This window comes from Gossypium hirsutum, chromosome A11 (assembly GCF_007990345.1).
Source record: "Gossypium hirsutum isolate 1008001.06 chromosome A11, Gossypium_hirsutum_v2.1, whole genome shotgun sequence".
Classification (NCBI taxonomy): Eukaryota; Viridiplantae; Streptophyta; class Magnoliopsida; order Malvales; family Malvaceae; genus Gossypium; species Gossypium hirsutum.
Genome location: NC_053434.1, coordinates 89,558,068 through 89,702,246, shown reverse-complemented (window position 1 = coordinate 89,702,246; position 144,179 = coordinate 89,558,068). Strand labels below are relative to the sequence as shown.

The following is a 144,179-nucleotide window of genomic DNA, read 5'->3' as shown; positions in this document are numbered from 1 at the left end:
GATGCACCATCAGAAGTCCTTTTATCATATTTAGTAACCACAGAATGGGGCAGCTTAGCCAAAGTCTCCCAACTGCTTTAGCTTTTTCAACTAACTTATAAAACATCTCTGCGTTTTGAGCTACCAAGTAAACTTGAATCTTATGATTAAGCCCAAAACGAAACCTCTTACAACGATCCCTCTCAATTAAAACCATCTTATGAGCGTAGTGACTAAGTTACACAAACTCTGCCTCATAGTCAGCCACTGATAGATCACCTTGAACCAAATCCAGAAACTCACATTTACAAGCCTCCATGTACTGCTCGCCCATAAACTTCCTTTTAAAAACCTCAAGAAAATAACCCCAGGTCAAACAATGAATAGTAGTACTCTTTTAACCGTATTACTGTCAATTAGGGACACAGTACAACCTAACTTCTCCTTGCCAAAATAGGACATCTGCTCGAGGATCCTGTAACACCCCGAACCCGAGACCGACACCGGAGTCGAACACGAGGTGTTAACAGACTTTAAACCCCTTATAAAAAATATTTCCCAGACACTGCCAATCTGCGTACTAGTCTCTTTAAAAATCATATCTTGAGTTTCACAACTCGAAAATCAGTTTCGTGATTTTTCCCTGAAACTAGACTCATATGCCCATCTACATATTTTTTTCTAGAATTTTTAGTCGGGCCAATTAGTACAGTTTATTAGTCAAAGTCTCCCATGTTACAGGGATCGACTACCCTGACCTTTGCGCATTACGACTTGGATATCTCCTTGTACAGGGCTCCAATACTGATGCTGTTTGTTTCTATAGAAACTAGACTCAGAGAGGAATCTATACATATATGGTATGACTCCTAATTATCTCTGGTTAATTTATAATGAATTTCCAAAGTCGGAACAGGGAATCCAGAAACCGTTCTGGCCCTGTCTCACGAGAACCTGAATATCTCTTAACATACTGTCCGTATGATTGTTTCGTTACTTTCCTATGAAAGTAGATTTTTCAAGGTTTGTTTACATAATTTATTCACTATTTAATTCCATTCCTACTATTTTTAGTGATTTTCCAAATCTACATCATTGCTGCTGTCAGCATCTGCCTTTAAGGTAGACTTTACCTATTTCATGGTTTCCATGATTCAACTAGCCCTTTTTGCATAAATAGTACAATTTATGAAAGTGATTAACCATCCCCGTGGCCAATCCTTGTCAAGCATATCCACACCAAATGATTATAACATTATACTCAAACACATAAGCCATTTTCGCATGGCTATCCAAAATTTATACAAGTCCAAAGGGTCCACGACCCACAACAAACGGGTAGTCCTATACATGCCATTTCGAAGTTCAACCAAAATTGTACCAAAAGGGGGGGCTTTGATAGTGTGGGCGACTTTGACTTCAAGATCCCGAGTCCGATAGCTGGAGAACCAAATCTATAAAACAGAGGAGCAATGAAACGGAGTAAGCAATTTATGCTTAGTAAGTTTTGAGCAAGGAATTCCAGCACAACAAAAGTATAGCATTCATATAGCTAAACGGATAATTTCATATGCACAAATTTACGATATCGTACTTGCTTCACATTATCAACCCTTATGTACATACACAAAAGATCAACTCAGCCAAAGGCCAGTAGCTCGTTTATCAACTGAGCGAATACTTATTTGTAAGGGCTCAACTAAATTCAAGCACATACGAAACATACCTCAATGTTGGGATGTTTCGAGAGTATTAACTGGAATTTTACAGCAAGTTCATTCATTCCCAAATCACGTACCTTCGGAATTTAACCGGATATAGCTTCTCGTTCAAATGCCTTCGGGACATAGCCCGGTTATAGTAATTCGCACAAATGCCTTCGGGACTTAACCCGGATTTAGTAACTCGCACAAATGCCTTCGGGCTTAGCCCGAAATTAGTATCTCGCACAAATGCCTTCAGGCTTAGCCCGGAATTAGTATCTCGCACAAATGCCTTCGGGCTTAGCCCGGAATTAGTATCTCGCACAAATGCCTTCGGATCTTAGTCAGGATATTGTCACTTAGCACAAGCCTTCGGGACTTAGCCCGGACATCATTCAAATAACCATGCACATTTAACAATAAATCATGGCCCATTCGTATTTCATTTTCGTTAGCAAAACTCAAACACAAGACATTTATCATTCTTGCAAATTCGGCTCAATAGCCACACAAAGAGCATGATTTTAATTTGCTTAAAACATGATCTAATCACATCATAATTTAAGCTCTCTTACTCAAGAACTTACCTCGGGTGTTGTCGAACGATTCCGATAGCTATTCGACCACTTTTTCCTTCCCTTTATCGGATTTAGTTCCCCTTTGCTCTTGAGCTTAATTAAACAAATAAATTGATTTAATCATTTGAGCATTGAAAAGAGGAACACAAGGCACTTAGCCCATATTTATACATTAGACATTAAAGTCACATATGTACGGAATCATGAATCAAACTCAACATTTTAGCTAATTTTTCCCCCTTGGCCGAATATGCATGTCTATTTTGGGGCCGATTTCAACACTTAATACATTCTACAAGTATGGTCACTTGTATTGACTAAACACCCTTTTGTTTCAAGTTCAAAACTTGGCTAATACACACATATACACACTAGTAAAGCATCCTCTCCCTTTCCATCAATTGAACACATGCATTGCTCATTAACATGCAAAAGTTATATTCGGCCTTAGCACACAACTTGCTAGCCGATTCTTCTCCATTTAGCAACCAATGCACATATGTGCTCACTCAAAAATGCTAAAAAGGAGGTTCAAGAATCATCAAGCCACCATCACATGCATCATTAACAAGCTTCATATTTAGCATGCAATGGCATTAACACAAACTCCACCTAGGCCGAATCTTAACTCATCCTCATGCCTCATCACCACAACATCAAACATCAACCAAGAATGATGCATCCATGGCCGAGTGTCATTTCCATCACATAGCAAGATTTAGACCATGGGCTAGGTAGAACTCAAGCTAACAACTAAAACATGCATGCATCTCATGGAACATCATCAAACATACCTTAGCCTAGCTACATGCATGGCCGAACCTCTTCAACCTTTCTTCTTCCTTCCTCCTTAAAATTTTTGGCCAAGGATGAACCAAAGGATGAGCATTTTTTTTCTTTGTTTTTTTCTTTCTAGTTTCGGCTAAATGAAGATGAGAAAGGATGAACAAAAATTTTCTCCTTTCTTTTCTTTAGCTCACGGCAATGGGGGGGAAACAACTACACACATTTTTTTTTTGTATTCATCATACTCCTTTTCATTATTTTATGCCCATGCCCCTTATTTTATTTTTTTCCTACATACCTCACTAGGCCAACATGTTCCCAACATGTTTCCACCCATAGCATGGCCAACCACTAGCTCAAATTTTGGGTAATTTGACATGCAAACCCATCATTTTCACAACATGCATTAATAGACCATTTTAAATTAGCCTATCATATTTTCACCATGTCTCATATCAATCCCTATTTAATAATTTCTCATGCAATTGGCAAAATTGGAGAATGAAACTTCCACATACTCATGTACACACATAATAAGCATAGAATATGGAAATCAATTATTTTTATGACTCGGTTTTGTGGTCCCGAAACCACTTCCCGACTAGGGTCAATTTTGGGCTGTCACAACTCTCCCCCACTTAAGAAATTTTCGTCCCCGAAAATCTTACCGGTAAATAGGTTTGGGTATCGTTCTTTCATCGAGCTCTCGGTTTCCCAAGTAGCTTCCTCGATCCCGTGTTTGAGCCATAACACCTTCACTAACGGAACCCTTTTGTTTCGTAACTCCTTCACTTCACGAGCTAGGATATGCATCGGCTCTTCTTCATAACTCATATCGGCTTGAATTTCAACCTCTGATGGGCTAATTATGTGCGATGGATCAGATCGATAGCGTCGAAGCATCGAAACATGAAAGACGTCGTGAATCTTTTCAAGCTCAGGGGGCAAAATCAATCTATACGCAACCGGACCAACTCGTTCGGAGATTTCGTACGGCCCAATGAATCTCGGGCTCAACTTGCCCTTACGGCCAAACCTGAGTACCTTTTTCCAAGGCGAAACTTTAAAGAACACTTTATCTCCCACCTGATATTCAATGTCCTTTCGTTTCAAATCCGCATACGATTTTTGACGATCTGTGGCTGCTTTCAGACTTTCACGGATTACCTTTACTTTCTGTTCAGCATCCTTAATCAAATCAACTCCGAAAATTTTACTTTCACCGAGCTCGGTCCAAAACAACGGTGTACGGCATTTACGACCGTACAAAGCCTCGTAAGGTGCCATCTTAATACTTGATTGAAAACTATTATTGTAAGCGAATTCAATCAAAGGTAAATACCGTTCCCATGAACCACTGAACTCGAGGATGCAACATCTCAACATATCCTCAAGTATCTGAATTATCCGCTCAGATTGACCATCGGTTTGGGGATGAAAAGCAGTGCTAAAATGCAGCTTGGTACCCAAAGCTTCTTGCAATTTCCTCCAAAATCGCGAGGTGAATCTCGGATCTCTATCCGACACGATAGAAATAGGTAGCCCGTGTAATCTCACAATCTGAGAAACGTACAATTCAACTAGTCTATCCAATGAAAAATCCATACACACGGGGATAAAGTGAGCCGACTTAGTCAGTCTATCAACAACAACCCAAATCGCATCCTTCTTACTTGTTGACAATGGCAGTCCGAACACAAAGTCCATTGTGACTCGATCCCATTTCCACTCGGGTATCATGATCGGCTGAAGTAATCCTGAAGGCACTTGATGTTCCGCTTTCACTTGTTGACATATTAAACATCTCGAAACAAAGTCGGAGATGTCTCGTTTCATACCATGCCACCAAAACCAACGTTTCAAATCGTTGTACATTTTCGTACTCCCCGGGTGACTTGACATTCGGCTACAATAGGCTTCGTTTAGAATCATCGAAATGAGTTCCGAACTCCTTGGAATACACAAACGACTTCTGAACCTCAAACAATCATCATCATCAATTTGAAACTCCGATTCCTTGTTCGGAGCACACTCAGCCCGTTTTGCAACCAATTCATCATCAACTTTCTGGGCTTTACGAATTTGATGAATCAATAATGGTTTGGCTTTTAATTCAGCTATGAACACATTGTCGGGTAGAACAGACAAGTGCACATTCATCGCTCGTAAAGCAAACAATGATTTCTGGCTTAAGGCGTCCGCAACCATATTAGCCTTTCCCGGGTGGTAATCAATGACAAGCTCGTAATCTTTCAACAACTCAAGCCAACGTCTTTGTCGCAGATTTAAGTCTCTTTGAGTCATCAAATTTTTGAGACTTTTGTGATCCGAAAATACATGGCACTTCTCACCAAATAAGTAATGTCGCCATATTTTTAAAGCAAATACGATGGCAGCTAGTTCAAGATCATGGGTCGGATAATTTTTCTCATGTGGCTTTAATTGTCTCGACGCATAGGCCACCACTCGACCTTCTTGCATCAATACGCAACCCAACCCAAGTAGGGATGCGTCACTATAAATGAAAAACTCTTTGCCTGATTCGGGTTGCACTAAAATTGGAGCTTCAGTCAAATAAGTTTTTAGTTGATCAAAACTTTTCTGACATTTCTCCGTCCATTCGAACTTAACATCCTTTTGAAGTAGCTTCGTCATTGGTGTGGCTATCATCGAGAAACCTTTGACAAATCGTCGGTAATAACCGGTGAGTCCCAGGAAGCTCCGAACTTCGGTAATATTTCTTGGAGGCTTCCAGTTAAGTATGGCTGAAATTTTGCTCGGGTCAGCTCGAATACCCGATGCGGATACCACATGACCCAAGAAGCTAACCTCTCTTAACCAGAACTCACACTTACTGAACTTAGCATATAACTGCTTATCCCGCAAAATTTGCAACACTAGCCTCAGATGCTCAGCATGTTCGGTCTCATCTCTTGAATAGACCAAGATGTCATCAATGAACACAACTATGAACCAATCCAAATATGGTCTGAAGATCCGATTCATCAAATCCATAAATACTGCAGGGGCATTTGTGAGTCCAAACGGCATCACTAAGAACTCGTAGTGACCATATCCCGTTCTGAAAGCAGTTTTGGGTATGTCCGAATCTCGAATTCGCAACTGATAATAGCCCGATCTCAAATCTATTTTTGAGAACATTGAGGCTCCCTTCAGTTGGTCAAACAAATCATCGATACGCGGTAACGGATATTTGTTCTTTATCGTCACTTTATTCAGTTGACGATAGTCAATGCACAACCTCATGGTTCCGTCCTTCTTTTTCACGAACAATACTGGTGCACCCCAAGGTGAGAAACTTGGTCGAGCAAAACCTCTATCCGTCAATTCTTGCAACTGAGCTTTCAACTCTTTTAACTCGGTTGGTGCCATACGATACGGAGCTATCAAAATCGGCGTAGTCCCAGGTACAAGCTCAATACCAAACTCTACCTCCCGAACAGGTGGTAAACCCGGTAATCCTTCAGGAAAAACATCTGGGTATTCACAAACCACCGGCACAGATTCGGGTTTCTTGTCTAATTCTTTGTCATCCAGTACATACGCAAGGTATGCTTCGCACCCTTTTCTTACATATTTCTGGGCCAACATTGCTGATATTACAGCTGGCATCCCCTCCAAGTCCGTAGACTCAACTCGGATTACTTCGTTATTTGCGCACCTCAAATCAATAGTCTTGCTTTTGCAATTCACAACCGCATCATGCGCGGTCAACCAATCCAAACCAAGAATAACATCAAATTCATCAAACGGCAAAAGCATCAAGTCCGCCGGAAAACAGGAACCTCGAATTTCTAGGGGACATTTCTTACACACTTTGTCGACAAGCACGTAACGACCCAAGGGATTTGACACCCGAATTACGAACTCAGTAGGCTCAATAGGTAAAGTCTTACTGGATGCTAAGGTTTCACATATGTAAGAATGAGTAGAACCGGGGTCAATCAAAGCAATTACATTAGTATCAAAGAGAGTAAAAGTACCGGTAATAACATCAGGCGAAGAAGCATCCTCGCGGGCACGTATAGCATAAGCTCTAGCAGGCGCACGAGCCTCGGATCTGGTCGTAGCATCTCTAGATCCTCTCTGACCACCACTAGCATTGCCCGTATTTCCAGATGGTCTACCTCGAGCAGTGGTAGCACCCGGTTTCCCACTCTGATTTTCATTCTGTTCAAACAACCTCGGGCAATCTTTAATGAAGTGGTCAACTGATCCGCACTTGTAACAGGAGCGGTCAGGGAATCTACAACTCCCCGAATGCCATTTACCGCAATATCGACATTTCATTCTATCTTGACGTTCATTCCCAACACTGGCGACCGAAGTGCCTCGTGTACCCACAGGGGGTCGATCACGATCTCGTCTAAAAAGGCCCGAAGTGCCTCTAAACTGGCCCGCATCATCTCGAAATTTCTTCGATGCCTGTTGAAGAGACTTTCCCAAAGATCTTTTACGAAACTCTCCAGTTCCCACATCAACTTTTTGTTTTTCTTTTCTAAGCTCTTCGGCTTTACAAGCTCGCTCGACCAGTACTACGAACTCTCGTATTTCAAGAACGCCAACGAACATTTTTATATCTTCATTCAGCCCATCCTCGAAGCGTTTACACATGATAGCCTCGGACGAAACACATTCCCGAGCGTATCTACTAAGTCTAACAAATTTTCGCTCGTAATCAGTAACTGACATGGAACCTTGCTTAAGCTCAAGAAATTCCTTCCGTTTTTGATCAACAAATCTCTGACTGATATACTTTTTCTGAAACTCAGTTTGGAAAAACTCCCAAGTTACTTGCTCTCGGGGCACAACAGAAGTCAGAGTACTCCACCAATAATAGGCAGAATCACGTAGCAAGGAGATAGTACACTTTAGGCATTCATCGGGTGTACAAGATAGCTCATCGAGTACCCGGATAGTGTTGTCCAACCAAAATTCAGCTTGCTCGGCATCGTCGCTATCCGTAGCTTTAAATTCAGTAGCCCCATGTTTTCGGATTCTGTCAACTGGGGGCTTATTTGACCTTATTTGGTCAGTTACCGGAGGTATTGTAGGTGCGGGGGTGGTATTAGTTGGGAATGGAGGTTGTGGGACAGCCGTATTAGTTCGAATGTATTGGTTGAACCAATCATTCATCACGCTATAGAAAGCTTGTCTAGCTTCATCATTCGGGTTACTAGCATTAGGTTGAGAGTCCGCCGGCGCTGTCCCTTGTGCGGGAGCAGGCGCTACACTCTCAAGATCATCAGCTACCTCTCGGTTGGGATCGGGATCCATTACTATAAATAAACACATTTACAATTGTCAGAAATCACCAGACTATCAAGTAATCACATAAAATGGCATGTATAGCTAGACCCAACGCATTACGGTAGTCCTCGAATCGACTAAACCGTAGCTCTGATACCAATCAAATGTAACACCCCGAACCCGAGACCGACACCGGAGTCGAACACGAGGTGTTAACAGACTTTAAACCCCTTATAAAAAATATTTCCCAGACACTGCCAATCTGCGTACTAGTCGCTTTAAAAATCATATCTTGAGTTTCACAACTCGAAAATCAGTTTCGTGATTTTTCCCTGAAACTAGACTCATATTCCCATCTACATATATTTTTCTAGAATTTTTGGTCGGGCCAATTAGTACAGTTTATTAGTCAAAGTCTCCCATGTTAGAGGGATCGACTACCCTGACCTTTGCGCATTACGACTTGGATATCTCCTTGTACAGGGCTCCAATACTGATGCCGTTTGTTTCTATAGAAACTAGACTCAGAGAGGAATCTATACATATATGGTATGACTCCTAATTATCTCTGGTTAATTTATAATGAATTTCCAAAGTCAGAACAGGGAATCCAGAAACAGTTCCGGCCCTGTCTCACGAGAACCTGAATATCTCTTAACATACTGTCCGTATGATTGTTTCGTTACTTTCCTATGAAATTACATTCATCAAGGTTTGTTTACATAATTTATTCACTATTTAATTCCATTCCTACTATTTTTAGTGATTTTCCAAATCTACATCATTGCTGCTGTCAGCATCTGCCTTTAAGGTAGACTTTACCTATTTCATGGTTTCCATGATTCAACTAGCCCTTTTTGCATAAATAGCACAATTTATAAAAGTGATTAACCATCCCCGTGGCCAATCCTTGTCAAGCATATCCACACCAAATGATTATAACATTATACTCAAACACATATAAGCCATTTTCGCATGGCTATCCAAAATTTATACAAGTCCAAAGGGTCCACGACCCACAACAAACGGGTAGTCCTATACATGCCATTTCGAAGTTCAACCAAAATTGTACCAAAAGGGGGGGCTTTGATAGTGTGGGCGACTTTGACTTCAAGATCCCGAGTCCGATAGCTGGAGAACCAAATCTATAAAACAGAGGAGCAATGAAACGGAGTAAGCAATTTATGCTTAGTAAGTTTTGAGCAAGGAATTCCAGCACAACAAAAGTATAACATTCATATAGCTAAACGGATAATTTCATATGCACAAATTTACGATATCGTACTTGCTTCACATTATCAACCCTTATGTACATACACAAAAGATCAACTCAGCCAAAGGCCGGTAGCTCGTTTATCAACTGAGCGAATACTTATTTGTAAGGGCTCAACTAAATTCAAGCACATATGAAACATACCTCAATGTTGGGATGTTTCGAGAGTATTAACTGGAATTTTACAGCAAGTTCATTCATTCCCAAATCACGTACCTTCGGAATTTAACCGGATATAGCTCCTCGTTCAAATGCCTTCGGGACATAGCCCGGTTATAGTAATTCGCACAAATGCCTTCGGGACTTAACCCGGATTTAGTAACTCGCACAAATGCCTTCGGGCTTAGCCCGGAATTAGTATCTCGCACAAATGCCTTCGGGCTTAGCCCGGAATTAGTATCTCGCACAAATGCCTTCGGATCTTAGTCCGGATATTGTCACTTAGCACAAGCCTTCGGGACTTAGCCCGGACATCATTCAAATAACCATGCACATTTAACAATAAATCATGGCCCATTCGTATTTCATTTTCGTTAGCAAAACTCAAACACAAGACATTTATCATTCTTGCAAATTCGGCTCAATAGCCACACAAAGAGCATGATTTTAATTTGCTTAAAACATGATCTAATCACATCATAATTTAAGCTCTCTTACTCAAGAACTTACCTCGGGTGTTGTCGAACGATTCCGATAGCTATTCGACCACTTTTTCCTTCCCTTTATCGGATTTAGTTCCCCTTTGCTCTTGAGCTTAATTAAACAAATAAATTGATTTAATCATTTGAGCATCGAAAAGAGGAACACAAGGCACTTAGCCCATATTTATACATTAGACATTAAAGTCACATATGTATGGAATCATGAATCAAACTCAACATTTTAGCTAATTTTTCCCCCTTGGCCGAATATGCATGTCTATTTTGGGGCCGATTTCAACACTTAATACATTCTACAAGTATGGTCACTTGTATTGACTAAACACCCTTTTGTTTCAAGTTCAAAACTTGGCTAATACACACATATACACACTAGTAAAGCATCATCTCCCTTTCCATCAATTTAACACATGCATTGCTCATTAACATGCAAAAGTTATATTCGGCCTTAGCACACAACTTGCTAGCCGATTCTTCTCCATTTAGCAACCAATGCACATATGTGCTCACTCAAAAATGCTAAAAAGGAGGTTTAAGAATCATCAAGCCACCATCACATGCATCATTAACAAGCTTCATATTTAGCATGCAATGGCATTAACACAAACTCCACCTAGGCCGAATCTTAACTCATCCTCATGCCTCATCACCACAACATCAAACATCAACCAAGAATGATGCATCCATGGCCGAGTGTCATTTCCATCACATAGCAAGATTTAGACCATGGGCTAGGTAGAACTCAAGCTAACAACTAAAACATGCATGCATCTCATGGAACATCATCAAACATACCTTAGCCTAGCTACATGCATGGCCGAACCTCTTCAACCTTTCTTCTTCCTTCCTCCTTAAAATTTTTGGCCAAGGATGAACCAAAGGATGAGCATTTTTTTTCTTTGTTTTTTTCTTTCTAGTTTCGGCTAAATGAAGATGAGAAAGGATGAACAAAAATTTTCTCCTTTCTTTTCTTTAGCTCACGGCAATGGGGGGGGAAACAACTACACACATTTTTTTTTGTATTCATCATACTCCTTTTCATTATTTTATGCCCATGCCCCTTATTTTATTTTTTTCCTACATACCTCACTAGGCCAACATGTTCCCAACATGTTTCCACCCATAGCATGGCCAACCACTAGCTCAAATTTTGGGTAATTTGACATGCAAACCCATCATTTTCACAACATGCATTAATAGACCATTTTAAATTAGCCTATCATATTTTCACCATGTCTCATATCAATCCCTATTTAATAATTTCTCATGCAATTGGCAAAATTGGAGAATGAAACTTCCACATACTCATGTACATACATAATAAGCATAGAATATGGAAATCAATTATTTTTATGACTCGGTTTTGTGGTCCCGAAACCACTTCCCGACTAGGGTCAATTTTGGGCTGTCACAGATCCTTTCCACACCTTCTAACCAGTACTCAGCCATGGTCGGATCGATCCCTTTTACTCCAAAAAACTTTTTACCACCCAACGCCTGTAGACGTTCAAGCGGCAACCCTCGATTAACAAGCGCATGATTGGTAGGTGCAAGAGCAGGGTTAGCACCGACAATCCACTGAAATGCTCCAATCATAGCTTTCATTAAAGGGCCAACACCTTTATCATGTATGTTCACTCTATTCGGTGGCACAGGAGGTGTAAAGGATGTACCATCCTCTTGAGTGTTAGCTCTCACATTAACGTGTATAGGAGGCATATCTAATAATCTAATGCACAAAAAAACAAGCAAGGGTGTGAGTGGTAAGAAATAATCTAAGTTACATCCCTATAAGAAAACTTTAGGATTAAGGCAATGTGTTCTTGTTTCCACCCCATATGCAATTCAATTAGAGATTTTTTCAATAATCTAAGCAATTAGAGTAACTTAAACACTTAGGTTTCACAACCCCAATCCGTACAACAATCACCTAAGTTTGAGTATTAGTGAACCTATACTCTGATACAATCAAATGTAACACCTTATACCCGACCCAGTCGTCGAGCTCGAATATCAGGATATCACACCACCGTCAAACATCATATGCATTACAAATGGTCTCGTTATTTAGCAAACATCTTTTTTTTTAGCTTTTGTATAATTATAAATCATACATATTACATTCATCATTAAAACATGCTAAACATTAATCAAGTGAGCATAAAATGAGAATTAAACATGTATTAGAACCACATAACAAAATTTTGAAACAAATCACGTTAGTATTGATACTGAATCAAATGTATCAGCATTTCTCTCAAATGTTATCGATACTAATTGGAAAATCGATGCCAAAGTAGTATTGTGTTTCTCGTTTAAAATCAAAACCTTAGAAATTATCGGTATCTTTCATAAATTATCAATTATTTTACCTCGAGTATCGATACTCGTAATGTGGTATCGATGTAGTATTACGTTAATGACTTATTGCACTTTCAAAAATCATGGAGGTATTGTTTTTAAAACCCGAATATAGATACCTCTACTCCAAACTAGAAAAATACAACCTATCTAAGCATTTAGATAATTCTAACTTATACCAATACAAGACGAAACTATTACATTATTAGAAGAACATCAAAATGTCTATATTAATAGTTTAAAATATCTTAGTAATATCCAAGCAAACAAACAATATAACGAGAACAATATCCATGAGTCCTAAGAACAAATAAGCTGTGAAAATATCCAAATACCATGGCAATATTTATGCAACAATTCTACCACATTGCCTTTATTTTCCCAAAACATAAATGAATAAATAACACCTATGAAATAATGCTATGTTTTGCTTGGATCACTCATTTGGAACCACACCACTTACACAAGAACACAACTAATCTACAATGGTTTAAAAAATGAGTGGTTGAGCTTTACAATCTTAGTGAATTATCAGAATAGCTAGCATGCAAACATGTCATCTTGCATTAACGAAACAACTTATATATCACAATTACAATATTTCCAACTCTAGTGTTATACTACTTATTCATGCATTATTCATTAGTTTGTTTACATAGTAATCATATACATATTTAGGCATATATCACATTACACATATCTATATTTAATGATAATTTGGCACTAGAGCTGTGAAACATAGAAGTGGACTCTACCACCACACATCAGATACACGGGTCTCCAACACACTAAATAACTCATAGAGTCGAACATATCCCAAAAAGTGTAGCATATAGCTAGCACTATCCAACACACCAAACATGTCCCAATGAATAGAGCTTAGCTCACATTACCTTATCTCTCCAAATCTGTCCAGAGCCTTACCGCCCTAAAAACAAAACATATACAGGTGAGTACTCACAATCCTATGGCATGCCAACTGTATCTAACGGCCTCAAATTTCACAAGGCCAAAATATCCGTAATTAACACACATAATTACATACCGTTTTCTACATTTTATCACTACATAATCACATTATAAGGACAACATAATCACTATCATATGGCAGGTATAACACGCCCACAATAAACACTTTCATAATAACCATCATAAGCTTATTTCATATGTCACAATATCTCATTTTAATTCACAATTTCACAACACACAATCACATATTAAATCAAGAGTTTGAGAAAGATTAAACTCAGAATTTAGGGTAGGATTTTAGGCTACTTCTAAATTCCCAATTAGTGCAATGAATCATGTCTATAAGCAACGATTCTAAACACTCACCAATCACGCTTTCGCCGATATGCCGAAAGCTTAAACTAGCCTTTCCTTAACTCGTAAAATGTCCTAAAAATCTGAATCTTCAGCCTAATAAATCACACAACACAATCAACATTCAGCTAAAGACTCTCTTGAATCAACCAAAAACACAAGCCTAAGCTAAATTATCTTAAAACCAAAACCTTTGACATAGCAAACTTGAATTTCAATTATCTCGGTCTAAACTTAATATTTTTTTCCTAAAATTGATTCCATTCATATAATTTTTCACCTATGATTGATTCTCAACTTTTAAACTATGAAAAACTACTCAATTCATGGTATCAAGATTTTTGACATGTTATGACAATTTTTACGAAAATTCATTAAATCCTTAGAAATATTTACCCAAACTTAAAAGTAAGTTTAAAAACCTTCTAATCTCATTAAAACTAATTGAAAAACACTTGTAAACCATGTTTTACCCAAAGTCCTGAAATCTACCATTAACGACCCAATTTTCGGCTTTTATTTAAAACATGTGATTTAATGATTAGAAACTCAGTTTAGAGGATCAAATAACATAAAAAACTAATAAGGAATAAGATCGTTACCTTCGATAGAAAAAAATCAAAGGTTTAGTAAAAAATTCAAAAAACCCACAACTTGAGAGATGACAAAAAGGAATAGTGCTTTGGGTGTGTCTCTTAAAATTATATGAAGTTTTATGACTTGGAGAATGATAAGGATTAAAAGAATGAAGTTCGGAAATCAAAATTGAGTGGGAAGTGATTTGAGAAGCAAGAGACAACAATATAAAACAAAAGGGAAATAAACTAATGTGAAACCTGTAGGTGAGGATGATATTAGGTTGAATTTTAAAATTTGGTTTAACTTCCTCTTAGACACTCAAAATTTAGTCCCTTTTACAAACCAGACCCTATTTCAAAATTAAAGGTCTTTTCAGCGTTCTTTTCAAAAATTTATTTGATTTTTTAAAGGTCATAGTCGAAAACATTTTCGATTTACCATGCTACGAAATTTTTGAGCACACTAGAGCTAAATTTCTCATTTTACCCTCTAACACCCTTTAGTGTCAACTCTAACTTCTGGCACCATCAAGTTTCAGCATTTTTTTCATGTATTTCCATCAAGCTCTAGCTTGAGATAGATGTTTAGCTTTTTCATGTGATATTTGGGATTCTATCTCTACGAGGTTCCTCTAAATTTTTTATTTTCTTAAACCCTTTTCTATTTTTGATTTCTTTAAGTCTCTTACATTTTTTTAGTGTTATTGGTCTCTTGTTCATCTTGGGTTTCTTAAAGCTTATCCCTATTTTTTGGTTTCTTAAAGCTCCTAGCATTTTTGAGTTTGTTAAAGCTTCTATTTTTAAACTACATATTTGGATTTCTTAGAAGTTTTCTGTGTTTAATCTACATATTTGGATTTCGTAGAAGTTTCTCTATGTTTGGGTTTATTAAAGCTTTCATATTTGGGTTTTATATAACTTCCCAAGTATATTTAATCTTTATTTTTGGGTTTATTAGAGCTTCATCCATTTTTTGTTTCGTAAAGTTTTCATCGTTGGGTTTCATGAAGCTTCCCAATCACATTCAATCTCCATTTATGATTTTCTTAAAGCATCCTCCATTTTTGGGTTTCTTAAAGCTCCCTTCATATTTTTGTTTCATGATGTTTTCCTAACATAATCTATAATCACATTTGTAGCCTAGATTACTCTGGGGTTTCAATTCTAAGGTTACTATGAAACAATGATTTTGATGTAATGGCTTTGAGGTATTGAAAAATTTTGAGATCATTGCAACCAGAATAAATTCAAGTTTAAACTGCCATTCTTGTTTTCTATTATATTCTTGTTTTATTTCAGTGAAGCCCTGACTCTCTTTATGTGGTTTTTTAGGTACAATTATTTTTATATTTGTTGGTTTATTTTTGTGGAGTTTCAACTTCTTTCAATTTATTTTTTGGTGCAGCTATTATGTTGTTTGTTGGTTTTGTTTTTGCAAAGCTTAAACTCTTTTCATGTTATTGTGGGTGCAATTCCCATGTTTAGCTTATTCCATCTTGTTTGTTGGCTTTGTTTCCATGCGTTTTTTTTCTTTTCCATGTTGTTCGTGGGTGTAACTCTTTGTTTTAGAATTAGTTTTTGTGGTGTTCCGACTGTCCTCCATGTTTTCTTGTAGATTTTGTTCCTTTGGAGCTTCAACTTCCTTAATGTCATTTTTGGATGCAACTCTTATGATTATTTGTAGGTTTTATCTTTATGGAACCTCAAACTCTTAGATAATCAATCTACCTGATCTGTCGTAATTTGATACATCAAATTAGGCTCCCCATTCACTTAATGAGCTTATTCTCGAGCAATTTGAATGTCTTTTCTGTATTTTTACTTAGTTTTAGTTCTTCATGTTAATAAGTGAATTAATGTATTTTATGTTACTTTTGAGACTCGAATAGGCCCTAACGATTAATTGAGTATTGTAGGTAGTCAATGATGACCTGAACATGAATGAAAACATCACCTAGAAGGGGGCTATTGTGATATTGAAGCATGAAAACGGTGATACCTCTAACAGTGTTGAAATAAGAAGAATTGAGGCCACCTACAATGGTATTACGATACCAGCCTTAGGTATCGCGATACCCAACCTCCCAAGGACCCCCTATTTCAAGACTATCGTGGATATCACAATATCGAGCCATGGGTATCATGATACCCTTGACAAGGGGAGACAAAAATTGATTGCAATGGTAGTCATTGTCCAATTCCAACACCAATAAAAAAATACACGATGAGGGGCATTTTGGGCATAATTTTTGGATTGTAATCAGATAAAAAAAAGCCTTCTTTTGGCTGAAAAAAAAGGAGAAACATTTAGACTATTCGTCTTTCTCATCTTTTTAGCTTAAGGTTTAATTACTTTCTTCCTCTTTTTAGAATTCAAGCTTTTTCTTTTCTGGTTCTATGTTAAGTTAGTTAGATAGTTAGTTAAGTTTACTGTAGCTAGGTGTTAATTACTTTGAAATACTTCAATTTTCCTTATAGTTAGACTTTAATCTTTTGGTTTAATCTTATTCAGCTTTGGTTTATTTTACATGTTAAAAATAATTTGTTTGGTGTTTATTTAGCTATGCTACCATTGTTATGTTCTTTTAGCTTTTGCAAGAAATCTTGGGTTTTTATTGCTTTGCTAGGTTTAAGTTGATGCAATTTTTGACAAATTATTTGTTGTTAGGGTGTTTAGATATAATCATGAGTAGCTACATCCTAAGTGGTTGGTTGATGGAAATGTTGGGAACGTAATTTTCAGGTCTAAGGACAAAATCGTAAAATATGGATTAAATCAAATAGAATTTAAAACTTAGGATTGAGGCTCATAAGGGAAAATTTAGATAAGTGAGACAAAAAGGAGATCTTATTAGGCACCAATTCAATTGTCTCGAGTTAGTGTGGTGGAGGTCAAGAGATATACCAGACTAATTTGTCTAATTTGGTAAAATTGAGACCGAGAGGTAAAATTGAACCAATTTAGGAGTATTAGCGATTTAGATCCCTAATTCAAAGGTTAACCAACAACATGGAAATCAACCAACTGTTGTCTATTACTGAATTTGTTAGTTTCATAGTTTGCATGATTTACAATTTAATCTTTTCCATTTTTTAGATAATTAGTTAGTTTAATTCGCCTTTAATTATTATTTGTCGTAATACAACACTTAGTGAATAGTTAGCTAGACTCCTAAATTGCATGTTATAGTTTAGAATCACTTGAGCATAAAACTCTCTTGGGTTCGATCTTTAGAATACTTGTGCGTTCCATTGTAACACTAAAAATATTACAACTAACCTGTCACACTTGCAATACACTGCACGTAAGTTGATTGTATTTGTGTTGATTCTCAACCTCGGCGGCTGAGGCAGTTATTGCCTTTGTATTGTTTGGCCATGTTCCTGAGGATGTCTAAGTATTTTACCAGTGTCCGCTCTTTAACTTTATGTTGACTGTTGAATTGATTTACTACCAATTGAGAGTTTATAAACATCTTCAGGTTTTCAATGTCTAAAGACTTAGCTAATTCCAATTCTACTATGAGCACTTTATATCCTTTATCATCTTTCAAAGTGGGGGAAATTAGAGTTTAGTAGTATTGTCATTCTTGTCCCTCTGGATTTATAAATAGGAGTCCTACTCTTACTTTATCTTTATTTGATGAACCATCAATGTACATTACCCAAGAAGAGAAGTGCTTCAAAAAATGACCATATGCCTTTGCTTTAGAAGAATAACAGTTGAGTTATCTGGAGCTTGAAGCTTATGTGCCTTAGGGGATTCTATAGTTGCTTACAAGAATAAGCACTCAACCTAGAATTTTGTGGGTACAACTCTCATGTTGTTTTAGATTTAGTATTTTTGAAGCTTTTCCTCTACTCCATGGTTTTTTTCAAATTTTGTTTCTGTGGAACTTCGACTTCCGTAATGTCATTTTTAGGGTGCAACTCTCGTGACTGTTTGTAGGTTTTATTTGTTGGGATCTAGTGTCTTTAGGTAGTTTTTCGTCATATGTAATTCTAAATTTTTGAACAGATTGGTTTAATAAAATTCCATCATTCACATTAATATCACTTCTATTTGTCTTCAATGGTTTTTGCATGCAAAGAAAAATGAATAAGCAAATATTTGCTTACTAATTACCTAATGCTTAACTAATGTTAAGTTGCATAATGTTGTTGGATCATAATGCGAGAAGACAACTTATATTAGTAAGTAATCTAAAAGGCCCATAGCCTAATCAAAATTCATCAAATCAATTAAAGGACTATTATGTCGTCTATCAAGTCCAAGTGGGAGATACATTATCTTGGGTGTCAGAGCAGATGACTCCCAGAAAACATGGTCATGGATATGGTTGTCTAGACTAAACATACATTGGATAGGACCCATGGATTTATTCTATTTGTGACATTCATAGTGTGGCTTACCTCAATTCTAAGGAAGTTATGAACTATGTGTGCGTGACTTGTATGCTTTAATATATTGAAAGCTAGAGTTCAATTGGTAATAGAATTGAAAGCTTATAAGTTGAGTATACAACTTCTGCATGACATAGCTTCACTTAAAATAATAGAATTCATAACTCAATATAGGGTAAATGATAAACTCTCATTAGCATTACATAATAGATGGAAAAGTAATGTGGTCATAGGTCATTTGTCTAGGACGAATGATTTATTACTATATGTTAGTGGCTGACTTTTTTCATAAAAGAAGATATAATGATTACCATGAGACATAATAAGATCATATTGGATAGACAGATTTAACCCAAAATGATTAAGAATATCCTATAAGGGTAACACACTTATGGAAAGGTCATTAGATGAGCACATGATAAATAGTTTTTGTAATGGTATATAATAGGAAGAGCTCAATCATGTTACTTTAGTGGAATGGCTCTTTGACTAAATAATGTTGTAATTAATAAATCATGAGTCAAAAATTAATTACAAATTATTTAAACCTTAATTATATATGTCCATTCAATCCCTCTACTAGCTCGATACAACCTTGCCGGCTTACATTTAATCGATGAGATAAATATATGAAAACAATGAATTTGTAACACCCTATACCCGACCCGATCTTCGAGCCTGAATATTAGGATGCACATCACTGTCTTATCAACAATCATAGTCAACATCTCATCAAACATGTGATTAATGTCAAATTATTCATCGTAAACATATATATAGAGTTCCTAATTCAAAAATACTCAAAGTAGCATTAAATTAAGCAATACAAATATCAATCAACATTATTATGCAATTGCAGCATGCATATGAACCACTCAGCAAAATCTCAATATAATTCATGTAGGTATCAATACTGGAACTGTGGTATCGACAATTTCCTTATATGGTATAGATACGCTTGAAAAATTGGTACCAAAACAACATTTTTTTTCTTGCTTAAAATTAAAACACAAGAAAATATTAGTACATTTCAAAAAGTATTGGTTTTTGTACCTCGAGTATCAAGACTTATGATATGGTATCGATACCCAATTACCATAATGACTTTTTGCACTTTTGAAAATCATGAAAGTATCATTTTTAAAACCCAAATAGCGATACCTCTGTTTCGGACAACAAAAATACAACATATTAAAGCAATTAGTCTAATCTAACTTAAGTCCATTCAACATGCATCTTTTATCACCTCAAACAATTGTCAAAACGACTATAATAATAGTTCTAAACATAAAAAATATGTCTGAGCAAGAATCAACATGTCAAAGTCCAAATTCTTAAATCCTGAGAACAAATAAGTTATGAAAATATCCAAAACATCATGGCAATATTTATGCAACAGTTTCACCACATTTCCTTATTCCCACAATTCCAAAATAATAACTATTAAACACATAGTCAAATGCTAAACTACTTGGATCAGTCCCTTGGAAAGTATTGCGCACTGCTTGCACCGTAACGCTAATAGTTTGCAAAGGTTTAAATAGGAGTGGGTGAGCTTTACAAGCTCAGTGAATGATCATAATAACTACCACATAAACATGTCATCATGCACTATCGAATCAACCATATAACACAATTACTACATTTCAAACTTTGGAGTCATTCTACTTATTCATACATTATTCATAGATTCTTTTACATAATAATCAGATACTCATTTAGGCATATATCCTATTACTCATAAACACATTTAATGATAATTTGGCACTTGAGGCTATAAAATATAAAATTGGGCTCTACCACCACTTGTCAGATACACGGATCTCCAACACACCAAATGACTTGTAGAGTTGAACATATCCCAAAAGTTTTGCATATAGCTAGCACTCTCCAACACAACAAACAAGAACAGGTGAATGGAGCTTAGCTCACATTCCTTTATCTCTCCAAATCTTTCTCAGGCCTCAATGCCCCAAAAAAAAACAAAAAATATGAGTACTCACAATCCTATGGCATGCCAACTAAATCCAATAGTCTCAAAGATCACAAGGCCAAAATATCTGTTATTAAAGACACATATTACTTACCATTTTCTACACTTTTTCTCTGCAAATTTACATTATAAGCACAACATAATCACTTTCATTTGGCACATATAACAGGCCCACAATCGTCTCTTTCACAACAACCATCATAAGCTTATTTCACATGTCAAAATATCACATTTTAATCCACAATTTCACAACTCACAATCACATATTAGATCAAGAGTATGAGAAATCTTACACTCAGAATTTAGAGTATGGGTTTAGGCTACTTCGAATTTCCCAATTAATGCAATGAATGTGTCTACAAGTAGCAATTCCAAACACTCACCGTTTACGCTTTCGCCCAGTTGCCGAAAGCTTGAACTAACTTTTCCTTGCCTTTCACTTTACTCATAGAAGGTTCTAACGAATCCGAAGCTTCAATAAAGTTCAACACAATCAACATTCAGCTAAACACTCTCTTAAATGAGTCAAAAACACAAGTTTAAGCTAAATTCTCTTGGAACTGAAACTTTCAACATAGCAAATATGAAATTCAGCTATCTCGGTCAATACTTAATCTTTTTGCCTAAATCTGATTCCATTCATCTAATAACTCACCTACGACTGATTCTCAACCTTCAAACTATGCAAAACTACCCAATTCATGGTATCAAAATTTTTTGACATGTTATGAAAATTTTCACGAAAATTTAATAAAACTCAAAAAATCTTTAACAAAACTTTAAACTCAATTTAGAAACATTCTATTTACATCAAAAGTAATTGAAAACCACTTTGAAATCATGTTTTTACTCAAAATCCTGAAATCCACCATTAACGACCCACTTTTTGGTTTTTTTTCTTTAAAACATGCGATTTAATGGCTAAAAACTCCATTTAAAAGACTAGATAAAATCTAAAACTAATAAAAAATGTGTAACACCCCAGAGCCCACCCAGAAGTTTCGACCAAATCTTGCAGGGACACATTGGCTACCAAGATGGCACTAACTAATCATAGGTTTAAACATATCGACACTTTTCGAAAATCTATTTCTCTTATTGCTTACCTAAAACTGAAACATATTTTGCCAAACGTTTTGCAACCGTTGCAATTATTTTGTTTAAAACTCCACATGAATCTAAATTGGCAACTACTGAGTTAAAACCAACAGCTTCAAGTAAAAAATTTACGTTTAAAGAACTATATTGTCATCTTTGCCAAAAATTCACTTTTAGTTCTAAACTCATGCGCAACCTTACAAATTCAAAGTTTGAAAACCATAAACTCAACACGTACTGGTTATCCAAAAGAAAATGCTCATACCACCGTAGTTAAAATCCTTTACAAGCCAACTAAAAATAATAGCAGAATTTTGAAAGTTATTATTAGAACAAACCAAACTTTCTAAGAATCTGAGACCACTGGTATGCCGAATCCAACTTTAAAACATGAAAAGTACTTGAAAGGAAGGAAACTAGGAGAGGGTGAGCTACGTGAGCTCAGTGTGAGTCCGAAACATAAACAAATAGAAAAAGACGAGGTTTCAAAAACAAATATCCCATATAAGAGCACATAGTCAGTGTATGAAAATATTGAACCGGTAATCAAAAGTACAAACACATTTCCATAAGCCATTCAAAGAAACACATACGTTACTCCATATACAGAGAAGTATTAAACACATTAAATTATTATTCAATTCACAAACAATTTGAAAATTACATAATCAAACACATAAACTCAAATGCAAACCGAATGCAACAAGTCAAAAACCCACCCTAACCAACCAAGCACCACTTCGACCACCCTACACACCACAATAGAGCCATGAAAGACCCAACCACCCTGCACACCACATAGGACCATAATAAGCCCATCCACCCTACACACCATAAATGGGGAAGTAAGCCACTCAATTAATAATATGCAGCTGAGCTAACATATATACAATATAATGTGGTAAACCGTTGTACAGAAACATTGTAGTAAAACTACCAATTTAGTCTTCCTTCTCTTCACAACCAAAATCCCAGATTTATATGCAAATGCCGGAATGCCCACAATTCACTAACAGACTCACAGACATAGTGATTCATACTTAATCGAATAATTTCAGAATCAATAATGCTTGTACACATTTAATAAGTATGATAACAAGAAATAATTTCAAGCTCATCCATCATATTACATATGCAGTTCCCGATTATCTAAAGTTTACTCATTCGAACACCCATTCATACTTGAACCCAAGTCGTAGAAAAGTCCCAAACACAATTACCAAGGCTTACCCGAAGGTCGGATTACACAGAAACATGAAACAATTCAATTTACAACATAGAACAAAATTTTGCAAAATAGAGCCACACGGCCGTGTGGAAGAATTCAAGTCGTGTGGGGTCTACACGACCATGTGTAGAGTGACACGCCCGTGTGAAAGAGGCACACGTCGTGTGTCAAAGACACACGCCCGTGTGACCTAGTTGCATGGTCATTTGAGTAGCTCGTGTAACTCACAGTGCAAATGTGCTAAATTTAAGCAAAATTAAGAAGCAGATGAGACACGACCATGTGGCTAACGCACACGCCCATGTGGCTGTGGAACACGACCGTGTGAAAAATGACAAAAATCTCTAAACAGTAGCGAAATGACTGTGTGGCACTAGAAAAAGTCAAAATCCCTGATTTCTCAACATCACACGGCAGTGTCGACCACCCGTGTACGACACACACTTAGATGGCCACCTGTTTGGTCATGAAACCACATCGAAACATGCTAAAAGTCATAAGTTCACGATATCAAAGCAATCCTAATCACTAATAGTTCAGAAGCACACCAGAATTAGTAGAATTTCATTCAATCAAACAACAATTCAAACCTAAATTAAGTAGTTTCAGAAACACACATGATGATCATTTCCAAAGTACTAAAATCAGCAGGTTCGCCTCTATTCTACCAATCTGAGAACTCAATTTCACATACAAATTAAGTTATTAGAATTTTAATTAAACAATCATAAAAGAAGTAGAAACAAAACTTTTATTAATCCTAATAAACAAAGCCTACCCGATTCAACTTCCAATTAGACAAATCACACGAAGACAATTAATCCTTGACCAACGACAATCAACAAAAAAGTAGAAACTAAAAAGAAAAAGAGGAGAATTGAGAAATGAAAGAAGCAAATAGAAATCAACAATCTGAAAATTGGAGAAAACAAAAGAAAGAAAAAAGAATGAACGTGAAGGAAAATTGAAATTATTTCCCCTTTCTATTTAATTCATTATTTAAAAATATAAAAAGTTAAATAAAGTTAAATTAATACCAAAAAGACACAAAATTAAAACAAAATTCTCTCTTTTCTCACATCATGATTCGAACACAAGACCAAGGTAAACTAACAACACACACCACCACAGAACCAGCAAGCTCATTCTAACATTAGAACGTGAAAATAAACTCAATTGTTCAACCTACTTATGACCCTATCTACAAACCTCAAAACTTCTAACCCCAAATTCTGGGGTGTTACAAAATGACTTGTTACCTTCGATGGAAGAAAAATAGAGGTTTTGTAACATCCCGATTTAGACCTTAGTCAAAATAGTAGTTTCGGGACCACAAATCTGAGGAAAAAAATATTTTAATATCATTTTCTATGCTTATAATATGTGAATTGATATCTGTGAAAGTTTAGTGTGAAAATTTGATCGTTTGTGTGCTTAATTTAGAAAAAGGACCTAATCGCGTAAAATGTAAAAGTGGCTAGCTATTTGTTAAAAGTACTTAAGTGTTATGTATTATTAAAGGAGAGGTCCTTATGATGTTATTATACCATAACTAAGGTTGATGGACATTAATGACCATCCATTAAGTGTTTTTAAATGGTTATAAATAAGGTTAATATGGTAACTAACATATTATGTTAATGTAATTAAAAAAAACATTAAATTGGCCAATATGTTCATCATTTAGCCGAAATTGAAGAAAAAAAATAGGGTTTCAAGCCTCCAAACATTCGACACTTATTTTGGCTAATTAGGTGTGTGTTTTTTATCCTTTTTTAATAATTTCTATATTTTTGTGATCGTTGTTTTGTGTTTTATCAAGCCCATGCCTCAATTTCTGAATTCAATTATAATTTTAAGATGTTCCATTGTTGATAATGTGAGTTTTATGAATTTTGATGATAGAAAATGAAAGATATGTTTTAGATTACTATGTTTTGTATTGGGATTTTTGATGAATTTGAGTATTTTGGACTAAATTGTGAAAATGAGAAATTGAGGGGTTAAAATGTGAAATAAATTAAATATGTGGGCTTATATAAACTAAAGTAAAATTCAGCTAGGCGTGTTTGAAAGGAAATTATGCATATTTCGTGATTTTATGAAATAGAGACTAAAATATTAAAATGTGAAAAATGTGAGGGCTAATTTGTAAGATGCCTTAAATATGTGCTTATGGATTGATTTGAATAAATGTGAGATTGAATAAGTCAAATTTGAATGTGTTTAGATCAAGAACCAAAGAAAACGAAATTAGATCGAGGAAAGTTGAAAGTCGTTGAATAGCCGTTTGTTTCTGTTCATTTTCGTACGAGGTAAGTTTATATACAAATAAATATGTTTGAATTGATTTATTCATGTTTATATGATATTGAATTGTGATGAATGGTTATAGAAGTTGAATATGTGGAATTGAGATAGTTTCGATAATATGACAATGTCTGAAAGCCCCGTACGAACCATAGGAATAGTTAGGATACATATGTTATGACATAGGATTTTCGATATTTGATTTCGAGTAAGACCACGTATGGGACGTTGGCATCGATTTGAGATTTACGTGTAAGACCATGTCTGGGACATCGGCATCATATTTGATTTCGTGTAAGACCCTGTCTGGGACAGTGTCATCGATATTTGATTACATGTAAGACTACATCTGGGACGTTGGCATTGTACGAGCTTTCCGAGCTGTTCGCATATCCTATTTAATTCCGTACAGTTCAATGGGCGTTCTGAGAAATACGTGATTGAATGAATGAATAACCGATTCAGGTACGTAGAGATGTGTTCAACATTTGTTAATGAGAAGTAAGTATATGTGCAAATTAATTGGGAATATGTGAAATGTATATGAACTATGTGATTTGTGATGGTATGTGAAATGTATTTTATGATGCTTAAATGTTTAAAATAATAAGTTTATTTGTATATGGCTTACTAAGCTTTTGAAAGCTTACTTTGTGTGTGTTTGCATTGTGTTATAGATACCGAAGCTACTGGAAGCTCGGGGATCGTCGAGGATCATCACCACACTATCAAATATTATTTTAGTACCTTTTGAAAATGTATATATCATCGTATGGCATGTATAGGCTAGAATTAATGTGGTATGTTTTGAGATGTGTATATCATGCCATGAGATATGGCTTGATTATGGTTGAACTTATTGTTTGATTTTGGTATATGATATGTGATGCAAAAATGGTAAATTTGGTGTATATATATGGCCTAGTGAAATGGTCTTTTTGGTAAGTTAGTTTTATGGTTGAAATGGTTATAAATGTGATATGAATCATGTGTTCAAGGTATGAATTAGTTACATGGAATTAGTATGTTTGAGTTGGAATTATGTATGGAAATGACTAATGATATTGAAGTATGAGTGATGCTTGTTTTGGAAATGTTTTGGTTGCATTTTGGGTTATGTAATGTGTTCTTAAAAGCTTATGTATATAGGGTGCAAAATGGCTTTTCTAGTAGCCTATTTTTGTCCACACAGGTAGAGAAACGGGCTTGTGTCTCAGTCGTGTGTGAAACACGGTCATGTTACATAGTCGTGTGTCCCCTGGGGTAGTCCAACAATTTAAAGTCAGTCTTTGATCATAGCGTAGACACAAGAGCGTGTCTGGTGGCCATGTAAGGCACACAACCTTGGCACATGGGCGTGTGTGGCCATTTCGAAGTGTACACGGGCTAGACACACGGGCGTGTGGTCAGTCGTGTGACCCAAGACAATTTTGACCATGGCCAAGACACACGGGCATGTCTCTGGCCGTGTGGTATAAGTCAGTATGTATGCCCTGTTTTCAAAGGCCTATGCCATGAGTGTGTTTGGTGGTCGTGTGAGGCACACAGCCTGTTCACACTGGTGTGTGACCTGTGATTCCATGAAATTTTTATAAGTGTCTAGAAACTTTTATAGGAGATCGGTTTAGTCCCGTACCTTCTCCAAAGTATGTTTTCGTTGACCTAAGAAAGGGACTTTATGTTGATATTTGACTGTGGTATGACGATGTATGACTTTTGATTGTGAAATGATTGCGAAATATTCCGATATATCTGGTAATGCCTCTTAACCCTAATCTGGCGATGAATACGAGTTAGGGGTGTTACAGGTTTAGTCGAAAATCTAGAAATCCCACAAGTTTGAGAGATGACAAATACAATGGTGTCTTGAGTGTTCTTTTTTTTTTTTAATTCTATTAGGTTTAATGTTATAAGAATGAAAGAAATCAAGGGAATGGAGTTTGGGAATCAAATTTTGAATGATAAGAGCTTGGGAGAGCAATAGACGACAAACAAAAGAAATGAAGAAAACTATCGTGAAATATGTAGGTGGGGGAAATATATTAGGTTGATTTTAAAGTTTTGGTTTAACTGCCTTATAAACACTCAAAATTTAGCCCAATTTACAAATCAGTCCTTATGTCAAAATTAATGATCTCTTAAACACCATTTTCTGAAATTGATTTAATTTTCTAAAAGCAATACACGAAAACAATTACGGTTACCATGCTTACAAAATTTTCGAGCACACTAAAGCTAAAATCCCCAAAATACCCCCAAACTCTTAGGCCCAATTTTGGGGTGTGACAAAATTAGAGAAATAGATCACATCTATCATGATCCACAACGAATACGTTTTATTTCTACAAGTAAAAGATGACTTAGAGATTAAATTAATTTCTTTGAATTATTATTTAATTAATTGTAATTAAATAGTTAAAGTTTGGAGTGAAAATTCAATTAATTAGTCATCATTGTATGGCCAAACAAGGTAAATTAAATTTATTTACTCATATACTCTAGTATAGTAAAGTTATCATGACTTTAATGAAAATAGAGTTGGATTGAGAAAATAATTTTGTAACATCCCTGCTCGACCCGATCATCGGGTCTGAGCTATAGGATGTCACTTCTGTTGCCAAAGTAACTATTGTCAAATTCAACCTAAATAAATCATTCAAACATTCAATCACATCATAAACACATTCACATTATGATAAAAAAAATTTAAATCTGAGCCTTAATCGAGCTTACGAAAGCTCTTTGCCAACCCGAGGTTGAATTAGGACTAAACTAAAAATTTTCAAAATGTGGCAGGTGAATATCATAATATCCAAGGTTAAGTGTCATGATTCCATAGACTGTAGCTAAACTTCAAATTAAACAAAGTGGGTTTCGCGATATTAAATATAGTAGCCAAACTTCCCAACCTGAGGGCCAAATTGTAAAACTTTCAAAATATAACAAGTGGTTATCATGATATCCAGGGTGTGCTATTGTGATACCAAAAACAGTCCATTAATTCCCTTGTTTTTGGCAAAAAGATACAACTTTGGGATCTATTTCAAATTTCCACCAAACTTATCATTTTGTGAATAAGTGACAAATTTCATTAGCACCAAAACACCACAAATTCATGCAAAAAAAAAAATGCAAATAACCATATTCAATCTCATATCAATGTGTATCACCTATTCAATCATTAGACATATCATTTCAATACCATGACATACAATCCAAACCATTTGCCACTTGCTAAACATTTACTTAACTTACCTTAACATTATAGCAAACTAAACATTTATACAGTTTGGCAATCAATAAGGCATCCTTTGGCATACTTTAAAGTATCATATGCTTATCAACATATACAACCAATACGTTAGTCCAGAACTTTGCTTATCACGATCATGAAACAAGAAATTGTATTAAAAATGCAATTTGAAACCATGTATAACACAAATCATATTTAATTTATGTAATTCAATTTATATTCAATCCATTTCAATAATTTCATTTCCATTAAGTTACATTTTCTCACGAAAGAACCTTAGTAAAACGAACTCGGATACACAAGACTATATTGATCACACAAGCTAACAGTGATCATGTTACTCACACAAACTGACATCATATCGAGGTTACCAGTCCAAGATAAACTAGTGATACATATAAGCCGAGAATCTACAAAAAATTTTGGATCTCATATAACCATGTAAATCCCTTATCGTTTCCATATTTGACCCTAATGGCATGTCATACGTATCTAATCCTTTACTAAGTTCACACAGGCATTATTATTGTAATCATATCAATTCAATCCCTGTAACAACATATACATGTCATACCAATCTTATAAACATTCCATTTCTATTTCGGTACCTTGTACCTATTCATAAATACCATATTTTTCGTACTTTGCAATTTAGTCCAATTGATGCCAAAATCACCAAGTTTGCATTTATATAAACTAATAAGAAAAATAATTACAATTAAATTATAAAATGAAACAAAATAGTAAGCTCCATTTGAACTTACCTGGAAAAACAACAAACGAACAAGTCTTTAAGGACTAATCAACAATTTTTCCTTTTTTTCGATTATCTTCGATTTGGTTGAATTCCAGATCAATAAAATAATTCGATTCAATTTATCAATTCCAAATATTTTATAACATCCTATTATATGCACGAATCAATCCAATTTCATTTTTTGAATATCTCTGAAGTTTTTTATTTTATTCAATTTAATCCTTAAAATCGAAATTGTTATAACTTTGAATTTTGAGCTTCGTTCTAAAACTAATCTCAATTACATCCTCTTATGACCCTCTACTATCAATAATTATAGAAATTTCACATCAAATATTAAATTTTTACACTTTGGTCTTTTTGGACAACACTATTTATTAAACATTATAATCTAGTCCTTTTTCATATCTAAACTTAAAATCTATCAATTTAACACCAATTTATTTAAGAACTCATTAATGGAAATTTTTAGAAACTTTAACATCTTTACAAATTGGTACATGGGCTAGCTAAATCAAGCTCCCATGACCTCAAAACATAAAAATTACAAGTAAAAGGACTTAATTGAACTTACAAATTATAGACTGAAAGTTGAACTTCAAAATAGGATTTGTTTCTTTCTTTTATATGGCATGAAGAAGAAGATGGAGAGAAAATAACATTTTTTATCATTTTTTTAACTTATATAGTTTAATTAGGTGTTAATTAAAGCTTAATTAATTAATTTAACTTTGTTTAATTAACCTTAATCAACATTAAACAACATTAGTGGATGACAACATCCATTTCCACTATTGAATAAAATAAAATGGTTTAGTTACCATTTTTATCCCTTTGCAATATAAAAATTTATAGTGATGAGACTTTTTCAATTTAGTCCTTGTATCATAATTAATTATCAATTCAACAAGAATAAAGTACTAAACTTTAATAAAATTTAATGCTAGCCTCGTAAATATTAAAATTTAATATTACGAACTCACATTACAAAAATGGAGTTTTGGAACTACTGTTTTTGACACCACTGAATATCAAGCTGTTACAAACTTAATTAGGAAAAATAAATAAATAATATTTTGGAAAATAGAGAGCAAATTGTTGGGTTGGTAAAATTATATGGGTACGTTTAAAGGACCAAGAAGAAACATATAATTGTAGCCAAGATAGGAAAAAAAACCTAATAGGCCTATTTATAATGGAATGGGTGGAACACAAGAATCCCTAAGGAGGTAGGTACTGCCCACCCCTTGTAATCTTAATTGGGCTAAATGTTTTCTATTAAAATTTTACTATTTTATTTATCCTTGTTCTAATCTAAATCTTGTGATTTTATCTATATATAGTGACTATGGGCTAGGTAAAAAAACACACCATGCTAAGTGTCAACACTTTGTCAAAATTCAGTGAGACATATATTCTAAATAAATTCTAATTTTGAGTGAGCTTGCTTTTCAATTTTTATCATTTTGATAGTTATAGATATTTTTAGTGAATATCAATAGAAAGTTTTTGTCGTATTGATCAATTCATGAATTAGAGCCTACACTCTAAGCAAGTTGAGGTTCAAGAATAGTAGAGAAAATCATGTAGGTTGAAATTCGGGAAACATCTTATACCACATATTCCAAAACATATGTATGAACTTGGTAAAAAGTTTGTTGCTATAAATAACACAACTGCTTGATTCTAGAAAAACTTTAAATTTCCGCTTTGCAACAAGACTATTTTCTAAACCAAATTTCTCCAACATTATCTTTGTGTAAGCTCAAACTCTTGGATAAACAAACTACATTTGTATTGTCTAATCGTGTGATTCTCTCAATGGTATATCTTCAAAATGTGTATTTAGGTTCTTAAGGATAACCAATTATTTTACCAGTTTCTACTCTTTAACTTTATATTGATGGTGGAGTTTATTTGCCACCAATTGAAAGTACCCAAACACCTTCAGTTCTCCAACATGTAGAGACTTTGCTAATTTCAATTTTGCTATGAAGACTTCATATTTTGTAGCATTGTTTGAAGCAGGAAAGATAAAGTTCAACAATACTATCCTTCTTATCCCCTAAGATTTATGAGTAAGATCCCTACTCTTGCTTTATCTTTAGCCAATGAACCATCATTGTATATTACCTAAGAAGAAGAGTGTTTCAAATAAAGACTATATGAAGCCTCTTCTTCAAGAGAATCATATGTAACAATTGAGTTATTTGGAGCCTGAAGCTTAGGCACATTAGGGGATTCTATAGTTACAAGAAAGAACATTCTGATTAGAATTCCATATGAATAACTCTCATGTTATTTCAAATTTAGTTTTTGTAGAGCTTTGTCTCTCCATCATTTTTTTTTTGCATATTTTGTTCCTGTAAATCTCCAACTCCCTTAATGTTGATTTTTAGTGCAACTCTAATGACTATTTGTAGGTTTTATCTTTGTGGAAACTCAAAACCATTTCTGTGATTTTGAAGCTTCATCTCTGTTATATATTCTATCTCTGCAATATCGTTTTATTTCTCCATCCATATGTTATGTCATTAACAATGCACATATGTTGGTGTTGATTTCTCCCATTTGTGTTAGGTGTTATTAATGTGAAGCTTTAGTTGTCTTCATGACGTTTTTTATGCAAATTTCATGTTGTCTATTAGTTACATTATGAAGAGCTTTAGCTTTACAGTTTTTACAACTTTATTCCGCAAATTCATCCTACTGGCTCCTTTCAACTTTAAATATTTTCCTTTATAGAATCTATAGATCTATTCTATAGGTCTTGCACTACAACTTTTAAAAATTTACTTTTTAGATTCAGTTTTGTGTTTGAAAGAGCATGACACATGGTTTATGGTGTAACGCCCCAATTTTCGGGAATTCTGTGAATGTTGGCATAGGTTTAATTATGTTAGTGGGCCTCTAGAAGGCCCAAGCTTAAGATAGAACCCAGCAATTTTAGTTAATTTTTTTGTTCCATAAGAAAAAGGGGGTGAAATTATGAAATAAAAACTATGTGAAAATGTTTGAAAATGCTATAGGCTAAATTGAAGTGGCCAAATAAATAGGAGTGCAAAATAGGAGGATTTGCATGACAAACCTCCCATTTTACATGAAGTAGCCATCCATCATGTTGTTGTCGACAATATGAGCACTTGATATCCATAATTCTTGGTACAAATTGATAATGGGTTAGGTAAATGTTCCATGATAATGGATTAGGTAAATATTCCATGATAATGGGTTAGGTAAATGTTTCATTATAATGGTTTAGGTAAATGTTCCATGATTGACATTTCATGTCTTTTGTATTAAAGAATTAAATGGATGAAATATGAAATTTTATTAAAAGAAAAAGGGGTGAAAAAAACAAAGTTTTGTCCATCTTTGTTCATCATAGCCTAAAGTTAGAGAAGAGAAAGGAGAGGAGAAAGCTCTTGAATGTTCGGTCACTTGGGGAAGAAAATTGAAGGTAAGTTCATGGTAGTTTGCTTCTATCTTGATGTTCATGAGTTCTTCTTGATTTAACCTTAACTCTTGAAGCATATTTTGGTTTTTGGTTGTGTTGTGAGCATTTGGTCATGAATTAAAATGAAGGAAATGGTTGTTGTTTCATGTTCTTTTGATGAAAAATGGAAGATAGGTGAAGTTGAGCCAAACAAATGAGCATGCATGTGCCTTAGATGCTAAGGGGAAAAATCGGCTAACATGTTGTGCTTTAAAATGATGAAATGGAGATTATAATTAAGTAAACTCATAGATATGTGATGATTGATTGGTGATATACATGTTTAAATAACATGCATGCAAGTTATGTGTGAAAGAGTGATTTGGTGATAAATCTGCTCGGGACAGCAGCAGTAATGTGACTTTGGAAAATCACCATAAATTATGAGAGATGAATTAGAAGGTGAATAAATTATGTAATTAAAGATTAATGAGTCTAGTTTCAAATGAAATAAATGAGAACATATTTTTAATTCTGTACAATGAGAAATTTTATTTGTAATGAAGAGTGGTCGGATTAGTCAAACAGTGAAACATGGGAAACTTTAAGAAAAATCTGGTATTGATTGGCCAAACCAAAAATTCTGAAAATTTTATGGATAGAATATATATGAGTCTTTTTTCAGGGAAAATTAACGGCACTTGATTTGGAGTTTCGTAGCTCCAGTTATAAATGATTTAGTGACTGTTGCTCAGGAAGACAGCTTGCAGTGAAATTATGATTATGTGGTAAACATTGACAAAAATTTGTTATTGATTTCTTATAAGCTTACTATGATCTATAGGTGTGGTTGGCCGAATATTGTAAGGGATTAATACGTAGTTTGTATTTGAATAGTTAGATTAACATGTTAGTAATCCAATTGTAGGCGGTTCGTGTGTGGAACTCGTCAGCATATCGTCGCAAACAGGTGTGTAAGTGACACCCTCTCATAGACTAGATTGGCAAAAGCCGAAAAGTCAAAATGCCGAAAAGTCGGTATTTTGGGAATTTGCGAGTGTGCGAATGCTATTAAGATAGCTGGGTTTGTATATTTGGTAATCTAAAGTAATAAACTGCACTACGCGCGATTTCGTACATTTTGATAATTTGGGCTTAATGGGCCAAAGATCGGGTTCATGGGCCAACGGGCCCAATTCGGTAAGTATGCACGGTAAGTATTCTGATAGTACGTAAATAGTTAGGATATGCATGAAAACCCTAAAAGCAGCTAAATTACTATAATACCCCTATGTATAGAAAATTACTGTTATACCCCTAGGTGCAAAATTACCGTTATACCCCTAGGGTTAATTTTGACTGAAAAGCATGACGATCTGATTCTGTATGATGTATGCCATGATTATATATCTGTTGCATGAGGACATGGGTTATATTATGGAGGAAGCGTCCTGGTGGCTCTGCCATAATTATCTGATCTGGTGGCTCTGCCACATATATCTGTTCCGGTGGCTATGCCACGATTATCTATCTGGTGGCTCTGCCACATATATCTATTCTGGTGGCTCTGCCACAATATCTGTATCTGGTGACTTCGTCACAATATCTGGCAGCCTCACTGCGATTTCTGTGGTGTGTAGGGGTTGGATGGGTCGAGTAGTCTCCCCACATGGTGTAAGACTGGTACGGGGGTGTTATGGATGAATCTGGGTTGGGTTTCTGCATAAACATGTAATATTTGTTCTGTTCTATTATGGGCCTATGAGCTTTATTCTGAATTTCTGTTCTGGGCTAAGGCCAACTTATTTTGTTTCTGTGGGTTGAGCTAATTTAGACTATGGTTGGATTATTTTACACACTGAGCTTCCCCAAACTCACCCCTTTTATTTTCATCCACGCAGGTAATCCCCAACCATAGTGGGCTTGGAGCTGTGAGGGAATTCGGAGTGGCCACCCATTCTGAAAGTTTGATTTTCCTCTAATGAACTGGACATCCTTTTAATTACGTTTGAGGTTTTGGGCTTTTAAATGTAATAAGGCCGCTTATTTATTTTTGATGGTTTTTATATGTTTTATTAAGATAGGTAATATTTATATTTAACTGTTGAAATTGGATAGCTTTAGGGCGCATTTTCAAAGACAGTAATTGATTTCAAAATAACACGAAAACAGGCAAAGCTTCCGCAATGAAGATATTTTCCAAAATTAATCACTTTTCCTAAAAAAGACTTAATCAAATCGGTTTTCTAGAAATATACATGACGTTAAGGTATGGCAATGGCGGTTTGCATGTCTAGGATTGGATCCGAAGGGAGTTTGGTACTTAAGCAGTCCGATGGACTCACCTCCTATTTTTCGGTTTCCTACCTGGTGCACAGCTTCCATTCACTTTAACCTATAATGAAATCATCTTTTAAAACACTCAGTAAGTTTTCTTTCTGGATCGAAAATGTTTTGAATGCTTCGACGTGGCATGTCGGATCCGGCCATAACGTCTGGGCCGGGTAAGGGGTGTTACATATGGTGTACCTTGAAGTGAATGCGATGATAGATCACACACGTTAAGTCTGATTTCTCTTTTTTGTGTTTAGTGTAGGGTTTAAGGTGCAATTTTCTTGTTTCTTTTGTGTTACTTTATGAGAAGCTCTAACTCTATTGCTTGTACAACTTTACTTTACAAATCCATCATGTTGGTTCCTTCCAGCTCTAAAGATTTTGCTTTACAGATTTTATGTATTAGTCAATAGATTTATAATGATAGTATTTTTAATGAATGACTAGTGGGATGCATTCTTTTTCCACTTAGCAATCTAATAGGTAGCTTTTTAACGAGGCATCTGTTTATTATAAAAAATGATTAGTTGTTTATTTTTTATTGGGTTAATATCTACTTTATCCTTTATCCTTTAAACTTGTTCACTTGTACTTAGTTGGTAACTGATTCTTTTTTCACTTAGCTAGTATGTAAACTTGTATTTCATTACACACTTTGGTATCTCTACACTATCATTGTTAGTTTGTGCTGCTGTGATACTGACAACCAATCAAACGGTGACATGTGGAAAAAGTATAAAAATATTTAGAAATTTATAAAAAAATGCACACTTAGAATGAATCTGAGCATCAATTTGTATAGGTTTATTCTAGATGTAACAACCTAAACTCAGCCTGGACGTTATGACCAGAACTGGAGACGTTACTGTAATGTATTTAAAAATCTAGGATTAATTTGATTTGTAAAACGTTTTCAGCTCTTGTTAAGATAGATTCAAGTTTGTTTGAGGAAAATACATTTCTTAAATATTCTAATAACTTTTTCGATTAATTACTTCTAAAACACTTACGTTGCAGCGAAAATACTTAGTTGAGTCCAGTTTTGAAAACACGGTTTGTTATTGAACAATTCAACGTTTTGCAAATCAGATTTAAACCCACCAAAACATTTATCCACCTAAAATCGAAAAATATCAATCCAAAAGTTAAAACAGTCTAAAAAAAGGTCCAAATAGTCAAACAAAATCGAAAAGGTAAATTTAAAAAAATATAGCAAAATTAACAGAAGACTTTAACCGGGCTCTCGTGGTACCAACCCGTCCTAAGTCTATAGGTTACCTGAGAATCAAACAAACTAAGAATGAGCTTACAAGCTCAGTAAGTAACTTATATAAGCATAAATATCAAATATAATCTTTAATCAAGCTTTCAAAAGTTAAACATACATATATATATCATATACAGAAACAAAATCAGAACAGACTAGATGCAGATTTACATTTCTACGCCCATTCGCTAGACACCATCTCCGACCATCCTAACACACTATATAGGGTATTTAATACCCCATCTAGCCCTACGCACCGCTTAGTGTCAGTATGATACTTTTCAAAATACTTGCAACTTAGCTGCCATTTACAAAAATATGTGTGGCTGTGCCACCAAATACGATAGATAATAAAACTGCCTACACTTCCTCCATAATATAATCTGTGACAGCCCTAATGTGACCCTAGTCGGAAAGTGGTTTCGGGACCACAAAACCAAGTTATAAAAATAATTAATTGTTATATTCTATGCTTATTATGTGTGTACATGCATATGTGGAAGTTTCATTCCCTAATTTTGCCAATTGCATGAGGAATTATTAAATAGGGATCAACATGAGACATGGTGAAATATGATAGGCTAATTTTAAAGGGCTTATTAGTGCATGTCAACACAAGGGTGGACTTGCATGTCAAATTGCCCAATTCCCTTATAGTGGCCGGCCAAGATAGATTGATGATGGGCAATATATTTGTTTGAATTAGATATTATAATAAGAAATTGGGTTATTGGAGAAAAAATAAATTAAAGAAAGGAATTAAAAAGGAAAAAGATGAATAAAATAAGGGAGGAAGAAGGAGTGTTCATCCTTTTCCTTGTTACAATTGCCGTGAGTGAGGGAAAGAAAGGTGAAGAAGTTCGGCCATGCTTGTACCTAGGTTGAGGTATGTTTGATGTTATTTTTTTTGAAATTCATGCATGTTTTAGTTGTTAGTTTAAGTTCTACCTAGCCCATGGTTTAAATTTTTGCTATTGATGGAGATGATATTCGGCCATGGGTGTTGTCTTTCTTGGTTGGTGTTTTGATGTTGTGGTGATGAGGCATGAAGATGATTGAGCTTGAGTGTTGAATAAAAAGGATTGGATGTGAGAGTGTGTGAGGAGTAGAAATGATCGGTCTTAGCAACTTCATGAAGGTTCGGCCATGGTGCTTAAATATTGTACTTGTGTTTAACCCTAGGATTAATTAGTTATATGGTTAGTATAGGTATGGGTGACCGAATATGAGAGCATGAATAGATGAAGAGTTTGGTGAATCGATATGTGGTAAATGTTAAGTGTTAAATGAAATGGAAATGATAGATTAATGTTGCACATTCGGCTATAGTTAGGCATGTTGATGATTTTATCTTGACTTAGATAATTAGGCATAAAAGGGTGGTAATGAGGTTGAAGTTGTTGAATGGTTAGTTGGGTAACAAATGAAGCATTCGGCCATATGGGGTAAAAAAAATGGGTCAAGTGTTCATGAGATGAAATTTTGTGATTAGATGAATTATAGGGGATAGTATAGATATACATATTCGGCCATCACTTGGGAGCTTATGTGATGTTGAGTTTAAAATTAGAAAAGGTGATTACCGAATGTCCAAGTATGCATATGCATGTGTGATTAGATTATTGATAGTATGGTAATTGCATAAGGTTATTAGCCGAATAGCTAAGAACATAAGGTAGCAAGATGAAAATTTTACCATGTCGTTTCGTATGTCATAAAATCATTAAAATGTGGATACCAATATATGTAGCAAAGCGGTTAAATGAGTTAATTTATTTGTTTAAGCTCAAGATCCTAAAGGAGAGGCGTCCAACAAGGGAAAATCGAAGGTCATCAAGTAGCCGACTTGGAACTATTTTACCTAACACAAGGTAAGTCATTAAGCATATCTTTGGTATTGATTTAAATGATCGTAATACCTATGCAATTGTGTTTAATGAGATGAAATGTATACAAATGTATATGTATGTAGAGATGAAATTGTCGAATGTAAAAAGGAAGTGAAGCATATAGAGTGGCTGGTTTTCGGCACTAAGTGTGCGGGCAATAAGTGTTCACGGTTGTGAGATTGGCACTAGGTGTGCGAACTTGAAATGCATGGCACTAAGTGTGCGAGTTTAAAGTACATGGCACTAAGTGTGCGCGGTTGATTATTAAGCACTATGTGTGCGAACCCACTATATATTTTCTATAAATTATTTACATTAATGGTGCGACTTTACCGAGTCGATTTTGGACAGCGGAAAAGGTAAGTACCTTGAGTTCATGGCTAATAGGCGCTATGTTTATATTTGGAGTTGAGCTTGGTAAGTTTTGAACCTATGTGATTATTATAGTTGAAGTCACGTACATAAGGTTCATCGTGGAATAGGTGAAAGGTCGTTTAATCGTATGATTGTAACGAAAATAAAATGATGTATGAAAGGTCAATGTAGAACTTGGTATGAGATTGAACCGTAAGGTTTAAGGAACTATGGTATAGTTCGGTATGGATGGAGTACTTAGCCTCATTTCATTGTTTCCTGTTGTGATAATTTTATTAATGGATGGTTGTGGAATGCTTATGGCTTACTGAGTTATATACTCATTCGGTGTTTGCTTGTCACCTATTTTAGGTTTCTTGGACTCGTCTTTTTGCCGTGCTCGGGACCGTCATCGAAGTCATCACACCGGCTAGCAACTTTTGGTACTTTCTTCTTAGTTGGTCTAGGAGAACATTTCGGCATGTATAGGCTATTATGTTTTGTTTGAAATTTGGTATGTAAACTTTTAGCCATGCGAAAATGACATAAATGTTCGTTTGGATTTGGTTCTATGATGCTTGGTCACAAGTCTTGGTAATTCGGTTGTGGTTGAGTATTAGTTGAGGTCTACTCGATTATTACGCCATATGTCATGGCTAATTTATTTTCGGTGTTAAAGTCATGATTTGGTAATAGTGTAGTGGGGAGATGCTCGGTGATGATTAGTCTTTGGCATGGCTAGTCATGGTCATAAATTGTGACATGTATGATGAATTATTAGTTAGATCAAGGAAAAATCACGAAATAGGCATAGTCTGCTTTAGTAACAGATGCTGACAGCAGCAGTGTTGTGAGATTGAAAAATCACTAAAAATAGTAAAAATGGAATTAAATAATGAATAAATTAGGTAATCAAAGCTTGATGAGTCTATTTTCATATGGAAGAAACGAAACGACCATATGAACTTTATGTTAGGAGATAATTAAATTCTTGTGAAACAGTGCCAGAGCGATTTTTGGATCCCCTGTTATGACTTAGAAAATTCACCGTAAATTTTATCGAGATAATTAGAGGTTGTGCCTTATATGTACAGATTCATTATCGAGTCTAGTTTCATTATAGACAAATGGCATAGACATTGAAGCCCTTTACAGGGAGATATTTAAATCGTAATGTACAGAGGTCAGTGTAGTCGAACCTTGAAACAGGGGAAACTTTAACTAATAAACTATACTAATTGGCCCAACCAAAAATTCTACAAAAATTCCACCATATAGATATATGAGTCTAGTTTCGGCGAAAATTTATGGAATTGGATTTCGAGTTTCAGAACTCAAAATATGATTTTTAAAGCGACCATGATACAGTAGCTAGCTTGCCTGGAACAAAAAAAATATAGGGGGAAATAAATGAAGTAAGCCGGTAACACCTCGTGTTCGATTTCCGGTAACGGCCATGAGTTCGGGGTGTTACATAATCCCACCCCAATGCATATGCAAAATTATCGGATGTCATAAACACATGTCATACATATTCACATAATAGATATAGATTATGCTAGCATATAACATATTTATGCATATCATATTTAGAGCATACTTAGTGTAAAACATAATTTGCATGCATACTTTAATCATAATTAGCACATCAATTATCACGATTTATAAGGTAATTTGTATCTTACAAACCCTACGGAAGGCTGACATTTGACTCGTACGACGAATACAACCCTAGGGAAATTTTTTAGATTTTGGGTCCACACGCCCGTGTGGCCTACACGACCTGAATAGCCCAGATTATGTGTCTCACACGGTCCAGCACACGGTCATGTATCGCATACGGCCTACCACACGGCTGGCACAAGTCCATGTGGCGTTGACAATTCAGATTTTTAGTTTTTGCCGCTCGTTGTTTTCTCGAGTTTTCGTAACATAACTTGAAAATTTTTTATGCCAATCCACCCATGAGGCTTCCAAACCCTAAAAACATCAATTAGATCACTAAAATTAGGAATTAAAATGACACGATTTTGGCAACATAGATATCAATTTTCCTTAAAATACTAAACGAACCCACAATCGAACAACCACACATCTTCAAAACAGAACTAAATGCTTACCCAAGCACGCAACATCAACATGCGAACTTAAATCGCTGGAGAATCGCCTCTTCCCTCTTGTTCTTCTCCTAAAAATGCATCAGAATAAATTAAAAACCCAATTACTTAACACCTATTTCCGTAACAAAATATTTACTCAACAAATACCCCAATCCTACAAGATTTCCCAATCTTACCTGATGATAAAATTGCACACAATCACCACACTAGTTCGGAATCCGAAGAAAATAAGTGTGAGTGGCAACAAAATAAACAAAGAAAGAAAAGTAGAGGACAAAGAACAATAGAAACGAAAGAAAGAATGACTAGCAAAAGAAAGTAAACAAATAAAAACAAAAATAATCAAGAAACAAGAAAAACAAAAGGAACAAATGTGCCAAAAATAAAGGAAATGTGGGAATCAAGTTTTGGAAAAACATAATTAATTAATTAAAACTTATTTATTTTAAAAAAGAAATCAAATTCTATCCCACTACTAACTAATCAGAACTTTAGGAGTTTAATTTTAATCCAAACTCATCCACCAAAGTGACACTAAAAATGACATAAAAATATTTCATTTTGCTCACGCAGGGATTCCAACATAAAACCCAAGGATAAGCTAACACCTTACTATTGAACCAGCAGGCTCATTCTGATACAAATTTAACGAAAACATAATTTAAATCATAATGACCAAGATAGGAATATGGACAAAAAAATAAGAAAAATTCTCAAGGTTGAGATTTGAATCCACGACCTCAAGCACACACCCAAAGCACTTAACCACTAAAGTAGACACTTAATCATGGTAGAATTTAACAAAGTCAGGTATTTTTTTAGGGGGGCGTTACAACTCTTTCCCTAAAAGAAATTTTAGCCTTAAAATTTTACCTGATTCAAACAGATGTGGATACTGTTGTCGAATCGTATCCTCAGACTCCCAAGTAGCTTCTTCAGTGCAATGATTCTACTACATAACCTTAACCAAAAGAATGGTTTTCCTCCATAAGACCTTAACATCTCGATCCAAAATTTGGATCGGCTCCTCCTCAAAAGTCAAATTCAGTCTTACCTCAATCTGCTTAACAGATACAATGTGATATGGGTCCAACCGACACCGCCTTAACACAAATATTTGGAACACATCTTGAATACGATTAAACTCCGGAGGTAGCTCTAACTGTACATAACCGGTCTAACTTGTTCCAAAATCCAATATGGCCTTGTAACACCCCGAACCCGAGACCGTCGCCGGAGTCGAACACGAGGTGTTAACAGACTTCAAACCACTTATTTGACATTTCCCAGACAAGCTGCCAATCTGCGTACTAGTCGCTTTAAAAATCATATCTTGAGTTCTGAAACTCAAAATCCAGTTCCGTAAATTTTCCCTGGAACTAAACTCATATAACTATATGGTAGATTTTTTGTAGAATTTTTGGTCAAGCCAATTAGTACAGTTTATTAGTTAAATTCTCCCCTATTACAGGGTGCGACTGCACTGACCTTCATGCATTACGATTTTGATAACTCCCTGAAAAAAGCTTCAATACTGATGCCGTTTGTTTCTATAGAAAATAGACTCAGAGAGGAATCTGTACATATATGGCATGACTCCTAATTATCTCTGGTTAATTTATAATGAATTTCCAAAGTCGGAACAGGGAATCCAGAAACCGTTCTGGCCCTGTCTCACGAGAACCTGAATATCTCTTAACATACTGTCCATATGATCGTTTCGTTACTTCTATATGAAAATAGACTCATTGAGCTTCGATTACATAATTTATTCATCAATTAATTCCACTCCTACTATTTTTAGTGATTTTTCAATCTCACGTCACTGCTGCTGCCAGCATCTGTTACGAAAGCAACTATGCCCATTTCGTGATTTCTCCTTGATCTAACTAGTAATTCATCATACATATCACAAATTATGATCATGACTAGCCATGCCAAAGGCTAATCATTGTCAAACATCCCCCTACTACACTATTGCCATATCATGAATTTTAACACCAAAATAATCAACCATGACATATGGCATAAAAAGAAAAGTCGAATTACCAAGGCTTACGACCTAGCGTTATAAAACCAAACCCAACCGACATTTATGCCATTTTCGCATGGCTAAAAGTTTACATACCAAAGTTCAACACAACATAATAGCCTATACATGCCGAAATGTTCTCCTAAGCCGGCTAAGAAGAAAGTACCAAAACTTGCTAGCCGGTGTGATGGCTTCGATGACAGTCCCAAGCACGCAAAATGACGAGTCCAAGAAACCTAAAGTAGGCGACAAGCAAACACTGAGTGAGTATATAACTCAGTAAGTCATAAGCAATGCACTACCATACATTAATAACATTATCACAAGAGGAAACAAAATGGAACGAGGCTAGTTACTCCATCCACACCGAACCATACCATAGTTCCTCAGGCCTATTGGTTCAATCTCATACCAAGTCATGCATTCACATTCCATATACTAATCAATAGGATATTTGAGGCATTTTCATACATCATTTTATTTTCGTTACCATCGTACAACTAAACGACCTTTCACCTATTCCACGATAAATCTTATGTACGTGACTTCAATTATAATTGTCACATAGGTTCAAACTTACCAAGCTCAACTTCAAATATAAACATAGCGCCTAGTAGTCACGAACTCAAGGTACTTACCCGATCCGCTGTCCGTGATCAACTCAATAATGTCGCACACTTAGTGCCCATAGTGATTCAAAAATATATATATTAAGTCCGCACACTCAGTGCTATATAATCAACTCGCACACTTAGTGCTATATAATCAAACTCGCACACTTAGTGCTGAACAATTTAAACCCGCACACTTAGTGCCAATCTCATGATCATAAATGTTTATACCCGCACACTTAGTGCCGAGATCAACAACTCAATACCTCTCACCTCTTTTCTTTTCATTCAACACTTTCATCACCACATGCATACATGTATATAAATTTATCATTCCATTCGGCATAATTACATAGACATTATGTCTATTTAGATCAATACAAAATATATGCTTGATGACTTACTTTATGTTGGGTAAGACGGTTCCAACTCGGCTACTCGATGATCTTTTCTTTGCCTTTGCTTGATTCTCCTTGTGCTTAATCAATAAATCAATTAGTTTAACCATCTTGCTAAACATTCATACTTCAATTACACATGCATATGTATGTTTGTATATTCGGCAATGACAATGGTAATTTAGCAAACCTTAATTTAACTTATAATTGTTCATAACACATTTAAAGCATCCACTCCATTCCATCATTTTAAAGCACATACATTACTCAATATTATCCCAGTTCACATTCGGCATTTTCACAAATACACATGCCGATTTCATTCACTCATCTCTAATGTTAATTAAGAAATGCCGAATGTCACCAACTAAATGGCATACACACACTCACATGCATAAAAGTCATCCACACCTCCTATAGCTCATTCGGCATTCACAAAATCATACCATTAGAATTCATGTACAATACCGAACCTTTAGACATTCAAACATCTACCCTATTCTTTTCAAATCATCTAAACGGCAACACTCACATTCTAGCATTTAAATACAAAACATTTATTCAAGTAACTAAGCAAGTCCAAGTTCGGCTATTACACATATAAATACTATCAAATTAAATTTTTAACTAGATCAAACATCTCTCATCAACATTTATTCATTAAAACATAAAGAAAATAATCAAATCTCTTCATTAACCACCATGGCCGAATGCTCCATTCACCACCCAAATCCAAATTTTTAACATGGGCAAAGTAAGGAACTTAGTAACTAACTTAAAATAAGCTAAAATTTCAAAATCTAACATGAATTACTAACCTTGTTTTAAGCTTAAGATGGCCGAATGCTATATCCCTTTTCTTCTTTAAAGTTCGGCTACTAAGGGAGAAGATGAAACCAACATTTTGTCTTTCTTTTGTTTTTCTATTATCCTTTCTTTTTCTTTTCTTTAGCTCACGGCCATGGGGGGGAAACAACCACACATTTTTTTGTTTTTATTTCTTTATTACCCATACTCCCTATTTTATTTTTTTCTAACATATCTCACTAAGCCAACATGTTCCCAACATGTTTCCACTCATAGCATGGCCGGCCACTAGCTCAAATTTTGGATAATTTGACATGCAAACCCATCATTCTCACTACATGCTTTAATAGGTCCTTATAAATTAACCTATCACATTTCAAAATTTTCTCACATAAGTCCTATTTACTAAAATTCACCTACAATTAAACAAAATTCAAATATGAAATTTTCACACATGCATATATACATATAATAAGCATCAAATATGACAGCTAATTATTTTTATGACTCGGTTTAGCGGTCCCGAAACCACTTCCCGACTAGGGTCAATTTTGGGCTGTCACAGGCCTAATGAACCTCGGGCTCAACTTACCCTTACGTCCAAACCGAAGGACCTTATTGCGGAGAAATACCTTAAGAAAGACTTGGTCACCCATAGAATACTCGATATCTCTCATTTTCGTATCGGAATAAGACTTTTTTCCATCAAAAGCCACATTAAGACGATCCTAAATCAGTCTAACATTATCTTCAGTCTCAAAAACCAATTTAAGACTCAAAACTTGTCTCTCATCTAACTCAATCCAACACAACAGGATACGACACTTATGACCATACAAAACCTCGTAAGGTGCCATCTGAATACTGGACTGAAAGCTTTTATTATACGCGAACTCAGCCAATGGTAGAAACTCCTTCCAACTACCTCAGAAATCAATCACACAGCTCTATAACATGTCTTCCAGTATCTGAATCACCCTCTCAGATTGTCCATCTGTCTAAGGATGGAACGTAGTACTAAAGTGCAATCGAGCATCCAGAGCCTAATGAAGTTTCTTTCAGAACTAAAAAGTAAAACAAGGATCTCTATTAGAAATAATTGATACCAGAATCCCATGTAGTCTAACGATATTGAAAATATATTGTTTAGCCAATTTTTGAAGGGATAATCTGTCCTGACAAGAAGAAAATGAGCAGACTTGATCATACAATCCACGTTGACATAAAAAGAATCCTTCTTAGTGGGTGTTAAGGGAAACCCACTAACGAAGTCCATAGTTACCAATTCCCATTACAAAAAAGGAATCCTAAAGAGTTGAAGCAAACTCAAAGATAGTTGTTGCTCAGCCTTATCTTACTGGCACATTAGGTAGTGAGAGACAAAACTTTTTACCTTCTATTTCAAATCGAGCCACCAGTATAACTCCCGAAGATCCCGATATATCTTATTTTTGCTGGGATACATAGCATAATGGATACTATGCACTTCTGGTAGAATAGATTGCCTCAACTCAGTGTTACTAGGCACACAAACCTGTCCTCAGAAACACAAAACCCCATCACTATTTAGTCTAAAAAGCAAAATTACTACCTTCCTCAATTTGATGAACCGTGGAATCAAAGAATTATCCTCCAATTGTTTAACCCAAATCTGATTAATCCAAGTCGGCTTAACTTGCAACTTGGCTAGCAGACTCCAATCATCAAACAAACTTAGGCAAGCAAGCATCGTCCTCAAATCAGTCATCGCTCTACAACTAAGAGCATCAGCCACAATATTGGCCTTATCGGGATGATACTCAATAGTATAGTCATAGTCCTTAAGTAACTCAATCCATCTACGTTGCCTAAGGTTCAACTCTTTCTGAGTTAGAAGATACTCGAGGCTCTTGTGATCAATGTAAATGATACACCTCTCACCATATAGATAGTGTCTCCAAATTCTCAAGGAAAAGACAACCGCAACCAACTCAAGATCATGCATGAATAGTTGTTTTCGTGTGACTTAAGCTGCCGGGATGCATAAACTACTACCTTAGTATCTTGCATCAGAACACAACTCAATCCAACATGTGATGCATCATTGTAAACCACAAACTCCTTGCTAGATTTAGGCTATATCAAAATAGGAGCCTAAGTCAAAACTAATTTAAGCTTCTTAAAGCTCTATTATTGCTCATCAGTCCAAAAAAAATGGTGCGTTCTTACGCAACAACTTATTTAAAGGAGTTACAATAAGCAAAAACCTCTCAACAAACCTCTGATAATAACCACTAAACTGAGTAAGTTACATCTCAAACACATTCCTAGGTTGTTTCCACTCAAGCACAGCCTCAATCTTTTTAGGATCGACTCAGATCCCCTAAGCAAACACCACATGCCCCAGAAAAGTGACTTCTCTTAAGCATAACTGTAACATCCCAAAATAGGGCCTAAACGAATAGTGGTTGTGAAACCACAAATTCGAGGTCAAAAAAATATTTTTGATTAATTTTTAAGGTTTATTCATTAATTGAATAATTGTGTGAAAATTTTGTGAAGAAATTTTATGTATAAGTGCCTAATTTGATAATTAGGACTAAATTGTAAAATTAGCAAAATGTGTGTTCTAGATAATAAAGGGGATTTAATTGAAATGGGTTCTTAACTTGGAGGTACTTATTTAATAGTTAGACCATTATATTTAAGTTTGGACAAAAATGTGCAAGAATATGACAAATTTGAAAGAAAAGCCTTTAAGGGCATTTTGGTCATCTAGTAATTAAAAGAATTAAAGAGGGAAAATAAAGCCAAAATTGGTCCATCTTCTTCATGGAGGCCTAATATAGCATGGGGGAAGCCATGGTTAGGGTTTTCAAGCTTTCCAAAGCTCAATAATCTCGGAAAGTGAGATTTGGACCTAGAACGGCAGAAAAATCGAAAATAAAAAAAGTTGGTAAAATGGTCGTTTTGGTATCGAGGTAAGTTCATATGTTTAATAAGCATTTAATTATGCATATTTGAATGATAAATTTATATTTTGGCCATAAATAATTTTGTATTGAGTTTTAGATATAATGATTAATGTTTGATAATAATTCGATATTGGAAAGAGAACTTGTATAATTTATATGTAAGACCATATTTTGTATTATGGCTTTGTATGATAACAAGAAAGTATTGACTAGCATAGTTTGATGAGAATAAGTTAAGTTGATGATATGATGAGATTGAGAATGTAAGTATGTAAGTGGAGTAGCATTTTATTATTATGCAATTATTGTTATTAGTATTGTTATTATTGAGTTATGCGAATAACCTTGAGAATTTGAGCAAGTATATTTCAGCTATGACTTGACAAGGCATTGATATCTCAAAGTCCATGGTTGTACCATGGCAATTAAGGAAGAATTAACAGAAAATTCCATGTTCATGACATGACATTTAAGGAGGAATTGGCGGTTAAGGATACCATGTAAGACCATGTCAAGACATGGCATCGACATTGATTAAGGACTCCATGTAAGACCACAGCAAGATGTGGCATTCGCACTAAGACAAGGATACCATGTAAGACCATGTTTGAAACATGGCATTTGGAAAGACAATGATACCATGTAAGACTATGTTTGGAACATGGCATTTGGTAAGACAAGGATATCATGCAAGACCATGCCAAGGCATGGCATTGATAAGTTCTATAAGGTAAGGAAATCATGTAAGACCATGTCAAAACATGGCATTGATGAGTTACTATAAGGCAAAGGTCCCATGTAAGACCATGCCAAGGCATGGCATTGGTGAATTCATAAGGCAAGGATACCATGTAAGACCATGTCAAGACATGGCATTGATGAGTTACTATAAGGCAAAAGTCCCATGTAAGACCATGCCAAGGCATGGCATTAGTGAGTTCATAAGGCAAGGATACCACGTAAGACCATGTCAAGACATGGCAATGGTAAGTTCAAAAAGGAAAAGGTTCCCGAGTAATCCAAAGAGTAAGTCAAAGAAACGACAAGGTGAGAACATGAAGAAAGAGTATAGGTATGCATTTAAGGCTCACTTAATATTGAGATTGTAAGTAATTAAGATTATCAAGTATTAAGTAAGTGATGAGTTTTTAGTTATGCTTGTGACACTTTATGACATGATTGGCAATATGCCTATATTATGAAAGAGTACCTTATGTGTTAAGTGAGATGTTGCAGGTATGTAAGCAAGCTATTAAATAAGGTGCCTTTTGTATTCTGAGCCTTTGGTAAGGTTACCGATGAGTAAGATGGGAAAGTAAGAACTAAACATTATTTAAGCAAATTATGACAGCATAGTAGTAAGCTAAATTGATTACTAATGCTTATTATTTTACATGTGAACTTACTAAGCTTTATAAGCTTACTTCTTTCACTTTCCCATGTTTCAGAATACTTAAAAGAAAGCTCGGGTTGGAGGTCGTCGGAGGTCACTTCACATTATCGACTATCAAGTTACCAAATGGGTATCTTCGTTTACAAACATTCTAGTTTATGGCATGTATAGGGACTTAGCCATTTTGTGTGTATGTCCTTATGACATGGCTAAAGAATGGTATGTAAATATATGATAATGATTAACTATTGAAATGGCTAATGAAGAACATGTTTCGGTGTTATGTATGCCTAAATGATAGTTAATAAAAAGAAATCATGAAAAAGTGAAATCAGCATTAAAATAGTATTGAACAGCAACAGTCGCGTGATCTTGAAAAATCACCAAGAATAGTAGAAATGGAATTAGGTAATGAATAAGATATAGAATTAAATTTTATTGAGTCTATTTTCATATGAAAGAAACAGAGTAAGAAAAAGAAGTGTATATTAAGACATATTTGAATTTTAGTGAGACAGGGTCAGAGCGATTTCTGAATCCCCTGTTCTGACTTTATAAATTCACTAAAAATTTTACAAAAAGAATTAAGAGTTATAGTTTATATTTCTAGATTCCTTAGTGAATCTACTTTCAAGAAAAACAAACGGAAGGGTTATTTGATTTCTTTACAGGGAGAAAATTGATTCATAGTGAGGAGAGGTTAGGATAGCCGAACAGTGCAACAGGGGAAGTTTAACTAATAAACTGTATTAATTGGCTAGACCAAAAATTCTGGAAAAAATTAGTAAGAAGATATGTAAGTCTAGTTTCAGGAAAAATTCACAAATTTAAATTTTGAGTTTTTTTACTCGAGTTATGATTTATTTAGTGACTATGACATAGGTGGGTAGTTTTATAAGGAATAATGAAATAAATTGTTTTGATTTTTTGAAGTATTTGGAAAATTTTTGATGTTCCCGGTTTGGTCCTGAACCATTTCAATTGCATATTTTAGGGTCTCGAGGGCCCTTTTTAGGGACATATTGAATGAATGTAAATAAATTAATTTTAAAAGCAAATTTTATGCCCCGAATTAGTAAGTTAAGTCAGGTAATGCCTCATGCTCGACTCCGGCGACGGTATCGGGTAAGGGGTGTTACAATAACTCACATTTTTTCAACTTAGTGTAAAGTTTTTTTCTCACGGAGTGTTTGTAGAACTACTCTAAAATACTCATCATGATCATCCTCAATCTTAGAGTATACCAGAATGTCATCGATGAAGACCACAATGTACTGATCCAAATACGGCTAGAACACTCGATTCATAAAGTCCATGAACGCAGGCAGAGCATTCGTCAAACCGAAGGGCATGATCAAGAACTCATAGTGCCTATAACGAGTCCTAAAAGCAATCTTATACACATCAACCTCTTTAACCTTAAGTTGATGGTACTAGAATGGAGATCTATTTTTGAAAATACGGATGCCCCACGAAACTGATCGAACAAGTCGTCTATCCTCGGAAGAGGGTACTTATTCTTTACCGTCAATTTATTCAACTGACGATAATCGACATACATCCTCATAGTACCATCTTTCTTCTTTACAAACAGAACCAGTGCTCTCCATGGAGACACACTAGGCCAAATGAACCCTCGATCGAGAAGATCCTGGAGCTGAGCTTTTAATTCCATAAGCTCTTTCAATGCCATGCAGTAGGGAGCAATAGACACCAGAATTTCACTCTGTAGAATCTCGGTACCAAACTCGACCTCCCTATCTGGAGGCAACCGCAACAAATCTTCTGGAAAAACATCTAGAAATTCATTAACGGTCAAATATCGCCAACAAATGAACCCATAGAAGTTGAATTATGCACAAAGGCCAGAAATGTCTCACATGCTTTCTAAACTAACTTTTTTGCCACAAAAGCGGAGATTACATTGAAGAGGTAATCTCAACACTCGCTGATCAAAATGACCTCCAAATCATCTTTAGAGCTCAGAGATACCCTCTTAGTCGCACAGTCTAAGCTGACTCAATGCTCCACGAGCCAGTCCATTCCCAGTATTAGATCACATTCTCCAAATGGTAACTCTATCAGATTAGCCGAAAACACAACACTTTGTATCTCTAGCGGTACTCTTTTAAAAACCCAATCAACCCGAACTGACTGACACAAAAACCTCACTAAAAGTACTCTCAACCGGAATACCCAGATTCACAAAAATAAAATTAACTACATTGGAATGTGTTGAGCTTATATCTATCGATGCAAAGTATTGTACAGTATTAATAAAGAACGTACCAACGGTAACACTTGTGGCGTCTCAACTCGAGCCCTCTTCGGCGCCCGTCGTGCCCACAATTACTGCATTCACGAGTTTCACGTGTACTCATTGTATGTTATCTACATTACAAAGTTTTATGTATCAATTTTGATGTTTATTAACAGATATTTTATACTCAAAAATTTATCAGGAGAATTTACGGAGTTGTTTCAGTCTCTAACTATCGCAAAGTAGTTTTAACATTTTAGATTTTTTCTAAACTCAAAGTTTAGCTAAGTCAACAGTACTTATAGGACCGACATCCGAGACTCGGAAATTTGTAAACTTACTTTTCAGATTTACAAAGAAAGAAATTTTATTTTAAAACAGTTTTCAGAAAATTTTGAACCAAAAATTACAACCCGAGTTTTGAACCTGACTCTGATACCACCAAATGTAACAGCCCAAACCTGGCCTAGACATTATGACCAGATCTGGAGTCGTTACTGTAATTTAATTAAAAATCTAACATTCATTTTATTTGTAAAACGTTTTAGCTCTTGTTAAGATATATTCGAGTTTGTTTGAGGAAAATACATTTATTAAATATTCTGATAAGTTTGTCAATTAATTACTTGTAAAACACTTACGTTGCAGCGGAAATACTTAGTTGAGTCTAGTTCTGAAAACGCGGTTTGTTATTGAACAATTCAATGTTTTGCAAATCATATTTAAACCCACCAAAACATTTATCGAGCTAAAATCAAAAAATATCAATCCAAAAGTTAAAACAATCCTAAAAACCTCCAAACAGTCCAACAAAACTAAAACAATAAACTTTAAAAAAAATTTAGCAAAATTAACAAAAGAGTTTAACCAAGCTCCCGTTGCACCAACTCATCCTAAGTCTATAGGTTACTTGAGAATCAAACAAATCGAGAATGAGCTTACAAGCTCAGTATGTAACTTACATAAGTAAAAATATCAGATATAATCTTTAATCATGCTTTCAAAAGTCAAACATATATTTATATATCATATACAGAAACAAAATCAGAACAAACCAGATACAGATTTACATTCCTACCCCCATCCACTATAAACCATCTCCGACCATCCCAACACACCATATAGGGTATTAAATACCCATCCAACCCTACACATCGCTTAGTGTTGGCATGATACTTTTCAGAATACTTGCAGCTTAGTTGCCATTTACAGAAATATATGTGGCTATGCCACCAAATATGGCAGATAATTAATTGCACACATTTCCTCCATAATACAAAGCTCACCCCAATGCACATGTAAAATTATCGAATGTCAGAAGCACATGTCATACATATTCACATAACAGATAAAATTATGCTAACAAATAACAAATTTATACATATCATATTTAGAGCATACTAAGTATATAACATAATTTTAATGCATACTTTAATCATACTTAACACATCAAATATAATGATTTATAAGGTAATTCGTATCTTACAGACCCTATGAAAAGCTTACATTCAACTCGTACAACGAACACAGCCTTAAGAAAATTTTTCAGATTTTGGGCTCACACACCCATGTGGCTCACACAACCTAAATGGCCAGCCCGTGTGCCCCACACTACCCAAATAGCCCAGACCGTGTGTCTCACACGGTCCAACACACAGTCGTGTGTCTCACATGATCCAACATATGCTCGTGTGTCTCACACGATCCAGCACAAGGCCATGTGTCACACACGGCCTACCACACAGCCTAGCACACATTTGTGTGGTGTCTATAGTTCAGATTTTTGGCTTTCGCTGCTCGCTATTTTCTTGGGCTTTCGTTACACAACTTGACTATTTTTTATGAAAATCCACACATGAGGCTTCCAAACCCTAAAAATGTCAATTAGATCACTAACTATTTTGAGAACATAAATCTCTATTTTCTTAAAACTACTAAACAAACCCACAATCGAATAACCACATAGCCTCAAAATAGAACTAAACGCTTACCAAGCACGCAACAGCAACAGATGAACTTAAATCACTGGAGAATTGCCTCTTCCCTCTTATTCTTCTCCTAGAAACGCATCAGAATAAATTAAAAACCTAGTTACTTAACACCCGTTTCCACAATAAATACCTTAGTCTTACAAGATTTCCCAATCTTACCTGAAGATAGAATTGCACACAATCACCACACTAGTTCGAAATTTGAAGAGAGGAAAAAATGGAAACAAAAACGTGAATTGGGAGCAATAAGTGTGAGTGGCAACAAAACAAACAAACAAAGAAAAGTAGAGGACAAAGAATAATAGAAACGAAAGGAAGAATGGCCAGCAAAAGAAAGTTAAAAAAAAAAACAAAAATAATTAAGAAACAAGAAAAACAAAAGGAACAGACGTGCCAAAAATAGAGGAAAAAGAAACGTGGGAATTAGGTTTGGGAAAAATAGAATTAATTAATTAAAACTTATTTATTTTCAAAAGGAAATCAAATCCTACCCCACTACTAACTAATCAAATTTTTAGGAGTTTAATTTTAATCCAAACTCCCATCAAACTGACATTGAAAATGACATAAAAATATTTCATTTTGCTCACGCAAGAATTCAAACACAAGACTCAAGAGTGAGCTAACACCTTACCACTGAACCAGCAGACTCATTCTAACATAAATTTAACAAAAATATAATTTAAATCATAAGGACCAAGATAGGAATAGGGACAAAAAAAAAAGTAACAAAATTTAACAAGTTAAGAATTTTCTTTTTTTTGGGGGGGGGGCGTTACACTAGACATGTATTTTTAATAATATAAAAACCAAGATATCAAAATGTGTGAATGAAATACAACTCCGATACCAAAGCCCCCTTTCGAAAAAATTCAATGGACAAGTTTAGAAGCAAAGTATATATTAACCATTTTTATTAGTGATAAATTAAAATTATTATTTAAATTATTAATCACTTCATTAATGTTGCAGTTATATAACAATCAAAATTAATTAATGTTGCAGTTATAGATGTATTAACATCTTACTTTTTCAAACAGCATCTAAAGAAAATTAGGAAAAAAATGTTTTTAGCATTGGTTTCATTGTTAACATTAATAAATTAAAGGTATCTAAATAAGAATGAAGTATTAAATTCTTATTCTTCAAAGAGGAAATATTATTTCATATTTGAATAAAAATGACATCAAAAACAGATGGAATGTCAATTTAATTGAATATGAAGTAAATTTATGATATTAATATTTTATATTAATTTTTATTCAAAACCTTTTTTTTATATTTTAAGTTTTAAATTTCAGGTAACCAAAATTAAAACTTTGATGTTCAATGATATTGTGACAAATAGGGTAGTAAATGAGCCAATCTTGAATGAACGAACTTCTATTCATGGTTGTTTATTTGTTTTTAAGTTAGTTCGTACTTTATTTGCATTTGTTAAAAATTTTAACATATATATGCTCATTCTCATTCATTTAAGTTAAATGAGTTTATTTATAAACATTAAATAAATATGCTCATGACGTACATGTAAACTTATTCATAGATATATAATTAAACATTCACAAATAAGGTTCATGAAAAATAAACAAACAACTAATAGATATCTACTTTCTGGATATAAAATAATAAAATATAAATACTAATAACTATATTATAAATAAATCAAATAAGGACACAAACAATAATAATATTGTTAATTCTATAATAATTGAACAATAAATGAATTTTTAATGAGGCTTAAATAATTTACTAAAAAATATTAAAAGCAGATAAACAAGCTTATTCATTAACACAAATAAATTGAACAAATTTTGTTTATGTTCCATTCATTTAGTAAATGAACCTCATATTCTTATTCTATTCGTTTATTTAATTTAATACACGAGCATATACAAATAATAACCAAATTATTCATGAACAGTTCATTAAACATGCTATTCACTTACAACCTTAGTGACAAAATTCAAAGATCTTAAACAAGTTGACAAATAAGAACCAATGTCGATCAAAGATGATGATATGGGTGATAGATTGAAGAAAATATCAAGATCAAAGATGACCATAAGGAGGATAAATGGAAGGAGAAGATTTAAAACATTTGAATATCTATATTTAATGGTGAATATTTGATACATTGGAAGTGTACTTTTTTTTATTCCACAAGCAGTCCTAAAAATTGACATGAGTCTCTTTTTTTTTAAATTTTAAATATTTTACTACACTCATATAGGACACTTGTCAACCCGTTGGCCCTGTTTGCAGAGTCTAAAAACTTCACTAGCAATATAGTTTTTCTGAATAAACTCATTTTAGTTTCTTATTATATTGTTGTTTTTTCACTCAATACTCAAAACTACTCATAGTCCCTCCCCAACTCATAAATAAGAGGTTAATGTGTTTCAGGGTGCTGAACCTATGTCCTCTTGTTTTGGTAACAATACCTATATCAATCAAGTTAAGACTCAATCGACCATTAAAATCATAATATTAAATTATATGTTTATGTTGATATTGAATTACACTTTTGAATATATAAATATAAAGAAATATTTTTATCATTATATTAAAACTAAAATTTTGAAAATAAAATCCTACAAATATTAAATTATGCTTTATACTCATTTTGAATTATAAGTGTGATTAAAATTATTTTTTTATAGTGATGATTGCCTAGGTGTCATGATTTTTTCCTCTTTTATAGAAAAACTATTTTTATATTATTATATTAAAATTAAACACAATTTTGAATAAATAACAATAAAAAAATATTTATTTAACACTGACGGATTTTTTTTAAAATTTCGCATGTAAAATTAAAAAAAATCATGTATATATTTAAAAAATTAAAAACTAAATAAACGACAGGTGAAAATTTGTAATTTTATTTATAAAATTAAGAAAACTCTATAGTGAGTATATCAAATTATAATTTATCTATATTCTTTATTAAGTTGGTATTACATATTAATTGGATCCCAAACTAGTTAAGAATAATTAAAGAAAATCATGCTAATTTGAGGGTATTTTAATTTTTTATTTAAAAAATAATAAATATGGATTTAAAATCATCTCAACTAAATTAGAAAAAACTTAAATTTATAATTCAATCAAAATTTTATAAATTCCTATTCCAGCACTGATTTGATGCAGCAAACAAAGTGGGTTGGTTGGAGGCCAATTATTCTGTGGTTAGTATGGGAATGGACATTCCAGATTTCTTTCTTTTATCAACTTTGAAATATTGTCTGTGAGTGTCTATATATACCCTGGATTAGATTGGTGTTCTTCAAATTATTTAATATTAAGTTTCAAAGGCAACAATTGAATTTCAAAAATTTTTAATCAGGGGGTATAAAGTCTAAATATTTTATAGACATATATATATAAGATATTGATTTAATTTAATTTTTACAAGCCATTATTTTACATCTATGCATTACATACACACATAATAATTCTTATTCAATATTAAAATAAATTTATATATATATTTAAATGTGCATAATTGAATTAAAATTTAAGTTTCATTTATACATTTGAACCATAATCTATATTTTATATGAATAATTACATCAAATCAAAGTTCATGTATTAAATTACACATTAGGCCAAAATTTATGTATAGTTTTGATATTTATCCCACTTCATAAAGTGGAAAGAAAATTGAAAAGGTTAAAAATTTAAGGGTAGAAAAATAGAAAATATAAAATTTCTTTCCATAAGCTTGCTTAGTAGGAAATATGAAAAAACTGAAAGAAAAAAAAATATTTTTTCATCTATTTTTTGGTAGAGTTTAAAAATGAAAAGGGAAGAAAATAAAAATTTTGAAAATTACAGAATTTTGAATATTATCTCTCTCTCTCTATATCAGTGTTAGTAATCCATTGTAAATAAAAAATTTTAATTCCAATACCATCATATACGAGGCCTTAGCTTAATGGCTATTGCAAGACTTAGATTTGACATGTTTTATTTTTTTTAAAAAAAATATTTATATATATATATATACTTGAGAATTTGATAAGTTGCATCTAGTTGGTATCTAAATTTGAAAACCTTAAACACTTTCATAACATTTTTTATGGCGAATATACTTGAGAGATCCTTCTATTATAGGGACTTGATCAAATTAGTTCATTTATCATTAAATGTGTAAGAACTCGATTTTTAATGGTGTCAAAAAATATGATTTTGGAACTTTTTTTCGTAAACTGAGCCTGTAAATATTAAATACTGATATTTAAGGAGTTAGGGTATTGATGAATTGCAATTTAGTTATGCAATTTACCCGAAATTGTGAGTAATTATGGCTCAAGGACTAAATCATAAAAGTTTAATTGCTATAGATTTTTAATTAGATTAACGCTTAGGAACTTAAATAGCAATTATCCAAAAGACTAAAATGGCTAATAGACCAATTTTAAGTGGATGATAATGGGATATAATGTTAAGTACCATTAGATTAAAGTAATTAATGATTAGTGATCAATTAAAACTAAACTCACTATATATACCTAAGATAGTGCAAAAAGAAGATAAAACATCATCTTCTTCATCTTTTCACCATCGTCCACCCTAAAAGCCATGGGAGAAAGCTTTTGAAAAGCTTTACACATTCGGCCACCATTTTTAGGTAAGTCCCAAGCCATTTTTCATTAATTTTTATAGATTTGAGATCGTAGGTGTAACGTCCCAAAAATATGAATTTCTATTTTGTTAATTTTTGTCATTAATTAAGTATCTACTTTAGTGGCTAGGAGCCTTGATTGTGTGTTTAGAGTCTTGGGTTCAAATCTTACTTTTTGGGAAATTCAATTATTTTTACTCCTAGCCTTATTTCTGTTCGTTGGGCTTAAATATTATTTTCATTCAACTTGTATTAGAATGAGTCTGTTGGTTTAGTGGTAAGGTGTTAATTCACGCTTTGGTCTTGTATTTGAATCCTTATGTGAGCAAATTAAAAATATTTTTTGCTATTTTTGGTTGAATCAACATGTAATGGTTGTGGTCTAATTAAACTTTGTAAGAGAAAAATATGATAAGCTATCAGAATATCAAGTTGGTTTGAGATTGTTTTAGTTTATTAAAGATATTTTTATTTTGATATTCTTTTTATTATTTTAATTTTAATTTTAATTTATTAATTTAATTTATTTTCTTTTTCTTTTTCTATTTGCCAAAATTCCCAATTTCTTGTGTTTTCCCATTATTTCCATTTTTTTTGTTTTTTTAACATTTTTGTTTGTTTCCAGCAAAAGAATTGGGTTTGGGGTAAGTCACTTAATGTTGTGTTGGAACTTCAATTGGCATAGATTGGCCTTTATGGTTGTCGATTTCACGATTAGATTGGGTTAAGGAACATGTTAATTGATTCGTGTTTTTTGTCAATTAGGTATTAGATTACTAAATTCTTGGATTATGTCAAAATCAATCAAGGTGTTAACAAAAAAACATGAAAAATAGCAAACGGTAAAAATAGAAAAATTGCACAGTCGATGCCACACGGCCATGTACTGGACTGTGTGAGACACATGATCTGGGATATTTGGTTTGTATGGGCCACACAGGCGTATGTGAGACCGTGTAGGCCCAAATTTTTTGAATTTTTCCCTAGGGCCATAAACATCATTTGGATCAATTGTAAAACCAATCGTAGGGTCATTATGTTAATAAATAAGCTTTAAAACATGAATTTTGATCATCTGTTAGTGTAAATTGGATATAAATGCGTATGTTTGAAGTAATATGAGATGTGTAAAATCTATAATATGCCATGTTTAATATGAAAAACGTTATATATGTTCGGTATCTGTCATTGTAAGCATGTACATAGTAAATATATCTGATATATGTTAGTACTGCATTTGCATCTGGGATAAGATTTGATATATGGAGGGAGTGTGGGTAGTGTAATAACTTGTTGTATTTTGTGGCTCAGCTACATATATATGTTTCTGTAAATGGCAATGAATCGCCTAATACACTGGTAGCTCAGTTATAAGTAATCTAAAAAGTGTCATACTGACACTAAGCAATGTGTAGGGCTAGATGGGTATATAATACCTTACGTGGTGTGTTGGGATGGTCAGAGATGGTGTGTGGCAGATGGCAGTAAGATTATTTGTATCTGCATCTATTATGCTCTAATAAATTCTGTTTCTGAATTGTATACCTATAAATACATTTGTTTGATTTCTATACAATATGTTGCACACTAAGTTTCAAAAACTCATATTCTATTTGTCTATCACTTTCAGGTAACTCTCAAACTTGGGCGGGTTAGTGCGACAGGAGCTCGGTCATAACAATATTTTTGTAAATTAAATTTATCTAAATTTGGGTTTGAGAGTTTTGTAAATTTTGGGCTGTTTTGGTTTTGGACTTTATTTTTGATTTTCGCATGATCAGTTTAAAGCATTTTATTGACAATGTTCATTTTCCTGCAAAACAACGGATTTCGAAATAACAAACTGTGTTTTACCAAAAATTGACTTTCTAAGAATTTCCACTACAAAGCTATACGTTTTAGAAAATGAAAACAAACAATGTTTATTATAAAACATCTAAGATATGTTTTTGAATAACAAAATTTTGGGGTAATAGGAGCATACGACGTATTTTCAAAATAAATGAATCTTGAATTTTCAATCGAATTTACGTAACATCTGCAGATCTAACCATAACATCTAGGCCAAGTTTGGGGTGTTACAGTGGGAGCTTGATTTAGCTAGCCCATGTACTAATTTGTAAAACTGTTAAAGTTTTTAAAAGTTTTGATTGTTGAGAATTTAATCAAATTGGTGTGAAATTGTTAGAAACTAAGCTTAGTGTACAAAAAGGACTTAATTGTAAAGCTTTATTGTTATTTTCATACATTAGGGAACAAATTGAATAAAATAAAAAATTTTCATGAATTGTTGGTAAGGATAGAAAATAGAAGGTCCCTAATGAGTCATGGTGAAATCAAATTCTAATATGAAGTCCTAAATTGAAAGTTATGCTTTTCCAGGTTTTAGGGCCTAAATTGAATAAATTAAAAAATCTGTGTAATTTGGTATTTAATTATGATTTTGCTAGAAATTGATTGCATGATATGTTTTATGATTATTCGTAGCTAACGACAACACCGAACAATCGAGAGAGAAAGGAAAAGCAAAAATTGTCGAAGAGTGACGTTCAAAACCTCAATTTGTACTTTTATGATTTAGGATAAAAATATTTGATTTTATATGCATGTTCATTGATTTTTGAATCATTGAGGTGAGTCTATTATGATAATATGAAATGTTTTGATTGAATTTGATATGAAACATCAAGATAGAGGACTAAAATGAATAAAATGAGAAATGATATGAAATACTTAAATTATGATATGTGATATGAAAATTATATCGAAATATATCTTATAATATGAAATATGTGTGTTTGATGATGAAATGGGGTTGTGATTGTGAATTTGATCGAGAAATGATATATGTACTAAATTGAAAAATAATTGTTATGCTATAAAACAGTGTACAAGGTGCAAAAATGCATATGTGACCAAATACAGGGTATGTATATGCGAGTAAGATGATATCAAGTAAGGAAATTTTTATATATATAATTTATGCTCGTGTAAACATAGTAAAAGGTTAGGATATGACTGGCATGCCAATAGGGTTTTATGTGCACTTGTACGGGAGATGTGATTATATGAAGATTGTTACAAGTTATATCGAGATCTAACATTTGTTGTGAATCATCGAGTATTATATGTCTCTACAGAGACCTTGGTGTAGTGGAGGGATGTATATTCACATGAGAATGCATTTGACGCCTACGGGCTTTGCACTTCAGTGCTCTAGTGTGATGTAGTTAAAGCTCTTATCGTGTAATTTACCCATGTATCCAAGCCCATTTTACTAGGGTTTTATCGGGCATAACATTATATTTGAAATTGGAAAACTTAAAAAAGATAATGAAATAGATTAATAATAAAATATAGTGCCAAAATGAATATGAATGAGTCAATAGACTCCAGAAAGAGGTTCGGATGATATGTTAAATGGATTTTGATATGAAATGGACTTGATATTGAATGTCATAATGAATGGATTATAAATATTTTAAATTTTTTATTGGTATTGATAGCTAAAGGCTTTAGGATAGGTTTTGGTATATGTAGTACAATTTATGAATATGCGAGTAAGATGATATCAAGTGTGGAAATGCTTATATATATAATAGATGCATGTGTAAACATAGTAAAAGGTTAGAATATGACTGTCATGCCAATAGGTTTTTATGTGCACTTGTACGAGATATGTGGTTATAAGGGGATCATTACAGGCTATGTCAGGATCTAGCATTTGTTGCGAATCATCAAGTATTATATGTCTCCACGAGGATCTTTGTGTAGTGGAGGGATTTATATGCATATGAGAATGCATTTGATGCCTATGAGCTTTGCACTTTGATGCTCTAGTGTGGTGTAGTTAAAGCTCTTAAAAGCTATCTGGTATGGTGTAGTTTACCCATATATCCGAGTCTATTTTACTAGGGTTTCATCAAGCGTAACATTATATTCGAAATTGTAAAAATTTACAAAATGAAATAGATAATATAATATAGTACCAAAATGAATACGAATGAGTCAATAGACTCTAGAAAGAGGTTCGGATGATATCTTAAATGAATTTCAATACGAAATGAATGATATTTTAAATGAATTTTGATACGAAATGAACTTGATATTGAATGTCATAATGAATGGATTATTAATGTTTAAAATTGTGAATTGTTATTGATAACTAAGGCCTTAAGATAGGTTTTGGTATATATAATTGGATTAGATCATTCTTTTGCCATAATAGTTGAATTAGTTTACCTTGATAATTGTGTACCTTCATATGTAATTGATTATATACTTATGTTACAATATAGAATATGTATTAGTAGGCATTGAGATTATAAGTATTGTAAGGGCCCAATTTTGTCCGGCCCAAATAGAAACTAAATAGAAAAAATAAATAAAACCAAAAATAAATAAAAAGTCCAATTACAAAACATGCCAGCCCAAATTACAGGCCCGAATATAAACAAAATCCACTACCCAAATTACAAGCCCAACAGCCCAAAAAACCTTAAAGGCCCAGTGGCCCAATAACTTAAATTTTTTTTTAGAAAGCCAGAAACCCTAGAGTTTCTGGTGCTGCTCTTCCCCTCGCAGGCATGCCACCCGAGGCCCCTCATCTTGAGGCCTAACGCGTCCCTACCACCATTGCACCAAAACAGAAAGGCAAGGGTCTCCCCTCGTCGTTGACCCTCCACCGCGACTTGGAAAAAAAGAAGAAAAAAAGAGGACAAAACAATGGAAATAAACAGTATAAAAAACAACAGATGGAAGAAAAAATAAAAGAAAATATGTATAATCGACTATAAAAGTCAGATTCAAAATGTATTTTTCTAGACATGAAGCAATCGGATACAAAAAAAAGAGAAATATACAAAAAAACAACATCAAGTTGTAAAAAAGGTAGTTTTATTTTATTTTTTGAGTGAAATAGAAATAAATTCATTTCTTACCTACGTCGTACCCTTTTTTTTTGCCGTGCGAGGCTAAGGTCACTGTCTTCGATGAAAGACAATATCATCGAAGCTTCGTCGGACGAAAGAAACCGAAAGGTTTCTAAAAAACATCGTCGGGTTTTCGACGTTATATTTTAAGTTGGGACTAAAAGGGAGAAAAGGGGCCAAGAGGGGTAAAGAACAGCTAAAAATGGCAATTTTTTTTTACTCCGGCCACCGGAGGCGATGGCCGCTGTTGCCGATGATCGATAGCCATGGCAGGACAACGAAGGCCTCCATGGGCAGCTTAAGGGAGCCTTCAGAGAAAAAAAAGGAAGTTTTTTTTTGAAACTGCAATAAAATGAATTTTTTAAACATTTTTTGTACTTATATAACCCTATAAAACAACGTCGTTTTGGGCATAATTTTCTCACACCAAAACAGCATTGTTTCAAGACCGACCCGATGACCCAACCCGAATCCCCCTAGGATCGGCGTGTTTTTGAGGGGGAAGGGATATTTTCAGCTTTGGCCCTTCCCTTTTTTCCATCTTTTTAATTTAGTCCTGTTCTTTTTTATTTGTTTTAATTCTTACCCCATAATTTAAATTCTTATGCAATTTAGTCCCTTGACTCATTGTGAATCCTCTGGGGAGCGACATGTGTCAATGTGATGGGGATAATTGTCATTTGTCCCCTAAAGTTTTCTATCTTATTTAGATTTAGTCCTTTAAGTTCTGTTTCTTTATAATTTAGGCTGTTAGTTTTGTTATATTTTAAATTTTGTCCTTTATTCCATTTTCTTTATTTATTTTGTGATTTATGCTTTAAGTTGCTCTTAAATTTCAATTTAATTCCTTCTTTGGTTAATTTTTCCACTTTATTTACTTTATTATTTATTTTAGTATTTAAAATTTTATGTCATTTATATATCCTTTTATTTATACATTTTATATTTATGTTATCCTTGTTGTTATTATTTTATCTACTCATATTATTATTATGATAGTAGTTACGATATGATTGTCGCTATTATTATTATAAACCATTATTCTTATTATTATAGTTGCATTATTATTTACCAACATGCTTCTTTTATTTATTTTTTTCATTTATTTTATTTTATTCTATTTCTTTACTTATTATCCTAATATCATCATTTCATTTTTTTTTACCTACATGACTATTTCATTTTATTTTGCTATCACCATTCCATGGGCCATACTACAATGTATTTATCATTTTTTACTTTTGCCTAAATAAATGTATATCGTTTTAAAATTTACATTCGTTTTACATAATGCATAGGAAATATTTCAAACCGAGGCAATGTTTATTATTTTTGGGATTCGAGGAGTTGTACTCCTAACTTACGAGTATGGTATCTTTCAAAAACTGAAGTAATCGAATACCCTATTTGTTTATTTATTTATTTAATTTAAAAAAAATAACAAACGAGATTTAAATAAAGATCAAATGGTGATTATTCTTGTTTTCGAGGATTCAAAGCATCGTGTCCTAACTCACGAGGCATGATCTTTTCTTCTTGACAAACTCATAATAAGGTCTTTTCGTAAAATTTAATTTAACTAAATGGTTTTAAAGAACATCAAGCAAACATGCAAAGAGGAATCGTAGTTTAATTTCTCTTCAAATTTTCCATTCTCAACACCAAGGCATCAAGCAATCAATTAGGCACCAATTTTGGGCATCTCGAGGGTGTTAACCCTTCCTCGTACGTAATCGACTCTCAAACCCATTTTCTAGATTTTTGTAGACCGAAAAACATTGTTTTAATAAATCTAACATTTTATTAAAATGACCAAGTTTTGAGGTGATCCAATCACACACCTAAATAACAATGATTGGTGGTGACTCCATTTTCATTTTAAAATAAAAACTCGATTTTAAAAAATGGGTTTCGACAAGTATCATAACATGTTATAAATGTTACTTTATTTTGTATTATCTTGAATCATGAAAGTACCACTGAGCTTTTTCGGTCAAAGTACGATTGTTTGTTCCATGTGCAGGTGCAAGTATTTCTCGAAGCCCTAGAAATTAAAGTTAGCATCTAGATCGTCATTTTAGACTTAACAAAGTTTGTATAGTTGGTTCGGTTTGGTTTTGTAGCATGTACCTAAGGACTTTTAGTTAAATGTTTTAAATGGTTAAGTTGTACATGACATGATCTTATGCAAATGTTTAGAAATTATGTTTAGATATGTTCATATAGTTGGTTTGGAGTCTTAATGTTAAAGATTATGCATTTTAATAGTTTTTGGTTGGTTTTTCAAGTATAAATCATTGAAATTAGTTTTGATAGGTAATGTTTTCAGAGTCTACCATTTTGGCACATTTTCACTTGGTATCATTTTGTAAGTTGATGTTTTGGTTGCATGAGACTAAATATATATGTGTTTTCAGGTCACTTATCTTGTAAAAAGCTAATTTTAAAGGAACTGTAACACCCTACACCCCACCCAGTCGTCGAATTCGGGTATAAAATGTCACAATTCAAAACAAATTGGACCGAAAAAATATTTAAAAATTCCAACACCTTAAGTTTGATGGACTTCTCAACAAACTGTGGCGTTAACTTGTAATATTAAACGACACATAAGCTTTAAAAGCATACTCTATGCGGAAATAAGTTTCATACGAATAAACAATGTCAAAACAAACATTGGCGAAAACCCTTTAATCCTTGATTATAAATAGAAAATAAAATATGCTAACCCTCATTCAGAAATCCAAAATTCATTCTTGGCTAGCTTTCGTCATATTAAATAGCTTGGTGAAGTGCCTAGTAATACTACTCAAAAGAGACCAAAGATACAAAATCAATAGTTCAAATACAAACTAAGAAAAATATATAGTCTGTATATCCAGTTGGTGTGAAATTATTAGAAATTAAGCTTAGTATATAAAAAAAAGACTAAATTGCAAAGCTTATTGTTAGTTTCGTACATTAAGGACCAAATTGAATAAAATGCAAAAATTTCATCAATTGTTGGTAGGGATAGAAAATAGAAGGTCCCTAATCATTCATAGTGAAACCAAATTCTAATTTAAGGCTCTAAATTGAAAGTTATGCTTGTCCCGGTTTTAGGGATTAAATTGAATAAATTGTAAAATTAGTGTAATTTGGTATTTGATTCTGATTTGGTTGGAAATTGATTGTATGGTATGTTCCAAGAATTATTCGTAGCTAACGACAACATCAAACATTCGATATGAAAAGGAAAAGCAAAAATCGTCAGCGAGTAATAAACAAAACCTTAGTTTGTACTTTTATGATTCAAGATAGAACTATTTTATTTTATAAGCATGTTTATTGATTGTTGAATCATTGAGGTGAGTCTATTATGATAATATGAAATGTTTTGATTGAATTTTATATGAAACATCAAGATAGATGACTAAAATGAATAAAATGGGAAATTATATGAAATACTTAAATCTGATATGTGATATAAAAATTATATCGAAATATATCTTATAATATGAAATGTGTGTGTTTGATGATGAAATGGGGTTGTGATTGTAAATTTGACCGAGAAATTATATATGTACTATGTAACACCCCCTAACCCGATTCTGCCGCTAGAGGGGTTATGAGGTATTACCTAACGATCACAACAACCTTTGAACATTCATATAGTAAATTATAACTGTATAATAATATATTGCCAAGCCAAATTTAAATATAAACTTAACAACTCATTGGTTTATACTTACTAACAAGGTCAATTCACCATTTTACAAATTCAAAAAAAAAATAATAATAATAGGTTAAACCAAATGCCATCAATGCCTGATATTTACTCAACAAAATAAGGTATATATATAAGTACTTAACAAAAATTTATGCGCATGAAATAAGATTATAACAAGACCAAATGTGCATCATTTGTCATCAATGTTTAAGTAAATTAACCATGTCCATTTCAATCATTTTGAACATCTATATAAAACCATATATATATATATTCAATATACATAGCAAAATCATGTAGGTAATAATCCAAATATAAATACCAATCACTAAGCTTAAAACATATTCATGCTTGCCATTAACACCGAATATCAATATCCAACCCACAATTGACCAAATTATAAGTAAAATTTTCGATTATAAACCAATAACATATAAAACAACTCACTTACCACAACATATACATACCATATTGATCATTACTATAAACAACTGCACATAATTTAGACATCACAAATAAAGGCAAACTCAAACCACAACCAAATATAACCAAACTTTAACATGTAAATTAAGTCATTTTCGCATGACTTAACCATTAAACATATATGAAATTTAAACATCTCCAAAAGAGTTATTAGCTTATACATGCCATAAGTACCGAACCAACTTTTAAAAGTACCAAAATATTGAAGATAGTGTGGATGACTTTACTAACGATCCCCGAGCACGTAACGATTTCCAAAATCTATAAAATAGAGACAAGAAAAACACATCCAAAGTAAGCTACCATAACTTAGTAAGTTTTAAGCTTCAACAACTCCAAATTAAATTTAATAGGCTAGTATTATCTAACTAAGTCATGCTACTAGATCAATTAATCAATATCTTACCACATTCAAAATAATTTATTAATCATATGCCCAATATGCATCTGCTCAACCATAATATACTACATTACTCACAAACACAAAAAAAATCAATGCATTTAACATTCATCATCGAATAACATTAATATATTCGATCACAAAGCCATTAAACCCAATCTATCTTTATACATACTTTCAATTTATAATACTCATCACATAGAATCGATGCTCACCTGCACAAACTTGAGCTATACATCATAGTTATTCATCAAGAAATTTGAAGCTTTAATTCATTCAACCATTTCTGAACTACTCAAATAAATCTCACACCTAGCGCCAATGTTTACTCGGAAAATATATATACAATTTGCACACTTAGTGCTTAATATTTAAACTCGCACACTTAGTGCTCAATAACCACATTCGCACACTTAGTGCAAGATTCACATCCGTAATCGTTTACACTCGCACACTTAGTGCCTAAATTCTATTACTCAATACACGCCAATTTAAGTTCATCAATTTCTTTTAAATTCGACAACATCAATCTTTCATGTAATTCAATTCAGCTCTTCTACTTAATTTGATTTAAATTTATATCAACAACACAAAAATTTGCTTAATAACTTACCTCGGATATCGACGGATAGTTGAGTTTGACTACTCAACAATTTTAGATTTTTCCTGATCCACGTCCGATCTTTTTGGTTCTTGATCTAAAAAGTTCCAAATTAAGCTCATTCAAATAAAACTTTATTCATTTAAATCCAAATACACATAATTGAGCAATTTACCAAATCACCCCTAACATTATGCACTTTTACAATTTAATCCAATTTTTACAAAATACAAAATATAAAGAATTTCCGTGTACAATGCTAAGGCCGAATGTTCACTAGGCTTATATAAGTCCTCCCATTTCACTAATTTCACGATCTAATCCTTCAATTTAATATTTTCAAAATTTAACCCTAAATGCTCAAAATTACCAAAAAAATATTCAATACCAAAAATGTTAATCTAACACATTTATCTTATTTTTAACATCAAACATAAATTTCATCAAACTATTAACAATGACACTTCATGAATACATAATCAATTTCAAAATTTCAAGCATGGGCTTTATAATATTCATAGCAACGATCTCAAAAACGTAAAAATTAATAAAAACCGAACTCAAATCACTTACCTAATTGAATTTGCAAGGACCAAAAATACCAAAGCTTAGACTTTCTTTTTCTTTCTCTTAGTTTCGGCCAAATGAGAATAAAAAGATGAACACTTTCATCTTTTATCAAATATAATATATTAATATATATTAAAATATATCATAATGTCATAATATATAATAAACAATTCAAGTTACTATTTCATGCATTTTGGCCGGCCACTAATTCCTAATTATGGCTAAATTGCAACCTTAATATTCCATAGTATAAAAACATTCATAATTTGGCCCTTATACATTAACCCTTAAATTTTTATTTTACGCGATTAAACCCTTTTTCATCAATCGACCTCCAAACATCAAAAATTTTTAAACGAAACTTTCACAAAAGAAACTTCACACATTTTAATCATAGAAAATAATATTTAAATATTATTTTGACTCAGATTCGGGGTCCCGAAACCACCGTTCCAAATAGGGTTAAAATTGGGTTGTTACAACTCTCCCTCCCTTAGGCATTTTCATCCCCGAAAATCTTACCGATGAATAGGTTTGGATAACGTTCTTTCATTGAATCCTCAAGCTCCCAAGTTGCTTCCTCAACCCCATGCTTATGCCATAGCACTTTCACCAATGAGATTTTCTTATTCCTCAACTCTTTTACTTCGCGAGCCAGAATACGGATCGGTTCTTCTTCATAAGTTAAATCAGACTGAATCTCAATCTCGGATGGACTAATTACATGAGAAGGGTCGGATCTATACCGTCGAAGCATCGAAACATGAAAAACATTGTGGATCTTTTCTAACTCAGGTGGCAACTGTAATCTATACGCAACCAGCCCAATCCGCTCTACAATCTCATACGGCCCAATAAATCTCGGACTCAACTTGCCTCTGCGACCAAATCTAAGTATTTTCTTCCACGGCGAGACTTTCAAAAATACTCGGTCACCTATCTGAAATTCTATGTCTTTTCGCTTTAAATCCGCATATGATTTCTGACGATCTGATGCTGCTTTCAAACTTTCACGGATCACTTTTACTTTCTGCTCAGTCTCTTTCACCAAATCAACCCCGAATATCTTGTTCTCACAGAGCTCGGTCCAGTACAAAGGTGTACGACATTTACGACCAGACAAAGCTTCATAAGGTGCCATCTTGATACTCGACTGAAAGCTATTATTGTACGCAAATTCGATCAGGGACAAGTATCTTTCCCACGTACCCTCGAACTCGAGAACACAACATCTCAACATATCCTCGAGTATTTGAATGATTCGTTCAGACTGACCATCCGTCTGGGGGTGGAAAGCAGTGCTAAAATATAATTTAGTACCTAGTGCATCTTGTAGTTTCTTCCAAAACCGCGATGTAAACCTCGAGTCTCTATCCGAAATAATAGAAATAGGTACCCCGTGTAATCGTACAATTTGAAAATGTATAATTCAGCTAGCTTATCGAGCGAGTAATTTGTATGGACCAGAATAAAGTGAGCCGACTTCGTCAATCTATCAACAATAACCCAGATTGCATCTTTCTTGCTCGGTGTTAATGGTAAACCAGATACAAAATCCATCGAAACTCGATCCCATTTCCATTCAGGTATCATAATCGGCTGAAGTAATCTCGATGGTATCTGATGCTCGGCTTTTACTTGCTGACATATCAAACATTTCAACACAAAGTCTGAAATATCTCTTTTCATACCGTGCCACCAGTAGTATTGTTTCATATCATTATACATCTTCGTGCTACCCGAATGAATAGACAATCTACTATTATGAGCTTCATTACAAATCATCTGAATCAATTCAGGATCCTTTGGTACACATATTCGGTTTCTGAACCGCAAACATCCCTCAGCATCAACCTGAAATTCCGAGTTGGTATTCGAATCACAATGATTCCTTTTTGTTATTAAGTCATCATCAACCTTTTGAGCTTCGCAAATCTGTTGAACAAATAACGGTTTCGCTTTTAATTCTGCTATAATTGCACCATCGTCAGTCAGAGCCATATCTGCATTCATTGTACGCAGAGCAAACAGTGATTTTCGACTTAGGGCATCAGCAACCACATTAGCCTTTCCCGGGTGATAATCAATCACAAGCTCGTAATCTTTAAGCAACTCTAACCATCGTCGCTGTCTCAAATTTAAATCTTTTTAAGTCATCAAATATTTGAGACTTTTATGATCAGAATAAACATGACATTTTTCACCGAACAAATAATGACGCCATATCTTCAGAGCAAATACTATAGCGGCCAATTCGAGATCGTGTGTCGGATAGTTCTTTTCATGTGGCTTTAACTGTCTTGAGGCATAAGCTACAACTTTGCCTTCCTGCATTAGAACACAACCCAAACCATTCAAGGATGCGTCACTAAAGATAACGAACTCTTTACCCGATTCCGGTTGAACAAGCACTGGAGCTTCAGTCAACAAAGTTTTCAATTGGTCGAAGCTTTTCTGACACCTTTCTGTCCACTCAAATCTAATATTTTTTTGAAGTAGCTTTGTCATCGGAGTTGCAATCATCGAGAAACCTTTTACAAATCGCCTGTAGTAACCAGCAAGTCCTAGACTTCGAACTTCTGAAACATTTCTCGGGGGCTTCCAATCAAGTATAGCTGAAATCTTACTCGGATCAACCCGTATTCCCGATGCGGAAACCACATGCCCCAAAAAGCTAACCTCGTATAGCCAGAACTCACATTTACTGAACTTTGCATACAACTGTTTATCTCGCAAAGTCTGTAATACCAATTTCAAGTGCTCGGCATGCTCGATTTCATCACGAGAGTAGATCAATATATCATCAATAAACACAACCACAAACCGATCTAAGTACTGTTTGAAAATCCGGTTCATCAAATCCATGAAAATAGCAGGTGCGTTAGTAAGTCCAAACGGCATCACCAAAAACTCATAATGTCCGTATCTCGTTCGAAAAGCAGTCTTAGGCACATCAGAATCTCTAACTCGCAACTGATAGTAACCTGATCTCAAATCTATTCTTGAAAACACCGAAGCTCCCTTTAATTGATCGAACAAATCATCAATGCGTGGCAACGGATATTTATTCTTTATGGTTACTTTATTGAGTTGTCGATAATCAATGCACATTCTCATAGTTCCATCCTTCTTTTTCACAAATAAAACTGGCGCACCCCAAGGAGAGAAACTCGGCCTCGCAAAACCTCTATCTGTCAGCTCCTGTAATTGGGCTTTCAATTATTTTAATTCAGTAGGAACCATTCGGTACGGAGCAATCGAAATCGGAGTCGTCCCCGGTACTAACTCAATACCAAACTCTACCTCTCAAATAGGCGGCAATCCCGGTAATTCTTCAGGGAACACATCCAGATACTCGCACACCACTGGTACAGATTCAATCTTCTCTTCAATTACTTTACTATCAAGCACATACGCAAGGTAAGCTTCGCAACCCTTTCTCACATACTTCCGAGCCCATACAGAAGATATCACTGCTGGTGAACCATTCAGATCAGTAGACTCAATTCGAATTATCTCATCATTCTGGCACCGCAAATCAATAGTCTTTCTTTTACAATTCACTATTGCATCATGTACTGTTAACCAATCCATTCCCAGAATTATATCAAACTCGTCAAATGGCAATAGCATTAAATCAGCTGGGAAACATGAATCTTGTATCATAAGGGGGCAGTTCTTACACACTTTATCAACTAACACACATCGACCCAGGGGGTTTGATACCCGAATCACAAACTCAGTAGACTCAACAGGTAAAGTCTTACTAGATACTAATGTTTCACACACATAAGAATGAGTTGAACCGGGATCAATTAAAGCAATTACACTAATATTATAGAGAGTGAATATACCGGTAATAATATCAGGGGATGAGGCCTCTTCTCGACCGCGAATGGCATATGCTCGGGCAGGTGCACGAGTCTCGGATCGAACTGCTGTGTCCGAAGCCCCTTTCTGAGTACCACTCCTACCTCCCATGTTCCTAGGTGGTCTACCCCTAGCTACAATGCCACTTGGTCTCACACTCTGAACATTATCTTTCTCAGTTGGCTCCGGGCAATTCCGAATGAAATGATCTCGTGAACCACATCTATAACAGACTCTATTATTGTATTTGCCCCAACATTCACCCACATGACGTCTTCCACATTGCTGACACTCGGGTTTATTCGATCGAGTATTACCAACACTAGCAATCGAAGTGGCTTGTGAACTCACTGGTGGTCGATCTCGTATAGAAAGTCCGGCAGTAGTCTTAGATCGGTTGCTATCATCTCGAAACTTCTTTGACGCCGATTGAAAAGTCTTACTCGTTGATCTTTTGCGGAAATCTCTAGCTTCAAACTCAGCTTTTCTTTTCTCTTTTCCAAGCTCTTCAGCTTTGCAAGCTCGTTCTACAAGTATTACGAACTCTTTAATTTCAAGTATGCCAACAAGCAATTTTATGTCTTCATTCAGCCCTTCTTCAAATCTTTTGCACATAGCAGCTTCAGTCGAAACGCACTCTCGGGCATATCGACTGAGTCTCACAAATTTTCGTTCATATTCAATGACAGTCATGCGACCTTGTTTAAGCTCGAGAAACTCTTTACATTTCTGATCTATAAATCTTTGACTGATATATTTCTTACGGAATTCAGCCTGAAAGAATTCCCAGGTGACCCGCTCTTTTGGCACAATTGAAACCAAAATATTCCACCAATGATAGGCAGAATCGCGTAACAAAGACATGGCACATTTTAGACACTCATCAGAAGTACATGATAGTTCTTCAAATACTCGGATAGTGTTATCGAGCCAAAATTCAGCCTTCTCAGCGTCGTCATCATCTGTGGCCCTAAATTCTTGGGCCCCGTATTTTCGAATTTTATCAACAGTGGGCTTATTTAATCTCACAGGATCAATAGTCGGAGATACCACAGGTATCGGAGGTGGGTTATTCAGATTCAGGGGTTGTTGAACAGCCAGATTTGTCCGAATATATTGAGTAAACCACTCGTTCATCACATTATAAAAGGCTTGTTTAGCCCCGTCATCATGGTTACTTGCATTCAACCGAGAATCAATTAGCACTGTCCCTTGCGCGAGAGCAGACGCTACACTCTCGACATCATCTGCTACGGCTCGATCGGGATCAGGATCAATTTACTATATGAAAAACACATTTCAAGTGTTAGGAGTCATCACACTATCGCAGTATAATTTATGGCATATATAGCTAGACTTAAGCATGCTACATTAGTCCGAGAATCGGCTAAACTGTAGCTCTGATACCAATTAAATGTAACACCCCCTGACCCGATTCTGCCGCTAGAGGGGTTATGAGGTATTACCTAACGATCACAACAACCTTTGAACATTCATATAGTAAATTATAACTGTATAATAATATGTTGCCAAGCCAAATTTAAATATAAACTTAACAACTCATTTGTTTATACTTACTAACAAGGTCAATTCACCATTTTACGAATTCAAAAAAAAATAATAGGTTAAACCAAATGCCATCAATGCTTGATATTTACTCAACAAAATAAGGTATATATATAAGTACTTAACAAAAATTTATGCGCATGAAATAAGATTATAACAAGACCAAATGTGCATCATTTGTCATCAATGTTTAAGTAAAATAACCATGTCCATTTCAATCATTTTGAACATCTATATAAAACCATATATATATATTCAATATACATAGCAAAATCATGTAGGTAATAATCCAAATATAAATACCAATCACTAAGCTTAAAACATATTCATGCTTGCCATTAACACCGAATATCAATATCCAACCCACAATTGACCAAATTATAAGTAAAATTTTCGATTATAAACCAATAACATATAAAACAACTCACTTACCACAACATGTACATACCATATTGATCATTACTATAAACAAATGCACATAATTTAGACATCACAAATAAAGGCAAACTCAAACCACAACCAAATATAACCAAACTTTAACATGTAAATTAAGTCATTTTCGCATGACTTAACCATTAAACATATATGAAATTTAAACATCTCCAAAAGAGTTATTAGCTTATACATGCCATAAGTACCGAACCAACTTTTAAAAGTACCAAAATATTGAAGATAGTGTGGATGACTTTACTAACGATCCCCGAGCACGTAACGATTTCCAAAATCTATAAAATAGAGACAAGAAAAACACATCAAAAGTAAGCTACCATAGCTTAGTAAGTTATAAGCTTCAACAACTCCAAATTAAATTTAATAGGCTAGTATTATCTAACTAAGTCATGCTACTAGATCAATTAATCAATATCTTACCACATTCAAAATAATTTATTAATCATATGCCCAATATGCATCTGCTCAACCATAACATACTACATTACTCACAAACACAAAAAAAATCAATGCATTAACATTCATCATCGAATAACATTAATATATTCGATCACAAAGCCATTAAATCCAATCTATCTTTATACATACTTTCAATTTATAATACTCATCACATAGAATCGATGCTCACCTGCACAAACTTGAGCTATACATCATAGTTATTCAGCAAGAAATTTGAAGCTTTAATTCATTCAACCATTTCTGAACTATTCAAATAAATCTCACACCTAGCGCCAATGTTTACTCGGAAAATATATATACAATTTGCACACTTAGTGCTTAATATTTAAACTCGCACACTTAGTGCTCAATAACCACATTCGCACACTTAGTGCAAGATTCACATCTGTAATCGTTTACACTCGCACACTTAGTGCCTAAATTCTATTACTCAATACACGTCAATTTAAGTTCATCAATTTCTTTTAAATTCGGCAACATCAATCTTTCATGTAATTCAATTCAGCTCTTCTGCTTAATTTGATTTAAATTTATATCAACAACACAAAAATTTGCTTAATAACTTACCTCGGATATTGACGGACAGTTGAGTTTGACTACTCAACGATTTTTGATTTTCCCTGATCCACATCCGATCTTTTTGGTTCTTGATCTAAAAAGTTCCAAATTAAGCTCATTCAAATAAAACTTTATTCATTTAAATCCAAATACACATAATTGAGCAATTTACCAAATCACCCCTAACATTATGCACTTTTACAATTTAATCCAATTTTTACAAAATACAAAATATAAAGAATTTCCGTGTACAATGCTAAGGCCGAATGTTCACTAGGCTTATATAAGTCCTCCCATTTCACTAATTTCACGATCTAATCCTTCAATTTAATATTTTCAAAATTTAACCCTAAATGCTCAAAATTACCAAAAAAATATTCAATACCAAAAATGTTAATCTAACACATTTATCTTATTTTTAACATCAAACATAAATTTCATCAAACTATTAACAATGACACTTCATGAATACATAATCAATTTCAAAATTTCAAGCATGGGCTTTATAATATTCATAGCAACGATCTCAAAAACGTAAAAATTAATAAAACCCGAACTCAAATCACTTACCTAATTGAATTTGCAAGGACCGAAAATACCAAAGCTTAGACTTTCTTTTTCTTTCTCTTAGTTTCGGCCAAATGAGAATAAAAAGATGAACACTTTCATCTTTTATCAAATATAATATATTAATATATATTAAAATATATCATAATGTCATAATATATAATAAACAATTCAAGTTACTATTTCATGCATTTTGGCCGGCCACTAATTCCTAATTATGGCTAAATTGCAACCTTAATATTCCATAGTATAAAAACATTCATAATTTGGCCCTTATACATTAACCCTTAAATTTTTATTTTACGCGACTAAATCCTTTTTCATCAATCGACCTCCAAACATCAAAAATTTTTAAACGATACTTTCACAAAAGCAACTTCACACATTTTAATCATAGAAAATAATATTTAAATATTATTTTGACTCAGATTCGGGGTCCCGAAACCACCGTTCCAAATAGGGTTAAAATTGGGCTGTTACATACTAAATTGAAAAATAATTGTTATGCTATAGAATAGTGTACAAGGTGCGAAAATGCATATGTGACCAAATACAGGGTATGAATATGCGAGTAAGATGATTACAGATCTGGAAATGCTTATATATATAATTGATGTCTGTGTAAGCATAGTAAAAAGCTAGGTTACGATTGGCATGCCAATAGGGTTTTTTGTGCACTTGTACGAGATATATGATTATACGGAGATCATTATAGATTATATCAGGATCCAACATTTGTTGCAAATCATCGAGTATTATATGTCTTTACGGAGACCTTGATTTGGTAGAGGGATGTATATGCATATGAGAATACATTTGATGCTTACAGGCTTTGCACTTTGGTGCTCTAGTGTGCTGTATTTAAAGCTCTTACAAGCTATCTGGTGTCGTGTAGTTTACCCATGTATCCAAGTTCATTTTACTATGGCTTTATCAAGCGTAACATTATATTTGAAATTGTAAAACTTTAAAAAAATAATGAAATAGATTAATAATAGAATATAGTACTGAAATGAATACAAATGAGTCGATAGACTCTAGAAAGAGGTTTGGATGATATGTTAAGCGGATTTTGATATGAAATGAACTTGATATTGAATGCCATAATGAGTGGATTATGAATATTTTAAATTTTTAATTGTATTGATAGCTAAAGGCCTTAAGATAAGTTTTGGTATATGTAATTGAACATAATAGTTGAATTAATTTGCCTTGATAGTTGTATACCTTCATATGTATTTGATTATATACTTATGTTACATTATAGAATATGTATTAGTAGGCATTGATATTATAAGTATCATAGCATGTTATAAATGTTACTTTATGTTTTATTATCTTGAATCATGAAAGGACCACTGAGTTTTATCACTCAACATACAGTTGTTTGTTCCATGAACATGTGCAGGCATTTATCGAAGCCCCGAGAATTAAAGTCAACATCTAGATCGCCATTTTTTACTCCACAAAGTTTGTATAGTTGCTCCGACAACGAATGTAGTACCTTGTAGCTCGGACCTAACAATCTGATAGGGTATCAAGGTGTTACAAAATGGATCGATTTAGGCTCCGTTTGTTTGGCAGTAAAATGTTTTCCGGAAAATTATTTCTGGAAAATGATTTACTTTTTTGGAAATGATTTACTTTTCTGGTGTTTGGATGAATCTATGTAAAATATTTTCTGTTGTTTGGCAAATTTCTTGAAAATATTTTCCGGAAAAGTTGTTTTTACATATATTAATAAATTTATATATATTAATAAATTTATACTTTAAATTATTTTTACATATATTACAATAATTTATTTATAAATAAATAAATCAAATTTAATATATAATAATACTCAATTATTAAGCTAAAATATTAACCGTCATAAATTGAAAACAACCAAAGTCTATTTACACTTTTTCAGATAAACGTCAAACACTTTTTCAGATAAACCACAATTAATATTACAAATTTTGATACCTGATCATAATTTTTGGACTAAAGTTCATACCAGACAATAATATACAAAGAAGGAAAGAATTAACAAGTTCTTGGACTAAATTTCAATTGTTTTTTTATTAATAGCTTTATATCTTCATTTCTCTTTCTCTAAAAAATCAGCATCCAAGAACCTTGAAACAAATACCCAAAGCTTATAAATGTCTTCAAGACTAGTAAGGAACCCAATTGTAGCAGTAACATCTATCCCAAGCTGAAACTCATCTTTTTCCTTCATTTATTTATGTTTAACACTGAACTAAATGTGTTGTAAACACCCAATGCACAATGAAATATTGTTCCTATTAGTCAATTTTTGCACTAATGCAGGATCAATCCTTTCCCCTTTCCAATCAAATACATTGAAAGCCACTATTGGACCTCGATCAAACATTACTTTTGGACCATAGATTGTGACAGCATGGATTCTAGTTTTTGAATGTGGATGTTGGAGACTCATCAATGCATTGACCAACTAGTTAATCAAGGTCCTTGTTCTGCTACTTTTATTAGTACAAGACCTAATGAATCTGCATGGTCCAAGGCCTTGCATTGTAAGGTGTTGCTGGTTCTTGAATCTACAATGGTGCCTTTCCTTTGGGTGCTTCAAGCTTCAATGGTGGAACAAGGCTCACGATCCTAACATTAGTGGTTGAACATTTCAAAACAGATAAACCAATGGATTTCTTGATAAACAAGCAGCAAAACTCTGATGGGTTTTCACAAAAAACTCTTAAAAATTAACAAATATGGAAATCAAGGTCAAACAATGAAAGCATTAAAGTCTCCATTTCTTTAACACCTAATGCAGTTGCATCAAGCAATACATGCCATCCATTTTCTTGAACTAAACTCATCCATGTATATGAATATCTAGACCTAGTAACATTTAATTGAAGTGGAATGACAAATAACCCTCCTTTTTTCATTATCTTTTTCCTTAACTTCTCTGTTTGAATTTGCAAATTAGGCCATGAAAAACAAGCTGACATGTTTGGTATAAAATTTAATCCAAAAACATATGAAAAAGGGGAGTGATTACCTAGGACACAAAATTAAACACTATTATTCAATTGAATCAAAATACATCTACAGACCAACAAACAAACGTAAACTTATGCTAAAATCAACGATTAAATTCTCTTTTTTTCTTAACAACCTCTTTCTTTTTGGACAAAAAAGATTTTCATAAAGGAGAAAAGAAATCTACTTAAACACTTGATTTCTGGGCTACCTCAATTAAGAATTTCGTTTATTCTTCAGAAACAGCAATTCTAAAAAAAAGTGTGATTGAAGAGAGGTGAACTAGTTATTTCCTTTGTTCTCCCCCTTTATAGCAGTATATTCTAGGAAATGAGGTTGTTATAAGAGGCCTTTGTTAAGCATAGAATTGAACAAACCTGCAACGTTTACTTTTTCCTTCTCAGCGTAGAAAGTCTTAGCCCTAATTACATCAAGGGTAGTGACGCCAAACAGCTTTTTTTCATCATATGTCCTTGCCTTCTTGAAAACCTCTGCTGCAATTGGAATAGTTGAATTGACAGGGTTGCTTATCATATTTACAAGTGCTTGTGCCATAAATTCAGTTCATCAAAGAAAAACTTAGCGAAAAAGAAAACATTATACTTAGAAAAAGGTATATATCTCTCTCTCACTCTTTCTCATATCAATTTTCTGTAATAGTCGAATTAAAGACTTGGTGCTAAAGGCCAGTTCTTTGCCAATTATTACATTGTTACTAACTTTGGGAATCCAGGTTGGGTCTTCACAGAATATTAGCAGAGCCAGTTTCCCAAAGGATTCATTTTTGGGACGGCCTCTTCTGCCTTCTAGGTTGGTTTTTTTTCTTTCATTTTTTTTCCAATAAACTATCCATGAAAGTTTCAGTCTTTCTTACCTTCGAGAGATGAAGATGAATGCCATCGCCAACTGGTGCAGTGCGGATTTTGACAACGAAAGGTGAAAAAGGGTAAATCAAAGATCCACACCAGAGATTGGTGCTGAAAACTATTGTTGGTTGGCGGCAAGCATTAAATCGGGGTGGGAATGAAGGGGATTCGTTTGCAGGTGAGGAGAAAATTTTTGGAAAATGTCTTACCAAATGAAAATGGTAAGACGTTTTCCTAAAATAAAGGGCTTTTTTCCTGTGTTTTTGAAATGATTTTACCATAGGAAGTCATTTTCCACCAAACAAACAGCGGAAAAGAATGAAAATGTTTTCTGTAAAATATTTTACAGGTAAACAAACACAGCCTTAGTCATTATACCATTAAAAAGAATTAGATAAAGTCAAATTGGAATATAGTTAACATTTATTATTTAACAGAGTTAATATCTTTAAAGTTTTTTATGATTTTGTAAATAAAATATTTTTTGTTTGGAATTGAACTACAATTAAAATAATAATAATTTTCAAAAAAAATTATATAATAAATATTAATTCTCTATATAATTTGAACTTATTTAATTCTTTTTAATAATATAAAGACTAAATTATTCAGATTAATTTAATCTAGTCCCTATAATATTTTTTATTTTATTTTATTTTTTTTTAGATACAATGTTGGAATGTAATGATATGACTTTTTAACAACCGATGAGTTTATGAAACTTGGCATAATCTCAATATATAGGTCAGGTCAACAAGCATATTAAAATATATAATTTTTTTATATTTTAAAAAATTTGAAAATTTTAAATATTTAAACAATTTTAGAAAATCTAAAAAATAAAAAAATTAGAAAGTTATTATAAAATTTTATATAAAAACTTAAGAGGAATGGCGCAAACCAATTTCTTCTTTTAAGTTGTTATTCAATTCTTCTTTTCTTTGGAGCCAAATTAAGTGCCAGGTTTTGTTTCTTTGGGTGGAAAATATAATCCAAAAAAGGCAATCAATAATACAAGGAATTATAGAAATTTCTAAAATAAAAAAAGAAAAAACACATGGGAGAAACTTTGAATTATATCAGATCGGTTGAATTGAAAATTGGTCGAAGTATTTATTTAGAGAAAAGTATTAGATTGGTTGATTCAAGAACTGGTACGGACCGATTAAACGAAAATTTTATTTTTATTTATTTTTAATAATTTATTTAATCAAATTAGATGAACTGGTCGAATCGATCAAACTGGTTGAATCAACAAACCAATAGCTTAACCGGTTCAACCACCAATTGGATTTTAAAAGCCTTAAGGCCCCTTTGGATGGGCGTTTACCTCTATTGCAATTCGTTTAGCTTTCTTTTTGTCGCACGCTACAATATCGCTACAGTATCTAATTTCACCACTATCATTATTTTTATACTAATAACAAGTAAATGCACCGCTCATCCAAATAGGCCCTTAGACTAAACTAGTAATCTAATCCCCAAGCCACACATAGCTCATATTACCACTTTTAGCAAATCAAAGCTCACTTTACATTCTTACACAACTCTCTCTCTCTCTCTCATCCACTTAGGGGTAGATTGAGACAATGGTGTTTGCAAGCTATTCAAGTTTGACTCGAAAAGAATTCGAATTTGATCCGGTAATTATTGAGTCGAGCTCAAACTATTGGTCGAGCTAAATTTGAGCTTAGTAATACTATACTTGAACGGCTCGCGAGCCTTATCAAACTTTATATATTTTTATATTATTAAATTATGTTATTACCTTTAATATATACTATTAACCCTAAGTTTTACTATAGGGTCAAGCTTGAGTATTAAATTAGTAAAAAAGCTTAATAAAGCTTGAGTAGCTCGATTATATCTCGAACCGAGTATCGAGTTCTGAATTTTGATTTTTATAAAAAAAATTATATTTACAATTTTTAATGATTTTTTTAGTTTTTTTAGATATTTATTTATTTATATGTTTTTTTATTTTTTAAATATGTAAATTTTGAGAGTTAATTTTTAAAATTATGACTATATTGAGACAATATGTAAAAGTTGATAGTTAAATTTATTATACCAATTTTTAAAATATCGACATCACCCTCCTGTAAAAAATTTAACGGTACTTGACGGAAAAGGACAAAAAAAGAACCTGATTAGTTGAATGGCCATTTAAAAATTTTCTTCTTTATAATTGAATGATTGAAAAAATACGAATATAATTGAGTGACTACAAAAAATAATTTATAAAAAAAATAAAAAATAAAAAGAAAAGAGAGAAATAACAAGACGTAAATAACAAAATGTAAAAGCTTAAATGTGCATAGCCTCATGTGTGACGCAATTGCAAGAGGAGAATATAGTAAATTCCAAATTTAACCCATTATTAAAGAATCTTTCATGTGAAAACAAAATAAATTGTTTAAAGACTGCTTTTTACATCCCCTAATTTAAGGTAGTTTGGAGGGTGAATCTCAAGCATGGCTTTGCATAAGTCTCCAATCGCGTTGTCAACCAACACGCATGCATGTTACAACAAATATTTGTGTTAACTTTGATTTTGATATATTTGTAAACTTTTACGTGTATTATATATATATTTAAAGATTTCATGTATTTTTATAAATTTTAAATTGTATTTGTATTATTTTTATTTTTATCTCATGGAGTTTTAATTTTATTTGGTTGATGTATTATTTGGGATTAAAATTTAGTAATTATTCTATGTTAGAGTTTAATTTTTTTTCGCCTTAGTTAGTATTTAAACTTAGCAAATGTTCTGGTATTAGAGCTTAAACTTGTTTTTCCCTTCAAATTAGTTTTTAAACTTAGCAATTGTTCTCATATTAGAGTCTGAATTTTTTTTTGTCTAAGGTAATTAATTAACTTGACAATTATTCTCACATTGAGACCTAAATTGTTTTTTGTCCATATCAATTACTGATATTTGCTTAAAAAAGTTAGATCAACATAAAATTCAGGTCCAATATAAGAATAATTTTTAAATTTAAAGATTAATTTATATAAGAAAAAGTTTAGATCCAAATGTGAAACAATTGTCAAGTTCAGCTATTAACTTAAACAAAAAAATTTATATGAGAATAAGTACCAAATTCAAACCCTAAATAATAGGTTAAGCCATTATATTTATAAGTGTGTTGTAGAATTATTTCCAAAAATTATGGAATAAAACTCAAGTAAAATGGAGAGCTCCATTGCATGTGCAAACAGGAGGGAATTGGGGCCCAAACCACTCTCACATGTAGTAGGTGGTTTGTTGTTGTTGTTGATAACTCTTAAGATCAAACCCTAGAAAATTTAATTAAAAGGGAAAAGGGGCAATTGGAAAACCTTAAGAAATCGTAATATGTTGATTTTGTGGACTTTGACTCTATTTGTTTTTCATTTCTTAATTTTTAAGATTCCCCTTTTAAAATTTTAAAATCTTTTCCAATCCCTGTATTTTCTATCTACCAAGATTGTGGCAGTTCTACTTCTTTGTTCAAATCAAATAAATTATTTAATATTTTTTTAATAAAAAAAATTGAGTATTAATATGATGTTATGCCTTTTTTTATTTATACGAAATAAAACAACTAAAAATTAAATACTTAAAGAATTTTAATTTAATTCAAATTTCACAAATTACTAACATAATTATCTATATAACACCATGTTAAGTTTACATATTGTATATACAAACAACCATTCTTTCCAATATAAAAACAAATTGTTGCATTTATTTTTTAAATATATACAATTAAAATTAAAATTAAAATTTCATGTATATATTTAAACCACAATTAAAATTTCATACATACAATTACCCTAAATTAAAATTCATTTTACATGTATTAAATCTATCTAAATTTAGAATCTATTCCTTTTATAATACTAAAAATATGTATTTTATAATTTATTTTTCAAAATTATATTTTAAATAATGATTGGATTTCAACATTTATATAGTGTAAATGAAAATTTTCACTTATTTTAATACACATAAGAAAAATCTGTGTCACCTATTTGACATTACATGTGAGGTGTGAAATTTTGAAACCTCTGTAACAATAAAATAATTTTCCATTTTTATATCCACCATAGAAGCATTAATCAAATATGAGTTTGAGGCAACCTATATTGTCCATACAAAGGGAAACCAAGTAAAAGTCAATATCATGTGAGGGAAATTTAAAATAAGAACAAATATTTGGTGTTTTAAGTCACCCACGCCCCTTGTTCGCTTGTCCCACAAGAAATTCAATATATTATTCAAAGTGGATAAGGTGAGAAAAAGTACAAGGAATTACATAATATAGTGGATAAAAATGAAATCAATTTTCTAATATCAAATTGAAAATCACAAATCCATTTTCTACTTCTAATATCACTTTCACCAAAATAATATTAAGTTTTGGTTGTATTTCTTTTTTCATATCTATAAATCACAAAACAACTATCACTATATATATTTATGGCTAGGCACCGTTGACATGCTTTTTTCAAATGCCACACTTGTATATTTAAAAAAAAAAGGAAATTCAATGAAAAAAAAAGAGAATATTGTAATTTTAATATTATATTTTATGTATAAATCCATATGTTATAATTTTTATTTTTATATATATAGCATGTTCATTTTCTGTTTATATCATTTTTAATTTTGTAATGTTTTTGTTTTATTTATAACATTTCGTTTACCTAAAACTTAAAATTACATACACAAAAAGAAGTTAGATGGTAAAAGAAGTCCTCATAAAATGAAAAATTAATTGAGCACCTAACTGAATTTTTAATCAAAAACTAGGAATTAATTAAGTTCTTAATATTATATTTTATATTAAATTTCTTAACGTTTGTTAAGTGATGACGCGACGATTGATATAGAGAAATAATGATGTGATAGTTGACGTCGACATTTAATGATGTGACATATTTTGTTATATATATCATATTTGTATTATCATAAAATTTTCAATTTAATGACTAGTAATTATTTTGAGGACATATATAATGAAATATTGAGGAAACTTGGAAAAGAATCAATTGATGAATGATAGTATGAAATTAGTTTGATAATTTGAAAGGAAATCAATTTGTGATTATGAATGTGAATATGTGATTTTGATTATATATGGGATATGCTATGAGATTTTTATGTGTATAAAGGATTTGCTCTAATAAACATAGTACATTAGTTAGGATACATTAATATGCGAATAAGGATTAGTCATGCACTTGTACATGGGTCCATGTTGTGTGTTGGAAATATGATATGATACTTTTAAGACATAGCATGTATGTGGTGCAACTTGATTGTGTTTGAATGGAACACGCTTTAAGTGCAATATGTATACGGATGTGCTTGGATAAAAATCTGTAAGTATCTGGATCTTATTTTATTAAAGTTTACTGACTATAAACATGAATATTAATAAAAGGTATATAAATAAAAAAGGATTGTATCAATGACAGTAAATGTTAAAGTGACTTGGATAAAATATGTTAAGTGGAACTTATGTGAATTAATATGATAATTACAAGGTTATCAAATAAGAGTTTTATGTTAAGATTCCATTGGTATAAGAAGAGTTAAGAATTGGACTTATAATATTTATGAAATAACTGCAATCTTGTGTGGTGTGTGTTTCACATTTTTCGATCAAATCAGAGTTAAAGTAGAGACGACATTGCGACGAGGAATCACACGATATCATAACATGTAACAGCTCATTTTCTAATGGTGTCAGAAACTGCAGTTTTTGGGCCACAATTTTGATGTATCAACCCGTAAATATTGATTATTTAATATTTACAAAATAATTAATGTCATGTTAAATTTTAGTTAAGAAATTTTATCATTTAGTTAGTTAATTATTTAAAAAGGACTAAACCATAAAATATGCAAAAGTCAAGAGATATTAGTGATTTGGTTTAAATTGTCTTTATGGAATGATTGAATGGTTCTAAATGGCAATTAAGTCATTTTAGTTTTAATGGACAGTAAAAGTTTAATAAGCTAAGATTTTCTTAAGAAATTATTATTAAAAAAATAATGTTAAAGTAATGAAATATATTAGATAAAACAAAAGAAAAGTGAAAGTGGTCATTGTCTTCTTTTTTCTTTATTTTGCCGAAAAACCATTGTTGGAAGACTTGGGAGCTTCGGTTTGTGCTATTCTTGGTTGCTGTAAGTGTATTTTAGTTTATTTTTTCATGATTTGTATGTTTTTGAGTTAGTTGAAATGGTATTTATCTAGTATAGGGACTAATTTATGAAATTGATGAAGTTTAGAAAAATGTCCATTGATGTTTTTGATGTTTATTGATGTCTACATTTTGGGTTGAAGTTAAATGATGAATTTTAGCTATTTTGTAAAGTAAGTTTTGAGTGGTTTTTAAGATTAGGGATTAAATAAATAGAACGTTAAAAATTATTAGGCTTTCTTGAGAGTAGGGGCTGGTTTGGAGTGGTTAAAATTTGGTTCTATGGGAAAAAGGGTTAATTTTAGAAATAATCATGTTTTGGTCTTTGGGACCAAATTGAGTAAAATGTAAAGTTTAAGGCTAATGTGTAAATATTGTAAATAAGAAATTAGATGCATTAAGTTGAATAGGATGTGAAATTTAAGCTAATAATTGAAATAAATCATATTACAGATCAAGATCAAGTTGATAATCAAGGAAAAGGGAAGGTTATTGATTAGTCCTTGGACTTTTGTTGTTTTTGCAGTTTAACCCTGCTAAGTTCGTACGGTTTTATTTTAGTATAATTTAAACATTTAATTATTTACGAATTGGAATTGCTAAATGATTTGAAAATGATGAGTCGTAGCAAGTAGGTTGATTTGAGATGGAAATCATATTGAATGTTGTTATGAATTAAATAAGTGAACCGATGAACATAGGATAGGATACGATTAACATGCTAATAGGTTATATCGTGCTCTGTACGGGATTGATTGATGTTGAAATGATGATTTTTTTTAATTATTGTTTACTGAATTTACCAAAGTTCAGCATTTGTTGCGAACATCGCGTTATATTACAGTGATTCAGGTGTGGTTCGGGGTGGATGTAAAGCCTTCGGACTTGGCACTCAGTGCGGAGGTGTGTTTCGGAGGGATGTTAGCCTACGGGCTTGGCACTTAGTGCCCAAGTGTGTTTTTAGATGGTCAGCTCATTGAGCGTTGTAGTGTGTTTTGATGGTTAACTGTGTATACGGGTCCGTCATAACGTTCATCGGGTTTATTTTTACTGGTATAATGTAATTGATTGGATTGTTCCATTTGTAATTAAGTTTAAAACTCACCCATGATTTGGTTATGGTTGACAGGATTATGATTTATGACTTTTATGTATTATGTTATAGATAAATTTATTCGGTAAGTTAATTGTTTTTAATCCATAGAACTTACTAAGCTTAAGTAAGCTTACTTGTGACTTTTCTGTTGTTTTCCTGTAAATATGTCTTTTGAGGAAAGGAGCGATCGGATCAACTTAAAGAATCACATTATCCGGAAAATCTTAAGTAGTTTTTGAATATTCATTTTGGTAATATGGCATGTAATAGGTGAAATGTTGTTATGTTGGATAATAATTACTTATGGTAGTTGACATATTTGAATGTTGTTGGTATTGCATAGATTTTGACATTTATGTATTTATGGCTTTGATGTTTGGCTTATACTGATTAGTAGGTAAATATATAAATATATATATATTGTTATTTGGTTGTGTGCTACTTTTGGATGGTTGATTTATGGTTGAAGTAAGCTTGAATGGTATATTTGAATGAGGAAATTGTATGTGATCTTAGTAAGCATTTTAGGCTTGTATGATATTGATTTGATTATTGAATTGTGGTGTCAATGAGGGCACATTGGTTAGAATTTTTTTTATGACTGAATAGGCATAAAAATGCCTTTTGTGTGATAGGAAAATTTGGTATAAAATGAACTTTTAAAGACGAGTTGTTATCATTTTGAACCTAGGTATCAATACTTTGGCAATTAGTATCGATACTTGACCATATGAATAGTTTTAAAACAAACAGAATATCAAATGGTATCAATTTTTATTTGAGTATCGATACTTTTTCATAAAATGTCGATACCCTAAAATAAGTATTGATACCATTGTTTTGTAAAGAAAATAATATACAATTTTGGTATCGATTTTTAGAAAGGTATCGTTTCAATATTGATACCAATTACGGATTTTCAATATTTTCATTAAAACTTTAGAAATTTTGTAAATCTATCTTATTCTCTAAGCTTGGATTTTACAATTAGATACTTTTAGAGTTTAAAATTTTAATATGTTGGATTATATAGAATATCAATTATCAATAAGTAAGTATCATTTATGATGTGATCCGGCTTGGGTGATGGAGTCGAATTCAAAAGGTGCCCTATCATCTTTGAGAAGAGTCGTTCGCAAGAGGGCCTTGATTAGAAATATAGGCTTAATAGGCTTGTTAGAAGCAAATGGGATTCAAAAAGGGGTAAGTGTATGGTGATAGGTTCGGCTAAGGGAAGCAAAGATGGGTGTTGAGTAGTTGGTTTGGTTTTGGAGATAACAAGAAAGAAATAACAAAAGGTGGAGATGGAATATTGAACTTAACGTCAGGAGTGATTCAACACTAAAAAGTGTCACCCTAGGTCTTATATTGTTAAGGTGAAAAGATGGAATAGTAGGATAAGTGAACGCCACACCAGAGATAGTGATAAGTTCAAACAAGCTCGGTAGACGCCACTAGCACAATTAGATAAGTCTTCAAAACTTGTACGAGATATGAGAGGAAGCAACCTCACAGAAACAGAGTTTCATTAATAAAATTGTCAAAAGTCCCTTTTACGAAGAAATAAACAAACTATTTATAGCCTAGCATGTGATAGCTGAATGGAAAAAATAACTAGCTTAAAGGCTAAGTAATTCGGCTAGGAATGCACTAGAAAATTCTAGAACAAATCATTAATAAGGTCAAGTCTACATTTAGCTGAATATAACTCCAATGGGCAGCTTCATGATTAAGGAAAAACCATTTGAAGGATGATGAATGAATGGCAGCTTATTGGCTTGTCTAAATTTGGCCATGGAATGAATGGAGCATTCAAGAAGTGCCTCTTGGCTGAATAGACACCTAGGGGAGTCAATTGGTCAGGAAACAATTCATGTATCAAGATATGGATGCATTCTCCCATTCGTTGTAACTTGCTGTCCATGCATCTTCATTAAACTTCATCCATGAATGTAACTTGAGAATTAATTAGGTAGCTACTTCTTGGCCGAATAAGTATTTTGGGAAGCCAACCATCAGCTTGAAATGCATGTAGCAAACCGTTCATGAACCCTCTTTAGCCTTGAACTTGGTCGTGCGTGAATCTTCCCATTCATTGAATAAAACCGTGCATGCACCTAGTCTTAAATGTTCTTCCATATTCGGCTGAACCTACAAGGGAAATGAACACAATTAATTAAAATATATATTTATTTAGACATAATTAAATAGCAACTAAACAACTTAAATAACAATTAACCAATTTGGACACATTAAATTAAAACTAACTAGCATATTAAATTCGGCTAGCTCAAATAAACATAAACTATCAATGAACTGATTTGAGCTAGGGAATTCGACTTGAGCTGTAGCAAATTGAGTTAAAATAAAGTTAAAACTTTGTTTATTGAAATGGAAAAAGAAATGAGCTGAAAAGAAACTAAATTGAGCTCGTATGATCTGAAATAAGCTCAAGTGAGTTGATTGGAGCTGAGTTGAGCTCGGGTAGCTGGTAAGGTGCTAAATTCGGCTTGCACAAGGGCTCAATGAGTCTTTAAAGAGTTTGTTCCCAGCTTCTTCATCAACAAGGGGCTTTGATTCATCCCAAATTCATGCCAATAAAGCTGTTAAAGCTTCTTGGAGTTGCCTAGTGCGCACTCGAGTCATGGGGCCTTTTGGGAGCTCTAATGGATCTTGGTTCGTAGTTGTGGAACCCCTGGGGGTGTTTACATTAGTTTAGTAAGTAGTTATCGATTGTATAATATTACTATAGCATCTCTTTGCTCGGGTCCAGTGACCATGTTGGGTAAGGGGTGTTACACAACAACTCGACAACGTTCAAAACAGAGGCAAAACAGAGGCGATGGCATGACGAGGAGCCTTGTGACGAATTTCAAACTTAAAGTAGTTACGTATTAGACTCTCAGCATATAACACCCCAAATATATAGGGTTAGAAGTAATAATTAACCAAAAATGAGTTTTAGTCTTAATGGTTAAGAACTTAGTATATTCCCTAAAGATCTAAGGTTCAATTCACTTCTCTCTCATTTCTTTATCTTAATTTTTCAGCAAACTAGAATGAGAATTCCCATAAAATATATATTAAATGGAGTAAAAACATGTTCAGAATGAGTAGCAACCTAAATGGCTAAGCCTTTTCATTCCTTCTCTTATTTCTTAGGTTCAAATCATGCCAAACTCATCCTCCATTTTTATTTTTTTTTAATTTTCGACAAAAGGGTATTTTACCATTTAGTCTCTCAAATTTTGAAATCCCTAGGTATTTAATCTCTTATCCAAATCAAAATAGAACTCTAGTTTTCTTTTTCCAATTGAACTAAAATTTTACTTTTTTTCCCTAATTCTTTCCCTTTTCTTTTTCATCTTCTCCTTTGCAAATGTTTTTCTTTCATTGCTAAAAATTTTATTTTAATCTTGAACCCGAAATTGATCTCTATTCAACTGTTCTTCTTATCGATTTAACGTAATACCATCGAATCTCGTCTCTAACGTTGCCAAGAATTGGCAAGAACATTTCAATTCTGACATTTAGATCTCAAAATGTCTGTAGAATTTTTGTTCACGTTAATTTCAAGATCAATTAAACAATCTTTTACGAATCTTGTCGATATCTCTTGAAATCTTGACTTTTCTTGAAAACCATTATTAATTCTTGCTTATTTGTCTGTTGAAAGACTCTTTATAGGTATCCTGGATCAGATTTGGACATGAGGATCATCGTTCAAGACCCCGGTGATAGGTGCGTGTTCTTTTACTAGTAAATCGGGGCAAAACCGAGTCTAAAGTAAGGCCACATAGCCAACCACACAAGCGCGTGGGCCATACGACCCTCTCACATGACCATGTCCACCTTGAAACCCTAGGAGTTCAAATTGCACATGGCTTGAACCTTTCTACACAGCCTAGCCATACTATCGTGTCTCCCCCGTAGGTTGATTTTACGAATGCCACATGGCTATAATCTTTCATAAGGTCGTGTACATCATCCACATAGTCCAGGGCTCTTACATAGTTCGGTCACATGGCTTTGTGTCCCCTATAACTCAAAATTAATAGTTTTGACCCATAATCTTTAAGATTTGTGTAGCTTAGTCCCTGATTGAAATTAGAATTGTTTTAATGTTTAATTTTGTGCAATTAAGTCCCTGGTAATATGAAACTTAATAAAAATACATGTCTTACTTGATAAAATTGATATCATATTTAAATATCATTGCATGAATTATGAATAATATATATGACTATTGTATCTATACACTTGCAATTGTATGAAGGACATGCCTTATGTTACTGTTAATCTGAATGCATGGAACACATGATTTTTGCTACTGATTTTCCGTATGTTAGTACATTAAATGCTATCAAATGTGATATGTATTAAATATGTTGTATTGCATTGCATGGGATGGGGCGATGTCATCGGAGGAAGTCTGATAGTTTATTTACATTTATCTATTTCGTTGTATATCGACAGCCAAAAGCAGATTCCAACTGCGAGTTATGCTGTAAAATCTACAGTCAAAAGCAGGTGATTTTTTTAGATATCATTATTTGGTGTTGCTGTGTGCAAATCATAATATGTGAAGCTCTAGGCCTTGTGGAGGGGACACTGCAATGTTCGAGCATCAAGGTTAGAAATAGTGAAATTAAGGAATGGGCGGAGGAATAGGGAAATTAGAATTTCATTAAGATATCGCCAAATAGTGTTGCTAAATGCAAACACAAGGTAAAATGAGAATTAGGTCCTTTGGGATGACACTGTGATGACGGTTGTTAGGTTTCATAGAGCAACACCGGGATGGTGATTAACAGGCTCTATGGGGCGACACTATAATAATGGTAAGGTCCTAGAGGGCGACACCTCTAAAGAGGTCTAACATGCAAGACTATAGCTTGGCTATGGCAACTAGTATAGTCCGTTGGGATAGTAAACACGGGTAGTCCACTGGGACAATAAACACGGAAATGTCCTCTAGGACACAAAATATGGGATTTCAAGTGTAAGATTGTAGCTCGACCATGGCATTAGTTACGGGCCGCCTAAAAGGGATGAATTCAAAAGCTAACAGGACAAGTTAATGGAGATTAAGGTACAATTTGGTCGAAGAAAGTGCGTAAAATAATGCAGAACAAAGATTCCCCAACACGTAAGAATAAGGTGAAAAGGTAGAAAAGACTGAGGTGGCAGATAAACCTCTTAAAGAGGATTTGCAGGGTCAAGTTATAGGGAGCCTGCAAGTGCAAGTTTGTAGATATTTGGCAAATAACCTAGAAGTGAATGATGAATAAATGATTGAGGGAACCTAAGGGTCTACAGATAAAGGTTAGCCAGAGGGGCTAAGTCCACCAAAGCCGACACGAAGGTTTAGTCACTCAGGTTAATAGAAGAAGGAAGTCGCCAATGACTAACCTGAGACGGGTTGTCCATCCATAAACACTGGAGGTTAATAACCTGAAACTTTAGGAAGTAAACCGAAGACACCAATGATAGACATTGGAATTTGCATCCAAGTTCGTGAGGAAAACAAGAAAGTTGGGTTGATTAGGAATCTAACATGTATCGCTAGAAGACTGTTACAATAAAAGAATACGTGTATTTCTTAGACAGAGAATGATTCCGCAACAATAACTCGCGGGGAAAAGGGGGAAACATTGATCCCATAGGTGAAATCTATAGAAGACTAATAGTATATGGGGTTTAAATTCTCTGCTTTAAATCTTTGTCTTTTAGAAATTTGAAATATAATTGTTAGCCTATTTTATCGAATCTCACTAAGTTTATTGGAACTTACGATTGTATTGCTTTGGCTGCAGGGTTAATGATTAAATTAGAGGCTATGGGAGAGGATCGAGGTAGACTCCACCAATTGAGGAAAAATAAAGCGGTAGTCGTAACTTGCATATAGAGGGGCACTCCTAGAGGCTACGCCTCGGGGGTTTAGTTGGGTCATGAAATTTTAAAGTTTTAAATTCAAAATTTTAAATAAGGTTGTAAAAAAATAAATTTGAAAGACATATATGGTGGTATGGTTTAATGTGTATATTAAATAGTCAAGAATAAAATAAGATTTGATTCAAACATGTTAGCCGTTATTCAAGTCTTTGTATCATTTAGTACCCCAACCCGATGATCGAGTTGAGCCTAAGGTGTTACAATTAACCTTTACTCAATGCTGCTCACATGAGCTATGGAGAATTTACAGCACATTCATGATCTTAGCTATCGGTAAGGTATCCAACACTGATACATAGTACCTGATACAATATAAACATTGGTACAAAGTACCTATTCCATTTTAAACCCTAATGATATGTCATTTGTATCTTAATCATTCACCAAGTTCACACAAGCCTTAATTTCACATTCGTTCTATTTAAATCCTTGATCATCTTCAAATACGTATAACATCACCATTTGCAGTCACATATTCACTTATATTTATCAACTAAACTTTATTTCACAATTTAATCCTTCAATATCAAACTCCTCATTTATTACAGCTCAATCACACAAGAACATATATATAATACAAAAATAAACAAATATTAATCGAAATAAACCTCATACAAACTTACCTAACCAAAAACGATAACAAACATGACACTAAGGATTATTCTGCAGTTTTTCTTTTTTCGCGTTTATCGATCAATTGATCCGTTTCTTGATCTATATAATAATTTAATTCAATTATCAACTCCAAATGTCTAAATATATGCATATGACCCCTTAATTAATATTTTATAAAATTTCTTCAAACTTTTACATTTTATTCAATTTAATCCCTAAAATCAAAACTATCATATGTTTTATATTTAAGCCCAATTTTTTCAATACAATTTCAATTCTATCCTCTTATAACCATCTAGAACTAAAAATTATAGAAACTTGATGTCAAATTCAATATAATTGCAATTTCATCCCTAAACTCAAAACTAAAAAAAATACTTTACAAATTGGTCCTATTTAACATCTAAGCTTTAGATGCAACCATTTACCATTAAAAACCTCAAAAATCATCAATAAAAACATTTCAAAACTTTAACAATTTCTCAAAATAGTCCCTAGGCTAGCTAAATCAAACTCTTAGGATTCCAAAAATATAAAAATTACAAGAAACTGATTAAAAACGGCTTACCAATTTTGAAGAAAAGCTTGGCCAAAAGCTCTAACTTTCTCTTCAATGGAGAAACAATGGTGAAGGGTTGAAAATGATGAATGAAAGTGGTCATTAACTTTATTTTTATGTTTTAATACATTTTAACTTAATTTTGATATTAAAATAGCATTAATTTTGATATTAAAATAGCATATACTTTATTAATAAATCATTCATAAATCGTCCACTATACTTAAATAGTGATTAATTTCCACTTAAACCCTTGTACTTTCACTTTTAAAGCCTTTCAACTGAAAAAAAATCTATAACAATTAAGTTTTACAATTTAATCCTTGTACCAAAATTAATTATCGGTTCAATAAAATTATTATACCAAGATTCAATATAACACTAATTTATACTCTTAAATTTAAATAATAATATTTACTGACTTGATTATCGAAAAACGAGATTTCGAAACCACCATTTCTGGAACCATTGAAAACGGGTTGTTATAGAATAAGGTAAGGTAGGAAATCTTAGTATACTTACTAAGCTCTTTGAGTTTTACGCATTAGTTGTTTAAACACGTAGGTGACAGACTTTTTTGAGAAGCTTGAGGTCGTATCTTGTGAGAATTGCATCATTGTACAAGATCTAAAGAGTGTAAAGCCTTTGATATTGTATTAGCTTATGATAGTGTATTGGCATGTAAATAAAGGCTTAGGCTAGTATATGTGTTTGTAAATACATTGGCTTGTGTTGTCATATGTTAATTGAAATAATATTGATATTTTAAAATTGATTTTATGTGCTTAAAGTGATTTGAACATGAGTATGGATTGAAATTGTGTTTAAATGAGCTTTGAAATGGTTTTAAAATGATTTGAAACTTATTGGTCTAATGTGATTATGTTTGGGGATGATTTGAAGTGTTTTTGAATCAATTTTGAGGTTCACTGCATTAAGTCTTAAGACTAGACCCTCCTCATATCGAGACTTGCAAGTCAATAGCCAGAAAGGTAAAGTATGAAGGCCAAGTCTTAGGACTTACTCTATTACACCTGTGCAAATTGTATTTTTTGGTCATTTTAAGTCCCCGAAACCTCATTTTATGTATTAGACATGTCCAAACATCTAGAAAATGATTCAAAATTATTTTAAATGTATTCAAATCTTTATAAAAGTTTTAAAGGATTTTATTAAGTTGCAAAATTGATTTTCTTTAAAAAGAAAAAAAAACAAAGGAAAATTTGTATAAACAAAAAAAACGTCAACATAACATCATTTATCTACGTCTGTCGTCGAACTATGTAAGGGGTGCTACAATGTCAACAAATATTTAAAAATAAAAATAAAAAACTAAAATTTTATGGGAATTTATAAAAAAAATTAAAAAGTAAGACTTTTAAATATGAAAAAATCTACAAATCTAGTAAAAAAGAGTAATAAATTACTCATTTAACTATTGCATAAAAAAATTAACTTTTTTACAATGAATTATGTAACTATGATCATAAAATAAAATATGTTTTCAGAGCACAAATATAAAAAATTATGATTGCTGACAGAATTTGAATGAAATTATTATGTTGAAACATCTCCCTAGAAAATTGCAACAACTTAAAACGGGGTTTGAGGAACGAAAATGAGAATGCAAATTGCTATTTGTTTGGAAAATAATTTAATAGGGGTAGTAATCTTCGGATCTTTAATAGGAGTATAATACAATTTATTAGAATATAATACATATTTTAAAAATTTTATTATATATCTATTTAATTAATATTATACAATTTATAAACAAAATAATTAAATTGTATAAATGCATTGATAAAAGAATCAAACTTTTTATAAATGCAATGATAAAATTTATTATATGTTAAAATAATTGTGCTCTAAAAATTTTAAAATTGTTTTACTAAAGATAAATTATAGAAATTTATAAATGAAAATAATTAAGTTTTAAAAAATATAATGATAAAATAATTCTCTTTACAAGAAATATTCAAAAAATAGAAATAAAATAATTATGCTCTAAAAATATTTTTTATTTTAAATTTCGAATCTTAAATTGATTTAAATATTATTATTTATACGCAAATTTTTAAAATTAAAATTTTATCATCCAAAACTTTAGAATTTAAATATTAAATTAATTTATAATTTATTATCTAAAATATTAAAATTGAAATTTATTATCTAAATTTTAAAATTTAAACATTATTATCTAAACATAAATTAAGTCTTATATTTGCTTAGTTCTTTCACTGTCAAGACAATCAATCATCTTTTGCTTAAAAAAAATAAAATAAAATATCAAAACACTTCCATAGCTTTTGGCAAAAAAAAAGGACTCAAGAAACTGAAGATGTTATTGTATTACCCGTACATGAAGAGTACTCATGATGTTAAAAATCTTGATGCAGGCGATTCAAAGATCGGTGTTGCAAAGTAGATGGATTTGAGTTGCAGATGAAAGATGTTCCAAATGTAAGAAATTGAGGAGGAGGAAAAGTTTGGAGTGTAAGCATTGCAACAAAGATAATATTTTTTGAGGGTATGCAGTATTGTTGTAATGCTTACATTTCCAAATTTTTTGTACTTGCAACTCCTTTCACCATAACTTCGTCTAACAAAAGTTTGCAAGTCGAATTCATTCGCTTTGCTGCATCAAATTGACCAACTGTAGTAGCACCCATCTCTGTATCATCCATAGTATACTTCATATGCACCTAGTAAGACATCTTCAATTTTTTTTTCTTTTTTATATGAGGAGCTTCAATCGATGCCACTTTGGAGGAGTTACCCTTTTCTTTAGAATTCTGTTGTGTATGAATAGTTTGAAGTATGAGTTAGGATAGAGTTCAAATTCTTCCTCTCTACTTGTTTTTCATCATTTGTAAATACATGAAAATTTTTAAAATCTCCAACTACTGATTAATTGTTTGCATTTAACAACTTAATGAATATATACATATATATATATCAAATTATAAAAAGAAATAGAAGAGTTACTTACTTAATTAGATTAAGTAATTATAAATATTGAGTATCAAACATAAGCAAATAATATTGTATAAACTGATTCAACTCATTAAAAACCTTATTAATTTAATTTGCCAGTCCATTGTACATATATAAAATTAATTTTATTTATTTGAGCAAGTAAAAAGAAATCCCGCCTTAATGAAAGCCCATATGTTCATGCATGCAGGGTCTTATGATTAACCCTTCCTTTAATACACTACCCTTCCGACAGTGGTGGTTAACTTTGTTGGTTTAGACCCAACAATTTTTATATCTTTTTTATTAAATTTTATATATAATAGAATCATCTCCGTACATAAAACTACTCCAAATAAACATTATGTGTTAAAAAGAAATTTCAAATCAGTGAAGGTGAAGATAAAGTTACCATCCACCACAAACTAACTCTTCAAATTTACAATAAAAAAGAAAATCTGATTTCAGAGTAAAGAATTTCAAGTGCAGCAATTGACAAAGAATAACAGTCGAGTCAGCACCTAAAATAGAAAGAAAAGATAAAAAGACACATTGGTTCATATTAGCTACTAATGTCCAGCTGCACCCATCAAATGGCCTGGCTATTTTCAATTTCTCATCAATCAGGCAATCAACTGGACTGGTTAATACATTGGGTTAATGTGATCACCGGTTACTCTTCACACATGAGTAACAAAAAATGAACATAATCATATATACAATATATGACACACACATAGCAACTCCATTTCCAATATATATAAAACCAACAGCACATATATACGCACTGTGATAATATTAGCATGCCAGTCACAAATAACAAGCGAAACAAATCCATGTTTATTAGAGGGCAACCATGTCAGTAACTGTTAAAAGAGCATACTAGTATGATAAGATTCGTATGGGACATGGGAGACGGGACTATTTACTTCCACTTCCTGCCAAAGAACTTGGCCTTATGTTTACCAAACATGCCATGCTTCCACCGCTTCCCAAATTTCCCGTGCTTAAATTTCCCATGTTTAAATTTTCCGTGACCATGGCCATAGTATCCCCCATGTGCAAGATGATGAGCTCCATGTGACAAATGGTGAGCCCCGTAAAGAGCAGCAGCCGCAGCCCCAGCACCGGCTAATAATCCTCCCATCCCAGGTCCATGCGAACCGTGTCCTGTAAAATTTTACCATTCATGTCAACTCATTGATATACGAGGCAAATGTAACAGCAGGCAGAGGACCCATAATGAAGGGTGATGGAGCATACCAGGATAACCAGCTGGTGGATATCCACCATGAGGTGGATGAGGGTATCCTCCATGAGGAGGATACCCTGCAGGTGGGTATCCGCCATGTGGAGGATATCCCGCTGGTGGAGGATATCCAGCCGGTGGGTATCCTTGTGGGGGATATCCTTGAGGAGGATATCCTTGTGGAGGGTAGGATCCAGGCGGAGGATAATGTCCGGCGGCATAGCCAGCAAGATGAGAAAACAGCCCTTTGTCACTTGATTCGCCTTCCCTACCACCTCCCATTTTTCTTCGACTTAAAATTAACGAATTCGAGTAACTAGTCTGTTATGAGTCAAAGAAACAAAGCATTGTCAGCTAAAACACAATTCAAACAAAAGAAAATAAAAGAAAAGGAATAATATTAACAGACTTTATAAAATTAGCAGACTAATTAGAGCTTGCCTAATGTTTTATTATAATTGTGAATATCAATAAGATTCAACAGCATTCAAGCTTCATAATCTACAATGTATTGTAAACTTAAGAACCGTTTATGAGAAAGAGACGAGTTTTCCAGTTCCATTAACAATGAATTAATGATCTAATTGTGCTACTCAGTCTGATATTAACTAACGTGATTAACTTGATCAGATTCTATACAGTAAAAAAAAAAGTTAGAAAGTATCATAGTATCAGATCAAGAACCATGTTGCAAACTAACAAATGAAATTTGACACGACATTAGAATACCACATGAATATACTTACAATACAAACAAACAAGAAGAAAGTGATTAAACACCGCAAGCACCAACTTTTTTAAAACCAATTCAAGTTATTTTATGTCAAAAATAATTAAAACAAAAAGAAATCCATAGAAAATACAAAGATTAAAAAAATTTAAATTAGTAAAATCGGGAAAAAATATGGAAATTAAAGATCAAAGAAACACCAAAAATAAGAAAGGGAAAGCTTACATGAATTGACTGATGGACAGAAGAGGAAACCCAGAATTTGGGATCGAAAGCAAAAGATGCAATTGTTGAAAAGGAAAGAAAAGATGTAAGGAAGAGAAATGGGTTTTGTGATTTACCTTTGGTGTAGCAGATTCTTCGAATTTAAATTATATGAGTGAGATTTTTTAGGGGCGGGGGATGTTTGAGGATGAGTTACCTATCATAATTGTTCTACCCAATATTTATAGGAAAAAGATGAAGATATTATCATTTAAATTTTAAAATCCCATTTATTGTTGAATGGTGACGTGATTGGCTTTGCGTTTCTTCAACGCGGTTGCTTTTATGTAAAAAAGTGATATATATATATAAAAGACGCGGTTGCTTTTCTTTTCTTTTCTTTTCATATTATTTCTTTGATTTTTCTCTTACACATTAACGAATATTCACTTTCTTTTTGGCAAATGCACCCTACACGTCCCTCTATTATATAAACTTTATCAATTTAGTTGGTAGACTATTAAAGGATATTATTGAAAAGAATTAAATAAGATTAAATTAGAATAAATTAATTTTTATTATTTACTGAATTAATATTTATTAAATGAAATCTTTTGTTTAATATTAAATTTATAATTTTCTCAAAGCACATTGACGAATAGTCGTTGATAGTGGGCACATGCTTTTCCTCTCAATTTTTTGGTTGTATTCGTTTATTATATAATTGAAGATTGGATGTTGTGAAATAAAGATGGTTGCAGGTGGTTTGTTGGGAATCTGCTTCAATACTGAATTAGAAATGGGGAATATATATAAGATTTTCTCTCCATTTTACGTCCAAGTAGAAAAAGATTGTTTTGAAAGTGTCAATTCAAGCCATCATCTCCTGATTTTCATACTATTATTTACTTCATCATTGTTTTGAAAGTGTCAATTCAAGCCATCATCTCCTGATTTTCATACTATTATTTACTTCATCACATTTCAATACATATTTTATTTTATGCAGTAAACATTTAAATTTTAATATATATTTTAAGTTTTTATATATTCCGTTTATTTAAAATTTTATCTATTTATTTTTAATTTTAAAAATTTAAGTTTTTTTTAAATTTTTAAAATTAGGTCAATTCATTACCATCATTAAATTCCTATTAACTTCTTTAGTGTGACTCTTCAAAATTTTAAAAAAATTATATAATAATAAAAATAACATTCAAAATATAAATTAAGATTAATTTTTCTTAAAAACACTAATTCAAACTCATCATAATAGAAAATTATTTTCTATTGTTATAATATTCTTAAGAGGAATTAACATTAAAATTTATATTTAAATGATAAATAATATGAATTATTTAAACTAACTAATAACATTATAAAAATAAAAAGATTAAATAATATAAAAAAATTTTAAAAAATATAAATTAAATATCAAGTTTCAACATAGTCTAAAAACTAAATTTAAAATTTGATCATTGTCTTGTAATGTCAAGGAAAAAAAAATGGAAAAACTACATGCCACTTCAACGTGTCAATAAAAGACCTTCCTTTTATATCGATTTTACGGATTTAAGTATGAAAATATAACCTTCCAAAATGTATTCTCTCAAGGCAGTACCAAAATTCCTACAATGCACACTCCATTCTTTTTTCAGCCTTTTAAGTTGCCTCTGTATTCTCATGTCACTATGAGATTCATACGGCCTCAATCTAGTACCCTTTTCTTTTCTGGTACAACCTCCGGTAAATTTTCGCACCTTCGAATTCAGCATGGATTTCTCTTTCCGTCCTGATACCCATTGGGTTGTTCAGTAACCATCCCTCATTGTCACATAACACGCTAGGGTCAACCGTGTCAATGTGTTGAAGTACACCCGACTCTTCATCAAACTGCTTTCTCATGTCTTCGGCAACGTCTACGACATCAGATTGTATAAAAACCTGTCCAAATACAGTGATAAATCTTATATTAGAACATTTTAGAGCTTGAATATACGTAGATGATTTAAGCTCTATTTGATAGACGTAGCCAAAACCCCTCCCACCAAGCTACCAAATGGACTTCTTAGGAGATAAGTGGATTTGTGTAGTTTTAAAATGTAATTGTGTAATAAGAATTAGCAGACTTGGAAGCAAATGCAGAGGAATAGAAACTTTTGTGCCTGCGCAGCTCACAACCCACTTGCTGATATCTTTCTTTGGGCTGTGCCTTCTAACAATTCATGCATATAGCCATATACATCTCTATGAACTGATATAGCGAAGACTATTCTTAAATGCCCCAATAAATTACATCAATCCGTTTTTGTTCTATTTCCGATGCCATAGTCCAAGCAAATGGTGATCCATCAAGGCATACTGCACATGATATTTACTTTATAATTTAGAATAAGCAGTAACCATAACAGAAATTGGCAGCCTCAAAATGCTAACTGAAAAAGCCTGAGATCAGATTCATAGGACCCAACATAAAACAGGAAAGTTTGAGAAATAGATTTACAGTGTCTAAAACAGGTTATGCTATTTACATGCCACAAAGAAAAAGCTGATTATCATTCTAAGTGAATGGAAGAGCATACCTTTCCTTCAGGCATCAATCTGGTTAAGATGGAATTGACTAAAGGCGTCTGTACAACCCTTCTTTTATGATGTCGTTTCTTGAAATGAGGATCCGGGCACTGCATACAGCACATAAGTATTGTCATTTAACCTACCAAATTAAAAGGAATGATCCAGGGGCAGAAGCACACTCACCAATATTGAAACAAGCGCCAAAGGTCCAGGGTAAGTGGATGCTAACTGTTTGAACGAAACTGCAGCATTTGCGAACATGAAATGTCTGCAATAAAAGCTTACATGATCAAATCCCCAATAATACTGTTTTTTAATAAAAACAAGTTTCAAAAGCCTTACATGTTACTAAGAGCCAGCTCCTTTACCCAAAACTCAGCACGTTTAACCAGCTGCAGGACCAACAAAATTTTTTTATTAACATTAAATGAACCACCAATATGGCAATCTATCATAACTCCAACACTGAAAGAAGAGCAGATAAATGTAAATGTACTCAATCAAAACAATTATAGAGTAAATTAGCACTAGTCCGAGGAGTTCTATCTCATACTTTTGCTCGTATTTCCAGTCCCAAATAATTTTGTGAATCAGGGTTTTGTTTCGCAAGCCATAAGAGAAATCTGCCACTTCCTGAGAAATGTTTTTTCCTGCTGTTAGATTTATCAGTACTTGTCCATGCTTTACCGTGAACAAAAAGTAAGATACCTATGACAACAATGCTAATAACTAAGTTGTGAAGCCAATTTCAGCAGACATAAGGAACGATATGAAAAAAAATTTTAACCATTAACATTCTTATCAAAGACGATCAAAGAAAGATACTTATCAAAGACGACTGGATAAAAAAGAATGTGAATGAAAGGCAACTGTTTGAACCATTGACACCATATTGAAGCTCGAAAAACTCCAGTCAGAAAACAATAAATAGCTAAAGGAACATGGCACCAGGCCTCTACAGTACTGGGTACTCTTCCCCAACTTTAACCTACCTGCTCAATATCATAATGGTATACATTATTGGATAATGTAAACAATTTACAGGTTAAAAATTCCTGTAGCTTTTCAATGTTGTCAATCAACATTTGAGGATTAAAATGCAAAAGCTCATCTATTATACAAGGATCCCAGTATCTTGGTGATGGTTCAGGTTCTCAAGGATTTAAAATCAGGAGATAAAAGAAACAGCCACTTCCTATCCCAGACTCTGCATAGATAAAATTTATGTTGTTTTGACAAATCATTTTTCTTTAAGCACCTATGTCGGATGCATATCCGAACATGGATATGGAGATATAACCCTCAAAGGACCCTTAAATCACATTGAAAGAACATGGGTAACATAGGATAAAAGGGTTCTCGTCATTAATTGGATAATAAATGGAATATTTCTTCATAGTTCTCCATGATCTAAAAGAGTTATTAAAAGGATAGCATAGCATCAGTTAGCAGATATTTTGAATGGATAGAGAGGTTACCACTTACCACTTCCAATATCCACCATAAGTGGCAATGTTGGATCCTTGAAGGCTTCATCCCAATTAGGTACAGGTGCTGGCACCTACCCAGAAGCATGAAAAAACGAAGCCAGTAAGACAAAAGCATTACTTCTTTTATCTAACACAAGAGATAATGAAAATAACCTGTTCACTACTGCATTGCAAGAAAGCAATAAGAAGAAACCCAAAAGTTCATAAATAACTCACGGAGAAAGATGAACTGAGAGGGTTGACATGTTGCCTAATTCTTACATGACCCAACTCCTGCAACCGAATAAAGGGGGGAGGGGAACCCACCGTTATCATAAAAAGAAGAAAAAATTATGATTAAAAGAAAAACTTGATGACCCATTATGATGAAAAGATAAAAGTTGAGGATGGAGGGGACCTGAGAAATCTTGTCAGTGAGGTTAAGGTCGGCATACTCGAGAGCCACCAGATCAGTACTCCTAATCTCCTTTTTATCTGTAATGGGAACTGAAAGGGAAGCAGAAGTTTTGGAAATGCAATATTTGTGGCCAAGAGAAGAAGGGAATTTGTGTAGTAGTATTAGTGAGGAAAGAATTTGTTTTGCAGCCCCTGGGACAGCAGCACAACTGTTTAAGCAAAGGGATGAAGCCATTTCACATTCCTTCTTCCACTGGCATTTCCTCCAACTTTTCGAACAGTGCTAAAGGGTCGGGCCTCCTTCCAAAGTTTGTTGGATTGGGTGTAGGCTTATGTTTTAAGGGCTCAACCCCTTAGAGAGGCCTGTATCCTCTTTGATGTTATAAAGAAAAAAGAACATCTAAATTAATTGACAAAGGCATATCATTATCAAACCCCATAATCCTCCCAGAAAAACAAATGAAAAATGCTCTACGTCCTTTAACCATCCAGAACCTTTGGTGGATATCCTGCCAAGTATCAGTTAAAAGAAGACCTTCATAGTATTTGTTACAACAGCAAATGTCACAAACACATTTAACAGTACAAGCCAGTGGAGAACAAGTCCATAACTTGTGGAAGACATGGCTTTGGGTTTGCCACCACTCAATTTCAAACTCCAGTGCTCCTCTACTTCCACCTTCTCCTCATCCTCTTCAACCAACTACCGCCCTGCCGTCATCCTTCCTGTTAATTCTCCATGCGCTTATTACCTTCTTCTTATGCTTAAACATGTTTATGTTTTGTTGCATTTGACCCCTTTCTTTTTGGGTTTTCTCATTTCAGGGGTTAGGGAATAATACAGGTGACTATAAGAAGTTGGAGTTCACCTTGCAAGAGTATGGAGTGTCCACCGTTGTTGCTAATGTTTCAAGAATTGATTGGCTGAGGAATGCAGCTGGCTTGGTGGACCCTAACTACTGGAAAGGCACTTTGCAGCCTAGGCCTGTTCTTGACTGGTATTTATCTTAAGATCCCTTTCGATTTAAACAATGCAGAACGTATGCAAGTTGTAACATAGAAATTTGGTTAATGATTAGATATTGCGTGAAAGCAGGTATTTGAAGAGGGTTGATGATGCAGTTCAAGAAGCAAAGGAATTGGCACAAGGTATCAATCTTTGCCATTACCTTTCAGTAATGTTCTGACTCGAATGCAAATATTATATACAAATATGCGTCTAAACCTATAAAAGCATGTGATTGTAGGTGGGAAATTGTCAGTGATTGGTCACTCAGCTGGAGGGTGGCTAGCTCGTCTTTACATGGAAGAATTTGGACTCTCCCACATCTCCTTGCTTCTCACTCTTGGTACTCCCCACTTGTAGGTCTTTTATTTCAATACTCAACTATTTTTCTCTCGGAAGCTTCTGTTTGTTCAAATGATTTTAGTAATTTTTTTTAGTTTCTTTTCGTATATTTGGCGGATCATAACCCTAAAAATATGTATCGTATTGGAAAAGTGAGAAGTAGAGGGTGATTGGATGGTCAACTGCTGTAATCCCATTTGCAAGCACTGGCTTTTCCTTTCTTTTGTAATCATTCAACCTCCAAATGACTGAAGGGGAGAAGAGTGCTTAAAAGCCTTATCTATGTATTTTGGTCTATTTTGCAGGCCTCCTCCGAAAGGTTTGCCAGGGGTCATTGATCAAACAAGGGGCCTACTATATTATGTTCAACAACACTGCAAAAAAGCTGTTTATACTCCTGAGTTGAAATATGTATGCATTGCAGGGAGGTAAAATCAAACTCAGATCCTGTTCCTGTTTCTGCATTAGTTCTACTTCACTCTATTCAAGTTGCCAAATACCTTTTTCATTTTACTCGTTCACGTGTTGCTCCAACTCCTAATTTTTCTTGAATTTCTTGTCTGACACATACGCGGACAATAACGTATGGGAAGATGATACTCAAAAAACCTTCCAAATACCTGAACAGTCAACTCTTCCAACATATTATAGGGGACAACCTATCATTCTTCTGCAAAACTTGTGCAGAATCTAAATTGAAATATATGACATTATTTTATGGATTTGGATCCCTTAAAGTTGATGATTCACATAAAACCTGACACATTACTCAGTTGCTTAATATGAGAACTTTGGATAAGACAGGGATTAATGAAGCAGAAAATTGCCTGTCTGGGGTATTGTTCTTATTTAATTGTCACATTCAAGTGCAGGTATCTTCAGGGGGCTCGTTTTGTTAACGACTCAAAAGTGGCAGTTGAGTCTATGGCCACCATTGATGATGACCAACAAGAATCAGATGTTGCTGTTGTGAAAAATATGACAGATTCAACCCCTGTTTCCACGACCTTCCAAGCTCGGTTTGTTGGCCAAGGGTACAAACAGGTTAACACCAAAACCAACAATCTAGACTCATTTTCTCCAATCAAGTTTCTATATATTTGTCAGCTTGATCTGATGGTAAGCTTGTAGCCATGAAATCAGGTTTGTGGGGAGGCAGATGTTTGGGGTGATGGAGTTGTGCCAGAAGTATCGGCTCACTTAGAGGGAGCCCTTAACATAAGCTTGGATGGAGTGTACCACTCACCTGTTGGTTCAGATGATGTATCAAGACCATGGTATGGTTCTCCCGCAGTTGTGGAGCAATGGATTCATCATCTCCTCAATTGATCAAGTCTGAGAGAATATACACATAAATATATATTATCTCTTCATGTAATCTTTGATTTGTTGATGAACTTCTCGTACCTAATAACCTGCATTAGTTTGAACTTCAAATTAAGTAATATATGCAAGAGCAAGGTTCACTGTCCACTGCACTGGAAGGCAGCTTACAAGGGTGATCATTGAAATTCAAAATGAACAATGGTTTTCTCATGATTGAATGATTAAACTACTAGTTGATCAAAGATCCGGTTACCATAAACAGTACAAATGAAAATCAGGAAACCAAATGAAAATGTTACTTTTTCACTCCCTAGTCCCTACAGAATTTTTACACAAGTCCAGCTGGGAACATTTCCTCAGTTGCAAGGCTACCAGAGAGTTTAGCTAGCAAAATGAAAAGCAAAACATGAACATACATAAAAAAAGTTCAGTTCAGAATAACAAGAGCTAGCTTGATGTTGGTAGGGCAACCAGTGGTTATACATGAAAATAGAGGTCAGCTAGACTTCATAAAATGGCGGGATAGCATTTTCCCGATCTCTAGGAAACCAACTTTTTCTTTTCCATCAAAAATTGTCTTAAGCTTCTCATCACAAAAGATCTCCTTCTTGTTAGCAGGATTCTGCAGGCAAAAGTATCCGTATATATTTCAGTGCATTTTATTAGACAAGGTTTCTCACACAACAATGTCAGCATCACTCAAAATATGATATCCACACAGATTCTATTAAAAATAAAATAGAAAAGTCAGCAACTTTAACATCACAACAAGCAGCATAGAAGGCAGTAATGACAACAACAGCTTACATGATCTTGCATAAAAAGAATCATGGTTCACAGAAAATTTATTGTTCGGGGTAAAAACATGATTATCATTTCCTGCCTATGGTAAAGACAAACATATACCACATAAATTTCTCAGTTAAAGTACTTGGGAGGTTCCTGTAATATAAGGACTGGATCAAGTTAGTCCCTCTATTATTAAATGGGTCATTTTAGTCCCTATACTATTAAAAAGAATTAAATATGTCCAAATTATAACAGAGTTAAACATTTACTGTATAAAAAATGTCTTGAAAATTATTTTTTTCAATTGCAGTTCAATTCTAAACAAAATATTTCATTAACAGAACCATAAAAACTTTAAAAATATTAACTCTGTTAAACGGTAAATGATATTTTCTTAAATAATAAATGTTAACTCTATTTCAATTTTGCCTTATTTGATTCTTTGACCAGGTCCCTATAATAGAGGGGCCTCTCAGGGTACATTTACCCAAATTTCTCTTCCTCAACTTCGTAGACATAATATGAAACACGTGCATGAGGTTAGAGGATCCATAGACAGCAGAGAGTCTTATCACAACCATTATCTCCTACGTTTTTTCATTCACTCATGATCTCTTTTCTACTGACAATAGCTAGTCTGTTATATGGCACCAATCATTAAACCCTAAAAGAAATCCAAGTGTCTAATTTCTAAATAATGTGTACAGAATACATGTTGCATGGGAGATATGCAGAAAATGTGGATTCTCCAATGAGAACTCTTAAGCAAGCATTAAAGGATAAAAAGGAAGCAGAGGGTGAAAATGTTGCTTAGGAGGTAGAAATCTAGAAAGAAGAGAACTCAAACACCAAAAATAACCTGCCTGTAGGAAAATGAAATGGCGAGCCAGCATGTTAGCTTCTTAAAACTGTGGAAAGGTAAACGAATACACCATTTGTCACAAGAAACAGGAACCGAGAGAAGATCCATTACAGAGTTCCAATCCCAAACCCAAAATCCAAACATGACCTTAGAATGTGGAAAATCAGGAAATGCAATAAGAAGGGCTATGGTGGGATAACCTAAGGCTTAATTAAAGCAGAGAATCCTAAGTTCTAAAAATCACGTTTGGAACATTCCATCATTTCCTTTCACCTTTACTTCACTTTCTTACATGAAGAAACTAATATGCCTTCTACTCACATCCCTTCCTCTCAGTTATAACTAGTTTTCTCCTATACATGTCACTTCAAAAAATACAAAAGGAAACATCTGAAAGAAAAAATCCTTTTAAACTCGCAATCCAAGAATCGATTTCAAATACTCTTACAAAGGGCTAAACTTAGATTTATGAACCATAAAAATTTTCAGATACTCTTACAAAGTGCTAAACTTAGATTTATGAACCATAACAATCCAATCTCCAGCAATGAAACTAACTGTAGCAAATGAATATTCATAAAATTAATCCTACTACAGCTGCCAGCTTAACCACTCTTGAACAATAAACACCAAACAGGTCCAAACCCCAGCATTAACAAGCACAGAAAAAATAGAATAAATATATTATAGAGGGAAAAAATGCCCATGGAAAGGGTAAAGAAACCTCATAAAGCCATCAAGCAAACAACTCGCAACAAGAAACATTAATAAATGGTACACATTAACTACCAAAATTGAACAACATTTTCCCAGATATTTACTCAAGCCCACATTTATTTACACCAAATAATATAACTTTATATAGGACGCAATAGAGATGGAGAGAACCTGAAGGTTCTGGGATTTGATATAGCTCCAGAGCTGCTTGACAGCATCGGAACGGGAAGCCTCTGGGGCTCCAAGGAATCGAGCCAAAGCAGGCTAAACAGGGGTAAGTTTAAAAATCCCAGAGGGTCGAGTGGCAGTTCGAGGAGTAGCTGGTTTTTCAGTCTTGGGCTTTGAAGCGATCGGCTTTTTCGGAGTTTTCTGAGCCGCTTTTGACTTAGCTGATTTGGCAGCAGTAGCGGTAGAAGCTGAAGAAGAAGAAAACTTGGCTGCTGCTGCTGCTGCAGAAGAAGACGACGCTGCGGAGGCTAACAATGCCCTCAAACCTTTGAAAACCCTAGACATTACTATGGAAAAAAAATGTGGCGTTCGAGCTTGTTGTGGGATGGATGGAGGAATACCTTTTGAAAAGAGCGAGGGCTGAGGAGGACTGACTGAGACCTGGGATTCTGAGGAAGTCTGAGGGTTTTTTACATTTTAACTATGCATTTTCCGTTTGAAAATGATGGAAGAGGAAAAATTATTAAATTAAATATCAATACACTCCCTCATTAATAGAATTGAAGTTTGGCAGACAGTTTGTTCAGAATAATTGCAAATTTCTTTAAGTTGAATTTGGAAGTTTAAAAATTTGAAGATAAATTTAGAAATTAAAAAAATTTGCCAAAAACATTTCACATTTTAAAGATAGGTAAAATTGTAAGAATGGTCCATGGATTTAATCTTTTTATTTTTATTTAATTAAAACTAGTTCTACTTTTTCGAAAATTTTAGTCTCACTTTTTTTTTTGTTAACATCATTTTAAAATGATGACCATTCAAATGTAATTATTTGAATTACACAGAGGATTACAATTTGGAGACTTCATAATTTATAATAAGAAGTTAAATATCACAAATTAAATAATGTTAAAAGTAAAAATTCAAATGATTTGAAAACCTGAAATTTATTTGTTTTTTGCAACCGTCATGGTTGTATTCAAGCCTTGTGGATACAGATTATACTTGGGCGAGGAGTTATGTAGAGCCGACATTGAAATTGGTTCAACCTAATCCCATGCACACGTTGTTGCATTGGTCTCGTCCGAAGAGAAGTTGGATAAAGCTTAACACGGATGGTGCAATTTCATCTAGCAGCCTTAGTATATCTATTGGAGGTGTACTTAAAGACTTGGATGCAAATTGGCTATGTAGCTACTCATTGGCATTTGCTAATGTCAAGATCACACGAGTAAAAGAATCCAACTCATAATTCTTTTCATACTCATTACTGTGAAAATACATGCATTTAATAGAGATAGATGTTAATTAACTTGATAGTTGATAACAACCTTAGCTAACTAACTAACTACTGACTTCTTATCTCTAACATGCCCCTAGCTTGTTCCTCCCTCTGCCATCACTAACACTCCACTGGTTGACACTCGAAGTTGACTTCGAAACTTGTTGAAAAAATTTACTGCTAACGGTTTAGTCAGTATGTCTGCAACCTGTTCCTGACTTGGTACATGACCCACCTGAAACAGACCTTGAGCAATTTTCTCCCTTACAAAGAAGAGATCCAATTCAACGTGTTTAAATTTTGAATGCAACACTGGATTTCCTGCTACTGCCACAGCTGCTGAACTATCACACCACACAAGAGCTTTGCCGCGAAGAGAAACTCCTAGTTCAGTTAACAACGACTGGACCCATATCATCTCAGCAATAACATGGGCGAGGCTTCTATATTCAGCCTCAGCAGTCGATCGGGAGACGACCTGCTGCTTTCTGGAGCTCCAGGAGATTGGACTCCCTCCGAGAAAGACGCAGTAACTGGATGTGGACCGGCGATCATTAATGTCAGACCCCCAGCTGGCATCAGAAAATCCTTCAAGTAAGAGCTTCGAGTTCTTTGTAAAATGTAACCCATGATCCAAGGTCCCATGCAAATAACGCAAGATTCTCTTGACTGCTTTGAAGTGCACATCCAAAGGGTTGTGTATAAACTGGCACACTTTGTTAACCGCAAAAGCAATATCAGGTCTGGTAATAACCACGTACTGCAACGCCCCAACAATGCTCCTGTACAAAGAAACATTTTCAACAAGTTGTCCTTCAGTGGCTGACAATTGACATGTCGTGATCATAGGCGTAGATGTAGCTTTAGACCCCTCCATAGAAGCCCTTCGCAACAAATCCAGTATATACTTTCGTTGGCTAAGAAAAATACCAGTGGTGGTGTACTGGACTTCCATACCAAGAAAGTAGTTAAGTTGGCCAAGATCTTTCAAAGAAAATTTATCATCAAGCTTCTATACGAACTGATCTATAGCTTGATTGTTGTTTCCAGTAACTATAATATTGTCGACATAGACTAAAACATACATGAGCTGGGAGCCCGATTTAGAAACAAATAGGGAAGTGTCAGCTTTTGAGGCAACAAACCCTGTATCAACTAAGAACTCCTTGAGCTTATGAAACCAAGCCCGAGGGGCTTGCTTAAGGCCATATAGTGCTTTCCTTAAACGACACACCAGCGGTTGACCATTGTCCCAAGTTGCTCAAACCCTGGTGGCTGCACCATGTATATTTCTTCCTGTAAATCACCATTCAGGAAGGCATTGTTGATGTCGACCCGATGAAGAGACCACCCCATTGAGACCGCAAGAGCTAGCACCAGACGGACCGTTGTTGGCTTGACAACAGGGCTAAAAATGTTCCGAAAGTCAACACCAGTCTCTTGGAGATAACCCTTGACCACTAACCGACCTTTGTACCGAGCGACAGACCCATCAGCATTTCGTTTAATCTTAAAGATCCACTTACAACCCACTGCTTTCCTGCCAACAGGTAGAGGCACAAGATCCCAAGTGTGGTTCGCGAGTAGAGCAGTGTACTCAGTGTGAGCAGCTGCTGTCCAGGCAGGGCTTTGAAATGCTTCAACGATGGAAATAGGCTCATAAGCAGTAAGAACTGAAGTGAATAATCGTGGCTTAAAAATCCCACTTTTGGACCTAGTTTGCATCGGATGTGTATTAGTACGAGGCTAAACGTGCCCAGTAGAAGAGGAAGAGCAAGGTTCAGAGGTAGGCGAGCAAGGGTGACTAGAAACAGATTATTGTACTGGAGAGTCCACTCGAGACTGTGATTGACCAATACCAAGGCTAGAAGCAGATTGTTGGACAGAAGAGTCCACTTGAGTCTGTGGTTGAGCAACATCGTCCGCATGTGCTGAATGTGCTGAGAGACCACGTTCCTCAGGGGCCGAGAGAGCAAGCTCCTCATGTGTCGAAGGACCATGTTCCAGAGACGAGGAACTTGGAGGTACTAAAGAAGAACCTTGAATCACCATGGGAAGGGGAGACCGATAAGGAACCCCTCGAGCTGACTGTTCAGAGGAGAACGCAGTTTGATAGGGAAAAAGAGCCTCATCAAATGTAACATGCCTGGAGATAAACACCCGACCATGCTTGTCAAGACACTGATACCCTTTGTGGTTGGGTCCAAAGCCAAGAAAAGTACAGAGATTGGATCGAAATTGTAGTTTATTGGGATGATAAGGCCTCAACCAGGGGTAACAGGCATAGCCAAAAACTTTAACATGTGAGTAGATCGATTTGACTTTGTATAGCATTTTATAGGGACTTTGTTGCTGTAGAATAGGTGTTGGTAATCTATTTATCAGGTGAACAGCATGCGCAAAAGCATACGACCAAAATTTCAGAGGTAAACCTGCTTGAGCAAGAAGAGTCAATCCCATGTCAACGATCTGATGATGCTTCCTTTCAACAGCCCTATTTTGCTCAGAAGTGTAAGGGCAAGTGACCCTATGTTGAATGCCAAGATGGGCAAGTTCCCTAGACAACGAACGATATTCTCTTCCCCAGTCAGATTGAAGCATTTTAATGAAACCACCAAATTGAACTTGGACCATCTGTTTGAACTGCAGAAAACACTGAAACACATTTGCTTTTGACCGCAAAAAGTAAACCCAGGTGTATCGACTGTACATATCTACAAAGGAAACATAGTAGACAAAACCATTTGATTGAACATGAGAAGGACCCCAAACATCGGATTCTACTAATTCAAAAGGTGCTGAGTACACTGTGCTAGAAGTTTTAAAAGATAGCCTATGGGCTTTGCCAAACTGACAAGCTAAGCAAACATTCAACATATTTTTTCTACTAAACGGAATATTACAGTCTCCAAAACAACCCCAAGCACATTGGGACAAGAGTGCCCAAGTCTTTTGTGCCATAGATTAGTGGAAGAGGAAACTCGAGCTGCACCCAAGAACGTCGAGGTGGGTTGTGAAGGCACACCAGATGAGGAAGGAGATGAGTTAGACACGTCGAACCTGTAAAGACCATCACGCATGTGGCCCACTAGAAGTGTTTTCTTTGTCTTTATATCCTTCACATAACACAAGAACGGGTGAAATTCAAAATACACCGCATTATCTCTAGCAAACTGACCAACAGAAAGTAAATTTTTACAAACAGGAGGAACATGGAGAACATTTTGAAGACGCAGTAGCCTAGAACCAGCCAATAGACTGGCAGATCCTACATTAGCAATAGAGACAATTTCCCATGGACACATGACTCGTACCTGCATAAGGAGCAACATTCGTAAGGGCTGTTATATCTAGTGTGATATAGTTTGTAGCTCCAGAATCAGGATACCATCCTTGATCAGAATCTGGAGGAAATGAAGGTTGAGAAGAAGGCTGCCAACAGGAGTTGCATTTACGAGAACAAGATCGTGTAGAGGAGCCATCCTGATCTTGAAACTGATGGCAATTAACAGACATTTGCTGATTGAGTCGACCCCTAAAAAAGTCTCATCGAAACGATGATAACAGGTCTGAACTAAGTGATCGATCTTGCCACAGAGTTGACACTGAGGCTTAGAGCGAGACCAGCCACGACTACTCACACGGCCCCTGCCACGAGACCAACCACGACCATGACCCGATGACTAGGCTTATACTCCTGCTGGTAGTGATTTGAAGTCCCAGTATGTGTTGAATTTCCATCAATGGCTTGTTTGAGATGAGAAGCCAGATTTGCTTGGAACGATGTCTCTGTTAGAAGAGCTAGTTGTCATGACTCGCAGTCAATTAACATATCAATTAAGAGTTCAAGTGATACTGGTGTCGCCGAGGCAAAAATTCGAATAGATTCATATTCCATCGAGAGGCCAGCTAAAATTATACTGACCTGTTCTTGTTCAGATATCGGACTGCTAGCAGCAATCAGGCTATCACACAACATTTTCACCTTGGCCAAGTAGTCTTTTACTGAAAGATTTGCCTTCTTGACAGAATACAAGGCATGACGCATACCAGAAATTTTAACAATAGACTTCACACCAAAACGTCGTTCAATGATTGTCCAAACTTCAAATCTGGTCTTGGCCATCGTGAGATGTACTAAGATTTCATCAGTTACAGTAGAAAGCAACCAAGAGGCTAGAAATTTGTCTTGCTTTTTATAGAGAAGAAATGACGGATTAGGAACAGACTGTCCATCAGGTCCAGGTATAAGAGGAGAGGGAACAGAAATGGTACCAAAAACATATCCTTAAAGCTCATACCCCTCAAGAATGAGTAAAATTTGATGTTTCCACAGCAAGTAGTTTTGTTCACTAAGCTTGACCGTATCATGTTTCGAGAAATATTGAACATTCGACAAAGGTTGAGAAGTCTGACCTTGCGAAGCAGTATTCGACGAGTGATGAGGTGTGGTACTGGAATGTAGGGTTTCAGTCTCCATGAATAAATCAAGAAAATGCAGTTGGGAGAAAAAAAAACGATTATGCCAAGAACTCACTGGCTCTTGATACCATGTCAAGATCACACGAGTAAAAGAATCCAACTTATAATTCTTTTCATACTCATTACTGTGAAAATACATGCATTTAATAGAGATAGATGTTAACTAACTTGACAGTTGATAACAACCTTAGCTAACTAACTAACTACTGACTTCTTATCTCTAAGAGATAAAGATTCTATTTTTAAAGTTGAGGCAAGAGCGATTTTTGAAGGCCTTTTCATAGCTTGGGAAAAGGGATTCAGAAAGGTAGAAGTAGGCTATGATGGTGCACTTTTGGTGGAATCGCTTTTGGTTGGTAAAGGCATTAATAGCAGTTTGGTGGAGTTTGTTTGTTATACTAGCTTTTGAGAAAAAGGTGAAAAGTAAGAATTTGTCGTATATTGAATAATCATCATGGGGTTGCCGATCATATGGCTAAGTGTGTTGTAACTGGAAATTCAAGTTTATAGTTGTTTGAAGAACTCCTGACTTCGGTGCAAGGTTTGTTGCTTGTTGATCATAATGTGTCAATGCCGGATTAATTTTAGGCGGTTGATGTATTTGCTTTGTGTTGTTCTTTTCTACTAAAAAAATAATGTTAAAAGTAAAAACCCAGATTATTTGAAATCTCACTATAAATCTTCTCTAGCATTTGATACTGTGAAAAATAGAATGTCGATAATGACAATATATCGCAAAAAAAGAGAAAGAAAAATAAAGAACATATATTTTTATGTGGAAACCCTTTCGAGGAAAAACCACGGGCAGAGGAGAAGATCATTCACTATGTCAAATTCGAATGATTATAAGAGGAGTAAACTATTTTTATTTATAGGCTTGTAAAACCATATTCTAATATAAGGAGTGTAGTAAGGTTGAAACACCTTATTCTAATCAATATCAAATAGATGCAGTGTAATAAGGTTGAAAAACCTTATTCTAAAATAAAATAAAAAAGTGTAGTTCTATATGGATTTTACTTTTTATCTTATTTTACCATTGTGTTTTGTTTTAACAAGGATTCGGGCCACTCAATTCTAACAATCTCCACCTTGGCACAAATTCTCAACGAACAAGTTCTTCATTGCAAACTCTCAACGAACAAGTTCTCTACCTCTTCCATAAAATCCCTTAAGGGTTTAACTTCAACAATGAACACCAACCAAGTCTAAGCAATGCTCAAACTTGGTTATGGGAAGTGACTTAGTCATCATGCCTGCAGGATTTTTATGAGTACTAATTTTGCTCACAACAATATCACCATGAGCAATAATATCACGAACAAAATGATACTGAACGTCAATATGCTTTGTTCTCTTATGAAACATTTGATCTTTTGTAAGGAAGATGGCACTTTGACCGTCACAAAATACTGTACTGATTTGAAGGCCTTCATTGATTTCACTAAAAAGTCCCTTTGTAACGCCCCTATAACCCGTGTCTGTCGCTGGGGTGGGTTATGAAGAGTTACTGATTCAAAATTTAATATTTTAAAAACATACACAATTAAAAAAATAAAATAAAAATATACATCGCCAAACTCAGTTAAAGATCGAAATTCAAACTTGTATCGACATTCAAAAGTAGCCATATTCACATGGCTTATATATAAGTACATCTCAAAATATCATTCGCTTAAGTCTATTCCATACATGCCATACTAGCTTCAAAATATAGTAGTACCCCAAAATGACAGATAGTGTGACGAGTAGCTGACGATTCCCTTTCCGAGCAGGTAACTGGAATCAATAATCTATAAACCAACGAACGTAACAAACGAAGTAAGCTTTCAAAGCTGAGTAAGTTTTAAGCATCACAAATAATTAAAACTTATCGAAAATCAAAACATTCATTTAAACAGACTTATTCTCAATTCAAATTGCTTCATGGCCGAATACACATAAACATAAACATAGATTCTCAGGACATATTTTTCTTTTACTAATAGTTCATACGATGCATTTAAAATAAATAATCTCATATATTAACAACATTTGACCGAATAGGTCATTGCTTTACTCGTAGAAATAACAATCATTCACACTTAAGTATCATTCTTTAATACTAATAATTCACAAATCATTGACTGAATGTACATGAGTACATAAAGAAATTTTAATATATAATTCATATACAAATATACCATGACCGATTAAATCATTCTCATATTCGCAAATATAACCATCAATTACACTTATATATATAAATGTATATATATATTCTTCTTTGATGCTATGATTCACTTCGAAATCAAATCACCGATGTGTAAGTAATACGTACCTGAACACCTTAAATGTATAGTACTTACTCAACGATGGTTTACTGCGAACATTTAATATCGTAGTCTTACTTAATTACTGGCATTAAGCCTGTCAGGTCTTAGAACTTGAAACCAATTACCAGCACAAGCCTGCGGGAATTTAAACCCGGTATAATACCAACTCGAAGCCTGCGGGACTTTTGCCTGGACATATTTCCAGCGCGTATCCTGCGGACCTTAAGTCCGGTTATAATTCCAGCACATAGCCTGCGGACCTTAAGTCCGGGTATAATTCCAGCATATAGCCTGCGGGTCTTTAAGCCCGGATATAATTCCAACATATAGCCTGCGGGTCTTTAAGCCCAGATACACATCAAATATCATGCATATTTAATCATATATTAACACAACTTATTCAACATATCACATTAGTAGTCATTTGTTACGTTCGGATATAAGCTCCATATGATTACCATCATTTACATTTCGATTCGAAAGCCATACATAAATATCACATATCAAGGCATCATCAATTATATACTAAAGGTGACTACTCAAAACTTACCTCGAATATTTTCGAACAGTCTCGGATCGGCTATTCAACTACTTTCTCTTTTCCCTTGTCCAACCTTGGTTCTCTATGCTCTTGAGCTTAAATTCAACAATTTTAAACTAGTCATTATTCGACTATTCAAGTATTACTTTCAGATTATAATATATATATACGACTTTCACACATATAGATCATAGTAAGTTTATAAGAAAACATTAAGCAACTCGTTAACAAATTTTTATCAATATTTACCACATAATCACAAATTCACAATAGGCTGTCTTCCTGAGCAACAGTCACTAAATTATTTATAATTGGAGCTAGGAAACTCCAAATCAATTGCTGTAAAATTTCCCTGAAAATAGACTCATATATATTTTATCCATAAAATTTTTAGAATTTTTAGCTTGGCCAATAAATACCAGATTTTTCTTAAAGTTTCCCCTGTTTCACTGTTTGACTAATCTGACCACCCTTTACTTCGAATCAAATTTCTAATTGTACAGAAGTCAAAATATGTTCTCGTTGATTTCATTTGAAACTAGACTCATTAAGATTTAATTAAATAGTTTATTCAGCTTCTAACTCCACTCCCACAATTTATGGTGATTTTCCAAAATCACGTTACAGCTACTGTCCCAAGCGGATTTACTACAATTTACTATTTCACAACTCTTTGCATTTATATCATTTAAACATGTATAGTTATGCAACCAAAACACAAATCAAAAATACCTTATACTATGCATATCAAAATAACTCCAACCATGATTGGATATAATCGAATTTAAACATGAAAATTAAACCATTTTCGAACTCCTATAGCTCATTCGGCAATTTATAAAATCATACCATTAGAATTCATGTACAATACCGAACCTTTAGACATTCAAACATCTACCCTTTTCTTTTCAAATCATCTAAACGGCAATACTCATATTTTAGAATTTAACTTCAAAACATTTATTCAGGTAACTAAACAAGTCCAAGTTCGGCTATTACACATATAAATACTATCAAATTAAACTTTTAACTAGTTCAAACTTCTCTCATCAACATTTATTCATCAAAACATAAAGAAAATAATCCAATCTCTTCATTAACAACCATGGCCGAATGCTCCATTCACCACCCAAATCCAAAATTTTAACATGGCCTAAGTAAGAAACATGATGATTGACCTAAAACAAACTAGAATTTAAAAAAAAAACCTAACACAATTTACTAACCTTCCTTATGATTCAAATGGCCGAATGTCTTGCTCCATTTTTTTTTCTTTCTTTAGATTCGGCTAAGAAGAACAAAGCTGAGACTTTGTTTTCTTCACCATTCTTTCTATTGTTATTTTATTTTGTTCATCTATATTATAAAGTATAAAGCCATTTAACTAATAATTAATACATATATTTAATATAAAAGCATCATCATGGCCGGCCACTATAAACAAAAACGTATATTTGACATGCAAGTCCAAACCTTTTGTGACATGCATTAATAGACCCCCTTTTTAAAATTACCTATCACCTTCCACAATTATTTCACGTAAGTCCTATTTAATAATTTCACATACAAATGAAAAAATTAGAGCATGAAACTTTCACATATGCATGTACACATATAATAAGCATAGAATATAACAATTAATTATTTTTATGACTCGGTTTTGTGGTCCCGAAACCACTTCCCGACTAGGGTCAAATTAGGGCTGTCACACCCTTCAACCAAATGACTTTTTTACAGGCCTCAGTAATCACCATGTACTCAGCTTCAGTGGTAGACAAAGCGACTATAGTTTGCAAAGTGGCTTTCCAACTGATTGCACAGCTTATGATTGTAAAAACATAACCTGTGATAGATCTTCTTCTATCAAGGTCTCTAGCAAAATCAACATCAACATAACCAATAACTCCATCTCTAGTTCTTCCAAACTGTAAACAAACATCAGTAGCACCTCGTAAGTATATTAAAATCCATTGAACTGCTTTCTAGTATTCTTTACCGGGATTCGTCATGTATCTGCTAATTGCACTGACTACATATGATAAATCTGGACTTGAACAAACCATAGCATACATGAGAGATCCCACTGCACTAGAATATGAAATGTGATATCTCGAATTAGGGCCTAATCAGAATAGTAGTTTCAGGACCACAAATTCGAGATAGAAATAATTATTTTATGATTATTTTGAAGTCTATGATATGATTGCATGATTTTGTGAAAATTTCGTGAAGAAATTCTATGCATAAAGTGCTTAATTTGAAGTTAGGGACTAAATTGAATAAGTTACAAAACTTGCATTCTAGAAGTTTCTAGTATGAAATTGCTTTGAAATATTAATTAGGAGGTCTTAAATAGAAATTTGACCAATTTCTAAGTTTATGGACAAAAATTGGACATGGATGGAATTTTTGAAAGTTTAATAAGGAAGGGCATTTTGGTCATTTTGATATTAAACGAAATAAAATGGGAAAAATAACACAAAAATGATCATCTTCTCCATAAGTTGCTACCAAATTTTTCTCTCCACCATATCTAGGGTTTCAACACTTTTAAGTCTTGATTGTAAGTGATTTCTATGCCCGTTTTTAATGTTCTTTACATTTTTGAAATCATCGTAGCTCGGTTTAACTATTTCTACCAATATTTTAAGCTAGGGTTTATATTTAAAATTTTACCCATGGGTGATATGTATTAATTTTGATGTTTTATGGTAGAATATGAAGTTTGAGATTATGTTAAACAACTTTTGCTAAGTGATTTTTCGTAAAAACGAGTAAAATGACATAATCGGTAAAAATACCTAATATTCATAAGTACATGTTAGAGTGTGAATTTGATGTTGCTATAGAAGGGAAAAATGATCAGCATGTCATAAAACATAAGAAAATAGGATGAGGTTTAATTTACGAGCCTTGGGGTAAAAGTGTAAATATGTGAAAGTTTAGGGGCAAAATGGTAATTTTACCAAAGTTCGTACTAGGGGCTGTTTTGATGAATGTGTGTATTAAATAAATTAATTTGGTATTATAGATCAAGAGAAAAGAGATTCGAGTCGAGATCGGAGGAAAAATAAAGTTTACGAAGAATAGGCTCGACTATTCTCATTTTGTATCGAGGTAAGTTCATGTGTAAATAAGGTAACATAATTTTTATTTTAAGTGATTTAATGTTATTTATATGACATGATACTTATTATCATGAAATATGATGTTTTGTAAATTATTATTTGGTGATATGCAAATTATGTGAACAACTTGATAAGTATGAGATGTTAGCAAGTATCAATTTCTATATTCTGAATAAGGCGATCGAAATGTGTAATTGAAAAGAATCCCGTTTGAACCTTGGGAATAGATTAGGGTACAAGTGACATGTTACTAGGATGGTTGAGTTCCGAACTCATTGAGTTGAGTCCGAGTTCGTGAGATATAACTAGGCATCCGAGCTCGTTGAGTTGAGTCCGAGTTCGCTTATGGGCGGGTTACATGGTAGCTTGGCTACATATGTGGCACTTATGTACAAACTTTCCATGTATCCGAGTTATATTCTGATGTGTTCAACGAGTAAAATTCTAGTGAAATGGAAGAACACTCAAGATGCAAGTGACGTATTGGTAAGTGTTGTGGAATGGGCACTTTGGATAGGTATGTATTTAACCCTCGGGTTGAGACTTGATACGACAACAATAATGTAGTAAGACGATGAATGATGAATAGAAATGTGATATATGTTTTGGTGATATTATACTAATGTTGGTTGGTATAATTGCTTTGTTAAGTTATTTGTTATTTGCATGTGAACTTACTAAGCATTTATGCTTACTCCCTCCCTTCCATTCCTTGTAGTTTTGACAAGCCGGTTTGGAGTTCAAGACGGTCGAAGGCACGCTCACACTATCAACGGACCATCTCGGTATGGTGGCTTGCATATTTTGGGAATATGGCATGTATAGCATTATAATCCTTTTGTGTATATAATCTTATGATATAGCTCATGGATGGCATGGAAATGTTTGAGAATGATTAGCTATTGGAGTGGCTAATCGAGATTATATTTGATAACACGTATGCTTTATGTGCTAACTAATCTATGGAAATCCATAAAATGGTGAAATTGGCTATAAAACAGAATCACACAGCAGTAGTGATGTGAGTTCGAAAAATCACTAAAAATAGTAGAGATAGAATTGGATGATGAATAAATTATGGAATTTAAGCTTAATGAATATATTTTCATGTGGAAGAAACAAAATAGGTAAAAGAGTTGTATTTTATGAAATATTTACATTTTGGTGAAATAGGGTCAGAGCAATTTCTGAATCCCCTGTTCTAAATTTAAAAATTCACCATAAATTGTACAAAAACAATTAGGAGTTTTACCTTACATGTATGAAATCCTTATTGAGTCTAGTTTTGTTAGAAACAAACAGCATAGTTATTGAAACTCTGGACAGGGATATATCTGATCCGTAATACACAAGGGTCAGAGTAGGCAAACCCTGAAACAGGGGAAATTTTAACTAATAAACTGTACTAATTGGCCTGACCAAAAATTCTAGAAAAATTTTAGTAAGTAGATATATGAGTCTATTTTCAAGGAAATTTATGGAATTGGATTTCGAGTTTCGTAACTCAAGATATGGATTTTTTAGTGACTGTGACGCAGTTAGTCAGCTTGTCTGGAAATTCTAAAATAAATTGTTTGAGCTGTTTAATTAATGAATTAAGTCCGTTAACACCTCGTGCTCGACTCCGGCGATGGTCTCTGGTACGGGGGCGTTACATGAAACATGTGACATGTACTTAATCTCATTATCTGCTTATGGAGACAAAGCCAACGAAAGTCTGAAATGGGCTACTAAAGGAATACTAATAGGTTTAGCACTCTGCATATTGAACCTGCAAAGAACTTTCTTAATGTACCCCTTCTAACTTGGGTACAATTTACTTACTTTTCTATCTCTGAGAATCTCCATACCAAGTATATTCTTTGTTGGTCTCAAATCTTTCATCTCAAATTCTTCACTTAGTTGGGCTTTGACCTTTCTTATCTCTCCTTTATCTTTTGCTACTATCAACATGTCATCAACATAAATGAGTAGATACACAAAAGAACCATTGTAATATCCCGATTTTGGGCTTAGTCGGAACAGTGGTTTCGGGACCACAATTCGATGAGGAAAATTTCATTTTTATTATATTTTTATGGTCTACGATTTCAGGAAATGATTTCGTGAAAATTTCGTTCAAAAATTTCGATGTTTGGGCACTCAATTTAGTAAAATGGACTAAATTATAAAAAAGTACAAAAGTTGAGTTTTATATGTTAGAGGTGTCTAATTGTCATGAAATTTTAAATAGGAGGTCCTTAAATGATAATTAAGCCATTGTATAAATTTTTGGACAAAAATGGCCTTGTTTGGGTAAAATTTGAAAGAATAGTAAAGAGGGCATTTTGGTCATTTAGGGGTAAAATGAATTAAAAGACAAATTTTAAACCCCAAATGTGTCCCTTTCTTCTTGCTACAGCAGAATGTACCAAGAGCAGCCATGGTTAGGGTTTGGCCAAGCTTCCAAGCTTAATAGTAAGTGATTTTGAGCTCCGTTTTTAATGTTCTATATATTTTTGAAATCCTGGTAACTTGTTCTACTTATTTCTACCATTAATTTGAGCTAAGGTTCATGTCTAAAAATTTACCCATGAATAATATGCATGTATTTTGATGTATAATGATAGAAAATGAAGGTTGGGTGTTAGATAAACGACTTTTGCTAAGCGATTTTACGTGAAAACGAGTAAAATGACATAATCGATAAAAATACCTAATGTTCATAAATACATGTTAGAGTGAGAATTGGATGTTGCTATAGAAGGGAAAAATGATCAGCATGTCATAAAACATAAGAAAATAGGGTGAAGTTTAATTTACGAGATTTGGGGCAAAAGTGTAAATATGTGAAAGTTTAAGGGCAAAATTGTAATTTTTCAAAATATGATTTTGGGTCGATTTGAATAATATGAGTCCTAATTAGGCTATATTTGAAATGATAGAGCAAGGAAAATCGAAATTCGGGCTAAAATTGGCAAAATACCAAGTTGTGGACAAAATGGTAAAAAAGACCATTTTCGCATACGAGGTAAGTTCATATGATTTTAATAATGCAATGTGTATTTTAATGTTAATGTTATGATATTATATGAATAGTAAGTATACATATATGTGAATAATTTGATATTATGTAAATGATGTAACATTATTATATGTTGTTGATGTATTTATAATGGTATGATGATTATTATTTACGAATTGTTGCATGTTATGATTATTGTTGAATTATTATACAAATTATGTGGAATACTTGAAAAATATGAGTTGCCACTGGAGTATCGATATTGACATCACAAGAAAGATGGCAAAGGCATATGATCGAGGAAAAATCCCGTTTGAACCTTAGGAATAGATTAGGATACAAGTGACATGTCACTAGGATATTTGAGTTCCGAACTCGTTGAGTTGAGTCCGAGTTCGTGAGATGTAACTAGGCATCTGAACTCGTTGAGTTGAGTATGAGTTCACTTATGGATGCGAACACCCGAGCTCATTGAGTTGAGTCCGAGTTCACTTATAGGTGGGTTACATGGTAGCTTGGCTACACATATATTCCGCAGGCTATTGAGTTTGTCTAGCTGTGGGCATGGCACTTATGTGCATGCATTTCGTGTATCCGATTATATTCCGAGTGTTCAATGGGTAATTTGACAGAGTATTTGATAATGCTCCCAATGAGACAAGCCATTGGTGAGTATGTTCTTAAGTTAAATTACAAGTTGTACAGGTATGTACACTAAACTTATGTGTGATGCCTTGATATATGATGTATATAGTATTGGTGAATACTATGAAAATGACATGATGAGGAATAAGTATTGATACTTGATGACATTGAGATTATGGATCTATGCCTATAAAGCACAATTATGTGTTCTTTCCATGATGGATGAAATGATATTGTATGGATTTAGTGAGTAATAGTTGTGATTGAGTAAATTTAGCCTTGGCAGTTTTGGGTTACTGCAGTGATGCAACTTTGGAAATTCACCATAAATTTTGGAAATTGAGTTAGGGTTGAATAAAATATTAAATTAAATCTCAATGAGTCTAGTTTCACATAGAGGAAACAGTACATGCAATTGAATTTTATGTTATGAGATATTTAAATTGTTGTGAGACAGAGTCTGAATGACTTCGAGATCCCCTATTCTTATTTGAGAAATTAACTAAAAATTGTGAAAAAATAATTAGGAGTTATAATTTACATGTATAGATTCCTTATTGAGTCTATTTTAAGATAAATAAACGGCATAGCTCTTTGAATTCTGTATAGAGAGTAAATTGATTCGTAGTAAACAGAGGTCAGAGTAGACAAACACTAAAATAGTGGAAATTTTAATGAATAAACTGTACTAATTGGCTAATTCAAAAATTCTAAAAATTTTATGGGAGAAAGTTATATGAGTCTAGTTTCAAGGAAAATTAATGGAACTTAATTTGGAGTTTCGTAGATCTAGATATAAATGATTTAGTAACTGTAACTCAATAAAACAGCTTATCCTGAACATGCGTAATTGTACAATTATAGTGTTTTATCTTGAAAAGCATGTTAGTAATTGCTTATTAATTTCATATAGGCTTACTAAGCGTAAAGCTTACCCCTCCTCTCCATTTCTTTAGTATTGGTAGGCCGGCTCGGGGTTGGAGATCGTCGGAGGCAGAATCACACTATCAAGCTATCACTTTTGGGAGAATTAATTCAAATATTAGAAATATCAAGTGAGTGGCATGTATAGGGACCTAGTTTTATAACATGTGTGTTATAGGCTTCAAAGGCCTATATAAGGGACGATATGCATGTGTTTAAGATATTTTAATTTTGGACAAAAATTTTGTGGCCCGATTTTGCATGTTGTAAATGTTTAAGTCCGATAACGCCTCGAACCCTGTCCCGGTGTTGGATACGGGTGAGGGGTGTTACAACCATCACTATTTTTCTTAAAGTAAACACAACTGTCAAAGCTATTTCTTTTGAAATAATGAGAAGTCGTAAAGGAATCAAACCTTTTGTACCACTGTCTTAGTGACTGTTTCAAACTGTAAAGAGATTTTTTCAGCAAGCAAACATAGTCCCCTTTTTCTAAAACTATAAAACCCTTTGGTTGTTGCATGTAAATATCCTCCTCAATTTTCCATGCAAAAATGCAGTTTTTACATCTAACTGCTCAAGCTCAAAATCATGTATGACCACAATACCAAGTAAAGCTCAAATCGAACTATGCTTCACAACTACGAAAAACATATCTGTGAAGTCCATTACTGGAATTTAACTGTAACCCTTATCTGGGTCGTTCAACTCCTGGAGCCCTTTCTTTCTTTTTAAACACCCATTTACAACGAATAACCTTTTTGTATTTAGGAAGTTTCACAAGATCCCATGTTCTATTTTTGTGGAGTGATTCCATCTCCTCTTGTGTAGCAAACATCCACTTTTTTGAGTCTTCACAGCTAACCGCCTCAGAATAATTAGATGGCTCTTGGTTTGCATCTATATCTTCAGCCACACTTAAAACATAAGCAACTAGATCAGTTCTGGCATACTTCTTTGGAGGTTTAATCTCTCTTTTAGTTCTATTTTTGGCGATAGAGTATTGTGGTGAAGAAGTAACTCTATTTTGAATTTCTGTACTGGCTTGAGGAGTCGACTCTATTGTAGATTCTGGATTAATCTGATGCTCCATCTGCTTTTGATGTTATTTATTGGAAAGGTCTTTAAGAGATAAGTTAGGTAGCATAGTAGTTTCATAAAAAACAATATCTCTACTAATCACAACTTTTCTATTTTCAGGACACCATAACTTATACCCTTTTACACCAGCTTTATAACCAAGAAAAACACATTTAATGGATCGTGGTTCCAATTTTTCATTATCAACATGAGCACACGCAGGACACCCAAAGATCTTTAAATTAGAATAATTAGCAGGATTACCAGACCATACCTCTAGTGGAGTCTTTTTTCTCAATGGAAATGGATGGAGATCAGTTGATCAAAAACATGTAGTCGAGGCTGCTTCGGCCTCAGAATGACTTTGATAAGTTAGCATTCGACAACATACATCGAACCTTCTCCATGTTTTTTCTATTCATTCGTTCTGCAACACCATTTTATTGTGGAGTATGACGAATTGTCAAGTGTCTCATAATCCCTTCTGACCTACATAGTTCATTAAACTAATCAGAATAGAACTCTAGGCCATTGTCTGTGCAGAGGTGTTTTATTTGTTTTCCCATCTATTTTTCAATCATAGTTTTCCAAGACTTAAATGCAGAAAACACATCACTTTATAGCTTCAAGAAAAATGGCCAAACTTTTGTGGAAAAATTATCAACAAGTGTTAGCATATAATTAGCTCCACCTCTCGAAGGCACTCTGGATGGCCCCTACAAATCAGAATGAATATACTTCAATATTTCTTTCGTGTTATGGATTCCTTTGGTGAATTGAACTCTCTTTTGCTTCTAAAAAATACAGTGCTCACAAAACTTCTGTTTGCAAATTCCTTACCCATCAAGAAGTCCTCTTTTGCTTAATTTTATCATGCCATTCTCACTCATATGCTCTAGGTCACCAGTAACAGTAGAACCCTGTAAAACATATAACTTGGTAGTCGATTCTTTGCCCTTTCATCACAATGAGGGAACTTTTGGAAATCTTCAAAACCCTATTTTTAGTTGTGTATTTGTACCCTTTTGAATCAAGAGTACTCAACGAAATTAAATTTCTCTTCAATTCTAGAACATGTTGCAATCACTAAGTGTTCTAAAAACTTCGTCAAACATCCTAACTTTAATCATTCTAACACCTACGATTTTACCCAAACCATTATTTCCCATTAAAATAACACCTTTAAACACTGTGTCGTAAGTTGTAAACCAATCCCGATTGGGACTCATGTGGAAGGTGCAATCCAAATCAAGGATCCACTCATCACTCACTTTAGAATTGTTGATAGAAACGACTAGAAGTTCACCATTGCTATAGTCTTCTACAACATCAGCTTCACCAAATTTTTCTGGTTATTTTCCTTTTTGATTCACAACCTCCCTTTTGATCATATTCTATAGCTTATAGCACTCAGATTTAATGTGCCCTTTCTTTTTGCAGAAGTTACAAGTTTTACCTCTATTTGAAGACTTCGATCTACATTTAGATTTACCATGAGGATTTCGTTCCTATATCATTCCACGATCATCATCAGCATTCTGATCTTGTCTATTACAAACAATGAGACCCTCTCCTTGAGAGTCGAGTTTAACCACAAGATGTTTCATCTTATCATATGAGGTCAAAGAATCATAAACCTCATTACCTGTGAAAGACTAGTGGCTATGTAAAATCGTGTCTTTAAAGGTTGAATAAGACGGGGGCAACGAACAAATTAGAATCAACCCTAGATCTTCCTTATCATACTGAACCTCCATGGGCTCCAAGTTTGAGAGAATTTCTTTAAACACAGTTAAGTGTTCGTGTACAGACGCACCTTCCTCCAAACGATGAGCATAAAGACATTACTTTATATGCAGCTTAATGGTTAGAGTTTTCGACATACTTATTTGTTCCAGCCTCTTCCATAATGCAACGGTGATCTTCTCCTTCATCACATCTTGCAAAATTTTGTTAGACAAATGTAGATATAACTATGTTAACGCCTTTTAATCTTTACACCTCTTCTCTTCCTCCGTCAACATCGAAGGCATCTTATCTATCCCTGGCATGGCATCTTCTAAGTCCATCTGTGCAAGAACTACCTACATCTTTATCTGCCACAACGCAAATATGGTGTTACTATCCAACAACAAAATTTCGTACTTCAAAGAAGCCATTACTGTGATTGAAATGAACAACCCGAAAGCTCAGATACCAATTTGTGAAAAATAGAATGTCGATAATGACAATGTATGGCAAATAAAAGAGAAAGAAAAATAAAGAACACACAGATTTTTACGTGGAAACCCTTTCAGGAAAAAACCACGGATAGAGGAGAAGATAATTCACTATGTCGAATTCAAATGATTACAAGAGGAGTAGACTATGTCTATTTATAGGCTTGTAAAACCATATTCTAATAGGAGTGTAGTAAGGTTGAACCACCTTATTCTAATCAATATCAAATAGTTGAAGTGTAATAAGGTTGAAAAACCTTATTCTAAAATAAAATAAAAGAAGTGTAGTTCTATATGAATTTTACTTTTATTTTATTTTACCATTATGTTTTATTTTAACAAGGATTTGGGTCACTCAATTCTAACAGATACTCATCCTACTTCCAATCCAAAGCTATCAATTGAAATCCTACATCTGATTGATGGTAAAAAGGAGAATAAAGAAAAGAGATTTTGATGGAGTAGAAGGGCATCATTTCTGTCAAACCCACAATGGATTAGCGAGAAAGCCTTCCATTTTATTACATCTATCAAAGCCACTGTGGGAAAACCTACAACTTTATTCCATCCATCATTTTTGCCAAACCCATGGTGGCAAGTTGATTTAGTGAACCTTTTGTGTATTATTGAAGGCAAAGCAAGAATTAGGATAAAAAGTAATAAGGTTGAGTTTTGTGTATAAAAAATTACACCAAGTCACTGTTGATTTACTAACTGGTTCTATTATGTATTGTCATGGAAAAAACAAAAATTAGTCATATTTATCTACCATGAAATTAGAATTTATTGTTTTAGAATTTGCTCAAAATGAGATTGAGTGATTAAAAAACTATTTGGCAAGTATTCTGTTGGGTAAGAAATCATCACCTTATATGTCCATGCATTATGATTACCAATAAGTAATAACTATTTTAAAGTAAGAAAACTTTTAACAATAAAAATAGGCATACTCATATAAAACACGAAATTATATCGTTTGTATTCTATAATTTACTATTTACTATTTGTTTCAAAATTAACTCTTAATATCTTGAAATAGTATCGTTATTGACATCGAAATTTTAAGGACATTATAGCATATGTTAGAAGACTTCAAAGTTGTTTCTCTAGTCACAACTATGTAATTTTGACAACTCTAGTGCCAGTACTATTTCCATAAACCCATAATTACATTTCAAGACTACAATCAGGAATCACTTCATAATGTAGTTTGTAGAATATTGAAGTATTGAATTGAAGTGTGTTCTAAGGTAAACTTGCTAAAAAAAAACTTTATTCATCCAAGATCAAGAAATTGAGGAATGATGTTAGAATGTGTTTAACTAGATCTTGGGCTTGCAACACCAAAACACCAAAACCTTGCCTCATTTTTTTTATTATGGGAAATTTCATTTTTCTCAATATTTTGGTAGGATTATTATTTCCTTTTTTGTGTAATATATTTTTAAGGGAATTTTGAAACAATTGAGTTATACTTCTACTTAACTACAAAAGTGCTAAAAAGTACGTTTCCTTTTAAGATTTATTTTATTTTTGATTTTTTCCTAAGCTATCTTAAGAATTTCTTTCAAGAATTTTTCAAGTTTCTTCGAATAATACAACAATGGAAAGAGTAAAACAAAGAAATAAAATTCCTTCTTTAAGTGAAACTTCTTGAGCTAGATTTCTATCACCTCAGCCTTTAGTTTGAAAATTATAAGAAAAATGTGTGATTATAGCATGAGTTGCTATGGCAATAGGTGTGATATTTTGCATGCAAACCTAATGACACAAAAAGAGTAAGAAAAGGCAGATGATAGTAAAAGTGGGCTTGAAAAAAGCATATGATAGAATTCTATGGGACTTTTTGGAGAACTCTTTATATGAGGCGGGAATTTTGAAAATTGTTAATGATCATAAATGAAGGCCAATTAAATTTCTGAAATAGGGACCTTGGTTGTTGCATCTATTTTTTTGCAGAGGATTTAGTAGTATTTTGTGATACTAACACTTCTTAGGTGAAAATTTTAAAGGAGATTCTTGATTTAATACTTTTTCTGGCCATAAGGTTAATGTCTAGAATACTCAATTATGTTTTTGGTCAAAGACTTGCTAAAAGAGTAAGGTGGAGGTGGAATCTTTGTTGCGTTTCACACAGGAAGGGGATTTAGGGAAATACTTTGGCATTCCACTTTTCTATAAGAGAGTAACTTCTAACACCTACATCTTCTTAATCGACAAAGTCCAGAGCTACTTAGGTGGTTAGGATGTTAGATCTCTCTAAATGGTTGGGCGGGTAACTCTAGTTAAGTCAGTGTTGCTTTCTATTCTAAACTACTTTATACAGACTTTCACGATTCCTTCCAATGTGTGCAAACAAATTGAAAGGATGGGTAAAAAGTTTATTTAGGGTGCTAATTACAATCAAAGAAAGATGGATCTTGTCAGTTGGGTTGATATGTGTCAATTGAATTCTAATGAAGGCCTTGGTATCCATCGGTTGAAGGAGCAAAACAAGTCATTCTTGATTAAGCTGGGTTTGAAACTTCTAAGGAATACTCATGATCTAAAGGTTCGTTTCTGAAAAGCAAATATAAAATTGGAGTTCGATGTCCATAGAAAATCACTTGGTCTAGCAGCTCTCTCGTTTGGAGATCGATTGTTAAAATATAAGATGATGTACGAAGAAATGCCATTTGGGTAATTAGAGATGGAAAAAATCAGTCAAATTATTGACCAAGTATTGGGTTCATGACTTGGGCCCGTTATGGAAGCTATGTAGTAATTTGGATCTTGGTGAGTGATTTAGTTGACTCGGATGGTAACTAGCCATGGCATAAACTTTTGACATGGTTGGGGCACCCAACGTTGTTGCGTATTGCCAATATTCCTCCACTTAGAGCTTCGGCTAGGAAGGATCATATTAGTTGGAAATGGAATGAAGATAGGAAGTTCTCTGTTTCTAATGTTTCTCACATGATATCTAAACATATGTGGGCAACTAAGAATGATTTTTTGTTGCACCTTTAGCATCTAAACTACCCGCAAAAGGTGATTTGGCTCTTTGCAAATGAGAGAAATCTCACTAATGCTGAAATATGTAAGAGAGGGATTGTGATGGATGTTTCATGCCATTTATGCCTTAGTTGGATTAATAGTGCTTTGCACTCAGTTTGTGACTGCTTTTTTGCTTGTCGGGTTTGAAAATGATTTGTCCCTTCCTTCTCTTTCAATTTATTTGCCTTGTTGGTTATTAATCTGAAGGACACTGATGTAATGGCCAATGTTAATATTCTTTTTACAATAATATATTGGAAACTTTAGAAACAGAGGAATTTAGCAATCTTCCAAGACTCGAGGTATTAAGACAAAACATCAATTGGGCTCAAAACTGTAATAACAACAAAGAATTGAATACCAGCACCCTCGAAAGTAAGCCTCGCCTCTAGGATCAGTGGCGGAGCCAAGGGCTTGGCAGGGAATGGGACATTTGAATATCCCATATATACCGTGAACCCAATTATGTTGTTGACCTTATGACTAGAGTGACTAATAGAGGTGAGCTTTTTCTTTCTTTTCTTTCTTTCTAATTAATTTTATAGTTATATTTTTTTGAAAAAAAATAAAATTACATTTTAAATTAATTGTGTTATAACAATATTTTATTTGCTTCTTAAATATATTTGTTTGTGTTTTACTTTTTTATTGTTACATTTAATATGATATATTTTATATGTATTTATATTTTTGTACTTCCATATTAAAATAAATTATATTATTTTTTATTCTAAATTTATGGGAAAATTATTTCCTTAAATATGTTTTTTTTAGATGCAGACACCTATTGGCCACGAATTAAATATTTAACTTAACTCTAATAAACTAGATGTGTGAATCTTGACACGTATAGTTGTCGAGTTTGCATGTAATTAATTTTCACCATTCAACATAAACCTAACCTTAATAAATGCACCAAGTTAAAATTTGATACCCATGACCATCGAGTTCTTATATTTCATAAAATTTCATAGTTTACTGTAAACTTAACAGGGTTTACCTCAACTAACTAAAATTAATTAGGCATAATTACAAAAAATACCCTCAACGTTTAGCGGTTTTGGGGTTTGAGCCATTAATCTTTTTTTATTGACACCCTTAATGTTACGATTTTTTCATAAATCAACCCAATTTTAACGTTAAAGGTTAGTTGACCATCAATCAAACTGTAGGTCAACAAAATAGACTCTGTGGCATGCCACATAAGCATAATCATATATAACATCATTTATTTAAGAAAATTCTTTTTTTTTTCATTTTGTTTCCATCTTCTTTCTTCTTCTCTCTTTCTCTATTCCCCTTTATTATTTTTTCATTTTGTTACCACCACCATTGCAATTAGCATTACCATTCCTTGAGATGTTATTGTTGTTTTGTAAAACAATATTGTCAGTGTGCAACCTATAATTGAGTCCATTGTTAACAAGGGAGTGAGGTACAAACTCTTCAACCATGGGGTTAAGCTTAGAGAATAGTTTTTGTAACTCTCTCGTATCTCTTTTGAAACTATCCCTAAGCTCAACTTCACCACCGCCACCGTTGGTTCCACCGATCTTGTTGTACAACCATTGACCGTTGTCATGTAATCTCAGATCGGTTGTTGACCGAAGCTTTGACTGGTATTGGTCGTTTGACATCACTGTTGCAGCTATCGTTTTTTTATTTGAAACATTCTCAATAATAGCCATGGCCTGGTGATTAGATTAGATTATCCCTATTATTTAAATAAAAAAAAATCTCTTTTTTAGCAACTGATCAACAACAAAAATAAAAACCCAGAATTTATAAATCCAAATAGAGAAATTTTAAAAGAAAGAAAATAGAGTTTTGAAATGTTGGGTATAATCTCCATTGATGAAAAAAGAGAGCCTAGAAACCCACATTGAGATCACTGCGAAGAACATGAAATTGTAATGAATTACCAAAAAAAATAAAACAGAGTATGATAGTCAAGAAAAGGAATTTTTTTCTATTTCTGACAGTTTCTGTAATTCTTTTTCCTTTTTCTGTTTTTGTTTCTACCACTATTTCACGGTGATTATTTGAGAAAAACATCAAATAATAATGACTTCCATAAACAATAGTTGATGATGTCATTTATGACATAGAATAGAGGGAAAGAGAGAAAGAGAGAAGAAGAAACAAGATGGAAACAAAATGAAAAAAAAGAAAGAATTTTGTTAAATAGATGATGTCATCTATGACATCATGCTTATGTGGCATGCCACATAGGTTAATTTATTGACCGGCGCTTGACTAACAGTCAACTAACGTTTCCCGTTAAAATTGGGTTGATTTGTGAAAAAATCGTAACATTAAGAGTGTCCATAAAAAAAAGGTCAATGACACAAAATCAAAACCCCTAAACGCTAAGGGTATTTTTCGCAATTATGCCAATTAATTATAGTCGACATCCACAACAATTTTTTTTACTATGCCTATACCCTTCCTCTATTTTTACTTTTCACCCGCTAAGGTAATTTTTTTACTTTTCAAATTAAGTAATTAGTTATTTATTCATAGTTTATATTTAATTTTATTTTTAATATATATATACACAATGAATATTGATAAATATTTTCATTTGCATACTAGGTTGAGAAAAGGAAACTTCAGACTCGGAGTAACATAAGTTATCTGTGAAAGCAAAAATTATGCCTTAAACGTTAAAGAGCGTGGAAAAGATTGAACATAAATACCTTTGGCCATTGCCTGAACCAAATGTCAAAATCTATACGTTGTAACACCACTATCGAGCGCATTAAACAACCAACGAGGACGTCGAATTTAGCTATACGAAACACAAAAATGGCTAAAGTCTTCTAAGCACTTGAAAGCCTCACTAGATGGAATTGATTTTTTTTTGGTGCTTAGGAACCTTATGCAAGTGGGTATTTATAATGGTGGTTCCCCATCAAAAACCACTAATTACATGCCACACAATCACACAAACAATATGGGAATGAAGGGCAACAAAAATAGGAAACATGGGAATAACCCCACAAACCAATAATTGTAGTTTAGCAGTTCCAACATTCTCCCACTTGGTTCATATTGCCCATGGACACTTAAAGTCAAAACATAATGCATGAATCATGGCGATATTTTCTCTTAGAAATTGAGTAGTATCTTCCATGAATCACAATATATTATGTCTCAATGCTTTAACCCAAATTTATTAATAGATAAACTCAATGTTTATTCCAAATCCAAACTTTAGTGATATTTCTCGAAATAATCAAATTAATGTGTGCACAAGATATGAGAAACATCAAACTTAACAGGATTTATTTATAATCATTCTTATAATGAAAATTTACTAGGTGGGAATAAGTCTCATAGTGACAACATGATCTTTAAATTTGTGTGGTGGAATGCCTTTAGTCAAAGGATCAACTAACATTTGTTCAGTTTTATTGTTCTCAATGATCACTTTCTTTTCTTTAACACATTCCCTTATTGCTAAATACCTAATATCGATATGTTTATTTCGACTTCCATTTTTTTTGTTATTAGTAATAAAGACAACAGCTGAATTGCCACAATATATCATCAACAACCTAGATCTAAGCCCAGAAATGAAACTTTTCAACCGTGCTCCATGTAAGGTAGCCTCAAAACATGAAACAAACTCAACCTCCATAGTGGAAGTAGCAGTTAAGGTCTGTTTGACGCTTCTCCAAGATATAGCTCCACTAGTAAACATAAATATGTAACATGATATTGATTTATGTGAATCAACACAACCGAAAAAGTCTGAATAGAAATAGCCAATCACCTCCAAATTCTCTGATCCTTTGTACGTAAGCATGTAGTCCTTTGTACTTTTAAGATATATCAAAACTTTCTTTGCAACTGTCCAATGGTCAATACATGGTTTACTTTGATATCTTCCTAACATTCCAACTACAAATGCAATGTCAGGTTTTGTGCAGATTTGAGCATACATCAGACTTTCAATAATAGAAACATATGAAATATTTTTCATTTTCTCCCTCTCAAATTCATTCTTTGGGGATTGGTTCAATTTGAACTTATCACCCTTCACGATAGGAGAAACACTTGGTAAACAATCCTTCATCTGAAATCTTTCTAAAACTTTGTTGATATAGGTTTCTTGAGATAGACCTAAGATACCACGATGTCTATCACGATGAATCTTAATGCTAATGACATAAGATGCATCTCTCATATATCAAAGTTTTTAGAAAGAAATTGTTTCACCTCATGTAGCATACTCCTGTCATTTTTTGCAAGTAAAATGTCATCCACTTATAGAATAAGAAAATAAATTTTGCTCCCACTAACCTTCTGGTATATGCATTGATCCATGTTATTCTTAACAAAACCATACGAAGAGATAACTTTATGGAATTTTAAATACCACCGTCGGGATGCTTGTTTCAATCCATACATGGACTTCTTCAGCTTGCATACTAAGTGTTCACCATCAGTAGAGGAGAATCCTTTAAGTTGTTTCATGTATACCTTTTCCTTTAGGTCACCATTAAGAAAGGTGGTTTTCACATCCATTTGTTCCAACTCAATGTCAAAATGAGCTACTAATGTTAACACAATGCGCAAGGACTTTTTCTAAGATATAAGATTGAAAGTCTCAGTATAATCTATTCCTTCTCGCTGAGTGAATTCTTTCGTAACAAGTCTAGCATTGTATCTTTCTATTTTTCCCATTAAGTGTCTTTCTAAAACTTAAAATTCCCACTAGTTAATTTAAGGATATCTACTTTATTATCAGCCATATTCATAAGTTCATAAGTTGTAAGACTACAAAATAAATGAACATACATGCTTAATAAAAATTTGAGGCAAATATAAATCATGATTTACTAATGCAAATTATGTAAATAATGAATCTAGTGACATAAAAATTGCATGTGGGCTAAATTTTTAATTCAATTAGATCCACTGTATGATAAAATTATTTACTATATTTTTTTTATAAAAATTATTAAATTCATTTTTGTAACACCCCTAACCTGTATCTGTCGCCGAAATAGTGTTATGGGATATTACCGATCAAAACATAAATTCGAACAATCACAAGCATAACTTGTATCAACTTATAAACCAATCAATTTTAATATAGAAAGACAATTTATTAATTAATATCACCTAACCAAAAATAATATGGATACAACTCTTTTTTTATTTTATTTTATACAAAGTATACAATCATACCTCAAATGAAAAGTCACAGGTAAATAGAATTCATAAAATCAAGTACATCAATTCATTCCAATATTATCATGACAAAATCGACTTTTTAATATGATACTTATTATGTCAAATTTTACTATATAAAAAGAAAAGACACACACGCTGACTACTTATTATTTGCCTACTAATGTACAAGTCATCGTTCAATTTGCCATTTTCATTTCATTTAACAGAATGTATGTACATTATCCATGATGCTTAACATTCATTCATTTCTAACCTTATTCGCCCATCTTAAGAATCAATACTTATTTAATATACATATTAAAATATACACCGAATATATATATATTTTTCGTACTCATAACCAGCATTTTTAGCTTATTAATGTAAAACTCATTATAACACAATATATATATTCCCTATTCATGCATAACCGAACACATCATTAGACGTTATCAAGTTTATGTTTATAAGCATGTACACCTTAAGATAAATTATATATCAAGTCAATTCCACATGCATGATTATTTATATATTTAATTGCCAAGTCACAATTTGATCAAAACCATTTCAAATAACTTCATTTGTAACAAACAAATCAACACGGTCACCATTCAAACATTTTAAGCTATGGTCTGTTTATTACTAGTCATGACTCTATTTAATAGCAAAATCATAGTATCAACTCAAACATGTAATATTAAATCCCATGCACCAACAAATCAAACAAACTGTCATAAACATATATTCATAGGCATTTTCAAATCACAACTCAAACTTAACCATCATATTCAATTCCATTTTATGACTGAATACATCAAATTCATATAGGTTTCATCTATGCAAAACATTGACCGAACCATTTAATCATGCTTATGGCCAATTCTACCATGCTCCAAACAAGGTCAGAACCCACCTTAATATATGATCATATAACGCATTTCATAAATATTCATAGCACACGACACCTAGATTAAAATAGTACTAAACCTTAATTGAACCGAAACCCAAAATCAAGTAAAATAATTAAGCCATTTTCGCATGGCTATTATACATTCATTTTCAAAATAATTAACTTCAATATAGCCTGTACATGCCATAATTCAAGTTTAGTTTAAAGGTACCAAAGTTGTAGATAGTGTGATGAGCTTGGCTGACGATCCCCGAGCTTGCAGCTTGCCTTCAAAATCTATAAAACAGAGTAACGTAATACATAAAGTAAGCTACCACAGCTTAGTAAGTTATAAGCCGTAACTACTCAATAACATATTTGATTTTTATTAACCAAACGAAATGCATTAACATTATTCACTAACTAAGCCTAATACATATATAATCACCTAATACATTATAAATCAACTTCCATTTCCAAGCCTAACAGCCATAACAACCATACATCCATTTACTCTTTTATGCAATTCAAGAATCATCAAAAGTCGTCCCATGTATAATTTATAACTAAATAGCCGAATTCACAAAGTATACATATACACATATTAAATGACATTTCAATACCACACAAATTATTCATCACAAGCCGAATACACATATCAAAATACACATGGATTCCTCATTTGCTTTATATATGATTTATAGCACACAACTATAACACTTTCTTACCTTGTCTTAAGTAAATATCAAATTCACTCATACCTGTCCATTTAGCTCGTATTATACAATCCGTATGCAGTTTACCTTTTCCCGATGAACCATTTAAAATTGGATAGGACACTCGGATAATTACATAAATCGTACAATGCCAACGTCCTAGACGTGGTCTTACATGTAACCACATATCGATACCACTGTCCCAGACAGGGTCTTACTCGTAAACACATATCAAAATCCCAAATCGATGCCATGGACTTACTCGCACACATATATTGGAACCTATGTCATGACATATGTATCCTAGCTATTCCTAAGGTTCATACGGGGCTTTCGGATATCGTAACTTGGTCGAATCGAACTCAGAAGTGTAATAACCACATTTAATCATATTCAGCCATAATATATTTAGTTTCTAACATTTCAAAACAGCTAGTAAATATAACATTAAGTTACCAATAAACATGTCTATTTGCTTATAAACTTACCTCGAACGTCGTAAAACGGGACGGGGCTACTAGTCGACAACTTTCGTTGCTACTAGTCGACAACTTTCGTTTTCTCCCGATCCAAATATGATTTCTTTGGTTCTTGATCTAAACATATTCAAATTAAACTCATTCAAACATAGTTTCATTCAATTTAGTCCAAAAACATAAATGGGCAAATTACCATTTTACCCTTAACATTTACAATTTTTATAATTTAGTCCTTATTGCACAAAACACAAAATACACAAAATTTCCCTATATATATGTTGGGACAAATTTTACCCACTCTCAAACAAGTCCATATATTCAATTTATTTCACATTTTAGTCCCTTAAATTATTATTTTTGCAATTAAGTCCTAATTACTCAAAATCATCAAAAATTTTAATACAAAACATGTTAATCTAAAACATATCTTCCATTTTTCATCATCAAACAACAAAAATAACAAGTTATCAAAAATGGAAAAACTCAAAATATTCATCAAAATCAGAAATTAAAGCATGGGTCTTGAAGATTACTAAGCAACAATCTCAAAAACGTAAAAATTATCAAAAACCGGCAAGTAAACGAACCTTGATTGAGCTCCCAATAGGCCGAACCCTAACTTGATTTCTTTTCTTTTTATTTTAGTTTATATTCGGCAATGAAGAACCATTAAAACAAGTATGTAAGCTTTATTTTATGTTTTATATTATATATGTTATAATATTTTAGTTTACAAAAATAGCCTTAGTTAATGAATTATAAAATCATTTATATCTTACCCATAACACCATATAAATTGGGCTAATTTCATCATAACTACTCCCATTTAGAAAGCCATCAGCAATTAAGCCCTTTACAAAATAAACTACTCACTTTTTAATTTACGCGATTAAGCCCTTTTATTTAATCGGACACCTAAACGACAAAATTAAATTACGAAAATTTCACAGATATAAATTCACATAAAATAAACACAGAAAATAATTTTAAAATATTTTTCCGACTCCGATTCATGGTCCCGAAACCACCGTTCCTATTAGGGTCTAAATCGGGCTATTACAATTTTCATAATTCCTGTGAGTAATTATGAAAAATCATTTAATAAATTTATCTTAATAAATTATGCAACGAGATTTAATTCCTATGCTTTCACTATGTTATTTTTAACTTTAATAATTTTATTTAACTAAAGATGATGTGGTTAGTCTTTGACTAAATAAAATTATGAAAATCACTTAGCTAGATATTAATCCTTAAACTCTATTCAGGATTTTTGCTAAGCCATTATGCAACATCTAATGTTTATAAACCTTATGAGATCTTTACTACAATAAATAACTTCATTTAATTAAATTTATTTTGGCTAATTCTCTAATTAAATAAAATTATTTGGACCCCTAGACATATATTCTAAAGCTTTAATACTAAATACCTTATGCAATAAGTCTAAAAAATTTTATGCACCTAAAAAATGTATGTAACTAATAACCAAATAATTCACATACAAACATTTACTTCAGGCACATACCAAAATATATATTCAAACAACAAATTTCTAAAATTCTTCACTAAATTATTTATAACATAATTAATTTTAAAAATTTCACTTTAATAAAATCTAATGATTTTGCAGAAAAGTTTGTAATAAAATTTAAAAAAAATGTTTAAAAATAATTCAAAGAAATATAGAATCATTATTTTGAGAAAATTTATAAACTTTTAAAACCGGACAAGGCAAAAATTAACCGTGCTCGGATACCAAATGTAAGCATAAATTTTGGCTTAAACATTAAAGTGAAATGGAAAATATCGAACATAAATTCCTCTGACCATTGCCTGAACCAAATGTCAAAATTCAGACGTTGTAACACCACTGTCAAGCGCGTCAAATAATCAAAGAGGACATCGAACTTAGCTATAAGAAACACGAAAATGCCTAAAGTTTAAGCAATCGAAAACTTTACTAGATTGGATTTTTTTTTTGTACTTGAAAACTTTATGCAAGTGGGGATTTATAGTAGTGGTTCCCATAAAAAACCACCAATCACATACCCCACTATCACACAAACAACATGGAAGTGGAGGGCAACAAAAATGGGGACCGTGGGAATAAACCCATGAACCAATAATTGTATTTTAGTAGTTCCAACAATCTGATGTTGGACGAAGAGGGCTGTTAGCTTAGGGCTTGTCTACAATTAGTTGTGTTTTTGAAAGTGGCCAAAATACATCCTATTTCGTTGCGACCATTATTGTTGACGGCTTCGGTGGAAAGGTGGAGATAAAAAAATGTTGGCTTTCAACTTCCCCTGCAGCAAAGCGACAATCACATTGGAAAACTTAACCCTGATCATAGGCATTCCAATTGAATGATCCATTGTCACTAGGGTGGCTGAATTCAAAGTAGATCAAAAAAATGAGGAAATTACTCTATTGTTATTTGGATGACGAGAAAGATATTAAGGTGAATGAGAAAAGATCAAATGGCTACATACATTGGTCAAACATCCATTAGTGGACAAGGTGAACAACGAAGAGTTTGACAAGTATGTTAAAACATACATACTGTTGATCATTAGAGAGTTTCTAATGGCATATAAGTATGGTAGCTTTACAAGTAAATGTATATCCACCTTTGCTAGATGACTTGGCTCATGTTTGCAATTATAGTTGGGGGCTTGTGGTTTTCGCATTCATGTACTGGGCTCTTAATAGTGTGATTGATTAGGATACAAAACATTTGAGCAGTTGTTGCACCCTTCTTCAAGTATGAGCTTGGATGTGAATGTCGCTTAGCGACGATCCTCTCTTATCCATTCTCTTTTTCGTTGGCAAGGAGGTAAAAAAATACTTATATGCGATGTTTAGAACGTATTTCAAGATTTATTTTTATTACAATATATCTAATAGATTTTAAATATATTTGTAAATTTATGATTAATTTGGATCAAACACATTATCGGGAGCTTACATAAATTCAAATTGATATTGATAGAAATGAGGTGAGTTATTCTACCATTTTAAAAGGTTAAAATTGTTATGGTTATCATCATTTTTTTTTGTTAACTTGCAATTACTAAATATAGTTTCAGCGGAGGATATTTAGGTGATGCTACCGAGGGCCGTAGATGAAGCTCGCACATTGGCTAGGGCCTACTTAACTGTTATATGTTTTAACATCATTGATTGGAGGTAGGAGAGGCCAAGAGAGAAGTGGCTTAAATTGAATGTCAATGGGAACTGAAATTACATAAAGGAGTTGGTTGGAGCTGGTGGGGTTATAAAAAATTACTATTGGGAATGGCAAGGTGGTTTTTCAGTCTGCTGTAGTAATTGTAATATTGTGCTAGTTGAACAATGGGGATTAGAAATTCCATAGAGTCAAGGAATTAGGAAAGTTATGATTGAATCGATGAATATGGTTTTGAAGGGAGTTAATAAATATCATCATCATTTTTGTCTCATTGGAGGTGGGGCTTAAAGTTATACCTATAGAGATAAAGTTTATTTCTAATTGTTTAGCCAAAAACTTATTATTCTTAAAAGACAAATTATGTATATAGGGAACCACCACAAGAAATTGTTGGCAAATGTGGTTGGCTTGGTGTTGCTAGAACCATAAAGTTCTTGATGCAAAGCTTAAAATTATAAACCAAAATCTGTCATGTCAAATCATTAAAAATAAATCAAGAACAAGGCTCAATGTAGAAGCGTACCTAAATCCATTGATATCTTGAAATCTCTAAGTCTTGCGGTTTTGGTCTTCTAAACTAACACACTCGTAATTTAAAGAAGATGACTCTCTCTATTCTAAAGATAAGATGTTAGAAAATTTACCTTTATGTAATTTAGGGACGATAACCCTAATATATAACTTTTACACATTAACCTTAATTTCTAATCAACCCATCATCAATTAGAAATTAGTTATGAGAGTATTTACACATATTTGGCTCATACTTTATTTGTTAACTAAAGCCCAATAAACTTTAATCAAATTAGATCACTTTTAATTTGGAGTAATATTTTATGATAGTAAATAGTAATATGTAACTATGCTTATTGTATATATGATGTCCATATTTTCCAACAATCTCCTACTTGGACCACATATATATACTGATTACCTTATAATTACATGACATTATATAACCTTATGAGCTCAAAACCTTATTATCATATCTAAAAGGTATTCCAAACAATCTTGTCTATTAATTATATTAACATAGAACCAATGCGACTTTCGTTACATATACCATAACTAAATTCATCCCTTATCATGTATATTAACACAACCAAATGACATAGATTAAGTATGGATGTGTATCATGAAAGTTACATGCAATGTGATCTAAACATGTATATTTTCAATTGGTCATCCTTAGCCTTAGTGAGATCAAATTTTATTAAAATTAGAGTCTGAATAAACTAAATAAACTTTATTTCTGTAGAAAATATCCTTAATATCTATAAACAAAAATAACTGAAAAATGTGTCTATAACAAAAAAAAATTAAAAATACAAACTCCTACTAAAATTGAATATCATGAAAAGACATTACACTTATATGAGTAGTGTACTCATAAAAACACTAGGCAGTAGTCCCTTGGTAAGCGATCCACAATCATGGAGTTTGTACAATTATACTCGATAGACATATGACCATTTTGAACTCTTACTTTAACAACCAGGACATAACGACCCGTTTTTAGTCAAATCGGAACAGTGGTTTCGAGACAAAAAATATGAGGTAAAAATATTTAATTTATTATTATTTTAAGGTCTACGACATGAATATATGATTGTGTGAAAGTTTCGTTTAGAAATTTTATCGTTTGAATGCTCAATTAGGTAAAAAAGACTAAATCGTGTAAAGTGCAAAAGTGTTGTTTTATTAGTTAAAAGTGTCTAATAGCTATAGAACCTTAAAT

The 144,179-nt window shown here is 33.4% G+C and overlaps 3 protein-coding genes and 1 long non-coding RNA gene across 8 annotated transcripts; 1 reads left to right on the top strand and 3 right to left on the bottom strand.

The window, feature by feature from the left end:
* Window positions 1-78,107: 78,107 nt before the first annotated feature.
* On the bottom strand, window positions 78,108-80,316 carry LOC107891070 (uncharacterized). The gene is made up of 3 exons (XR_005905200.1): window positions 80,078-80,316; window positions 79,581-79,697; window positions 78,108-78,819 (listed from the first exon to the last, which is right to left on the bottom strand). It is a non-coding gene; the product is annotated as an uncharacterized lncRNA (long non-coding RNA).
* Window positions 80,317-98,228: 17,912 nt separating this feature from the next.
* Window positions 98,229-100,031, bottom strand: LOC107891059 (glycine-rich protein A3). 2 transcript variants are annotated; one of them, XM_016815706.2, is made up of 3 exons: window positions 99,792-100,031; window positions 98,735-99,041; window positions 98,229-98,641 (listed from the first exon to the last, which is right to left on the bottom strand). In XM_016815706.2, exons 2-3 carry the CDS (start codon window positions 99,000-99,002, stop codon window positions 98,397-98,399), a joined length of 513 nt encoding a protein of 170 aa, XP_016671195.1. In that variant the 5' UTR covers window positions 99,003-99,041; window positions 99,792-100,031; the 3' UTR covers window positions 98,229-98,396. The 2 variants fall into 2 exon arrangements, with proteins under 2 accessions (XP_016671195.1, XP_016671206.1); XM_016815717.2 differs by having other exon boundaries at window positions 99,676-99,912.
* A 1,075-nt stretch (window positions 100,032-101,106) lies between these two features.
* On the bottom strand, window positions 101,107-104,616 carry LOC107956832 (tRNA (guanine-N(7)-)-methyltransferase). Its single transcript, XM_016892339.2, has 8 exons — window positions 104,116-104,616; window positions 103,935-103,991; window positions 103,714-103,789; window positions 102,782-102,861; window positions 102,571-102,620; window positions 102,412-102,496; window positions 102,237-102,335; window positions 101,107-101,598 (listed from the first exon to the last, which is right to left on the bottom strand). The coding sequence occupies exons 1-8, from the start codon at window positions 104,347-104,349 to the stop codon at window positions 101,368-101,370; spliced, it is 912 nt and encodes a 303-aa protein (XP_016747828.2). The 5' UTR covers window positions 104,350-104,616; the 3' UTR covers window positions 101,107-101,367.
* Window positions 104,617-104,649: 33 nt separating this feature from the next.
* On the top strand, window positions 104,650-106,933 carry LOC107891034 (uncharacterized). Of its 4 annotated transcripts, none has more exons than XM_016815677.2 (7): window positions 104,650-104,842; window positions 104,940-105,112; window positions 105,211-105,263; window positions 105,362-105,476; window positions 105,768-105,890; window positions 106,335-106,506; window positions 106,606-106,933. In XM_016815677.2, exons 1-7 carry the CDS (start codon window positions 104,738-104,740, stop codon window positions 106,789-106,791), a joined length of 927 nt encoding a protein of 308 aa, XP_016671166.1. In that variant the 5' UTR covers window positions 104,650-104,737; the 3' UTR covers window positions 106,792-106,933. The 4 variants fall into 4 exon arrangements, with proteins under 4 accessions (XP_016671166.1, XP_016671174.1, XP_040937903.1 ...); XM_016815685.2 differs by having other exon boundaries at window positions 106,594-106,933; XM_041081969.1 differs by having other exon boundaries at window positions 105,349-105,463.
* The last annotated feature ends 37,246 nt before the right edge of the window (window positions 106,934-144,179 follow it).

Excerpts from the sequence above, each read along its gene's own strand:
- LOC107956832 (XM_016892339.2), bottom strand. The coding sequence starts at position 104,349 with ATGGCTTCATCCCTTTGCTTAAACAGTTGTGCTGCTGTCCCAGGGGCT. Across the intron at positions 103,992-104,115 it reads TCACTGACAAGATTTCTCAG|GAGTTGGGTCATGTAAGAAT; the intron begins GTCCCCTCCATC and ends ATTCGGTTGCAG. Across the intron at positions 102,497-102,570 it reads GAGCTGGCTCTTAGTAACAT|ACATTTCATGTTCGCAAATG; the intron begins GTAAGGCTTTTG and ends CTTTTATTGCAG.
- LOC107891059 (XM_016815706.2), bottom strand. The coding sequence starts at position 99,002 with ATGGGAGGTGGTAGGGAAGGCGAATCAAGTGACAAAGGGCTGTTTTCT. Across the intron at positions 98,642-98,734 it reads TCCACCAGCTGGTTATCCTG|GACACGGTTCGCATGGACCT; the intron begins GTATGCTCCATC and ends AAAATTTTACAG.
- LOC107891034 (XM_016815677.2), top strand. The coding sequence starts at position 104,738 with ATGGCTTTGGGTTTGCCACCACTCAATTTCAAACTCCAGTGCTCCTCT. Across the intron at positions 105,113-105,210 it reads CCTAGGCCTGTTCTTGACTG|GTATTTGAAGAGGGTTGATG; the intron begins GTATTTATCTTA and ends GCGTGAAAGCAG. Across the intron at positions 105,891-106,334 it reads TATGTATGCATTGCAGGGAG|GTATCTTCAGGGGGCTCGTT; the intron begins GTAAAATCAAAC and ends ATTCAAGTGCAG.